Source organism: Oryx dammah, unplaced genomic scaffold (genome assembly GCF_014754425.2).
Source record: "Oryx dammah isolate SB20612 unplaced genomic scaffold, SCBI_Odam_1.1 HiC_scaffold_19, whole genome shotgun sequence".
Classification (NCBI taxonomy): domain Eukaryota; kingdom Metazoa; phylum Chordata; class Mammalia; order Artiodactyla; family Bovidae; genus Oryx; species Oryx dammah.
In genome coordinates this window covers 66,494,573-66,616,468 of record NW_024070203.1, presented here as the reverse complement: position 1 = coordinate 66,616,468, position 121,896 = coordinate 66,494,573, and the positions used below count along the sequence as shown (strand labels likewise).

The following is a 121,896-nucleotide window of genomic DNA, read 5'->3' as shown; positions in this document are numbered from 1 at the left end:
CACTTTGATTCTTTCTCTCTTGCATTCACTCTCCAACCTCCTCCCATCCGGCTTCAATTCCCATTTTTGAATGATCTCCACAGTCACTAAGATTTTGTTGTCAAAGCCAGTGGACATCTATCTGTTCTCATGCAACTCAGCTTCTGATAGGACTTCGACACAGTTGACCATTCTCTGCTCTTGGCTTTCGGGATCACCAAGTTTTCCTCCTGCCTTTGGGCTGCGTCTCTCCAGATGTTTTGTTGGTTATTCATCCTCTACCTCTCTCTAGATGTGGAAGCACCACAGGACTCAGTTCCCAGCCTTCTCCTCTTTACACTCTCCCTGGATGATTTCATCCATCCATGGTTTTACATAGTACGTGAACGCTGAAGAACCCTGGTCCTGATGACTCCTGTGACTTTCACATTCACACACACAATTACTCTCTTGACATTTCCACACAGATATTTAATAGACATCTCAAATTTACTGTTCTAAACTCGTTTCTCTTGGACTTTTCCATTCGCAGTAAATGACACCACTATTGAGCCAGATGCTCAAGTCAAACACTGTGAGACATCCTTAGTTTCTCTTCCTTAAACCCTATCTCATCTCCTCCCCATATTCCACCTATCAGCAGATCACATCAGTTTTATTTTCAAGATATTTCTTTAATTGTTCAACTTAATCTTTATACACACTTCTACCTCCAAATCGTCATCATCACTCATTCGGACTATCACAATGGTCTTCCTGCTGTCACTCCTGCCCCTGCACATCCTGCACAGAGCAGACAGAGTTTATAAAAAAGAAGAAAAACCAGATCGTATCATTGCCCTGTATAAAGTCTGTTAATATTTCTCACTGCTCTGGGAATAAATTCAAACCAACCCTCCCACAGTTTGCATGGCCCCATATGAACTACCCTGTCCTCCACTTCTCAACCACCTCCTTCCGCTTCACTCTGCTTTAGACACATTGGCCTCCTTGATGTCCCTCTAACATATCCAGCCCTTTTCTGCCTCAGAAACTTTGCCTCTGTTCTTTCTGCAACATTTAACCTCCCATATCTTCACTGATTGGCTTTCATCCATTAACACTAACATTGTTGGCATTTCTTCAGATGTGTGTTCCTTCCCTTTACCCCCAAACCTGTTGGTCAAAACACCTTATTTCCTTGGAAGCACTTACCATTATTGAGAGTTAACTTGTTCATCCGATGGCATGTTCTGTGTCTTTCACAGATAGAATGTAAGCTCCCTGAAGGCAGAATCCTTGCCTGTCCCCTTCACTATTGATAACAGACCTAGCAAGGTGTCTAAAATGAGAGCACCCAATAAGTATTTGTTCGATGAATTCATTCAACAGCTCTGACTAGAACTCCCTACTATGTGCCACCTACCATTCTAAGTTCTTGACATTTATCTGTGAATAAAACAGAACACAAATCCCTAATATCTTAGTGGGGGAGATGGGCACTAACCAAGACATAGTCAGCAAAAATACAGTAAGTCTGAGGGAATGGCAACCCACTTCAGTATTCTTGCCTGGAGAATCCCATGGACAGAGGAACCTGGTGGGCTACAGTCCATGGGGTTGCAAAGAGTTGGACATGACTGAAACGACTTAGCACACAAAGCTGATTAAGTGCCGTGGAAGAACTGTTTCTGGGGAAAACTTAGATCCTTTCTCCAGTCTCTTCCCTTTGTGTGCAAACTGGAAAAGGCATGTGCTTTGCACACTTGAAACCTTGGCTTCTAGAGATGAATGATGACACTCTGAGCAATTTACCTCTTTTAAGGCTCAGCTCCCTTAACTGTAAAATAGAATAATACCCATTTCTCAAGGCTGGTGTAAAGAACAAATGAAATAATACAGATTTGATACTATCTCATCTCTTCCAGTCACCCACCCTCACCCTATTACTCCAAGAGCAGGAGCCAAATGGTGGGGTATCTCCTCCCTCTCTGAACCCCTCGCACGCTTTCAAACAAAATCAATCCAAATTCCTGAAAGCACTCAGTATATCTGAATAAGTACAGGGTTGGCCAAAAGTTCGACTGGTTTCTTCTGTTATATCTTATGAAAAAACATGAACAACCTTGTGGCCAACCCAACATGGGGACAAACAAGTGTACGGATAACTGCAGAGCAATCAAAGCCACTTTTACTCAGAAATAATGCTTCGTAAACATTTCTTCAATTGTAGTTTTTATTAATTTCTATTTTTGGCTGTGCTGGCTCTTCATTGCTTCATACACTTTTCTCTGGTTGTGGCAAGCAGGGGTTACTCTACAGTTGCGCTGCAGTACTTGGGGTTCTCCTTGCAGTGGCTTCTCTTGTTGCAGAGCATGGGACTCTAGGGCTCTCGAGCTTCGGTAGTTATGGGGCTTGGGCTCAGTAGTTGCAGTTTCCAGGCTCTAGTACAGGCTTAATAGTTGTGGCACAGGGACTTAGCTGCTCCACAGCATGCAGGATCTTCCCAGATCAGGGATCAAACCTGTGTCTCCTGCATTGGCAGGTAGATTCTTTACCACTGAGCCACCAGGGAAGCCCAGAAAATAATGCATTTTAAAAGATAGAGTGGGAAGTCCTCACCTTTATTAAACAATTATTTTTCCCTTTTTATCATTTAATTCCATTTTTACAGCTCCTACTGTTAAAGATGGAAGGGTGTGCCATCCATATAGTCTTTCTTATCATATGCAGAAGTAAAATCACAGAGAGAGTTATTTTATAGGAGGATAGAACATTTATTTCAATGGAAACACTAATCTCTATTTTCATCATGCTAAAGTGTGTGGTTACAAATGATTTTCCACAAAACACTATATGTAATAAGCAAAAAATAAGTTAATACAATGTAAACCTTACATACAGTTTCATCAATTACCAGGTTTAGGAACACAGAAGCCATTTCAGACTCTGGAGCTACGTTTAGTTTAAAAAAAACTGCAAACACTCAAACCTTATCAACCCCAAGTAAGACACTAAAGAGCTATTCAAGACTTCTTCCAACCCATCACACAAATACATTTTTATTTTTGGTTACAGTCCCCTGCTATGCACAAGACCATTGGAATGCTGTTAACAATTACACATTTTTGAAAAACGGGACAAAGCAAAGCAAGGAGATAACATGCCAGCCTTACAGAAGCTGTCTTGAAAGTGCAAACTCTGCATTTGCTCTTCCTGAACCACTAGGATAATAAGCAGGGGCACCTCGGACAAGGGCAGGGTCACGAACATGCTTTCTCTATCACACCGGTGGGACATTGACTGGAACCAGGTCTCCATGCCTTTGAAGATACCTCCGGTTTTCAACAGGGAACAGACTTTCAACTAAATATAGTGCAAATCAAATACCGAGGAGCAAAGAACGACAGAACCAGGCCTGCCACCGGTCGACCCCGCGGCTTCTTCACCGGGCACCGTGCCGCACGGTGTGGGGGCAGGCGGGCCCACCCCACTGAAGCCACATCTGTTTAGGTTTTGATGTGCTCGGTGGTGCGGCGGAGCGAGTGCAGGGCCACCACGCAGCAGCCCCGTAGCAGGGCCCCGATGTTGTAGAGGGGATCCGTGCCCCCCCTCTGAGTACTGAACGCCCACAGCACGGTGGGGACCACGGGGGCCCCCACGGCTAGCAGATCCACCAGGAAGCTGCGGCTCCAGTAGCGCCCGGCGATGCCCCCTGCGCGGGCCAGGGGGCCCGGGCCGTCCAGCCTCCCCTCCTCCTCCTCCGCCGCCGCCTCCGAGCCCGCAAAGTCCAGCTCTCTCATGAGGCGGTTCCCACGCGCCTCGGGACCCGCCGCGGGGGACGGGGTCTCCACGGGAGACAAAAGGATGGCCGAGTTTGGATTCCGGGGAGTTAAATCGACCACGAAGGCGGAGATGGGCTCCGGGAAGCTTTCGGTCGAGTCGTCCCCGGACTCCTCGTCGGGGGTCGCGGCGCTGGAGGAGGGCCAGGGGTCCTGCAGCCGGAGCACGTGCCGGAGAAGCTCGGAGAAGGCCGGGCTGTAGGGCACCACGTCGGTCTGCACCGCCCGCTCCGCCACCGCGCGGCGCCCTCGGCGGCCCACCGCCGCCGCCTCGCCGCCCAGCGCCACGACCTCGGCGCCGGGCAGCTCCGGCTCCGGGATGGCGCCTGTCACCAGCTCCTCCAACACATCCTCGCCGGGGGCCGCGCCGTCTGCCCCCAGCAGCTCGCTGTCGGCCCCTTCTTCCGTGCCCGGCTCCTCCGGGGACAGAGCATCCTCCGACGGCCCCAAGGCCGCGCCGAGGACTAAGCCCTTCTCCGGGGACTCACAGGGGAAGTCGAGGCACAGCTCATCCCTCAGCGAGCCGCTGTGCGCCATCTCCATGCTCTGGAGGAGCGACTCCAGCTTCTTGTTCTGAATGTTGATGTCCACAAAATATTTCTGAATGCCTTTGTCTTTATCGGCCAGGCTGCTCCGCATCGTTTCGATGACCTGTTTGAGCTGCTTGATCTCCTTCCGGGCCTCCTTGAGGGCCAGCTGGGCCTCCACCCGGTGGCACTCTTCCTCAATCCAGTCCTCACGCATTCGGGCCAGCTGGGACTTCAGCTCCACGATCTCACTCTCCCTAGAGCCAGAAGACAAGCGCCGCTCAGGAAAAAAAAAAAGTCAACTCTGACACCCCGCCTGGAGACCATGCTCTCCCACCGAAACATACAGGTTATGTAAGTTTCTGTTTTTTTTTTCTTTCTTTTTAAGGTATTAGCCCTGAACTGCCCCCACCTTTTAATTGTAAAATAGCTAAAATAACAGTAACTAGAAGCAGGATAAAAATTTTGCTATGATAGTTTTTCTCTCCTTTTTCATAGTGTCCATTCTATGTCTGACATGGCACTAAGTACTTTTCAAGCATCCTGCTTAGTCGCTCAGTCGTGTCCGACTCTTTGTGACTCCCATAGGCTGTAGCTCGCCAGGCTCCTCTATACATGGGGATTCTCCAGGCAAGAATATTGGAGTGGGTTGCCATGCCCTCCTCCAGGAGAACTTCCCAATCCAGGGATCGAACCCAGGTCTCCGGCATTGCAGGCATATTCTTTACGGTCTGAGCCATCTTTCAAGCATTATCCTCTGTTTAATACAGACTACTTTTATTGCACTTTGCCTTATCATGCTTTGTAGATACTATGTCTTTTACAAGTTGAAGGTTTGTGGTAACCCTGCTTTGTCAGACACTGGTTAGCATTTTATACCAATTAGGATATTTTTAAATTAAGGTTTGTACATTTTTTTAGGTATAATGCTGCTGCTGCTGCTAAGTTGCTTCAGTCGTGTCCGACTGTGGGACCCCAGAGACGGCAGCCCACCAGGCTCCCCCGTCCCTGGGATTCTCCAGGCAAGAACACTGGAGTGGGGTGCCATTTCCTTCTCCAATGCATGAAAGTGAAAAGTGAAAGTGAAGTCGCTCAGTCATGTCCGACTCTTAGTGACCCCATGGACTGCAGCCTACCAGGCTCCTCCATCCATGGAATTTTCCAGGCAAGAGTACTGGAGTGGGGTGCCATTGCCTTCTCCAGTAGGTATTTGCACTTAATAGACTCCAGTGTAGTAAAATAACTTTTATATGTGCTAAGAAGTGAAAAATTTCATATAACTCACTTTATTGCAATGGTCTGGAACCAAACCTGCAATATCTCCGAGGCAGTCCTGTATTTAATATTGGAAATTATTTTATTAGAACACATTAGAGTCTCTTAGCCTGCTTTAATCTCCATAGCCTACTCTTTCATATGTCCACAAATCAATCTGTGGAAGGAAAGTCTATATCACTTTTAATTATGTGTCAAAGGCAGAAGACAGACTGATAAACTTTAGCACTGCAAAACAGTTCTGATCATATTCCAACGATAACTTAAAAAATTTTTTTAAATCGTAAAATGTTACATGTTTCAGGGACTTTATGAAATGTTGATAATTCGGTCTCTTCTCAGGCAAGATGATATTAGATCCATCCTACACTGAAGGGAATGGTTAGCTTCTTCACAGGACAGTATTTCTAGATATTTGTCAAAAAATTTTTTTCCTTACATATAGTTTCTTCCAAGTCAATGTAAATGTATGTCCTCATTCTCAGTGAATATGACAAGACCACATAGTCAGGATCCTGACATATTTGAAGAGATGCTGTACGTATTGCTTCTTTAAGTTTAGGCTTGACTTTTCTCTAGTTTCACTGCCTTTCCACACCTCCCTTCCAGAGATTCAAACTGTCCCAGAGAATCCTCAAAACATAAACCAAGACTTCCAGAAAGTATGATCTGACTCATGTCACCGTCAACCCTGGTCAGAGCTCTCAGAAAAACTACCAAGCAAAAATCTGGCCTGTCCCAAGACGTCAAAGGTCTTTTCTCTCTGAGATAAGATCTCTTAAGCTTGGGCTGTTGCGTTTCTTTTTTTAAATTACCGTAACACGCCGCCAAGAATAATGAACCTTTTCCTTCAGCACAGAAATAGCTTGCAGGAATCACAATGCACACGGCCATCCACTCTCTGACACAGATAAACAGGGCTTCATAGGGGCCAACTGTGTGTGACCCCTTCTACTGGAAGTACGGCATTGTTCCTACAAGTGTTCTGTCCTTTAAAAATAGCTCTGCACACATCCAGCTCTTCACGTCAAAGCTAGACACACCCAGGAAAAGCAGAGGGTCCCTTCAAATCCAGGAGGGTTCCCTGAACTCCTGAAAGAGTCAATTCACTCAGGATTATCAAATGACTCTTCTGAGAGACTGATTTAGCGTGGGTTCACATTTCACTTTATGGAAAAAGAAAGCGTTCTAAACCACAGTGTGCAAGGAATGCGAATTCACCTCTCATGCAGTCGGCGCTCAGACTCCTTGAGCTTGGTCTTCAGGTGTCTCACCGTAACCTCTTTCTGCTGCAGAGGAGTCAAGTACTGCTCAGGATTTGGGGGTTTGACACCATGATTTTCACCACAGGACATGTACCTTCCAGACCGCCTGAAACAATCCAAGTAAACGAAATATTACTTTTTCTATAAAAAAAGGAAAGTTAAGGCACAGCTAAAACAGCTTGAGAAGAAACGGCAGCTGTGTGCTGGGATCTTAAAGCCCAACAGTGAGTGGCCTCACTTTGATCCCTGGGTTGGGAACATCCCCTGGAGAAGGGATAGCCTACCCACTGGAGTCGTCTTGGGCTTCCCTCCTGGTTCAGACGGTAAAGAATCCGCCTGCAATTCGGGAGAGACCTGGGTTCAATCCCTGGGTTGGGAAAATCCCCTGGAGAAGGGAACAGTATTCTTGCCTGGAAAATTCCATGGACAGAGGAGCCTGGCAGGCTACAGTCCTTGGGGTCGCAGAGTCAGACATGACTGAGCGACTTTCACTTCTCTTCACTTCAGAAGGGGGACAGTCATCCACCTGCCACTCTTAGGACTCTGCATAACTGGGAAGATTGAGGGCGGGGCTTTGCCAAGGGGGTGGGGCCAGGAGAGGGAGATTTTCTGTGGCTTAGGGACGATCTCCTGTAAAATAATGCACAATTGTCCAGAGACCCGCCTGTCAGTTCAGAGTAGGAGGCTGTTATGTTAAAGGACAATGAGCGGGGGCAGGAAGGGAGCGAGATGACCTGGCTTCCGCACAATGTGCCACTTGCCTAAAGATCTTGATTATTGTTGGTTGAATTCAGATTGTTCTGATATCAGTGCCTGACGTGAGTGTGCTGATTTGGTGTAAAGTTTCCTTCTTTTGAAGGGAAAAAGACTGGTCTACTCGCACCAGATAGGGTTTGTAAGAGAGGCGTCCGGCGCTCTGTGAAGCTTCCTTCACTGGAGTCCTGGGCCCCTGTCAGGCCTGGCTGAGAGCGGGGCATCCCTCCTGGTCTAAGAAAGCTGACTATGAGACCTGGATGCCTCGGAGGAGGAAGATGGAAGGAGGAGGGCTAGCAGCTTCTTCCCCAGTTCAGGACCTGGGCCAAGCCACCGCATCCGCCCTGCTGGCCCGGAGCCTGCGCTCTATCCAGCATGGCCCATGCCCAGCATCCAGTTCCCAGCTGGCCTGCTAGGGCCCATCTGGATGTGCAGTCCCTTTTTTCTGCAACCTTGTGCCTTCCAGGGACTAATTCATTCCTTGCTTGACCTTCAGATCTCATTTCAATTTCGCTTTTTCAGAGAGGCCTCCTTTGACCCCTCCAAATGGATCCCGTGTCCACCTTTTTTAAAGTTTTTTTTTATGCATATCATTTTAAAAGTCACTATTGATTTTATTACAGTATTGCTTCTGTTTTTATGTTTTGCCTGTGAGGCATGTGGGATCCTAGCTCCCTGACCAGGGACTGACCCTGTACTCCCCTGCACTGGAAGGCAAAGTCTTTAACCACTGGATCGCCAGGGAATTCCCAGTTCCCAGCTTTTACACAGAATGACAGGTACTTGCAGAATAATCCTAATGCATTTCTGTCATTAGATGGCTGCTGTTTTTCTTCTCCTCTGGGCATCAGCACGGGGACCTCTGTTGTTTACGTCTCTGTTCCCAGTGCTTCACACGGCACTGGACACAGTGTGGTACTCAGTAAACATCTGGTGTTTGAATGAACCAGCAAACACACGAACGACTCTTCCCCATTCGGAGGGAAATGCGTAGGACTGTCCTACTGCTGCTGTGCCGTTTCTCCTGCCTAGCCAGTGATTCCTGGGACTGCTGAGCCTTGTTAGACATTGCGGCTCCCGTCCTTTCTGCAGCAGCCCTTGAAGGATGCTTACTGAGTGCGGGAAAGTCAAGAGATGTGTCATGTTGCAGAACAAGGCAGGGGATTGAGAGTCGGATGCATGCGGGCTCAGGCTCTCAGTCGTGTCCGACTCCTTGCGACCCCATGAACTGTAGTCCGCCAGGCTACTCTGTCCTGGTGGATTCGCCAGGCAAGGATACTGGAGTGCCATGCCATGCCTTCCTCCAGGGGATCTTCCCGACCCAGGAATCGAACCTGACTCTCCTACTTGGCAGGCAGAATTCTTTACCACTGAGCTACCAGGGAAGCCACCACGAGTTTTATATGATGGACAGGGAGGCCTGGCGTGCTGCGATTCATGAGGTCGCAAAGAGTCGGACACGACTGAGCAACTGAACTAAACTGAGCTGATATATATGTATATGTATATATATATATATTTTTTTTTTTCTTAAAGAGAAGCTTACAAGTAGGACAAACTAAGAACCATGAGTCGGGAGACAGACGGCACTCACCTCATGACAGGGCTACAGTCGCTTCCTTTGTACGAGCCGGAGTTGCTGCTGCTCGGGGAAGAAGGCGCATAACTGGGGTGGATGTTAACCGGGCTCAGCTGGTTCCTGCAGAGCATGGCCAGAAGGTCTTTCTCCCGTGGGGAGGGTGGGCTATTGCCAGACTTGTAGGACGAAGCTCCATTGCTCCGCCCATGGGGACCTCGACTGGGAGAGAAGCATGAAGCATGTTAGAGTCCCTGGGGCCAGGGATACCAAGTGCGAACGTTCTATTCCTTCTTAAACCTAGTCATTACCGAGGAAATCCAACCTATAGGGGTCAACCCTATAATGGTTAGAGCAATGTGGCTTTATGAGCGCCTTCTTCCCACCTGCCTGATATTTTCTTTCCCGTGTTATCAGCACAGGGCTCCCTCCCTCTGCTGTTCTTTCAAATAGTTTCTGACCATAAAGCTTGTTTTGGATTAAACCCAGCTGCCTGCTAAGAACACAAACCATGTAAAAGGTTGCTTTGGTTTAGTTTTGTTCCAGAGGCTGTTTTAAAGATGTGGCGTCTATTTCAGTATACCTGTTTCTTCTTTAAAATAATCAGGTTTTGTTCATGTTGGGTCAGAAAACTGGGGTGGATCATTTGGAGGAACAGGGAGAAGGAGTTTGCCCATAAGGAAGAAGGAAAAAAACAGGACAGATAAATATAACCCACATAAATGCATCGTCTATAATTTTAACCACCCATATGTTTTCTTTTTCTTTCTACTCCCAATGACTTGTGGTTCTTTTAGTTGCTGAGTTGTGTCCAACCCTTTTGGATGGTGTGGACTGAAGCCCACCAGGCTTCTCTGTCCATGGGATTTCCCAGCAAGAATACTAGAGTGGGTTGCCATTTCCTCCTCCAGGGGATCTTCCCACCCCAGGGATGGCACCAACATCTCCTGCATCGGCAGGTGGGTTCTTTACCACTGAGCCACCTGGGAAGCCCCCAATGACATAGCAAAACCTTTACCATTTGACTGCTGAAATATTACCCCTTCCTTTTCTTTCCCTGCCTCTTGTCTTGCCCTCTCAGCAAGGAGGCTGTCCCTGCAGTGAAAGCAGCTTTTCCAATGTGCAATTTGAGTGTCATTGGCCTCCTCAAAGCCATTCAGCTTCCAGAATAAAATCCAGACTCCTTAACACAGTGCCCAAGGTCTGATCCCATCCCCACACCACCGCATTCAACCCATCCTCTCTCTGCCCCTCCTCCCCCCTTCCCCTGCATTCCAGACAATTTAATTTCCTGATGGTCCATGCTCTCCATCATCCTTTTAATTCTGAACTTATTTTCTCTGTCTAGAATGTTCTTCTGCTCCCTACCCTGAGCCTCTGGATACCTCCTACTTCGAGACAGATGGGAACCTTCTCCAAGCAGCCTCCTCTTGACTCTTCCTTCTCTAGGCTGGTGTAGGTGCCGTCCCCTGGGGCTTCCCAACCCGCTGTGCAGAATTCACCATGGAACTTATCACACTGCATCACCATGGCAGGCTTGTCTGTCCTTCCCACCAGACTAGGGCATCCTGAGGGCAGAAAGATAGCTTGTGCTCTTACATCCCCACTACCTCCTAGCACAGGTAGGTTCTCCCTAAATGACTGCTAAGTGAATAAACTGGGTTGAAGTCCTAGCACTGCCACTTACTAGGAACTTAGCAAGTAAGCCACTTACTATTGGGGATATATGAAAACTTTCACAGAGGTGATGGAAATAAAGAATGCACGTTGAATACAATGGATAAGCTGTTAAGGCCAATTCAACTGCAAGGTACTATTTTTGGATAATCTTGTTTGAACTTCTCTGTTAATCTAGTTCCATAGATTTGACACTCCCTAGTGTAAGGAATGGGGCTTCCCAGGTGGCACAGTAAAGAATCTGCCTGCCAATGAGAGATGCAAGAGATGCTGCTCTGATCCCTGGGTCGGGAAGATCCCCTGAAGGAGGAAATGGCAACACACTCCAGTATTCATGCCTGGAGAATTCCATGGACAGAGGAGCCCAGCGGGCTACAGTCCATGGGGCTGCCAAGAGGTGGACACAACTGAGTACACATACACACAAACCAGTGTAAGGAATGGGCTTTCTTGGTGGCTCAGTGGTAAAGAATCTGCCTGCCAATGCAGGAAACATGAGTTTGATCCCTGGGTCAGGAAGATCCCTTGGAGAAGGATATGGCAACCCACTCCAGTATTCTTGCCTGGGAAATCCCATAGACAGCTGGGCCTGGTGGACTAGAGTCCATGGGGTCGCAAAGAGTCGGACACAATGACTAAACAACAACGCAATGTAAGGAAGCATCTTAAGAATGTAGAAATTACTTAAATAGGATAGCACATCTATGTCAGGAATATATCTTGATGACATTACAAGGAAGTAAAAGGGAAAATGATACTTTTCATACAGTAGGGCTGCTTTTTGACAGTCTCTCTTTGCAATTTTGATTGCAAGTGTATCCAACAGACACATCTCACTGAGAAATACCAGTGAATGTCAGTATAAGTGTGTGTGCTTGGGTCTACTTGGCTCCAAAATTGCAATTACTTAAAATCTGATACAATTTGAACCAGCACTCAACCCAGTAAATCACATATAAATGAAACATCATGAAATTCTAAAGTTAAAAAGTTCTTTCCTTTTGAAATCATCCAAATGGACTCTGCCTCCTTTTTTTTGTGAAAGGGGACACTTTATTTGGAACAGATGGGCTGATGGCTTTGTGACAAACCAACTTCAGCAAATCTGTGGTAGGGGCGGGGCAGGAAAGAACATGTTCTCTGGCTTGGGAGGTGCTTCTCTCCGCTTCACTTCTAAGTCTGGCACCGACTGGCCTGACTATTTCTTCATGTGGCTATGAGACATGTGGAGGGTTAACCATTACAAGTTAGGAGAAAAAGTAAAGCACTACCCCTCGTGTTGATCCAGGGAATTCTTTACCGAGAACCTTCTGCAACCCAAGCTCTGTTGTAAGGGCTTTATGAACATTGTTTCACTTAACTTTGACCATCACGGCAATAAGATTTATGACAGTAAGGCTGGTCAGATGATCATTTTCCTTTTACATTACATGAAGTATGGGAAGTACTCAAGTTATGAGCAATAAATGAAGCTCAGCGGGGAGGAAAGGGCTTTCCAGGTGGTGCTAGTGGTAAAGAACCCGCCTGCCAATGCATGAGATGAAAAAGACTCATGTTCTATCCTTAGGTTGGGAAGATTCCCTGGGGAGGGCATAGCAACTCACTCCAGTATGCTTGCTGGAGAATCCTATGGACAGAAGAGCCTGGTGGGCTATACTCTAAGGGGTCACAAAGAGTTGGACTCAGCTGAAGCAATTTAGCATGCACTCAAGCAGGGGAGAAAAAGAAAAAAAAACTGGTCTAAGAAATCACAACTCAACTGGGATTTAAATCCAGGTCTCTTAACTCTACAGATATGTCTCCATCTTTCCACAAATGGAATATATTGTTTGGGGCTTGTAAACAGGTATACTAGCAACTGGCGAGGTATGTGGTTATTAACCTGAAGAATTCACCACCAACTTTTTTAGTTTGGTGCTTGCACTAAGATGTATGATTAGTGACATACAAATTAAATGATTTTGTAAGAATTCCTCTGCTATACAAAATAAAGCAAAAACTCTTCAAGCTATCATACACTACTCAAGTACAATCGAGTCTTGAAATGTATTTCAGGAAATGAGTTACTAGGCTGTTTGTAAGAGCTAACTTTAAAAAAAGAAACTGCACGCTTTAAATGATCAGTTCTGTCCCTTACATTTAGTTCAGTTCAAACGCTAACTTATGTGGGTACAAACATGGGTACAAACGTCGTGGATGATGATTAAAAAAAAATTTCAATGGAGAAACAGGATTCCATGCTTGTCAAGGCCGTGCGAAGGCAAATTTGACACTGCCTTCCTAGTCCTCCCCAAGTCTGTTGGACTGGTGGCTAAGACGAACACAGCCCACAGAGAGAGAGAATTCTGCTACTCTGTGCCCCTTCCTGCAAACCTGAACCAGTAACTGGAAATGAGAGAAACAGGGAGGTGAAGAAGGGATCCTCAGAAGGCACCCAGGGAAATCTCCCTTCGCCAGCCTTTGCCCTTTCCTTCAGGCAACATCCTCACCCTTGCCCTCAGCATCTTCATCATCACTGTCACAGGCTGAACAATATCCCCCTCCAATTCACAGGTGGAAGCTCTGACTCCCAGCACCTAGGAATGTGACTGTATTTGGAAATAGGGCTTTAAAAAGGGTATTTCTGTTAAAACAACGTGCTAGGGTGGGCCTCAATCCAATATGACTAGTGTGCTTATAGGAAAAGGGAATTTGGACACAGACACAGAGAAAAGACCATGTGAGGGAAGAAGGATGAGATGGGCACCTACAAGTCAGGGAGAGGGGCCGCCGCAAGAAGCCAGTCCTGCTTGGTCTTGGATTTCCAGCCTCCACAATAGTGGAAAGTGAACTTCTGCTGTTTAGAGCTCCCCAGTCTGGTTTTTTGTTGTTGTTGTTGTTATAACAGCCTGAGCAAACTGATATGAAAATCACCATCGCCGCCGCCACCACCACCACCACCACCATCGGCCGTGGCAGCACCAGCATCTTGCCCATTCATTAGTATTATTTTTATCACTACTGACTAAAAATAACCATCTAATGACTCTTTTCCTGACTTCTGGGCACTGTGTTAAGGGGCTTCCCAGGTGGTGCTGGTGGTAAAGAACCCTCCTGCCAATACGGAAGACATAAGAGACACAGGTTCAACCCCTGTGTCATGAAGATCCCTTAGAGAAGGGCATGGCATCCCAGTCCAGTATTCTTGCCTGGAGAATCCCCATGGACAGAGGAGCCTGGTGGGCTAGTCCATAGGGTAGCAAAGATTTCTCAGTTCATTTAAATCAGGAAGGTGAATGCCATTATTACCCCATTTTCCAGAACAGGAAACTGAAGCTGGGCACTCTGGGTCTTTCTTGTACCTAATAAATGATAGATGCTCAAGTCAAACCCAGGTCCATTTGACTCCAAATCCTGAGTTTTTTTTTTTTCCTTTTCAATTCTAGCTGCCTCTAGTCAGATTAGAGTTTGGGTTTAAGAAAGAGAATTTCTCAGAAAGACCAGTGAGTTGGCCTTTTCTAAGAGGAGGTCTGTGGAAATCTTCCAAGTTTTGTTTGTGAAGTGTGAAAGTGTTAGTCCTTCAGTGGTGCGGCGACCCCATGGACTGCAGCCTGCCAGACTCCTCTGTGGGCTGCCATTTCCTTTGTTTGTGAAATCACCCGTCAAAAATATTCTCTTCAGGACTTCCCTGGTGGTTGAGTGGCTGAGATGCCATGATTCTAACGCAGGGGTGTGCTGTGTGCTAAGTCACTCCAGTTGTATCTGGATTTTTGCCACCCCATGGACTGTAGTCTACCAGGCTCCTCCGTCCATGGGATTCTCCAGGCAAGAATACGGAGTGGGTTGCCATGCCCTCCTCCAGGGGATCCTCACCCAGTGATGGCACCTGCTTGTCTTACGCCTCCTGCATTGGCAGGCGGGTTCTTTACCACTAGGGGCACCTGGGAAGCCCAAAAGGATCATAAGCTCTTTAAAAGGTTAGTGTGGATACCAGGAAAGATTGAAGGTGGGTGGAGAAGGGGATGACAAAGGATGAGATGGTTGGATGGCATCACCAACTCAATGGACATGAGTTTGAGTAAGCTCCGGGAGTTGGTGATGGACAGGGAGGCCTGGTGTGCTGCAGTCCGTGAGTTGGACACGACTGAGCGACTGAACTGAACCAGCCCATCCAGAGAAGCTGTCCTCAACACGTGGTCCTGAAGAACACACAGATTACGTGAAACACCCGCACCATTCCATCCCAGAAATCCACTGATGGTGCTCTGTCTGTGCCTGGGTCAGATTTTTAAAAAGTGAGTGTAATGGACAGAACACTTGCCTATTTCAATTTCCTGTCTATTAAGCATATATCTGATTTGCACATAATTATATTAAGCTACTTTATGTTTAAAACATTAACTTTCCACCACTGAGGGAATTCATGGGTTCCAGACTAGAATATTTTCTCTAAGTCAGTCAGTATACCTGACATAACCTTGAGATTTAATGACAGACTCAAATCCCTTTGAAATGCTTATTAAAATTGGTTTGCTCTTCAGGCCATTTCTTTTTTCTTTTGCTTCTCTGTTCTTTGATGCCTTGCACCACAGGTATGTACTAATTCCTTGAATGGGTGAGGTAACTGGCTTATTCTCAGAGCAAGCCATATCTGATATGTACAGAGAATGTCTATAGTCTCATCCTGTGATCCCAGAGGCACTTTATTTCCAAAATACACGGTATTTGGAGATAGAACAATTGTTCTTCACTGCAGACTTCACTCTTTAGTTACAAGTTTGTCTGGCTTCAGCTTTGTTTTTAACAATAAAACTCTGCACTGTGGGCCTCAGATCCCTTTATAAATATTAGCCACATCTTCTGCTCACCCAAGAGAAGTGGGAAACATTTGCTTGCTCAGTCCTGGAAATGCAAGCAGTTAGAAACTAAACAGTTTTTCTCCAGAAAAGGGAACCTTAAGAATCATGTGGTCCAACCTCCTTTTTATACATTCAGACACTGTGGTCCAGGACAGTCAAGGGACCAATCCCCCCCAGTGTCATGGGACTCACTCCATCGCTTTGTTCAGGTCCCTGCCCAGAGCTAACCTCATCATACAGTCTCCCAGAACCAGCCTATCCAGAATATACCACACACTGTAGGTCTCTGTATCCTTTTTCTGTACATTAAAAAATATATATTTATATTATTTACATGCATTCATTATCTTTCTCTCCTAGAACAAACATAGTTTTCCTAAGTTTTGTTTACTGCCATATCTCTAGAAACTGCCTCATAATAGATGCTCAATAAATTCTAATTGAATAAATGAAGCTACAGATGGCAGCAGAGTATCCTGGGGCTGACAACGTGTCCCACCAAATGTGAACGGTGGCCCCCTTTTTCCTCCTGGTCCTTCTCTCCCCCAATCCAAACAGCACCAATCATGTGCTGATGTTTACTGTGCTTTAAACACAGTAAACACACTTTACTCAATTAACTAATTTAACCCTAACTATAAACCCTACAGGGCTTCCCAGGTGGCTCAGCAGTAAAGAACCTGCTTGCTAAAGCAGGAGATGTGGGTTCAATACATATGTTCAATCCCTAGATCGGAAAGATCCCTTGGAGAAGGAAATGGCAACCCACTCCAGTATTTTTGCCTGGGAAATCTCATGGACAGAGGAGCCTGGCAGGCTCCAGTCCATGGGGTCACAACAGAGACAGACACAACTCAGCAACTAAACAAAACAAATAAACCCTATAAGGTGGGTAATGACTATTACCCTACTTTTCCGATGAGGACACTCAGGCATAGAGAAGCTGAACAACTTGCTGGGGGGCCACAAGGCCTGGGGTTGGTGGTGCTGGCATTCCAACCCAGAGCCCACAGATGTCACTATTCTGTTAGACTTCTTTTGGGGAGTGGGGGGCACCCCGACCTATAACTTTATACTTTCTTCACCCCTTCCCCAAGTGAATATTGGGGGTGGCCCAGAGGGTAACCATGCTTATTTTATGCTTCTTTCATGCTTCTTTCACAAAAAGGAAGCTCAGCTAGAGGCAAGAAAAGGGTGAAGCCTGAGGCTTTACAGCCAAGAGGACAGATTCAAGAAGGTGGAGGCTGGGTGGGAAGTGGGGACGGGAAGACCTGATCCATAGGGGAGCACACAGGTGGGGGCCGGAGGGGCAGGGCTCCCCGAGCCAGGGACGGGATGAGGGGGGAGTCCCGCATGAGCACACGCGGGGCCAACCACGTGACCACGGCAGGTAAGGCTGGGCAAAGTACCCATCGTGAATCACTGTAAAATGCCACCAACCCCAAACCCATTCACTGAAAAATCACAAAACGGAAATGCACAGCAGTAAAGCCAGGTGTCTAGGAAAACAGGTTAAGGACACGTAAGACACCCGTGCATCGCGTCTAACGAAGACAGAGCTGGAGCTGGAGGCGGGCCTACTTGCGTGAGAAAGAGGACCGCTTGCTCCCGGCGGCAGACATGGGGACCTCAGGAGCCGAGATGCTGCCGGTGCTGCTCGAGGAGCTAAAATCGGCTTCACTACCTGAAAAAACAAAGGCGGGGGAGAAGCATGAAGGACGGGAAACTCGAAACCCGGGAGTCCGCTGGCCGATGCCCTGCCCTCTGAGGTCCCCGGCTCCCGCGTTTGCACTCGGACGCGGCACGTGGCGGGGTTCCAGCGCTCCCAGGCTCCCAGCGTTTTCCTCAAAGCCGACGAGAGGAGGCGCAGGCATGAGGACGGCGTTGCCTAAACACAGCCTGGAAGCACCGGGAGGCCGGTTTCCTAGATGCTGGGCTTCCCGCGGACGAGCCGCGGTCACCCGGTCCGGAGACAGCGCCCGCCGCTCCCTCCCGGTTCCCCGGAACATGAACACGCCGACCCCAACGTTCGGCAGCATGAAAAGCATGCTTGTCAGCCCAGAGCGGTTTTTCCAGGAGAGTTTATCTTTCGGCTTTGCAGTCGGCTAGCCGTACTTGAATTTGGCACGTTAGGGTCTGGAGATAAACAACCGGCTCGAAATAGGAGGAAAGCCTGCGCTCCAGATAACAGCTCCAAGCCCCGCTATCTGATCTCCACTTCTCTGACGGCAGCTGCAGCTTTTCCATGAAGAACACAACCTTAACAGAACAGCAGGAACTTAACATTTCCAGAGAGTTGTGAAAAAAGTTCACAGTGGCCAGTGATGGAACCTGGGAATGATCATTGAAATTTGAAACCGCAGTTTTTGGGGGTGGGTGGAGGGGTTGTTTATTAGTTTACAAAGATCACAGTACGTTTTAAGCACAGACTAGGGTTCAGTGTATAATTGAAAACATGCTGTGTGGTAGAATAATTAACATAAATTCATTTTTAACAAAACAAAGTTTTGAAATAGTAATAATGAAAACATTCCATGGATTGCCTGGAAGTTCAGGGGCGTGGAAGGGGTAACAGGACAACAGGAAGAAAGAGGATTTTTTTTTTAAGATGAAATTCCAAATGCTTTTGCAAAAATAAATCGAGGCACACAATTTTATCTGATCTTGTTTCTCAACTCCTGTGCCATAATTTGTGACTCTTCTGGCCTAGAACTCAGAACCAGATCACATTTCTGACTGAGGAAACTATGAATAATGTAAATCCCTTGAGTTTCTGCTATGCAGTGACTAGTAATCATTATTATTTTGAATTTAATTTTATTTTTTAGGCTGCGTTGTGTGCATGTAGGAGCTTAGTTCCTCTACCAGGGGTCAAACCCATGCCCCCTGCTTTGGATGCACAGAACTTTAACCTCTGAAGTCCTGATGATCGTGACTCTATTGAGAACCTACTAGGTTCCAGGCCCTTGTTCAAGATTCTTTCTATTCCTTGACCTATTAATCTTGACATCTTTGTAAGGCACATATTAATCTTGTCTTCTACTGTTGAGGAAGCAAAAGCTGATTTATTTGCCTAAGGGTTGTGGGGGATGAATTCTGTCCAGGACCAAACCCCCATACTACCCCTGTGATAACATGTCCCATGAAGACCGTAAAAGAAGCGGAAGCTGGGGAGGTTCCTGAATCAACTACCATCTCCCTGACAGCCAAGATGAGCCACAAGGGCAAGAGGTGGCCAGATCGGCCCACTGATGAACAGATGCTCTTACTGATGGCGTGTTTTGGTTTTGCTGAAGGGGGAAACAAGCAAGGCAAAGAGAAAGATCCCTTGTCTGGTTTCTAGGACCTCCCGGGAAGGTCAGCCTCTTCTGGAAAAGAGATCAGGAAGGACCCCTTAGGGCAGATGACAGCTGTGAATCCCAGCTCCCAGCAGAATTCTGGGAGGATCAAGGTAGCAATTTATCAGAACCAGGACTGGCTATTCCTTCTGGATTTGAGACTTTGTCTAATGATGTAATGAGCTCCCAGAAGCTCCTTGAACTTAATTAGTTGCCTCTGAGTAATGCGTTGGCTAAACTATAGTATTTCACAGTTTCAAGGACTCGTGATTGGTAATGCTACCCAGGAACACAGTAGTCCTGACAGTCTACTCCAACTCTGTCTGCTAGCAAATTACCAGGTTGGTTATAAAATGATAAAGGTGGATGATTTTCAAAAATAGGTCCTGTGGTTGCAGCCATCAGGGTAAGATATTATTTTCTGATGTAAAATTATTACTCTGAGACACCCAATTTTCATTCTTTAAAAGGTATGCAAAGACCCATCAATATAATTTAACTGCCTGCATAAAAATGGAAATTCTAGAACAGAAACAGACGTTTACTGAAAATCCATTGTTATTTAACGATGCCTCTGACCTGCAGTTATTGTGTGTGTGTGACCTGCAGTTATTGTGTGTGTGTGTGTGTGTGTGTGCGCGCGCGCGCTAAGTTGCTTCAGTCGTGTCTGGTTCTTTGTAACCCTGGCCCCATGGACTGTAGTCTACCAGGCTCCTCTGTCCATGGGATTCTCCGGGCAATAAAACTAGAGTGGGTTGTCATGCCCTCCTCCAGGGCATCTTCTCACCCAGGATCGAACCTGCATCTCTTGTGTCTCTTGCACTGGCAGGTGGGTTCTTTACCACTAGCACCACCGGGGAAGCTCCTCTGCAGTTATTACGTACCCTGAACTGAAGGGACCATGTTGTTCTAAATTTATTGCTACTGGCACTCAATATATTGACTTGTTAGTGTTTGCAGGGCCTAAGGGCACTTTGTTCCTGTGCTTTTCTAACTTACCTTGTGCACATCAGAAAGAGACTGATAAGACCCATCCAGGGTACAACTGTATTTAGGACTATCTGAGTAATATTATAGTGAAGAATGTAAATGCTACTTACCTATTTCTGTTGATGACTTTTAAAAATATAAACTATTTACAGTTTGCTTATTGTCATGTAAAGTCAATGCACTCTTTAAAAAAGGGATATACAGAAAAGTCAGTTTTACTATGGCGTCTGAATATATTCTCCCCATTTACTGAACAGGGTAACTAAGAGGACAGCTGGAGTCCTGAAAACCTCTTATGTACCTATTAGCTGCAGCAAAGATACCAAGAAGGAGAGGCACTCTTTATGTATTTCCTTTAAAGAGTGCATACAGCTAGGCGATTGCAGTGGGTGCTGTATGTAATTCAATGCGCTTGTGGGTTACTGCTACTGCTAAGTCGCTTCAGTTGTGTCCGACCCCATAGACAGCAGCCCACCAGGCTCCCCTATCCCTGGGATTCTCCAGGCAAGAACACTGGAGTGCGTTGCCATTGCCTTCTCCAATGCATGAAGGTGAAAAGTGAAAGTGAAGTCTCTCAGTCATGTCCGACTCTTAGCAACCCCATGGACTGCAGCCTACCAGGCTCCTCCATCCATGGGATTTTCCAGGCAAGAGTACTGGAGTGGGGTGCCATTGCCATACGAAGAGAGCCCAGGTTCAAATCCCACCTCTACTGCTTATGAGATGGAAGACGTAGTAGGCACATTACTTCACCTCACTCTGCCTTGATTTCTTAATCTGTACATGGAGATTGATAATCATAGCACCCAACTCATGGGGTTATTGTAAGCAATGAGTATCTATCTCCTGTCTCAGAAAAACACCTGATCAGTTGTAAGCTCTCAAAATATGTTAGCTGTTATTATTACTCTGCAGGACTTGAAAAGGCAATTTTTATTATACTATGCATTTCTTTTGTGGAAGACTTAGAAAACAGCAATGATCCAGGGGGGAAAATATAGCCTATAATTCTGTCACCAAAAAATAACCTTTTGGTATATAACTATTCAGCATTCATACTTAATACATTATTATGTAACCTAATTGGTTTTCTTTTAATAAATGAATAACTTTAAAGCATGGCATATTTTGTTTTATTAAATCAATGAATATGTAGGCCAAGTTCATTTTTCTATGATTAATAGCAAACATTATGTACCAGAAATCATCGTGAGCATCTTTTACATGTTAAGTCACTTATTTTTCATGACAGGACAGACTCTGTGTGGTAGGGACAGCTATCAGACCATTTTAAAGATACGGAAGAGAAGTTGAGTGACACACACCAGGTAACACAATAAGAAGTGGAGCCAAGAGGGAAACCAAGCCGTCTAACCCCAAAGTGCCTGCTCTTAAACCCACATAGGCTTAATGGATACCCTTGAGCGTACAGATTTACATTCTTGTTTGATTATTTCCTCAGAATAAATTCCTAAAAGTAGAACATTTAAACCACATTATATACTCATTTTAAGACTTTTAATATATATTCCATAGGGATTTTTTGGATGACACGAGCCTAAAGCAGTTTTGGGGGACAAGGAAGTATTTGCCCCCATCTGCCGGTATGTAGACACCTCTTGGTAAATCTCTGATGTCACAGGGACTGCTTCAGCAAAGCACAGGGGAAAATATTTGGTCACTGAAGAGCTGTGCTTGAAAAGCTGAAGGGAATTTTAAAATGTACATATCCAAATCAATATCCTCATCAATACTGTCTTCAAACAGGTACTGGGGTAGGTGGAGCAGAATGACCTCTGAGATACCTTGCAATGCTGATGTCTGCTGATTACACTCTGGGCAGCAGACAGCACCTTCCAGCCATAAAGGAGCTGTGCTTGCCGGCCTCCAGAAGCTCTGTGGGTTTTTGTTCAGTAGTGCTGCTGGATTCTCTTGAGAGGCCTTACTTTTATTCATAACCTTAGGGTAATGAGCATTCTGTGCATGTGATGGTAAGGCTGGGAATTAGAGAAGTAAGGGAAAATGGAAACAAAAAACATGGGCAAAATTTACTGATAACTAGATGCATTTTTTTAAAAACACTGTCTGTGATCCAGTCTCTTAGGACATTATTATTTTTGCCTGCTTTCAGGACACTGTGGATTCCTCATTCATCAGAATATCACACAGGCCTCTGAGAACTGAGAACTCCTAACGTCTACGAAGTGGTAATAAGCCATCCTAAACCACTGCTTCAAGCAATCCCAAACCTTCCTTTATCCTTTGTTACCACAAAACAATCAGATTAATTCAGATTGGCCACCTATATCTCCACCTCAAACACAATCAGCAAATTAAAAAAAACACACATATAAAAACCCAGACCCCTATCAATTCATCTTCCCATCCCCCATCCCCACACACAGTTACACAGATCTTCTATTTAAGGATCTCCAGGGAAGGGAGAGGAGCAGTTTTCACTAAGGCCAAGTAGCACTATTAAGAAGCAGCTGGAGCAGTGGACATGTGTAATTACAGATGAAGCTACTCCAAGTCTATTTAGTAGCACTGACTCTTAGCTGCAGAGCTTAGCAATGGGGGCCCAGCCAAGGAATCCAAAAAATGCTTCACCCCCGAAAGAGGATTTTTGTTTTACTTATTGCAAACTAATCCCAAAACTTCCATAGGTATTTATGTCAGAAAGGGAATATCTGATCTAAAGATCAACAGATTGATTGAAATATACCACTAAATATGTTATAAATATTTTCCTTCAGTTTATTATTTGTCTTTGAGTCTACTGTATTGTTATGTACTTACATTTTGTTTATAGTTATGTATTTAGATTTATCAATACAAAATTATTCACTTCTACATACTTTAAATTTGAACTTCTATTTATAAATGTTTATATATGCTTTTAAATGTATGGTACTTCCATATGAACATCAATCAGAATGAAGATAAATCTTTTCTGAGATTATGATAAAATGGAAATGGTATTTACAACCTTTCAGGAAGACATGATCTGATATTTCTTGCATATCAGATCATGTCTGATGTAGAAGTGAATAATTTTGTATTGATAAATCTAAATACATAACTATAAACATAAATCTAATTACATAAAAGTAAAATAGTAGAGTCAATGACAAATAATAAACTGAATGAAAATATTTATAACATATTTATAGATAAAAGGCTAATTTCTTTAACTTACCTAAAGCTCAAACAAATTAGAAAAAAAAAGAGAAAAAAAAAGAACAGAAAAATGGGCAAAGGACATGAACAGTCAGATGGCAGACAAAGAGAGAAAAACAACCTATATACCTGAAATGCCATACAATCTCACTTATAAAATTAAAAATGGAAATGAAAAGATTTTTTTCAACAGATTAGTAAAAAAAAAAAAGTCAGAGTTTGCTAACACTGGTTCTGCTAAGGGTTTGGGGGAAAAACACTAGTGTGAATTGGTGCAATGTGTATAAAAAAGAAAACTGTACTCCTGGGAACTTATCCTGCACAGAAGCATCCAAAAAGACAAGTGAATTGTCCATTAGTATTGACAGCTTAAGTCGGGCAGCACAGCAAACTAAATGGATACTCTACAATCATGAAAAGGGGTGACATGCACCTGTGTGCGCTGAGATGGAAAGACCTCTTACTTCACCAGGAAAGCAAGTTACAGAAGAGCGGATGTGGCATTCTTGCTTCTCTGTAAATAAATCTTTAAATCATAAACTGCTACATGTACAGAACATTTTTCTTGGGGAACAAAAAGAGATCTGGTAATAATGGTTTCCTTTGAAAATAGGACAATGAGGATTTAAAGAGACTCTTATTTTCATTTTATAACTTCCTGAGCCATCCGGCTTTTTTCTAACCAAGTGTATGTATTATCCTTGCTATAAAAATTATAAGTAGGGGAATAGTACAATTATGGGAAATTGATTTTTTCCTTGAAAGTCTAAGACTTTAAAAGAAAATCATCATATAATAAAAGTAATCACACCATATAATGCAGTATTATGAGGGTTTGGAAGTCAAGCCACTTGGGTTTGAATTACGGCTCTTCTGTTAACTCTGTGGAGCCTCAAGCAAGTTGTTTACCCTCTCTCTGCCTCAGTTTCCTCATCTGTAAAACAGGGATGAAAATATTAAGAGTAGGTAGTGCTAAGGGACTGTGGGGGTTAGGTGAAACATGAAAAGAAATGAAGACAGTGCCTGGCAAAAGCTATTATTATTTCTAAGTAGAATTATTATTTCTAGCTAGAATTATTTCTAACTAGAATTACTGGTACAGTGGCTTGAGGGCTGGAAGAGGGATTTTTCAGGCATTGTTCCCTTAAAAAACCCCACAACAGGAAATGCTTTATCTCGAGTCAGGCATTTTTATAGTCACTCTTTACAAATGGTGGTCTTCCCTCAGTGGAGAGCATGTTTCTATTTTTAACTGTATGTGTGTACGTGTGTGTGTACACAATAGAGTATGTAATAAAGATCCACAGTCCTGAGCTTCCCTGGTGGGCCAGTGGTTAAGAATCTGCCTCGAAATGCAAGGGACACTGGTTCGATCCCTGGTCTAGGAAGATCCTGCATGCCGAGAAGCAGCTAAGTCAGTGCGTCACAACTATTGAGCCTGTGCTCCAGAGCCCATGCGCCACAGCAGCTGAAGCCCGGACCCCTGGAGCCTGTGCTCTGTAACAAAAGAAGCCACACAATGAGAACTCTGCGCCCTGCAACGAGGAGTAGATCCCGCTCATTACAACTAGAGAAAAGGCCCACACAGCAACGAAGACCCAGCACAGCCAGAAATAAATAAATAAATAAATCAGATTGTATTAAAACAACATCCATGGTCCTAAAACAAACTCCACATGGACGGCCTCCAAAAATCTCTAGAGTTGCTCCTGCATTAGAAGCCTACTTTCAGAAAAGCCCAGGGAAAATGCCCACACCTTTACAACAGCTCAAGTCTTGGCAAAGGCCAGTCCCCTGAGAAAGGGAGGGAGGGAGAACGGGAGAGGAGGCATAGAGGGCCAACAGGTCAAGGATACCAACCCTCAGGTTCGCTCCTTTATCTTGGCCTGGCTCAGCTACCTGTATTTGGCAGAAATACAATCTACCTGCCAACCAAGAAAAGTAGATGGAAGAAATGATAAGCAAAGAGCAGAGAATCAATAAACTTCCTGAAGGGAAGAGAAAGTGAACATTTCTGACCAGGGCAAAAAGCTTATTAATCTCCCACAGGGCCTGAGGATATAACTAGCATCCTCTACCTCACCCCCAAGGAAAATTAAGACTCTGCATTGGTTAACCTCAGCAGAGTACAGGGCAGGAGCATGGGTCCGTTTGGATTCGTGAACAATCCTCCAAGTTCCCTGGGCCTCTTATCTTCATTACCAATAAATAAATGTGATCCTGCCGATTTGTCAGTGATGGCCAAGAGGTGAATGATAGAGATCAATCAGTTCAACCTAAGGCCAATCAGATGCCTCTGGGGTCCTCTGATACCACTGCCATGCACAACTCAGCATCTCCAGAAGGGGGCGCCAGCCTGAAAGTTCACACACCAACAAGCTCTACCCAAAGAAGGCTCTGCAAAGCCTGGCTCCACCTCTCACTAGCCATGTGTTCTTGGCCAAGTGTTTTTAACCTCCGTAAACCTTAGTTTCCTTATTTATTTATGGAGTAAATCTGTGTGTCTGTGTGTATGTATATGGGCTTCATAGGTAGCTCTAGGGGTAAAGAATCTAAATGTAGGATGTGACGTAACAGACTAGGGCTCGAGGCCTGGGTTGGAAAGATCCCAATCCTGGGTTGGAAAGAAGTGGGTACGGCTACCCACTCCAGTATTCTTGCCCGGAGAATCCCATGAACAGAGGAGCCTGGCAAGCTACAAGCCATACTGCAAAGACTCTGACATGATTGAAGTGCCTTAGCAGGTAGGAAGCATATATATATGTAAAACATCTGTTGACTCATCAAAAAAGCAAAAGAGTGCCAGAAAAACATCTACTTCTGCTTTATTGACTATGCCAAAGCCTTTGACTGTGTGGATCACAACAAACTGTGGAAAATTCTTCAAGAGATGGGAATACCAGACCGCCTGACCTGCCTCCTGAGAAATCTATATGCAGGTCACGAAGCAACAGTTAGAACTGGGCATAGAACGATGGACTGGTTTCAAATAGGGAAAGCAGTACGTCAAGGCTATATATTGTCACCCTGCTTATTTAACTTATATGCAGAGTATATCATGTGGAACGTGGGGCTGAATGAAGCACAAACTGGAAATCAAAATTGCCGGAAGAAATATCAATAACCTCAGATATGCAGATATGCCACCCTTATGGCAGAAAGTGAAGAAGAACTAAAAAGCCTCTTAATGAAACTGAAAGAGGAGAGTGAAAAAGTTGGCTTAGAACTCAACATTCAGAGAACTAAGATCATGGCATCTGGTCCCATCACTTCATGGCAAATAGATGGGGAAACAATGGAAACAGGTGAGAGACTTTATTTTATTGGGCTTCAAAATCACTGCAGATGGTGACTGCAGCCATGAAATTAAAAGATGATTGCTCCTTGGAAGAAAAGTTATGACCAGCCTAGAGAGCATATTAATAAGCAGAGACATTACTTTACCAACAAAGGTCCATCTAGTCAAAGCTATGGTTTTTTCAGTAGTCATATATGGATGTGAAAGTTGGACTATAAAGTTGAGCACTGAAAAATTGATGCTTTTGAACTGTGGTGTTGGAGAAGACTCTTGAGAGTCCCTTAGACTGCAGGAGATCCAACCAGTCCATCTTAAAGGAAATCAGTCCTGAATATTCATTGGAAGGACTGATGCTGAAGCTGAAACTCTAATACTTTGGCCACCTGATGCGAAGAACTGACTCATTTGAAAAGACACTGATGCTGGGAAAGATTGAAGCTAGGAGAAGGGGACAACAGAGGATGAGATGGTTGGATGGCATCACCGATGAGATGGATGTGAGTTTGAGTAAGCTCCAGGAGCTGCTGATGGACAGGGAAGCCTGGCAAGCTGCAGTCCATGGGGTCGTGAAGAGTCGAGCATGACTGAGCGACTGAACTGAACTGAACTGATATATATATATATATATACACACATATATTTAAGGTTAACTTATTGTTTAATAAAAATGTATTGAGCATCTGCTGTGTGCCATGTGTCAGGCCCTGCTCTAGGTGGGTGATTTCTACCTTGTAGAGCTGTGGTGAAGTTGAAATGAATAGGAAGTGAAATGCATGGTAAGTGCTTGGCATGCTCATAAATATTAATCTGATAATAATTATTAATAATGCAATGGTTTCTAAAACTTACTGTGTATAAGCGTCACCTGGGAAGTGGAGATTTCTGGGCAACACTCATAGAAATTCCTTTCGAAGGCTGGGAAGGGGGGGCGTGACCCAGGAATCAGCATTTTAAGTAATTACCATAGATGATTGTGCAGCAGACGGTTATGGACCACACTGTGAGGAGGAGAGCTCCAAAGATACAGAGTGCAGGGAATCTCTTTCCAGTCTGGTCCAACTCAAGAGCTTTCTTCCATGGCCAGTGGAAGGCGAGTGATCAGAAGTTAAGAGGGCTTCGCTCGACAACAAGGCACACAGGAGAGAGGAGTGTAACTTACAGAGTGATCTCTGCCCTCGCAGCCCTCCAGAAGCACGTTCCTGGGCTAGGTGCCTTCTCAGAGGATTGGACGGAAAGGGAGAACATATAGAAGGTACCAGTTCCAGCCAAGCTCCTGTGCACACATGTCGGTTTATAAAGCCAGTAGTACACTTAGCAGTTTATTCATGGTTTGAAGTCCTCATAATCCAGTTTTAAAGAGGAAGGGCTGAGCACTTTGGACTTGGGGGTATCAGCAATCATCCAACATTGATTCAGCTTACAGCTCAGCCAGCTCTCCACTGGGTAACCTCTGGTAGGCTCGAGTTGTCCCTGGCTGACATGCCAAGTGAAACCAAGGAACCACACGTGTGCAGAGCCTCCCACATTGAACCAGTGTCTGGCACAGGCCCTTAAGAAGAGGGGCTTGAAGGGCAACCCTCAGCCACACAGTCTTCCGCTAAACAGGTCTGGGAAGGGTGGCCTCCCACGATGGCTGTAAACTTCATCCACACTGATTATCTTGCGGGCCTGGTAATAACATGAGCCAATCCTCCTTGCAGAATTTTTCACTCTTACATGTTCCTCATCTTTGACTTGTCAAGTTTATTCAACTGGGTTGCTGCCACTTAGGGAAAAAAACCAGCTGGTGAGCCGGCTGCTTCTATTTAAGGAGACATGTTTATCCAGCGTTTACCAAAATGAGGTGCCTGCCCTCTGTGTCTGGCAGGAAAACCTAGATCAGAGAAAAAGCAGTACTCAAGGTGGCAGTGGTGGGTTCGGAGCAGGGATGTCACTGTGGAGACAGCTGATGGGGAGGAAGGGGGTGGTGAAGGGGTTGGGGGAGAACTGGGGACTGACGTGTCACTAAGACTACAAAGGCAGAGCAGGGCTCCGATTCTTGTCTGGGACTGCAGGATATAAGGAGGAAGGATTAGGGATGGGTCTTGTTCAAAGTCCCCCGACTTTCCACGCTTAGTGAGGCCCTGCTCTCTGCAAGCAGTTCGAGACCATCAATGGAACAAAATCACCCACTTGCTAAGGAAGATGACATAATTTATAATTTGTTGCAGAGACATACAGCTGGGTTCTAAAACAGCATTTCTTTCTTTCTTTCTAAACCTCCTTAAGCACAGTTTCTAAAATAGACTCCAAGACCGAACAGTCTCGATTGCCTCCCGGCATCTTCACCACGGTCACTGCCTCATGACCCGGGGCTCGCAGATCGGTGTGCGCTCTCGGCTCCTGGAGGGCCGCCGCCCAGCATCCGCAGGGAAGCCGCGCCTCACACTGCTGCGCTCTCCTGACTTTCGGAGCAGCCCCGACCTTCCTCTTCACTGCACTGAATCCATCTGCCTCCAACTACATCACTGGATCTTGCCAGCACTTGGCCTTGCTCCACTTCGAATATTTCGACATCCTCTCACCTGGATGTCTTCAGGATAAATTCCTGAAGAATTTATCCTCTCTCTCTCTCTCTAGCATTTCAATCCCCATGAAGTTGTTTCTCTTCACTTTTTATGCGGTAGTAGAGTTCAGTAGCCTCTGTTACTAGCTGTGTGACCTTGGGAATGGCACTCGGCCTCTCTGCGCCTTCTATGGGCAGAGAATGCTAACGGCAGCTCTCTTACAGAGTTGTTCTAAGGGTTATATAAACTAGTATAGGTAAAGCCTGTAGAAAGTAGGGCCTGGTGCTTGGTAAGAACTTAAAAATACTGCTATTATTTTGATTTTTCTTCTCACGATCTCCCTCTCTGAATCATATCTGAGTCTCAATACACGATGGGCCCAGTCGGAGAGGACTTGGAGCACGGAGCAGGAGTGAGGTGAGGAGCACAGAGCAGGAGTGGGGTGGGGAGCACAAATCGGGAGCAGGGTGGGGAGCACAGAGTGGGGGTGAGGAGCACAAAGCAGGAGCGGGGTGAGGAGCACTGAGCGGGAGCGGGGTGGGGAGCACAGAGCGGGAGTGAGGCGGGGAGCACAAAGCAGGAGCGAGGTAAGGAGCACAAAGCAGGAGTGGGGTGGGGAGCACAAAGCAGGAGCCGGGTGAGGAGCACAGAGCAGGAACGGGATGGGGAGCACAGAGCGGGAGTAGGGTGGGGAGCACAGACCAGGAGCGAGGTGAGGCTGTAGTGTAGGGTGTGGTCATGAGTAAGGATTCAAAACAAGCAAGAAAATAAACAGAAGATTCTCCCAGAGGATGGTAAAGATTCTGCCTCCTCCCTTTAGATTCTAAATTGAGTAAATCCTCAGACCTGGGATGTATGGACTGAATCTTCCAATTTCACAGGAAAGCCTCAAGCACACTAAACAACAGAGAGCTAACCATCGAGCCTTCTCGCAGGGTCGGGGGTCACAAACACACACTCAGGATAGAGCATCTCCACGAGGGCGAGATCTGGTCAGTTCCTTTGCGCACCTAGCAAGTGTCATTTTGAGATGCTGAACCTGTTTCTTCAGAAAGAGGCAAACTTCTCAGGACGGAGATATATTAGGCGCTAAGAGGTCAACAAAGGAGAACACCGTTCCCTACTGGAAGGATTACGATTCCAGGAGATGCTCAGTGAACCAGCGAGCTCTGGAAACTATTCCCGAGTATCCGAGACTGGGACAGGAGGGACTGGGAGAAGGGTGTCCGGTGCGGCAGGAGGAGACAGCAGCGCTGCGGTGGGAGCAGAAGCAGCATCAGAACGAGGCCAGCAAGGCAGTTTAGACCCAGGTGAGTTCAAAATCCTTCTAAGACACAGCCCCAAAGTTTGGTTGGATGCAGATCTTTCCATTTCTAGAACTCCGATCCTTGCTTCTCTGAGAAAACACGGAAATGTGACCTTTCTCAGGCAGGTGGATAGGAAAGAAAAGGAAACATCTATGCTTTTCCTACTCCAGGGACACGGTAGCCTTTAGTTTTGTCTGAAGTGACTCTACTGACAATCTTCGATGATCTACTGATCTCACCCCTCCTTAGTGACCCCCGTTGATAAGCTGCACCGACTGAGACAAGGTGACAGGCAGTGGTCAAGACTTGAGGTTTCAGTGCTGAGTGGACCCAAGCCTGGGCCTTCAGAGTGGGGCTGCGATATTTTCTCTGAAACCCAGAAAGCTATTTTCCCACTGCTGTCCGCATTGAAATACGAGTCTCAGAGGCACAGAACTGGATTAATCAAATTCCTTGGTTCTTGACACATACTCCTCTTTGACTCATGCAAGACTACCTTTATTTTTATTTTCTAACTGGTTTCTTTATGTTTTTGTTTATTTCTTCAGTTAATATTATAATAAATGACGAAACCACCCTCATCACAAACACTAGATGGTCGACACCAACTTACATCTGCTTCTTCTTCCTATCACCCGTTCACCATTTCCTGGTTTTCATTTTTACAAAGAGCGATCACATCTATTTGAATTTCCAAATGGCAATTTTTTTTTCTTGTTTCATCTTTCACTTTTTAATAAACAGGTTATCATGATATGTATAGTATTTGGGAAAATCTTCACTCAAAATTATGTTGCTAAAATACTCCATCTAGTTATAGTACATTCATTTGACAACCGTATAATAGTCCGCTGTCTGACTTATCCCATAATTTAGGTCTTAATTCTTCTGATGATGAGAAAATTAGATCGGTTAATTCCAGCTACTCATCTAGCTAGGTTTTCCATTCTGATAAAGCATCCACTTGCATTTCCAGAGGCTCAAATCCTCCAAAGAAAACTATCAACTCAGTAAATCTACTTCTATGTTATATATTCCATGGACAAAAGAAAATGCTCTGTGGGACACTTGTGCTTACACATTTGTCATTATATCTCTTCCCTCTCATTGTTACGAAGAATCATAAAACTAGACTCTGCTTTACCCTGTCCCAATTTTAGGATCCAACATGCCCAAGGCGATCCTTTCTAGCGTCATTCTGAGTAACCCTAAAATCTCAAGAATCACCTGATGTCCTACTGGGTTTAGCTTAGGTCTCTCCATGACCTCGCCCTTTAACTTAGACAACGAGACCAGTCCATGAATGTGAGAAACCAACCCAGAGTTTACTGGACTGTGCATACAACCTCATAGAGGGAGAAAGCCCTTGCCCCTCAAAGGGCAGAGGAGGGGGACATGTAATGGCTTAACACAGCCCAGAACTTAATAGTTAAGTACCTAGTTTTAAGACAAAACGCTGGGTTTGCATCACAGGTGAAGTTCTGAATATGTAAGTGAAGTGATGTCTTTCAGTCATGGCCGCCTCTTTGAGACGCCATGGACTGTAGCCTACTAGGCTCCTCCATTCATGGGATTGTCCAGGAAAGAGTACTGAAGGAGTTCTTCCTTCTCCATCTGAATGCATAGCTGAGTCTTAAATCAGGCCCCACTGCTTTAGAGAAGGGAGAGCTACTATATAAAAGTCTCTACATTAGAAAGCAACTACCCTGCTCTAGAAATGTTAAAACCGAAGTAAAGATGACCATCTTCTGATTTCCATCTAAGCATCTACATGCTAGAGCTGACATTCTGTTGCTTTAGAACATCTTTGTGAATTTAAATAATTAGGTTGGTGAAACAGGTCTGGTGATTATAGGGTAGACTTTAAACCGTCGTCTGCCCCTAAAGTCACCAACCGTCTTCCCATTCCTCTAAGACGGTGGTTTTCACAGTGTGGTTCCAAACCAGCAGCAGCAGCGTCACCTGGGAACTTACCAGATTCTCAGGCCCCACCCCAGACCTACGGAGTCAGCAGCTCAGAGGCAGGGGTGCGTGCTCAGTCGCTTCAGTCGTGTCCAACTCTTTGCGACCACATGGACCATAGCCAACCAGGCTCCACTGTTCATGGGATTCTCCAGGTAAGAATACTGGAGGGGGTTGCTGTGCCCTCCTCCCAGGGATCTTCCCGACCCAGGGATCGAACCCATGTCTCCTGTGTCTTTTCCATTGCAGGCAGACTCTTCACTTGCTGAGCCACCTGGGAAGCCCGTATTTTAACAAGCCCTTCAGGTCTCTGAACACTAAACTTGGGAATTGTTCTAATACACGCTCTGGCTGAGATCACATATATCGGCTTCCCGGAAGGCTGCCTCTGAGAAACAGAGCAGCAGGCTTGCCTCTGATTTGAAATAGAGCTACACACCACAGCATACATTTGGGGAATAACTTCTTACATATTTCACACTCAAAATGAGTCAATTTCTGAGTTTACTTGGCATAATACTGAGTGTTACTAACTGTGCTTCATGTAACTGATAGTACGTGTTTAATATTTGTGGTTAAAAGCAGAGTCTAGCACTGGTGGGTTCTGAGAGAAGATATCTGATCTTTCATTTAATGCCAGTGTGACCTTCAGTTCAGTTCAGTTCAGTTCTGTTCAGTCGCTTAGTTGTGTCTGACTCTTTGTAACCCCATGAATCGCAGCACGCCAGGCCTCCCTGCCCATCACCAACTCCTGGAGTTCACTCAGACTCACGTCCATCGAGTCAGTGATGCCATCTAGCCGTCTCATCCTTGGTCGTCCCCTTCTCCTCCTGCCCCCAATCCCTCCCAGCATCAGAGTCTTTTCCAATGAGTGACCTTGGTGATTGATTAATCTCTTTACAACTCAGTTTCCTCACTCTAAAAAGGGATCCCATGCTGGTTGTATGGGACTGTTTTAAGGGTTCAGTGACATAATGGGTACTGTGATAAGTGCATTAATACTACTATTCATGTATTAGTATTCAGCATTATTGCTTATTGGCTGACTTAACCCCATGTTTGGTATGTATTGCTAAATATTAAGTTTCTCAAAGCATTCTTGCATATGGACTCCATAAATGTGTTTTTCTAAAGTACCAGGACTTAAATAAGAAGGTGAAGACTTTATTACATGATGAAACTCTAATTCAAGTGGTGAGTTTATTACATATCTCAGTAATGATTAGAAATGGCCTATTATGTTCACATGCTGTCAATGTGCTATACACATATTCTCATTTAATACATATCAAGTCTATGAGACAGGTACAATTTTACTCCCATTTTACAGATGACAGAAGGAGAGAACAGGTAACTTGCTCAAGATTACACAGCTTGTATATAGTGAAGCTGGGATTTGAAGGTGGACATTTAACCTTGAGAAATACCACAATAATGCGCATCAAAATATGCCCCAAACACTAAGAATGCATACCTGCACTAAGAGCTGGGAGATTTTATTTTCCTCCTAAGTGGTTGCTGGCTTGCTCAAGCAAAGGGCTTGCTGAAACCTTTGAAAATTCATTTACAAACCATCTGCTGTAGGAGTCTTAATAAGATTATCACCCTCTGTTCTGCCTCTCTTGTTTTAGTCACTAAGTCATGTCTGGCTTTGCGACTCCATGAACTGTAGCCCACCATGCTCCTCTGTCCATGGGATTTCCCAGGCAAGAATAATGAAGTGGGTTGCCATTTGCTCCTCCGGGAATCTTCCCAACTCAGGGGTCAAACCCGTGTCTCCTGCATTTGCAGGTGGATTCCTTACCACCGACCCACCTGGGAAGCCCTGCATCCCTTACCAGAGAGCAAACAATTAGTGAACACAGACCGCACTAGCCAGGAGACAGCTCTTTTAAAATGTTTTTAGCACCTGAACTCATCAGACTGAGCCATTCACCTATTCTCAACAAAAATAATAGGACTGGGGCTTCCCTGATGGTGCAGTGGTAAAGCATCTGCCTGCCAATGCAGGAGACACGGGTTCCAGCCTTGATTCAGGAAGACCCCACAAGGCCACAGAGCAGCTAAGCCTGTGAGCCACAGCTATGGAGCCTGTGCCTTAGCGCCTGGGACTGCAGTAACTCAAAGGGCCGCAACTACCGAAGCCCCGGCACCCTAGAGCCTGTGCTCCACAAGAGAAGCCCCTGCAGTGAGAGGCCTGCTCATGGCAGCCAGAGCAAAAGCCGGCGCAGCAAGAAAGGCCCAGCATGGCCAAAAATAAATAATCAAATGCATACATTTTAAAAAATAGGATTGACACTTCATTCTTAAGTGAGAAGTTAACTATCATGGATACGCTTAAGAGACTGCCAGTTTAAAACCTCTCATAGAGAGGGGCTTTTGACGGTGTGGTCTGAGGCCCGTCTGCATCAGTGTCACCTGGACACTTGCTGAAAACACAGATTCTTGACTCACATCCCAAATCTGCCCACTGACATTTCCTCAAGTCATTCCCATAGCACACATTTTTACAAATGCCCAGGCGATCTTTTATGCATGCTAAAGTCTGAGAACCACTACAGTAAATGACTCTGGTTTTCAGTATTTAACTATAGATTACAGCCATCTACTCGAATCTGTCTGTAGTAACTTCCGTGATCTGTCTGCTTCTTCCCATCATGAATGCTCCATCCCAGGCCACGATCATTTCTTGCCAGAATTATGACACCACCACCCACTGTAATCCAGCTGCTTGTCGTGGCCCCGAGCACTCTATCTTCCAGGCTGCTCCAGAGCATAAATCTCATTAGGTGATTCCCCTGTTGAAACCCTTAATGGTGCTCGTGTCCTGAAGATAAAGTCCAATGCATAATCTACAAGCCGTCCACAGAATCTGTCCCAACTGCCACAACTGCACCGCGGTTGGTGCAACCATCGACATTTCTGGAAGTCAGCACAACCATCTCTGGACTCCCAGTTTTCACAAAAGCTGTTCCCTCCACCTGGAAGGACGATTTTTCTTTCCCTCTGGGCCTGGCTAACTACTACCTGTTCTTCAGGTTTCAGCTTAGCCTTAACCTTTAACTTCTTCAGGAAGGAGATCAGAAGCCCTTCCTTTATGCTCTCACCCCACCCAGGATTTTAATGAGCATTCATTTCATTGCACTGCAACCGTCTGTAATTTCCCAGCCCATTGTCAGCTCCTTGAGGGCTCCTTTATGACTGCACCCGTGTCTAATGCAGCACTGAATACACATTAGCTGCTATGGCCTTGAAAGATTTCATAACACTGAAACTTCCTCCATACTCAGTATTCAGCAAGGGCGCCTGGAAAGGCTCTCGACTGAGTTACCTTCCTCTTTCTCTCCTTTCATTTTGGGTTGACAGCCTGTTGTTCTTTACAGTTAGGATAAATATTCCCTCCAATCCTACCTACCAATAGGGCTTCCCAGGTGGTGGCAGTGGTAAAGAATCCACCTGCAATGCAGGAGATGTGGGTTTGATCCCTGGGTCGGGAAAATCCCCTGGAAGAGAGCATGACAACCAACTTCAGTATTCTTGCCTGGAGAATCCCATGGACAGAGAAGCCTGGTGGGCTATGGTCTATAGGGTTGCATAGCATCAGATACCACTGAAGTAACTGAGTACACACGCATGCCTACCTACCCATGTGCCTAAATTTCTTAAAATTCAAGTTTTCAGCCCCAAATTTAGCATGCAAAAACCATGCTGTTAGCATGCAAAAACCGTGCCGTTTGGGAAGACCTCTGTCTTGTTCATCACTGTATCCCCCAAAACTAAACACTGTACCTGACAGAGGAGACTTGGAAGAATATTTACTGAATGAAGGAAGGTACTAAAAGAACTTACAGATATGATTGTGGAAATACCTCCAATTTTGGGGAAATCAGAAAGGAAGAGACGTAGGTGGTTGGTGATGAACGAAAAGTACAGAGGTTGCCAAAGCAGAGAAAAGATAAATCCTGGAAATCACAAACTGCTACATTTGGTGTTGATCTCCAGTAAAACTGTAGGCAGGGTCCCTTCATAAAGTAAGTAGAAGCCAGAAAGAGAAGTCATATGACTATAGTCATAAAAAAAGTTTCATTCTTTTCCTGACAGAGTTATGATTTGGGGCGGCCACATAAATGGGTTACCTGGAATTCAGCAGGCAATTAGTCACAGCACTTCAGAAAGTCTTAAGAACAAGGCTGCCATGGGAGCTGGATGACAGCACAGTTCAGGACCCAAAGGATGTTGACTAATGGATTGCCTGCCAACCTCGAGGGAAATCTCTAGTAACATGTCACCTGGCTTTGTATCTGCCCTTATCCTATTTAACATGCTTTATTAATGACACAGATGAAAGCATGGACAACCTGGTACTGATGGCAGCCTAGAGATTACACAGACCTAAGGGATAACTAATACAACAGATGACGGAGTCAGACACGAACGTTACTAACCGCTGTGTACTAAAAGCCTTCTTCACCTACCTCTGATATTTTCTTGAATCTGCAGACATTTGTTCTAAAGACATACAAGGTGTAAAAGAAGAAACTGAGGTTCTGAGTGGTGATGGAACTTGCTCCAAGTCACGGAGCTGGTAACAGCAGAGCTGGTCAGTCTGACTCCAGAGTTGGCTTTCTTCTTTGTCCACGCTGCTTGGGACCTTGTCTTCAGAATTCACAATGATCTAAGAACTGGAGACCAAAGTGATAGCATTCAACTCAAATGTGTGTTGAGCTGTGCACAGGCACTCGGGGGAGGAAACAAGGAGAAGTATGGTTCCAGGGCTCAAGGCTATTCTCAGGAGGAGTCGAGCTTCAAAGACAACTAGGAGATGAGAGGACATGCTGAGTGCAAGACAGAGAGAGGGCATTAGGGGACCACAGAGGAGGAAGAAATCCTCTCGGCTGTGAGCAGAAGAGGGCAGGGACAATGTCAAGGGAGAGATGCCTTGAGCAGTCAGGAGAACATGATCAAGTGCTGGGGGTACAGAAGGGAGCAGACTTTCGGTGAAGGGGGTGGTATGAACTGAAACCCACAGGAAGGAAAACACAGGGCATATTTAGAATATATTGAACCCCTTCTTTGGCTGGGATATAGTGATCAGATGAGAAAATGCAGCCACAAAGGTGAGTTGAAGAGAGTTGAAGAATGTAAAGCTACGCGAAGGGCCTATGCTGGGAAAGATTGAAGGCAGAGGATGAGATGGTTGGATGGCATGACTGACTCAACGGATATGAGTTTGAGCAAACTCTGGGAGACAGTGAAGGACAGGGAAGCCTGGCATGCTGCAGAAAGTTGGACATGACTTAGTGACTGAACAACAACAAGGACCTTTACTCTGAAGGCAAGAGGGAGCCATGGCGAGTTTTGAACAGGGCCTTATTATGAACAGACTGATGTTTTATGGAGATCTTGCAGCAGCGAAATCTGCAGGAGGGACTGGAAGAGGGAAGGCCAGGCAGGTGACTGTTACAGTTCAGAGCTGGGCTGTATCTAAGGGGGAAAGAGCCCTGCCTACAGAGTTCCTCTCCACATAGCTCTTAGGTTCACAAAGTTAACTGCATAGATTCAAAATCATTTAAAACCCCAGTTGTATAAAAGGATTTAAAACAGGGAAAGCACAGAGCAAGTTAAATATTAAGAGACACCTCATCTTACATTGGGCTTCCCTGGTGGCTCAGATGGTAAAGAATTTGCCTGCAATGCAGAAGACCCAGGTTTGACCCCTGGGTTGGGAAGATCCCCTGGAAAAGGGAATGGAAACCCACTCCAGTATTTTTGCCTGGAGAATTATGTGGACAGAGGAGTCTGGTGGGCTACAGCCCATGGGATCGCAAAGAGTTGGACACAACTGAGTGACTAACACGTTCATGTTGATCTTATGTTACACACTTGACCGCAGTGCTACCCACACAAAAGAACAACTGAAATGACCATATGTATGTTTTCCACACAATCAAAGAGAGGAAAAGAAAAACAGTAATTATCTCTGCCAAACGAAAGGAAAAAATGTTTCTCATATGGCCCGAGGACTATGTGAAAAATTGAATTCTCTAATCAGTATGCATTGACCATGCTCCAAGATCAATGCTACCTTCACCACTGTGTAATATTTTCTGGAGAGTAGGCTGTAAGGGGGCTTCCCAGGTGGTGCAGTAGTAAAGAATCTACCTGTCAATGCAGGAGACCCGGGTTTGATCCCTGGGTCAGGAAGATCCCTTGGAGAAGGAAATGGCAACCCACTCTAGTATTCTTCCCTGGAAAATTCCATGGACAGAGGAGCCTGGCAGGCTATAGTCCATGGGGTCACAAAGAATCAGACATGACTGAGCAACTGAGCACGCAATCAATCTTTAATGCAAATATTTTGTATTTGCAAGCACAAATGTCAACAAAATAAAAACAAACAAGCTGGGTAAATTCTGGCAATTCTTGGCATCTGTACAGAGTGTTAGAACAAAAGCAAGCAAATGGAGCAATGAAAAGTCTCACGGGGTTTGTTTAAATTCAGACTTGTGTTCAAGAAACTAAAGTGAGAATCGGGGAGAGAGGGAAAAATGAAGTCACATGGAAATGTTTCTAGCGAGGATCTGGCAACACAAAAGAGGATATCTGGATGAGCGGAGGGACGGGCTAAGAGGAAAGCAGGTGTGAGGTAGGTGAACTAGCTCTTGCACTCTCACCCTGGGACACCTGATCAAGGCCAGCAGAGCCGGGCACCTCTGGGGAGGGGACTTCACCCAGACGCCATGCTCCCACTGCGTCTTCAGAGCTGGGTGCTCCCTGGGCAGAGGCCAGGCATTCTGCAAACAAGCTGAGCTCCCAGCAGCAAGCTCCAAAGGTCACTTCACCCCATTGTTTAACCCACTGAAAACTACTGAGACTCTCAAGCTTCTGAACGAAATGTTTTTGAATGTCCCTCTGAAAGCGTTCTCTGCTGGTTCTTGTGTGGTGCCTGGCATTTAAGAAGAATGAAGCTCTCTCACCACCAGATTATGCTCTGCACACAAATTATGCTCTGCATTTCCATGGATTTGTTTAATGGAACCTTCCCCAGGCTCTCAACTCAAAGTGATGTCTGGCACGAAGCACGCATTCCCCAGCCAACCCTTTGCTTGCCTGGCTCCTCTGCCCCACCCCCGGTTGCAAGTTAACTTTTAATTCAAGTGTACTCAGTGTTCCTTAGTCTCTCCACCTCTCTCCTCCCCATTCCACACTGTTCTAAGAAAAGCCACAATGGAATGGAAAGGCAAAGCAACTTATGACAAAAACATTAAGGCCACTCTCTTTAGGACCACTGGACAGTTGTTTGCATAGCAGTGAAATGAAGAGGATAAGTAGGAAGTTGTTTGTTGTTTAGTTGCTCAGTCGTGTCTGACTCTTTGCAACCCCATGGACTGTAGCCTGCCAGGCTCCTCTGTCCATGAGATTTCCCAGGCAAGAATACTGGAGTGGGTTGCCACTTCCTTCTCTAGGGGATCTTCCCGACTCAGGGATCCAACCCACGTCTCCTGCATTAGCAGGTGGATTCTTTACCACTGAGCCACCAGGGAAGCCCAAGTAGGAAGTCTCCCCAAACAATTAAACTGTATGTGACTCAGTTCTGTGACCTACATCCATAAGCATCCCAAAGGAACAAAACCAACAAGGCTCAAAAGGAACAAACTGACTAAAACTGAATTCCAGTATCTCCTTGGTATACAGCATCACAAAGGTATCTTCCAGGCTCTAGAAGGGCATGTCTATCTGTCCACAAACATCCAATGAGGACCTCTTAAGTTCTAGGCCCTGTGCGACTTAGGGAGAGCACAAAGGCAGATGGCTCCATGTTTACCTTTTACCCTTGGGCTCCAACATATTTGTAGGGGCAGATACCTAAGGTGGTAGAGATTATTTTTAAAATGAAAGGAACCGAGAAAACACATTTCAATGTAGTGGTTACCTCTGGGGAAAGGCCGAGGATGGGATCTGGAAGAGCCTGTAGGCAGCTTCAGTATGGTAATTCTTACAGGAGACGGCGGGTTACAGTGCCTGCTTTATTATTATCCTCTATAGCTTATATATGGGTTTTCCAAGTGGCACTAGCGGTAAAGAACCCACCTGCCAATACAGGAGATGTTAGAGATGTGGATTGGCTTCCTAGGTCAGGAAGATCCCCTGGAGGAGGGAACGGAAACCCACTCCAGCATTCTTACCGGGAGAATCCCACGGACAGAGGAGCCTGGTGGGCTATAGTCCATGGGGTCACAAAGAGTCTGACATGACTGAGCAACTTAGCATAGCGCAGTACGGCATAGCTTACATATGTTATATCTGTTCTTTATGGGCAGTATATTAAATACATAATATTTAAAAAGAAAGAAATAAGGCAGCATAAATAATTTAAAATAAAAAACAAAATGTGGGGGATGGAAAGAATGAAAGAAGGAAGAAAAGAAGGGGAAAAAAACACGGTCCACATCCTAAAGAGGCTCACATCCTAGTAGAGGAAAGAGTCATGTTAACTACAACATGGTAACCATGACAACAGAACTTTTAAAAAACTCCAAAGGAAGTACATGTGGCTTCCCTGGTGGCTCAGTGGTAAAGAATCCACCTGCCAATGCAGGAGACTTGGGTTGGAGCCCTGGGTCAGGAAGATTCCCTGGAGAAGGAAACGGCGATTTATTCCATTATCTTGCTTGGAAAATCCCATGGACAGAGGAGCCTGGCGGGCTACAGTCGATGGGGGTCTTAAAAGAGTGGGACATGACTTAGCAGGTAAAACATAACAAGGAAGTACATAGTACTAAAGTTAACAGCAATGGCATGTAAAATTCAGATCCCTGAGTGTCTTCACACTTAAAAACCTAGTTTTACCCTTTATAAGTGTCAATCTAGCATTACTTCCCCGAGACCCTTCCCAGAACCCCAAAGTCTGGGTTCCATGGTCCTCCTCGGTGTACTCAGGGGACTCAGCACTTTCCCCAGAAACACATCACATCACACACGTATGTGGCGCCCCTGGTTTCCTGTTGTATTCCGGTGCCTGGCTCACTGGCTGCCACATCAATAAAGAGTTGCTGAAACAACCAATGAGGAGCATTACTGGGTTGCCTGGAGAATCCCATGGACAGAGGAGCCTGATGGGCTGCAGCCCATGGGGCTGCAAAGAGTCGGACACGACTGAAGCAGCTTAGCACACATGCACACACTGGGTTCAGATCTGTTAAGTGGTGACTGAGACAGAAGAGAAAAGAAAGAATGGAAACGCAAAGCTGGAGAACCTCATCCCAAACTCAAGAAGGCCCCAGCTCCGCACAGACAAAGCCCTCCACCACCCCTGGTAAGCCGGGCTCGGCCATATAGGAGACCACGGCATTGCCCACAGATCCTGAACTACTGCTCTCTACTGCACTAAGGAGGACCAAAGCCTCTCAGCCTGATCCTCTGCTTCCTCTGCAAACACCGGGGGGAAAGCACTGATGTCAGGTAGGAACCCAGGATCAGGTTCAGGCACAGCCTCCATCTCTCAAGAACAGGCAGGCCGCCAGTCGCTGGGGCAGAAATCAGATCTTCCTGGCAGAGGCTGGCAGAGCCTGCGTTATCTCAGCCACAGGGGTGAGCACAAGAAGCCAAAACTGCGGGAAGATCCAGTTTCCCTGAATAATGTTGCCGCCACACAGGACAAGGGAACACCCCCCCCCCTGTAAACTGCTGTAAACTCCCTCGGATAAAAAAGGACTCAGCAAACAAAACTGCCAACGGAGACCTCAGAATGCTCCTCAGATGTCAACAGAAGGACGTGATCCCCAACTCATGAGAGCAGCACCAGTCACCTAACAAACGCTCGACAAATTGTGCATCATCGGAGTGTGTGCCTGTCTGACTAAAGACAGTGGAAAAGCAAAGTGGGGATTATGTTGGTCACAGACCAGTGTTATATCGGTAAAAGGTCGCCGTGCTAGTGGGATGTTGCTATGGATTTGATTTTTGCCTTGAAATATCCCAAGAGAAGGCTTATTCTAGCTTCCTTACCTGATATTGCATCTGAAATTAGGTTTAGCAAAATATATTTAGTTCTATGTTTGGACAGATAGCGAGTTCCAGGTCCCTAACCTCTAGAGACCTCATATTAAATCGCCTTCTACAAATGTCCGCCCCTTTTTTCCCATTCAAGCAAATTGGTATAGCCCTTATTCCACATGCCACGTTCTTTCCAGGGCAAACAGATGGAAGGAAGAGAACATGCCAGAAAGAAGAGATGGAAAATGAAGATGACATTGTAATGAAAATAAAACTGCAAAACATTATCTGGGTCAACTCTTCATGCGTTTTAAAATCAGCACCAGCAGGCTCTGCACATATGGCGTTGGTTTTACTTTTTTTTGGTTCAGATGTCACAGAGGATTAGTGCAAAAGGAAAATCCCCAGCATGGGGCCTATTTTTATACGGATTAATCAATCATTTCCCTTCCTTTCCTTTCCAATCACTCCCAAAACTCAACTTAATGAAACGGCTCTCATTCAAAATATGTCATTTATTGCACTCTGAATGGAAAACTTTTCAGGAAAGGAAGTGAGCTTAGAATCTGAACCTAAGTTTTTAAATGTCACATTTTTAATTCAAGGTATAACTACTGACTACACTTAGCTACAGCCCAGCCCCTTTTAGCTTACATATCTGCTGTGGACTCTTACATATCTGTTAGTGGCAGCAAAACAAATTAGTAAACATTTCATTATGTCGATCTAGATACGGCCATTTGACAAAAACAGAAAGCCACACATTTGAACAGAAAAAACTACTGCACATCTCACGTTTTGTTTTGTTGTCTACATTTTCAAGTACATTGAATGTCATAATTCCCATCAGAAAACCAAGAACCAAGCACATGGTTAGGTTCTTAGTATTTGCTAGGAAATTGGATAAGCTGAATGGAATCAAACCAAAGAACTGTTCAAGCTCTTCGATACACTCTCCCTTAACTACAAGCCATTGTAAAAATGATGATAACAATGCTTACAGTAAGCATAATACAACAGCAGTGACCATTTAGTATATGTCATGTACTACTGATGATGTCACTGAATTTTCAAAGTAGCCGTATGTCATAGGTACTATTATTAGTTTACTATATAGATGAGGGACAGGGAGGCCTGGTGTGCTGCGGTTCATGGGGTTGAAAAGAGTCAGACAGAACTCAGCGACTGAACTGAACTGACATAGATGAGGAAACAGAGAGCAAACTCCAGTATTTTGAGGCTGAAAAAATTCCCATACTCTGCTGGTTTGCCGAGATGGGCGGGAGAATTTGTCACAGACACACTGAAAATGGGAAATGGAGCCCAGAATACCGAAAGTGAAAGTGAAAGTGGCTCAGTCGTGTCCAACTCTTTGCAACCCCATGGACTGTACAGTCTATGGAATCCTCCAGGCCAGAATACTGGAGTGGGTAGCCCTTCCCTTCTCCAAGGGATCTTCCCAACCCAGGGATGGAACCCAGGTCTCTCGCATTGCAGGCAGATTCTTTACCAGCTGAGCCACAACTAATGAGGTGCAAAACTTTGCAGAAAGCGTCATCGACATTGTTTCCATGTCTTTAAAGCTATGATCACTACAGAGTGTATCATGAACCTTTATTTGTCTGCTGCCCCTTTGATGAGTGGAAATTATATTTATAAAAATATTAAGACAGTGACCTAAAGCCTGACCTCAGTGACAAAATCAGAGCCAGAGGAGTCACCAGGACATTCACATCCTCAAAGGGTGGTAACTTTTCACCATTTGGGGCAATTAAAATTGAGCCATGACTAACAGCTGGAAGAGATGACATTACACCAGTTCTCCTCTGCATGAATGGTTAGTCATGAGTACAGAAAATAAGAGACATTTACAATCTAGTGTGACACTCTGTGCTCACTGTTCTATATAACTAAAAATGAATCACTCTTTCACCAGTACAGTGTATATTCTGCTTTTTGTCTAGAGCTGCTAGCTGCCAGCTACCTATTGCAGACAGTCTGAAGATCTAATTTAATGTAATTTCAGAATTACTGAACTAAAGTTGGGGTAACCATACGTATAGTCTTTTGTTTCCACTCATTAATTTTAACACCACAGGCATTAATCATTCACCCAGCAGAAGAAAACTGCTCTAAGATGACCCATGTGTTTTACAACATTGCAAACCCAACCCTTATGCTCTTGGAAGGTACAACAAAGTGGAAGTGTTAGAGCAAATCATTAATAAACACAAAATTCTTCCCCATCCCAATTCCATGGACCTGAAGAGTTTCTGAATTTTTCCTGAGCACTATATAAGAAAAATAAATTAAAATTGGTTAGAGAGATGGTCTGAATAATTTCCATGGTGAACTGGCAGAGATGAGCACATAAGCAAGATCACTCTTGATAATAAATACATAGAGTCTCAGCCTACACAGAGGCCCCATTGCACACTTTGTGCAGGGCCAATTAGCATTAATTGTGCCTGCGCTCATCTATTCCCATAGCACGTCACTGGGTAAGGACAAGCTCTGCATTTACAAATGCAGCATGCAAGGTTAAGAGTTAGGAGAGCATTCTAAAATGTAATCATCCATGTCCATCTTTTCCCCTTTGCCTCAAATGGCAGATTCACAAATGACAAGGGGTATTTAAAACAATATAGGTGTGTATTTTTCAAAGTTTAGTTTCAGACTCTGCATTCAAGGGTATCTGAAAGGCAGACAGAGTTGAAAATTTGTTTCCAGACTACATGTTTAGCCTACCACAAGTAACTTGACACACACATATACACAAAGAACATATCTTCTGGGATCCAATATAATTATTTACTTACTGTGACTAATATGACTTACTTAGAAGATAAGCTCCGTAGACTTTCATGGCAAACACTGCCTCTGCAAACAGCCTCCCACCACAGGCTGGGGTATGTCTTGTGCAGAAATACAGTATGTGCAGCTCAGCTCATCTCTCCGTGGAGTACACTCTCAGAGTGGGGTATCCATGGAGACCGAGCCTCCTACTTGTACAGGGCAAGGAAGTTACTCTGCTGGGCACCATAGCAACAGGAGGCAGAGGGAAGGCTGGCCAATCAGGAGAGAGCACAAGAGCTTCTCCCTGGTGACTGCAGCATTTTAAATGAAACCATCGCCCTCATGAATGGACACAAAGCATTTAAGGAAACATCAGATGGTCAAACAGAGGTAAAGGCCTACAGGACAGTCAAGGCTAATCTTTGACAATTATGGAGCAACACTTAAAGAGTCTTTATATCCCAAAGAGCAAGAAAGAAATTACATCAAAACCCAACACATTCCTACATGTAATGGCAAGCACGTGACACTTTGAGGAAAATTTTCAGTGTACTTCCTGACTTCCAGCTATTTAAATATGCAAGGCACTTCACAGTTCTCTCCGGGAGGGAGGACCAGGAGACAATCGTTGTTCTGAAGGGAGAAAATGGAACTGAAGGCTGTCTGAGACAACTGTTAGCACAGTGTTTCCAAACAGGAATTTGCTTAGAGCCAAGATGTTTATTAAATGTCCAGAAAGGCCCTTTATTATAGTAGAATAATTCTTACTAAGAAGGTAACTGTGATAAAATAGGACCAATGCAAACAAGATGGGAAGCGAGCATTCAAATACCTTAAAGTTGTGCTGTTTGTAAACTTGGCTCATTTAATAACCGTAATGATCATTTACTGAGCACACACTGCAGAACAGGAACATACGGTAACCACAAACACTTGCCAAATGCTGACACTGATTTTTGCAAAGGTATAGGACATGCGCGTTTACCCCTCAGCGTCGTGCAGTATTTACTCAATGCACATACGGGCATATCTCACCTTCCTGCGTTTTGCTGTATTGTGCTTTGCAGATACTGCATTTTTTTAAAAATTGAAGGGATGTGGTACTGTGAGCTGTCAAATGATGATCAGCATACGATAGCATAAAGTATTTTTAAATGTATATATTTTTAGACTCGATGCTATTGCACATTTCATATACTACAGTAGAGAGTAAATATAACTTTTATATACTTTAGGAAACCAAAAAATTCATGTGACTCCCTTCATTGCAATATTCACTGGACTGTAGTGGTCTGGAACCAAACCCACAAAATCTCTAAGGTAGGCCTGTACTCTGTTACATACATAACATGTTTGATGATTCTCTCAGCAACATGAGAAAGATAAGTATTAATTATTCCTCCATATGACAAAAGAGAGACCATTTCCTCATATTTACAAAAGAAACTATCCGGCAGGTGAACTCCCCTGCCTCCCACTGCTTGGCAAGTGACGTGGTGCACCTTATTCAATACCTAAATATAAGGTGAGGCAGTCTTTCCAAAGCCTCTTATTATAGAGATCTCTCTTATACTTACCTTCTTTGAACAAAAAGTGTCATTTGAAAAACACATGGACTGAATCGACCTCAATCAGTATTGTTTGGGGCTGCCTTCAGGGGTCGACTGACAGCATTGTTTAAAATGAAGGGGGCCAAGAAATTCAAAAGCAGATTTTGTAATTATTCCTGTGGTATGACTGGTATGACTCTTCCAGCCTTTTTTAAAGATCAATTTAAATAGCAATGTTGTTCAGTCGCTAAGTCGTGTCTGACTCTTTGCAGTCCCATGGACCGCAGCACGCCTGGTCTCCCCTGTCCCTCCCTGTCTCCCTGACTCTGCCCAAGTTCATGTCCACTGAATCGGTGATGCTATCCAACAATCTCATGCTCTGCTGCCTCTGCTATTAAATAGCAATAGTCAAAGGTTAAGTTGTGGAGATTGAAAAAAAAAACCATACTCTTTGCTAACTGGACTTAGTAACTGAATAGCTCTGGGTATTGACAGATACTGACATTGCATCTACAGGGGGACAGAAAAACCAGCTGCCCCCATGCTCTCCATGGGTGCTGTGATGGTCTGCTAGCTGTCGTCCAATGTCCATCCCCACTCTTTCCTTCTTCCATAATAAAAGATGCCCAGCTGACAAAGATGTCCTGGGATATAATTGGAAATGACATGTGCCACTTCTGTGCCCTGACCCTAAAATGATTGGGTGAGTATCCCCTGGTCCCTCTCTCCCTCCTTCTTCCTGGAGGACAGCCGACCTGACACGCTGCCTACCAGCCTCAGTCCCCCAAACACCTAGGGACTGTTTTATGACGAAGATCAGCTTCTGTCTAGTTTTTAACCTCTGGATTTGGGAGCCTCCTTTTATATTAACTTAACAGCTACCCTCACAGTACTCGCAGGCTCGAAAATAATGTCCAATGAGAGTTCCAGATATGAATTCAAATGGCTTTGTATCAAACAAATTGGGCAGAAGTGAAGATAACTTGCACTGGAAAAGACACCCGAGTTGAAAACTAGCTCCAGGGATGAGGAGGGCAATAAGTTTTTTATATTAATGATGAATAACAAGATCCCTGCTTCTAAATAAATAACAGAGTATACATTTGTATGTTTAACTAAGAAAAGAAATTTTAAAAACCTACCAGCTATTGACTGTTTCATCCATCTCTAAAGGTTTACTCAAGTTAGCAAATAAAATATTTTTAATCTCATTAGGAAAATGCAAGACCTTGTATTCTTTCATATACACTGTCTCCTACATGGCTCTGTTTTCACTGCCTCCTCCTTCGTTAACCTGCTTCCAGTTTCATCTCTTGATAATGCAAGCTCCACAGAGCAACCAAAAGGGCCTTGAACATACACACTAAATTGTGTTGCGTTGAGAGCATGCTCAGTTGTGTCTGACTCTGCGCTCTGTGGACCGTAGCCCACCAGGCTCCTCTGTCCAGGGAATTTTCCTGGTCCAGGGATTGAACCCGCATTTCCTGTGACTCCTGCATTGGTGGGCAGACTCTTTATCACTGAGCCACCCGGGAAACCCATATATTAAGTTATGTCTCTCTTAAAACTGGCCAGTAGGTTCCCATTGCTTGATGCAGACTTCACCTGCAATTACTCTTTCTTCTTCCTAGCTGACTGCTTCACTCACTGTCCCCGCAAATCCTCCGCAAGTGCAAAGGAATATGACTAAGTTCTCAGCTCAAATGTCACCTCCCCAGACACTCCGTGCCCAATGCTCATCACTGGCTAATGCACTACCTTGTTTTACGTGTCACTATCTGAACTTATCTTGTTTGTCTGCTTGTGTATCAGCCATCTCCCTGTATCAGGCAGGTTCCAAGAGAACAGGCATCTTGTTTGTTTTTTCCATGCCTCTGTCCTGAAAGCCTGGAACAATGGTGTCAGCACAGAATAAATGCTTTGTAAATACTTGTTGAGTGAATGAGTGAAAGCTGGTCAATCAGTGTACAGCCAGGATTCAAATTGAAGTTGAGCAGAACCCTTATAGGTGGTGAAGTGAGTGAGGATTGCTGTCTTCTAGGCTCCTACACAAAAATCACCTTCCTGCAAAGCCACAAACATTCTAGTCCATGTAATGGATTTGAATTCAAAACGGCTTGGATTGTAAGTCCACTGTGGCCAGTTTCCTGAAGCTCACCTCACTTAACTGTGGCCTGCAGCCACATTGCCTACTGCTGAACCTTGGCTGCTGTTAGACACAGGTTCAGGTGAAGACCGTAACTCACTGAATTGCCCCAACAAACTTACATAAGTTTGGTTCACACATAACTTCCATCAGTAGCCCAGTCCACCCAAACGCCACCCACCTAATTATGCAGACAAAGAAGACAGAGAAGTCAGGGTACTTTTCCCTCCACCTCCTGTCTTGTTAGGCGCATTGTTTTGCTGGGTTTCCCTAGTGGCTCAGATGGTAAAGAATCTGCCCGCAATGCAGGAGACCCGGGTTCGATCCCTGGGTCGGGAAGATTCCCTTGAGGGGGCATGGCAACCCACTCCAGTAATCTTGCCTGGGAAATCCCATGGACAGAGGGGCCTAGTAGACTACAGTCCAGTCAGTCAGCTCAGTCGTGTCTGACTCTTTTTGACCCCGTGGACTGCAGCACGCCGTGGACTACAGTCCATGGGGTTGCAGAGTCAGACACGACTGAGCAGGTAACACTTTGCTACCAAAGTGCATGGTTCCCTCACATGCAGCCTGGGAATTCCCTGGCTCTGGGTTCTGGTTCCTTGACCTTTCTCTGGCCTCTTCATGACGGGGAAGGGCTCCAAGCTGTTGCCATCCCCATACTGGTTGTGCTGTGTGCTAAGTTGCTTCAGTTGTGTCTGACTCTTTACAACCCTATGGACTATAACCCTCCAGGCTCCCCTGTCCCTGGGATTCTCCAGGCAAGAATACTGGAGTGGGTTGCCACGCCCTTCTCCAGGGGATCTTACCGACTCAGGGATTGAACCCGCGTCTATGTCTCCTGCATTGGCAGGCGGGCTGTTTACCACTAGCTCCACTTGGGAAGCCCCATACTGGCTGGGTTTCCTTAATTAAGCCCATTAATTATGCAGTCTCCTCAATAAACTCTTCTCAATCAGCTGGGGGTAGGGGAGGGAAGCCCAACCTAAAGCATATATCTGCATGATTTATAACTCTTAGTTTATAGGTTTGTGTGTAAAAGAAATTTTCAGGTCTATTTCTCTTGGGCTGGTAGTTGATAAACATCTTTAATGGTGGGTGTGTGGTCTGCTGGAACATCTGCTGTGTGTGAGATACCACTAACACTTTGTTCTCAGCACATTAGAGCACTCAGGAAGCATCTGGTGAGCCCCCAAATCGGCAGCTATAACACTGTAGGTGCAATAAATCCCAGTAGACCTGGGATATGGACAGCAGTCACCTCTGAGAAGAAGAGGATTATAACTCACTAATTCTTATGGGAAAACCATTAGCAGACCATTTGGCCCCATCACATTGATTGGGTGCACCATCAAAGGCACAGATGGGAGAAAGGCATGAGAGTAAATATGTAAGTAACCCTGCCATAAAGATAAACACCCAGGGCTCCTCATCACAGTTCAGCTTTTTTCCCCACCCGTCTGGTCTCTGCTGGGGAGAAGAGGCAGACTGTACAGCAGTTCATCATAAAACATTTTGTGCCGATTCTTGGGGGGACATTTTTTCTCTCAGAGTGGAAGTTTCAGAGATCCACCTGAGTGTCAGTGCAAAAGCTCCTGTTTAAGTTGACAAAACCTACTGATCATTGTTTATGAAACTATTAATGACAGACAGGGTGGCACATAAAACACTGTGACAAGTAGAGAAAGAAGTAGGTCTGATCGAGTGGAAAACTCTGAAGACCTTAACATTCTTTGATGTTGACATCTTCATGGTTTATTTTCCTGATCTGCATCCAAATAGCCTCCTGTGTTCAATTTTCTGTATTTCATTGAAGTTACATTGAGGTTCATTGATTTGGTTAGCAGCAGCCAGCATAATAAGTATATGGACTGTATCAGATAATCTATAGGGCTCCACAGATATTTTTTTAAAAATCCCTGTCTTATATCAACATATCTTTCTCAATTGTCATACTTCCCTGTTACAATTAAAATTTTTCCTTTGAAGTTGGACCTTACAACCAGTGTGGTAGTTAAGAGTCAAAAGCAAAACTACACTGTTTAGAATCCATTTACAGACTGTGACCTTGCATGAATTAGCTTCTCTATGCCAGTTTCTCCATCTGTAAAAGAGGGGACAATGATACCCCCTTCTCACACTGATACTAGGATTAAATGAGTAAAGTCCTTGGAATTTTGCCTGGGACAGTCAAGGCTCAATAAAAATGAGCTACAACAATTTTTAATCAAAATTCAGAGTCATGCAAGCACATGATTACATCTAATATAGTCTTCCAGATATGTTTAGCATCTGAAACAGACTAAAGACTTTATTTGAGACTGGACTTTGCTGCTGAAAGGCCTTTGATTGCAACTATAAGCTATTAGAAAAGCACTGCCTGCCAAAGAATGCAGAATGTTTCCATATAACCCAAATCTCTTTTAGCACTAAAATTTTAATTTTTCCATTCTGTGAAAATATTTCTAAAATGCTTCAGGAATTTTCCTGCCTTCATACACATCACTTTCTGCCAACTACACCATCACAATGACTCAGCCTGTTTCTAGAACATTAACTATTGCCTTAAGTGCTATAAGAAGCCTCTCATGTGGTGCTAGGGATAAAGCATGTGCCTGCCAATGCAGGAGATGCAAGAGATGCGGGGTCAGGAAGATTCCCTGGAGTAGGGAATGGCCACTCACTTCAGTATTCTTGCCTGGGAAATCCCACAGACAGAGGAGCCTGGCAGGCAACAGCCCATGGGGTCACAAAGAGTCAGATACAACTGAGCACAAACACACACACACACACACACACAAGTGCTACAAACAGTTAATAGGCCATTGTGCTAGTGGTCTTTTGTTTGCTTTTTTCATATCTTCCCTTTCATATTTTCTCTTTCCTCATTGTCAAACCATCATCTGTCAGTCAACTCAAGCTCTCTCCAGTGTCCTCCAATAGCAAACACTCCTCCTGTTTTATGTGAACTGGGAGAACATGCCATGCTAGAATTTTGTTTTAATAAACATAAGTTCTGTGTGATAGTTTCAAGGATTTTCCTGTAAACAAAGTGCAAGGAATCTCTGATAACTATTTTAAGAGCAATGAATGACTGTCATTAACATTTACTAAGGAATTGTTTTGTGCCAGATGGAACGCTGGGCATTTTACATTCTTTAATCTGTTTAATGGACACAATAACCCGTTCTAAAGATGCCAAACACAAAGTTTCTGGAAGATAACAAGTAGCTGAAGAGTGCACAGTTAAAGAGGTGGTATGAAGCTGTGAGCCTGGTAGACTGGACTCCTGAGTCTGGTGGTTAGTAAGGTATCGCCGCAGCCCCACCCCACCTATCCATTCACACTTTTTCCCCCCAAGAAACCACAAGCTGGGTAATCTGCGGAGATCTGTGAGCTAAGTTCTTGAGTCTCCTCTTTGTAGGCAAGTTATTGTAAGAACATATGCCCTGCTCGTGCCCCACCCTGTACATTGTCCCTTTTATTTGACAGGACTAACTTTGAAGTGAAAGGGACGATGCCCCAGATAAGCATGGGAACACCTGTGGGCCATTGCCTGTGTGCGAAAGAGCCTCTGTCTCCTTAAACCAGTGTTGATTAATCACCAATCCAGTTGGTGCCTTCTGAGTTTTCTAGCAAATGCCTCTGAAAGTGGGAAATCATCTTTTTCAAGTCACCCATCCTCTGTTACTGTGGTGAGGTTATTACAGTTCATCTGGCCAGGTTTCTGATTTCAGTAGCCTGGGTGGTGTCTGATGACAGGGGAATACTAACTTAGTCTGAATGCTGATGGTGGCGGTGACATCTTTCAAAGGTAGATTTCAACATTTCGGTTTCTAAATGTGGATTTCTTTTCAATTATAGTGACCCTAAATTTGCTCTTGATCTACCTCCTTAAACGGCAGGTGTTTTTTTTTTTTTTCCCTCCCTTTCACTTTTTCTAATTATTTGTTCAAATTGTGTAGTTGTTTCCCTAGGTCTCCCACAAGCCTTGTGTAGGAAGGATTTAGGACTTGCATTTGTAGAACAGTGACACTGCGTCTTTTTCTCCTTTGGGTTAAGATGCTCCCCAAGTAGACAATCAAGCATTAAAGGCAGCCCAGGAAAATCATTTAATGTTCTAGCGCAGAAATCCAATTAAAACTTTCCTTTCTGGGTGACAACAATCTCATCAGGAAAACTGTGGACTAAAATCAGGATAAGCATCTGAGAGAAGGAATGCTAACAATGTAGATCTCTCAAAAAGTGATGGGATTGGCATATATACACTACTATTTCATGATGTGTGCTAAGCTGCTTCAGTCAGGTCCTACTCTTTGTGACCCTAGGGACTGTAGCCCGCCAGGCTCCTCTGTCCATAGGATTCTCCAGGCGAGAATACCAGAGTTGATTGCCATTTCCTACTCCAGGCGATCTTCCAGACCCAGGGATGGAACCCACCTCTCTTATGTCTCCTGCATTGGCAGGCAGATTCTTTACCACTAACGCCACCTGGGAAGCCCATACACTATTAATCCACATAAAATAGATAACTAAAAAGGACCTACCTACTCTACAGCAAGGGAACTGTACTCAGTACACTGTAATGACCTATACGGGAAAAGAATCCAAAAAAGAGAATATATGTATATGCATGGGCTTCCCAGGTGGCACCAGTGGTAAAGAACCTGCCTGACAAGGCAGGAGACATAAGAGACGCAGGTTTGACCCCTGGGTTGGGGAGATCCCCTGGAGGAGGGCATGCCAACCCACGCCAGTATTCCTGCCTGGAGAGTCCCATGGACAGAGAAGCCGGTGGGGCGGGGGGTGGGGCGGCGCGTGCAGTCCATAGGGTTGCAGAGTTGGACACGATTGAAGCAACTTGGCATAGCACAGCATGTATATGTACAACTAATTCACTCTGCTGTATCGCAGAAGCTAGCACAACATTGTAAATCAACTATAGTCCAATAAAAATGAATTATTATGAAAAGGTCCCTATCAGCATGCCTCCATTCCCTTCCTTTTAATCTGTACTATAGCCCAGCTTTATCGTACAGTTTTCTGTCTTGAATGATAAGGTTCCCAAGAGCAAGGATGATGCTGAGGTCATCTCTGCCTATCTTTCCCACACTCCTCCCACACTAAACATCATTTCATTCTCATTGAAGGATTTACTGCACACCTGTGTCATGACAGACATTGTATTAGGCTCTAGAGACACAGTCTTGAACGTCTGCTGAGTTGACTCATGAAAACATGAAAAAGGCAAAGCCATTATCCAACTGACTGCAGGGTTATTTTCTTTCACTCTTTGGTGGCAACTTTTAATTAAATCTGAATAGGCAGTAAGTGATAGAAACCAAAATGACAGAAGGTGCACTGCCTCCGAGAAGTTCCAGCACGAGTCCTGCCTAGAAGAAGGCAAGGCTTCCATGCTGTGAGTGCCATGGTGCCCTGCTGGGAGGTGAGGGTGTGCTCAGCTTACCTTGCTAAGCCCTTCCTGGCATCCCATGACACAGATGCCTTCTCCTTCTGCATTAGGTACCCAGCCAACATTACTATGGAGCTTCCCAGGTGGCTCCGTGGTAAAGAATCTGCCTGTCAATGCAGGAGATGCGGGTTCAATCCCTGGGTTGGGATGATCCCTGGAGGAGGGAATGGCAACCCACTCCAGTATTCTTGCCTGGAGAATCACCATGGACAGAGGAGCTTGGTGGGCTACAGTCCATGGAGTCGCAAAGAGTTGGACATGACTGAGTGACTAAGCACACACACACACATACAAAATTATTAGTTCTTTATCTGAATGACCAAAGGGGCATTTAAATAACTCCCTTCCAAGGTGAACAGCAGTTTCCAGAATCTAGAACAACAGGCCTAAAATTAAATGGGCCCAGGTTAATGTTAAAGGGCCCTGGGGCATCTGTGTAAGAGACACTAATTGCTTGCTATTTTAATAAACTGGTATTGGTTCTAATGAGTTATTTTAAAAAAGTAGAGCGTATATCAAGAGTGGAAGATGAGTTTAGGCTGAGGGGAGATGGTCACCTGGGGCTGCAGAGGAGGTGGAATTTTTAATAACCGGTGAGCAGTATCATCTTGTGGTTTAACGACACATTCTCGGCATTTTATAAATTTTGGAGTAACCCAAGGCCCTTGTTCCAGAATTTTCTTTTTAGTTATGAGACTGACAGGTTTATTCTGCTGAAAGTTCAGAAAGCTATAGGTCCCAGCAGACTGTTTTAAATACAAAGAGCTTACTGTACAGACTGGGGAAGGAAATGGCAACCCACTCCAGTATTCTTGCCTGAAGCATCCCATGGACAGAGGAGCCTGGCAGGCTACAGTCCATGAGGTCGCAAGAGTCGGACATGACTTAGCGACTAAACCACCACCTACAGATAGGGACCCATTCAAAAGCTCAAGCAATGCCTTTTAGTGATGACATTAGTAATCTCAGGCAACTAAAAAATACACTTTAGGGACCCTTGTGACCTTGACCAAATGCAAATAAATCAAAAAATCGAGAGGTCAGCACTGCTTAGGTGATTAAATCAGAAGCAGTTGACAAAGGTGCAATTTCAGGCTCTGCCTCTGGGCAAGGGTTATTAACTAGGAGTTAAAAATCCTAATAAAGGGGGCCCATAAAACCTCAGAAAATAGTATGTGGTATTTTGTGCATATTTTTCTGGAATATGGGTCCATGGCCTTCAGGATTCTCAAAGGATCCATTATTATTGAAACAGCATGAAGAACAACTTGTGTTTCCTTTCTTTCCTCCTTCCTTCTTTTTCTCCCTCCGTCCCCACTCCTTTTTAGTCTTTTTGTCTGTACTTTCTACTTAAACATCCTCAGCAAGACAAGTAGCTGATCTTCAACAAGTATCTTCTGTAGGAACCAAGACTTGCTCAGGGTGAATTCTGCACATACACATAGGGTTTTTAACCTTACATTAAGATATGATTATTCTTATGATGATTATTGAAACAAGGCTTCCCCTGGGCCTTAGCGGGGAAGAAACTGCCTGCAGTACAGGAGACACGGGTTCTATCCCTCGATCGGGAAGATCCCCTGGAGGATATGGCAGCGCACTCCAGCATTCTTGCTTGGAGAATCCCATGAACAGAGAAGCCTGGAGGACTGCAGTGCATATGGTCACAAAGAGTCAGACATGACTGAGTGACTGAGCAGGTGATTACTGAGACAAGGAAGGGCACGGGCAATCTCGAAGTAAAAGTGAAAGCGTCAGTCACTCAGTCGTGTTCAACTCTTTGTGACCCCGTGCATTGTAGTCTGCCAGGCTCCTCTGTCCTTGGGACTCTTCAGGCAAGAATACTGGAGTGGGTTGCCGTGCCCTCCACCAGGGGATCTTCCCAAACCAGGGATCAAACCCAAGTCTCCCACATTACAGGCAGATTCTTTACCATCTGAGCCACCAGGGAAGGCCAAGGATAATCTTAACGGCCATTTAACTTAGTTTGTTCTTGCTGCACCACACTCGTGTCTTGTTTCACTGTTTATTTGTATAGTCACCACTATAAAATGTTTTGAGAATGAGGTGGGGATCGGGGGAGGTGCTGCTGCTGCTGCTAAGTCGTTTCAGTTGTGTCCGACCCTGTGCGACCCCATAGACGGCAGCCCACCAGGCTCCGCTGTCCCTGATTCTCCAGGCAAGAACACTGGTGTGGGTTGCCATTTCCTTCTCCAATGCATGAAAGGGAAAAGTGAAAGTGAAGTCGCTCAGTCCTGTACGACTCGTAGTGACCCTATGGACTGCAGCCCACCAGGCTCCTCCATTCATGGGATTTTCCAGGCAAGAGTACTGGAGTGAGGTGCCATTGCCTTCTCTGTCGGGGGAGGTGGTAGGTGGTGAATTAACAGAAATGAAATAACTTCAGGTTGCATTCAAATCCTACAATATCTTCACAATAAAAATCTATTTTTTCTTTGCAACCCCCGAAGCTGACACTCTTTCCTGCAGCATTTTACATTCTCAATGCCATAGCCTACCTTTGCTGTTGAGGTCAACCAATGTCGACTGTGCCCTCGATACACACCGGACCCTGTGTGCTAGGAATACAAAAAGAGGATGACAGGGCTTCTGCTCTTAAACTCACATCCTGTATGCCGTAGAAGCAGAATCTATTGGTGACTGCTCCCAACTGGCTAAAAGAAAATTGAGAACATTTCTCCAAGGAAGATACAGGAACAGCCAATACGCACATGAAAAGGTGCTCGTCATCTTTAGCCATCAGGGAAATGGAAATCAAAAGCACAATGAAATACTGCTTCACAGTCACTAGAGTAAATGTAACCAAAAGACAATAACAACTGTTGATAAGGATGTTGAGAAACTGAAACCCTTAGACATTGCTGGTGGTATGTAAAGTAGTACAGCCATTAGGGAAAAAAGTTTGGCAGTTCCTCAAAGGGTTAAACGTAGAGTTACCATATGACTTAGAAATTTCAGTCTTAGGTATACACCCAAGAGAACTGAAAGTCTGTACGAAAACTTGTATGTGACTGTTCATGGCACCATTATTCACAATAGGTCAAAAGTGGAAGCAACCCAAATGTCCATCAGCTGTGAACGGGTGGACACCACACTAAGCCAAGATGTTAAAAATAGAAGAAGCTGGAGGTAGTGGTATGAGATATGAGATTTGGTAGGGGATATGAGAACCCTGTACTGGGTGCTCAATTTTTCTGTACACCCAAAATTGCTCACTAAAAGTCTACTTTGAAAAGTGGTATATTCATACAATAGAATATTACTGAGCCATAAAAAGAATGACGGGCTAGTGCATGAACCTTGAAAACATCATGCTAAGCAAAAGAAGCCAAACACAAAAGGCCATAGATTGTACGATGCCATTATACGTGATGTCCAGAACAGGCAGATCAGACAAAGGGCATGTAAGTGGTTGCCAGGGGCTGGGAGAAAGGAAGAGTGGACAGTGATGTCTCATGGGTATGGGGCTTCTTTGGAGGGATATAAAAATGCCCTGAAATTGGACAGTGGTGATGTTTGTACAATCTTTTGAATAGACTAAATACCATGGAAATGTACACTTTAAAGGGGTGAATTTTATAGTATGTGAATTATACCTTAATTTTTTAAAAGGAGAGCTGAGCTGGGGAAGAGAGGAAGGACATTCTAGTTTCTGAATACACAAGGTAATGGTTTATTTCTTGACTATAATTACATTCGGACACAACTTAGCGACTCAATAACAACAATACAATAATTACATGACATTCTTGAACACACTGTCTCTGTCTTAAGTATATAAAAGAGCATAAAAAGCATAAAAAGGGGTACCCAACACCTCTTTTATAATATCCATCTTTCTCCTATGCTGTCTTCTCCACTGTGTATCATTTTCTTTTTTTCATATTATACCGAAGCAAAAGACAACAAATTCATCTTGACTGACATTTACCAGGAACCAATAGGAAATAAAGGATTTCTTCCTCACACAGTTTAAATTTTGCTCTCAGACTAAAAGACATTTTCCCTGATTGACCAAAAGTAAGATGAAGAATAATTCATTAAGATATGCTCTGCATATCAATTATTCACAAAGAACAAAAGCGGAGAGAGATGGAAGTGGATGTTGGACCTTCCAACGGAAGCAGACAAGGACCAAGCTTTGGCTCCATTGGAATAAAGCCACTTACAGCTCTTTGCACAATAATGTCATCACCAAGCAAAAATCAGAAGACAAATGTAAGGAATGGAACTCATGCAAGCCATTAATCTGTCTTTTCAGGCTCATTAATATGTATAGCACAACTGGTGATATTGAAGAAAATAAGGCAACACAGGGGTTGTCTCTCAATGCCAATATTCAGGTCCTTTTACTTGCAAGTTACAGCTTTAGTTTCACTAAAACTGCTCATACACTGTATGTATTTTTGAGATGTAAAATACTTATTGTTATATTGCAAATTCTGAGAACTGTTCTGATGTTCATGGCATCTCATTCACTGTAATAATGATCTCCATTTCATCTCAAAGCTTTTACCATTTTGTCATTATTGAACATTCTATATATATACATATACACACATAGCAGCATACTCATATTTCAGTCTTAAAAAAGCAAATAAAATAGCTAGGTTAGCAAGCACTCCCAGCCTTACAGATCTGCCTCAAGATAATCTGTTCTTTTCTCAATCTGTGCGTACTTTAGATGGTACCGAGTAATTTCTTAGTATAATTTATGCTAGACTTAATTATATAGTTTAAATGTCTGTTAGACCATTCAGTTAACATTTCTTCAAATTTCCTCCCTTTTTAACATGTCTTTAACATATGTCACTATGCATTCTCAATTAACAACTAGTATAGAAAATATTCCACTCTCCGCTCTACCCCTTTCTTATAAAAAAACAGAGAGAGATTTCTGGGTACTAGGTACTGAATTAGTGTTCCTCATCCTGATATCCAGGGGCTTCATTTCAAATTTCACTTGAAATCACTCCAGTCGTATTGCTCTGATAAGAACATGAAGAGTAAGGCCACTTACCTGGCTTTACAAGGCCTGACTTCGGTTCCTTCTTGTGTCGTGCTGATTGGAGGCTTCCCTCACCAACCATTCCAATTGTGCATTTCTTTCTGGTAAAGTCTTCATCACTTCCAGGGCAAAAGCCAATGGGGCTGTTCCCAGCATCCGAGGGCGTCTTCACAGGCGATACTGACTGGCTACTAGGGCAGCCTGTGTCATCTGGAAGACAGGAATCGACGAGTGTTTAATGAGGAGGAGGAAATCAATGATGGTGCAGGGGAGCCAGGCAGTGAGCCGTGCCCACGCGCGCTCACACGCACGTACTCTGCTCAGGAGGCGCAGGCTGACTCCTGTGGACGACTTGCCTTTTATTTTCCATATTCTGGCCAATCACGTTAACAAAGGAAATATCAACGATCAAAGAATAGATTCTAAGGCAAAACCCTGTAAGACTTTTGGATCACAAATATTTCTGTACCATTCCTGTTGTCCAAACCTAAATTATGCCTATCTGTTTTAAGGCTTTAGGTAGTATACTTCTGGTTCATATTCATCCACAGATTTCTGATGTGGTTAGTAATAAAACATTTGTCAGAGCAATTCAGAATTATTGATATGAATTCTTCAGGGTTGTCTGTATTAGGAAAAAGTTGCTTGAATGTTATTGACCACACCCAGATTTCAATTACTGGACCCATCAGTTGGTTGCCAGAGTTTGAAAGAGAAGACAGCTGACTTCAGGAGTTCAAGGAAGCAGAAGACAGTGATCCTGTTTTATCGTTGAATGCACCTATCCAAACCAAAAGGACATCAATCAGATATTTTGCTGTCTGGGGTAAATGGGTAAAATAAAAATAATATTCAAATTAGAAATGTTCCCTTAACTTTCAAGCTATATATTAACTACCATAGTTCTTATTGTACGTTAATATGCATAGTATGCAGTGACCTTGTAAATGCTTATTAAGCAAACAAGAAAGCTACATTGCTGATTCCTTTAAGTTATTTCCATATCTACTAAATGCTTATAATGGTTGATTAATTCATTTACCCTGTGTTGAGGAGAAGTGTATGGAATGTAAAGCCAATCAGCATTACTTAAAAGTATGTCCACTCAAAATAATCAATTAGTGGTAAATTTTCATTGCTGAAAAATTCTTTATTATATGGAAATATTTTGACAGCAGAGCTATTTTAGTAACTAAGTAGGCAAAAAATGAATAATACTAATGAAGACTACTAAATGAATTTGGTACTAATAACTTTTAGGACTATTATACTTTTATAAATATTAAAGGAACTAAAATAATTTGCCATCTATCAAAGGCTATCATAAAACTTCATGGCTTGAATGAAGACAGAAGCAGAACTAGGCCTGAATAAAATATACTGGTTGCCTGAATTAACATGACTAGAGAATCCATCTAAAAAGTAAGTGCCATTGTTTCATTTTTGGCCTTTATTTCAATTTTTGTTATGAAATATCCCAGCTTCTAGAACAAAGTGAACTTGGCATTAGTAAAATGATGCATCCTTTTAGACTTCTGGACATAATAGTCTATATTGGATCTCAGTGGTCCATTTCTGGAAGTAAATGGTTTTTAGTGCACAGATCATACCTTCTGTCTTTGCTGCTCTGTTCAATGTGCTATGTTCTTCTTGAACTGAAGAAACTGTGGCTCTGAATCACAAAGTGGTGAGAATCCTCTTGGCTGCTACAGCTCAGCTATTTCACTATTGTCCCTGGCTTCTTACTTTTGCCTGTCCCATGCTTCAATCCAAAGAAATCTGAGCTCCTTTCTTAAGGTGCAAAGACAGATTTCAGTACTTTTTCAAGGCTCAAGAAGTCTGCCCATGGCCTCAAAAGAGCCTAGTTCCTGATTCCTATCCCAAAGCAGATAAACCCAAATGAATGAAGTCTAATCATCCAAAATTACCTGTTGTCTTTAAAAGTATTTCCTTATGAGTCAGTTCCATAAGTAACTTCTTTTGAAAGAGAGATGGCCCAAATTAACAAAAAGTCATGCTTCAGATTCTCTACCCTCGAAAGCAATTTTTCTTGACACCTCTGACTCCAAGGGACAAAATTAAACAATTTCCAGTATTGAGAAACACTGTCAAAACTGTAATTTAAATAGACAGAAAACAAACGTGCTTTGTTTGGCTCTACTACCATTTAGCCAGAGTTAAGAAGGAATGTGTGCATGCCACGTTTTCAGTACTAGTCATTTCAAGGACTACAAGTCTGATTAAAAATTGGGGACCAAAATTATTCAGAACGGTAGCAGTTTACAGAAGGCAGTAGCAATTTTTCACCTGGCATGTATGTCTCACCTGTCATCAAAATTTACAGCCATTATCTCCAGGGCAGGGATTGAGAAGATGAATACTTAAATAAATCTTTAACTTCGGGTACCTCATACAGCATTTGAATCACCACCTAGTAAACTAGTATTTGTTTATCATCTCTTAACTGTCTGGCATTACACTTCATTTTGAGGGGGAAATGATGGGAATATGAGACATCATCTTTCATTAGTTAAACAAATATATATCGAGTCTTGGCACTGAGTCAGCCATAGGAATGTACCCAGCCCCCATACTGATGGAGCTTATAAGCAAGTAAAGGGAGTTGGTAAATATCACTCCCAGTGCACAGTTCTTGTAAACTGATAAGCCTGTTAAGGCACATCCATACCCCAGAAAAACTGAGTTATGAGAGAAGCTTGGGGTATTTGCCTGTCTAATGGAACACTGACAAAGGAATCTAGTTTTGAAAGGGCGGGGCTATGAATTTTCCTACTGCAGAGACTACATTTTAAGTTATGCAAACTAAGACCTGAGCAAAAACAACAGAAATTCAGTACCAGAGTGTCGACTGGTTAACTGTGGCACCTGAGGTGTTTTCCTCTGCACAGCACTGAAGAAGTGGTTTTTTTTTTTTTTCAACAGGTCTTGTTTAGGACCCTTTCTTCCCTCCCCTTCCCAATCCTTCCTCTTCCTCTCTTCCTGTTTAACTTCATGATCATAGCTGGAAGCAGACCACCAGTCCAGATGAAGATAATATTCCTTTACAAAATTCTATGTAAAACAGTCTTAGTTCACATTTATTCCAAGATTCTAAGAACAGTCAAATTGATGTTCTTTGGTTGTTCAAGTCTAATCTCACTACGTGCCAAACTACATGTAGATACAGCACATAATAGATTTATTTATTAAACCTGCTTCAGTGAAATACTTCATGCCTTCTGTTCCCTGCTGCTATTTTGACTGTTAAATCTGTCTTGTAGAATTACAGCTCTCATTACTTATGTTAGTATAAAGGAATTATCAGTGGCAGAAATTTCTAAGAGGATACCATGAAGAAGCTGTTTCTGAGCAGGAAATGGCAGAAATCCTGAATGATTTACCCAGAAAAGTGTGGGTTGTTTTAAATTTCCAGAATGTCTGAGAAATGCAAGAACATTTCAACTTGGTTTTAAGGAAAACTTTGCTCCAAGGCTTTAGAAAGAGAGTGGAGGAGATTGTCACTTCTACTGCAAAGGGGTTTTTCTCTTAAAACACGCTTAAACACATACCCACACCAGCTCTTACACAGTTGAGCTTTTTTACGTTTCTTTCTCATGGTATTATTCATGGTAAGTATAATTTCATTTTAAGAATATACATGAAATAGGAGCATGTTCCATGTTTTATAGTGTGACCCATTTGAGATGATTTCCTTCTGGGGTCAACAATTTAAAATTCCACTTAAATGAGTCCAGGATGGCCCCAGGTGGATCTCAGGGTAAAACGACCCTCATCAAGGCCAAATGATTACCATTTGCAGTGAAGGAGACTAATTTACATGCCCCCTTTCACTTATTTTTGCTGCTGTGGTTGTATCCCTAAGTTGTATCCAACTCTTTGCGACCCCATGAACTGCAGCACACCAGGCTTCCCTGTCCTCTGCTATCTCCTGGAGTTTGCTCAGATTCATGTCCATCGAGTTGGTGATGTTGTCTAACCATCTCCACCCCTGCCGTCACTTCTCTTTTTGTCTTCAATCTTTCCCAGCATCAGGGTCTTTTCCAATGAGTTGGTTCTTCACTTCAGGTGGCCAAAGTACTGAAACTTCAGGTTCAGCATCAGTTCTTCCAATGAGTATTTACTTTTATTTATACTGAAGAATAAGTCCTTTCATTGATTTGTTCCTGTTCATTTTCTTTGAATATGTCAACCCACAGGATTAAGGACAATAGAAAAATATTTACAGATCTAGGAACCTCCAGAAGTTGTGGCCCACCTCAAGCACTGTAAGAAATATACTACTAACTCGCTTCCAAATTGATTTTAAGGGAAAAAAATTTAAGGTTGATAAAGACAGAGGGGAGAAACAAATATCTAATGTAGTTTTGGAGCTTGGAGGTTGTTAAAAAATGATTTTTTAATCTATTTTCTTCTCTCTTTATATTATAAGCTCTTTGAGAATATGGGATACAGGTAAAAATTGCACAACTACTCTACTTACAATTCCAAAAAAAGTCTGTAAAAGCACCTTTTAAAATAATTTGTATATTATTTTAAATGTACTAAAGAAACTTGTGAAGTTAAAGAAAATGTTCTGTTGGGTTTTTAAATTATAAAAGTAATACTCTTTAATGCAGAACACCTAGAGTACAGAAAAGTACAAAGAAGTAAAAAAATAGAAAAAGATAATAGTTTCTTAGAACTGTAGTGCCAACAAGAAATATTTAACTATTTGGTATAGTTCTTACTGATTTTTTTATGCATATTATTTACTTGCTTGCTTGTTTTCTGTTTTTTTAAACTTTCAACATACATGACAGTTTCTTTACTCTGTTATTGAAAATTTTTCCCTGGAATTTGTTAGGTTAGACAGAAAGAAGCTGTTAAAACTAGTAGGAACGAAACCAAAGGGGTCCCATTGGCCAAAGATGGAATAATTTGAGCATCAGAAATAATAATACATGCAAATGACTGATAATCATTGGATATATTTTAAAAATCTATGAGTTCATAATCTTACAAAATAAACCAAAAAAAAAAAAAAAAGAAAGGCCATCTCAACACCCCCAAAATCCCAACCCACTGAAATCACTGGAAGTGACCAAGGGGCCAATTTTTTTTATTGAAATTTGACAATTAAAACGAAACAAAAAAAATCCTGATTGTAAAAGCTGTTACTGGACAATCTGTATTTTAGAATACCTTAAATCACTCACTGATATTGGAAAGTTTTTTCTTACAGAAGCATTCTGGTTAATGAAAGTAAGATGGAATAATAGAAAGTTACTATGGTTGACCCTTGAACACATGGGCGGTTGGTGGTTGGGGGTGCTGACCTCATGCAGTAGAAAACCCAAGTAAAACGCAGCAGTTGATCCATCGTATGCAGTTCTACATTCAAGGATTCAACAAACCTTAGCTCATAGTATATATTTATTTTAAAAAGTCTGAGTATAAGTGGGCTTATGCAGTTCAAACCCATGTTGCACAAGGGTCAACTTTGTAATTATTTCTAATGGGATAACAGATTTAGGCAACAAACACAATGGATGAAACCATTAGCCAAAAGGCTGACGGAGAGTCTGTAGTAGTAGAAGGATCAGGCCTTACCCATTTGTACCCACTGAGAATCCTTAGCATGACTGACTGGGGCAAAGGCCATTAGGTACCTTCTGATGGGCTATGAGATGAAGCACACAGCATTCCCCATGAAGTATTCTTGCCACAAAAAAAAAAACTGCCCCTAAATCTAATCAAGCTTTAAAGCTAATGTCCACCACACAATATGGAGAACAGGAATGAGTTAAATCAGGGGATGGCAAACTGCAGCCTGAAGGCCAAATCCTGTTCGCTGCCTGCTTTTGTAAATCAAATGTTACTGGAAAACAGCCCAATCCTTTACATGATGTGGGCTGTGGCTTTCAAGCACAAAAGCAGAGGTGAATAATTACAACAGAGATCATCTGGCCAGCAAAGCTGAAATTATTTACTATCTGGTCCTTTTCAGAAAAGTTTGTTGGCCTCTGGTTTAAATAATACCATGAGGAAGGAAACAGACACTTTTGAGATGACTGGGGCTAGTTCAGTGTTCTCGATAGTACCAAGGAATTATGTTAATTGTGTTAGTAATGAAAATGGCACTAATTTTTGCAAGAAAATGTTCATTTTTTAAAGAAATGAGTACTAAGGTATGGACATGAAATGGCATGATATCTGGATATAAGCTTTAAAATGCTTCAGCAAAGTAAAAAAGAGAGAAAGAGATAGATGCAGCAAATATGACAACATCTTGCTATTACTTAATCTTGATAGAATGGACAAGCAGCATATTAGGGTTTACTATAGTATTCATCTTTCTTTGGGTATGTTTTTAAAAGTTTCAAAGTATTTTATTTAATTTCTCAAAAATATTATTTTTAAACGAGTAACTGTTTAAAATAGGAACACAGTATTTCCAAAAATCAATTCCTTCTTGCAGGGTTTTTTAGGTTGTTTCCAATTTTCTATTACTGAAATTGCTTTAATAACACATTTTACAGATAAATCTCTGGTCACATTTTTTACTACCTCATAGAATGTATCTCTGAAAGTAAAATTACTAACACTTCTGAGCAATTTCAGGCAATTTATATTCCTATTATTATCATATGAGACTACCCTACTTATTAAATTCATGCTAGTAATGAATACTAGTTTGCATTTTTGCCAAGTTAATATGAAAAATGTATTTCTGATGTTTTAGCTTGCATGTATTTAATTATCAGTGAGGCTTAATGTCTTTCATATGTTCGCTGGTCTTTTTTTAACTTATCCTCTGGACTGTGCATGTTTTTGACAATTTTTCTACTAAGGTGTTAAGGAATTCTTATTGATCTGTAAGAAATTCTTACATATGGAAGGCACAGTCCTTCAGCATAGTTCACCAAATTTACTGTTGGCTTTTAGTTTAAAATGTTTTTGACAACCAACCTTTTCTATTTCTAGTTGTCAAATCTCTCCATATTTTCCTTTGTGATTTCTTTCAATGCTTTAGTGCTTAGAATGTCATTCTTAACTTCAGGATCAATTAAATATTTCCTATGCTTTCTTCCCCTGGAGAAGGGAAAGGCTACCCACTCCAGTATTCTGGCCTAGAGAATTCCATGGACTGTAGTCCACAGGGTCACAAAGAATCAGACTTTCACTTTCATACTTTTTTCTAGATCGTTATAATTTCAGTTTTCATGTATATTAAATCCATCTGCAATTCATTTTAAAATGCAGTGTAAGGTTAGATGCTAACTGTTATTGTTTTCTTAATTTTTAGGAAATCTATCCTTTCCATATTACTTGTTAATGCTTTTCTGGTGAAAATTTGAAAGCAATGAATATTTTCTGCAAAGTGAATATATATATATATATATGTGTGTGTGTATATGTGTGTGTGTGTGTGTATGTGTGTGTGTGTGTGTGTGCTATATTATGTCCAACTCTTTGAGACCCTATGGACTGTAGCCTACCAGGCTCCTTTGTCTATGGGATTCCCCAGGCAAGAATACTGGAATGAGTTGCCATGCTCTCCTCTAGGGGATCTGCATCTGGGTTCAAACCTGCATCTGTCTCCGGCATCAGCAGGCAGGTTCTTTACCACTAGCACCATCTGGTAAGCCTCTATACATATATATGTGCTGTGCTGTGCTTAGTTGCTCAGTCATGTCCAACTCTTTGCCACTCCCTGGACTGTAACCCATCAAGATCCTTTGTCCATGAGGATTCTCCAGGCAAGAATACTGAAGTGGATTGCCATGCCCTCGTCCAGGGGATCTTCCAAACCCAGCAATCGAACCCAGGGTGCGCACACTGCAGGCAGATTCTTTACTGTCTAAGCCACCAGGGAAGCCCATGAATACTGGAGTAGGTAGGCAATCCCTTCTCCAGGGGATCTTCCTGACTCAGAAATCAAACCTGGATTTCCTGCATTGCAGGCAGATTCCTTACCAGCTGAGCTACCAGGGAAGCCCATATATACATACATACATATATATATACATATATATATATATACATACACACATTTATATACACACAATATATATATGTATATATATATTTAACCCATGTTTAAAAATATTAGGATTGCCCAAGTGTGTGTATATTTATTGATATTTAAGTGCCTAAATATCACCTTAAATACTCTTCCAGATGTTCAAGCTGGTTTTAGAAAAGGCAGAGGAACCAGAGATCAAATTGCCAACATCCGCTGGATCATTGAAAAAGCAAGAGAGTTCCAGAAAAACATCGATTTCTGCTTTATTGACCATGCTAAAGCCTCTGACTGTGTGGATCACAATAAACTGTGGAAAATTCTCAAAGAGATTGGGATACCAGACCACCTGATCTGCCTCTTGAGAAACCTATATGCAGGTCAGGAAGCAACAGTTAGAACTGGACATGGAACAACAGACTGGTTCCAAATAGGAAAAGGAGTACATCAAGGCTGTATATTGTCACTCTGCTTATTTAACTTATATGCAGAGTACATCATGAGAAACGCTGGGCTGGCAGAAGCACAAGCTGGAATCAAGACTGCCGAGAGAAATATCAATAACCTCAGATATGCAGATGACACCACCCTTATGGCAGAAAGTGAAGAGGAACTAAAAAGCCTCTTGATGAAACTGAAAGTGGAGAGTGAAAAAGTTGGCTTAAAGCTCAACATTCAGAAAATGAAGATCATGGCATCTGGTCCCATCACTTCATGGGAAATAGATGGGGAAACAGTGGAAACAGTATCAGACTTTATTTTTGGGGGCTCCAAAATCACTGCAGATGGTGCCTGCAGCCATGAAATCAAAAGACGCTTACTCCTTGGAAGGAAAGTTTTGACCAACCTAGATAGCATATTCAAAAGCAGAGACATTACTTTGGCAACAAAGGTCCATCTAGTCAAGGCTATGGTTTATCCAGTGGTCATGTATGGATGTGAGAGTTGGACTGTGAAGAAGGCTGAGCGCAGAAGAATTGATGCTTTTGAACTGTAGTATTGGAGAAGACTCTTGAGAGTCCCTTGGACTGCAAGGAGATCCAACCAGTCCACCCTGAAGGAGATCAGCCCTGGGATTTCTTTGGAAGGAATGATGCTAAAGCTGAAGCTCCAGTACTTTGGCCACCTCATGCGAAGAGTTGACTCATTGGAAAAGACTCTGATGCTGGGAGGGATTGGGGGCAGGAGGAGAAGGGGATGACCGAGGATGAGATGGCTAGATGGCATCATGGACTCGATGGACGTGAGTCTGAGTCAACTCTGTGAGTTGGTGATGGACAGGGAGCCCTGGTGTGCTGCGATTCATGGGGTTGCAAAGAGTCGGACGTGACTAAGTGACTGAACTGAACTTAACTGAAGGTGCCTAACAACCAGTGCTATCCAACACATTTGGTGACAATTATGATGACCAAATCCCATGGACGGAGGAGCCTGGTAGGCTGCAGTCCATGGGGTCGCTAGGAGTCGGACACGACTGAGCGACTTCACTTTCACTTTTCCCTTTCATGCACTGGAGAAGGAAATGGTAACCCACTCCAGTGCTCTTGCCTGGAGAATCCCAGGGACAGGGGAGCCTGGTCGGCTGCCGTCTATGGGGTCACACAGAGTCGGACACGACTGAAGTGACTTAGCAGCAGTAACATGATAACCAAGTCCCAACTTCAACTTCTTTGTAATCTAAAGATTACTGATAAAATATTTCTTCAAAGTCCAAGAAACATCTCTAAAACTTCTGGTTCATTTTTGAATTTAGATATCAGAGCTCATTGGTTTTCTATAATGCTGAACTAAACAATTCCAGAAGAACTTAAAAATAACAGCAGGCGGAGGAAAATGTGGTTTTGTGCCATAAGGTCTTGAAACATTCAGTTATGGTTTGATGCTGTTCAATGTTCAGTTGCATAATTTGGAGGAAGAATTATTTCCATTTTAAAGAAACATCAAACTATATAGAAAGCTAGTTGATTCTCATGCATGACAAAGGCATTTACAGACAACTTACTCACCTGCTCAACAAATATTTACTGAGTATCTACCATGTGCCAAACACTGTTATAGGTGTTACTGTTTACTGCTCAGGAAATATTTACTATTTACTGGTTAGGCAGGAGGAGAAGGGGGTGACACAGGATGAGATGGTTGGATGGCATCACCGGCTCAATAGATATGAATTTGAGCAAACTCTAGGAGATAATGGAGACAGATGAGCCTGGCATGCTGCAGTCCATGGGGTTGAAAAGAGATGGACATGACTGAGCAACTGAACAATAATTTACTGCTCCAGAATGACATTTCTGAAGATAGTCTGATGGGAGACAAGTAAAATGTCATAGTTTAAACTCATGGTTAATCTGAACCCTGTGAAATTCTTACTAAAAACTATTCAAATGCTCTGAAAGGATGTAGGTAAGATAAAAGCAACATAGCTATCATGTCCAAGAATACTAGTTTTATCATATAATTTTAATAAATCTCATTTTTATAGATGAGAAAACTAAGGCTTGGACAGGGTAAGAAATCCAGTCACATAGCAAATAAGGGATGAATTCAAAGATTCAAACTCAGGTTTGTCTGACTCTCAAGACCCTGTTTTTCTCACCACCAGGAGCTGTTTTCTAAATTTTTCTATGTATGTTTGTTCCAAGAGGAAACAGCAGAAATTTGGGGAATGCTCAAATTAAAAACAGACAAAGGAAGCTGTTAGAAAGAAGCCATCTCATTATAAACAGACCACAAAATTTGAGGCAAGAAACTCTAGTTGTTTCTAGTGTTTTGCTTCAACACAGTGACCGTTTAATGCATGCTGCTCAGATAATTTTGCACTGTAGGTTTTCAGTAGCAAAATTTGCAATTCTATTCCCTCACCTAATTTCAGCATCTTTTTGGAGTAAGAATTCACAGGTCTACAAGGCTCCACCCTAAATTTGCTTCAGCATTATACAATGTGATGCTACACAATTGCCAATGTTGAAGTGTAAGAATGTCATTCATCCATCCATCCATCCCACAAGTAATTACTGATTTCCTATCGTGTGGCAGATAGTCCTCAAGATATGGAAAATGTAATGATGACTAAGACTCTAAGATCCTTGTCCTCAAGGAGTTGACATTCTAGAGGTAGAGAGAATCGATAAGCAAGAAAAAAAAAACCACATAGGGAAGAAATTTTGATTGTGATGTACTGTTAACAAAACAAACTGGGTGATATTAGAGTAGCTGAGTGGGAGGTGGGAAGGTATTTCATTAGACAGGTTGTCATGGAAGGTCCTAAAGAGGTGAGCTGAAAAAAAATGAGAAGCCAATCACGGAAAAGGCAGGGGAGAGAAAACTCCAGGGAGAGGGAACAACAAGGCGTCTGGTACACTGAGGAAACTGAGAAGAGACCAGGAAAATGTGAGGGCAGAGGACTGATGATGAGGTTGAAGGAGGCGGAAGTCTGAGCATGCGCAGGACTATAGGCAAGAACCCTACATTTATCTCAAGTGCAATGGAAGCTATCATGCGCATTAAGCAAGAAATGACAACCATTTGGCCTGTGGAGAACCGACTATATTAGCGATATTAGGTCTGACTAATATTTATTGAGTGCCTACTAAGCACCAGGCATGCTTAGAACACTTTAATGCAATTTAATTAACTTAATCTAATATCCTCTTTGAGACAGGCACTAATAAGATGTACTGCAGTCCATGGGGCTGCAAAGAGTCAGACACGACCGAGCAATTGAACTGAACTGAGTAAGACAGGCATACAAAACTAGCACTACAAAGCCACCTCCCTGAGACCAGAGTAAGCTGCGGGTATGAATTCAAAGACGTCAACTCCAGAGTCTCCTTCTGAACACCCATGCTGTGTAACCCCTTTAGGAATGAAGGCATGGAAGCAGTGAACCCACATGGAGACCACTGCATAGCAGAAATGAGAGGTGACAGTGGTTTGACTGAGGCGGTAGTAGTAAAAATTGAGAAAAGGAGATGGGTTGGGGATACATTAGTTATGACTTTAGTTATGACAATGAAAAGTAGGAGGTCAAGAATACCTTCCAGGTTCTTTGCTTAAGCAATGGAGAATATGGTGGTCATTTCTGAATTGGAGAAAAATGGGTTTATGAGTTTACAGAGGGTGAAATTAAGAATTCTGGTTTTGATGGGACTTCCCTGGTGGTCCAGTGGTTAGGAATATGCCTTCCAATGCAGGAGATTCGGGTTCCATCCCTAGTCAGGGAACTAAGATCCCACATGCTGAAGGGCAATTAAGCCCATGTGCCGCAAATAGAGAGTCCACGTATTACAACTATCAAATGTGTACCACAACTACTGAATATACATGCCACAACGAAGAGGCGATGAAGGGCCCACACACCACAGGGAAGACCCAGCTCACCCTCCCCGCAAAAAGGAATTCTGCTTTTGATATATGTTAAACCTGAGGCACTGGAGATATCAAATAGGCAGTTGGATATGTGAGCCTAAAGCTCAGAGGGGGCTTCCCAGGTGGCGCTAGCAGTGAAGAACACAGCTGCCAATGCAAGAGACTTAAGAGACGTGGGTTCAATCCCTGGGTGGGGAAAATCCCCTGGAGGAGGCTGTGGCAACCCACTCCAGTATTCTTGCCTGGAGAATCCCAGGGATAAAGAGCCTGGCGGGCTGCAGTCCATGGGGTCGCACGGAGTTGGACACGACTGAAGTGACTTTGTGCGCACACAAAGCTGAGAGGAGAGGTTGGCTTGGAGAGCATCACCATCCTGCAAGTGAGGGATTTAAAGATCTGAGCCCCTGGGGAGGGCAGGAAGAGAAGAGGACTGAGGACTAAGGCACGCGCACACGGTGAGGCGGGAGGGGGCAGGACAGAGCCAACGGGAACTCTCAAAGGGTGGACCAAAGGAGCCAAGGAGGAAAATCTTTCCCAAGAAAAAGCCTTGTTCAACTGTATTGAGTCATGCCGGGAAATCAAGGAAAATGACGGCAGACAAGAGAATGTCAGATCTGCTAATGTGGTCACTCCCATGCTTGACAAGGACAGATTACGGAGACAGGATGTTGGTGAAGTTTTGCTCGTGAAGAGGAACAGGGAAGTAGAATGGCAGCTGCAAAGCGATGAGGGGGTCAAAGGGAGCTTATTTACTCTGAAGGATGTGTAAACACAAACATATGTATGTCCTGATGGAGGTGAACTTGTTAGAGCAATTGGAATGAAACACCTCCACTAAGACATGTAACCTACGTCTATAAAAACCAAGCAGAAAACAGAGAAATTATTTAATGAAAGTTTCCCTGGTTTCTTAGAGACAAAGCAATCACTTCCCATATAAACACTCCCGGGATTTCTGAGCTATTTTGGAGCCTCGAGTGCTCCCATAAAAGTCATTCTGGTGCAGCCCTGGGCAGGAAAAAAGGATATGTAGTGAGGCAAGGTGAGACGAGTCGGTCTCTTCATGGGACCTGTGCTTTCTCTGAAATAAAGGCTTCTACTTGGTTTTCTACCAAGCGTCAAATTGTCTCGTTTGTAGGAGCAACCACAGGGGGAATTTAGAAGGGAAAACAAGTTGGTCCAAATAGTCAGCGCAGCATAATGACACATTTATCTAAGAGATTGGGTGAGGGAGCAAGCGATGCTGCAATTGGGAACCAGGGTGGCTCAGTCACTGCCAGGAGACAGGTGAGCCCCGGGAGGTGGGTGGGGGAATTCTTCTGTCTCTCAAGCTCTTATTTCCCCTGCCCTTTCTTTCACAGGGTTATGAGCTTTCCAAAATAGGGATGTTACTAATGCTTCTGATCTTTCCTCTCCTTAGTGATACGAGTTTATTTGCAGCTTCTAAATCACGGGTCTATAAAGACTTTTTTTTTTAAGGTTCCTTACTGGGAGAAGATAGCAGACAGGGAAAGGCATCGCAGGAGAGGAGCTGGCAGGTAGGAAGGAAAGAAGAGACACACAGGGAGTCAGACAGGGAAGCTATCTTTTGATCTCTTGAAAACCGTATAACAAGGAAACCCGAACCCACTCTGAAGAAAGAAAGAAAGTGAAGTCGCTCAGTTTCTTTGAGACCCCATGGACTGTAACCTACCAGACTCCTCTGTCCATGGGATTTTTCAGGCAAGAGTACTGGAGTGGGTTGCCATTTCCTTCTCCACGGGATCTTCCCGACCCAGGGATCAAACCCCAGTCTCCCGCATTGCGGGCAGATACTTTACCATCTGAGCCACCAGGGAAACCACTCTTAGGACACCTGAATTACAGGGACCTCTCTTGTAGCAAACCCCTTTCCAGGTGGCACAAGTGGTAAACAACCTGCCTGCCAATGCAGGAGATATAAGAGATGCAGGTTCAATCCCTGGGTTGGGAAGATCCCCTGCAGAAGGAAATGGCAACCCACTCTAGTATTTCTTGCCTGGAAAACTTCCACAGACAGAGGCAGACACTCTTGTAGCAATGCAAATCTTTTCCCCTTCCTTTCTATTTTTTTCTCACATTGAACATTTGAAGATAGCGATGATCAAGATGCAGTAAAGCATTAAAATGGAGAAATACTGAAGTACATTAAGGAAAAAGCAATGCTTATTATACAGTCCAATTCCTACATCTTGATCTTTCTATTTGAAAAAAAAAAGAATTGTTTTAGAGAATATATATGAATCAGGGTATTAATTTTTTTAAAAAGACACAAACACAGAAATGAGACAGAGATGCTCAGGAATAAAGTTAATTTCAGTGACATTCAATAAATGAAATTCTGAATTTTGAAAAGTCAGCCTCAGAGATGAAATGTCCATCCACAGAAGAATGGCTGAATAAATGAAGCCCTCCATCCAGGGGAACCCAAGCTGTCAGTGCAGTGAATGGGGGCACCTCTATGTACTGACAAGCAGTGACAGGTACAGGTATCGTCTAGAATACACACTCCTGGAGGGCAGGAGTCCTGTCAGGGTTGTTCATCACTGTTGTTCAGCTCCTAGGATAGCACCTTGTCCACAATAGGTGTTTGATAAACATTTACTTAGAAAGGATCACGGGTCACTAAAGCAGGATCTCACGCTGGGAAAAAGCAATGTAAGTGTGATTACATGTACTCTGACATATGTGTTTGCACATGGGTCTTAGTTTTGAATTGAAAACATATAATCATTAGCATTAAAGAAAAGATAACCCTCACACACACCTCAGGATAACTAGAAGGGCAGGTTAGGGTATACAGGGTCTCAAGAATTCTGAGGGCTGGGTCAACACCTAAAAGGAATCCTATCTTCAGGGACCGCCCCCCTCCTAGGCTAAAGAGAAGAGAATGAAGCAGGGCCAGCTGGGAAGGAGGAGGAGGCATGCTGGGAAGCTTCATGCTGAGCGGGGGCGGGGCGGGGGGCGGAAGCTGAAGGACGGGTTTCTACCAGGTGCGGGTGAGAGCTGGGCGAGCCCCCATGATGAGCACTGGGAAGTTTGGTTAGGGTTCTCTAAAAAGAGACAGCAGTGAGCCTGACATGACTGGCCTCCTGCGGCGGGAGGAGTATAACCCGGGTGATGAGCAGAGGGCGGGCACCTTGACCACCCAGCAGGGCATGGAGCAGCTGGGAAGGTCTCTGCTCCGGGAGACATGGGCCCGACAGTGTCTCCAAAGCAGGAGATGCCACGAGCAGTCCAAGCCCAAGGGCAGCAGAGGTTTGGTGCAGAGGTTTGGTGGGTGCTAGCAAAGCCAGCTAACAGAACAGGTGCAGCCAGCAGTCTTGTCTCCCCTGGGCTTTTTCAGAGTAAAATCCACCCCCAGGGCGGTGGGGCAGGGGGCTGGCCAGGGTCAAGTTGAGTCCTGGGAAATGTGGGTATGTGGCTTTGTCCTGAATTCCTCCTTCACTCTGAACTGGGGTGCTGTTATCTAGACGAAGTAGGTGCCATATACTGAGATGGGAATTCAGTGGGATGAAGAGGTGAAGACAGAGAATCCACCGTTAGGTTTGGTGGTGCGGTGAGGATCCTGAGAATTTCACAGGCATCAATTAACGGGCAGAGGAGGAGGAAAACCTGACTGGAGTTGCATGAACAGAGAGCTTAGGCATCACCTCCTCCAGAATGCTTTGCTGATTCCCCAGCCTTCCACCTCTCCTGCTGCCAGACACACAGATGTGTTCAGACCTTACACACTCATATAGATAGATACACATACACACACCAATCACTACACACATGTACCTCACACACACTTCTCACACTTACATATACACACACAGTTAAATAAAACAAACTGGATGGCTATTTTTCCTTCCTGGCTTACAAGTACCAACTCCAGAGTGGGATATTTTCTGATTTTCTTAGCAAGAGAGCTCTCCTCTAGCTGTTACAGCACTGGGGGCCTGTTCCCTTACACCAATGACTCTTTCTGATAATTAGAGACACTGAACTCCTCTGGACAGGAGTGTTTCTTTCATGTAATAAACCAATTATATCCCCTGGATGAGGGCATGGCAACCCACTCCAGTATTCTTGCCTGGAGAATTCCATGGACAGAGGAGCCTGGCAGGCTACAGTCCATGGGGTCACAGAAAGTCGGACACGACTGAATGACTAACAACTTCTATTACAGGACATGTTCGAAGGCGACTACTTCTTCGTTTTATGCCATTTCTGTTCACAAAAGGTTCCACGCGATGCTTTACTTTAAGATGGCAGGGAAGCCTGTGTCAAGCCCCTTGACTGACTTCAGCTGCTGACATCTCTGACTTCTCTTCACAGCTCCAGACCTTTATCTCAAGTGCAGCAAAGCCTAATCTGAGTTCATTCACCTGACTCATCCTCCTCGCCAGTCCTGCTACTTCATTGGGGTTCATCCGGTGGAAATGTAGACCCATTCCGCTTGAAACTGGTGACTAAGACACATACATTCTGGCTCCAGTCCTCACACTTATTATTTTATCATTTTTCACTTTAGACTGTCACCACAAAGGCCTTCAAACCAGGCAGGCTCTCATCATCATTCTCTGTCTCCTCCTATCCAATCTTCCACATGTAATCAGAATGATTTTTCTAAATTATAAATCTAGTCATAAACCAGAAAACCCTTCCCTGCAGGGGAGGATGTTAAGGAATTGCAAAATGGCAGTCCAAGAGTCAAATCCAGCTACTTATGTATGTTATTTGACCCATATAGTGGAAAAAAAAGAGAAAAAAGCACTGAATTTTTAAAACTCTTAACTATTGTTAGAAGGGGCACACACTGTCCAGTTCTAGAGTCCAAACCTATTGTCATCTATCCAGGTGGCCTCACTCTTTATTTTACTGGTTCACTTCCTGTATGGACCCTGGACCTCAGGGATCAAGTTTTTCACAAGGTGAACAAAGCCTTTCCTGCTCTGGTCCTGCTCACCTTTCTAATCTTATTTCATGCTTTTAACTCAGGTCCGCTGATGCCAAGGCTCATGTTTATCTACTACACCACACTAACAAATGCTACTTCGTTGGACCCTTGGGCTTATGAAATGTGAGAGGCCAGTGCAGATAATAAATAGAGCAACAAACTCAAATTACAAGGAAGGAGTGTTTGTGTGTCGAGTGGGTGTGGGTAAACATGACCAGATACAAAATCACTGAGGTAAAGGCAGTTGTGTGGGAAATGCCTCCACACATGTCATCCCATTTATTGATATTTTATCAGGGTGAAGGCAGTAAAATACTTGATTTTTCCAATCCCTGTGTTTTATTCATCTTTGCACCCTTAGCCTGATCCTTAGCAGGCACTGAATAAATGCTCATTAGATTAATATGTTTTTATGGAAGTTTGCAAAAAGCTGAATGTCTTGCTACTCCCAGGCCTCAGTTTCTCTTTTTTTTCCCATCTCTCTCAGTGAACCTACTGGCTGTTTAGGGCACATTCATGTTGTACCCAGTACAACTACTTCCAATGTACCTCAAATCATCCTAATGCCAAAATAAGTAAATGCAAAAGAATTAAAAGTCTGGCCACAGATAGTATATCCAGAAAGATGGTTATCCAGGAAAATAGAGGAAGGACATGCTTTCTCCTCCCTTTAACTTCTCTACCATCTGAACACAAGTTAAGCCCACTATGTAGACATAAATAATACTATCGCTAAGACTAATGCTGTGGGAATTGTAAATACAGACTGAGAAGCTGTAATTTCCAGGACCTGTGGAATCATTTTCCTTGTCCCATGCCATGGTTTTACCAGCTTGGCTGGCCACCACTTCTGCCGTCTTTGACCCTTGTGCATCTTGGAATGCCACTGGGGGATACCCCTCACATCCCTCATACAAAATCCCTAAACACACGCAGACCACAAAACAGAGAGGCTCAGACTTCACTAGGTAAAAGTCATCCAGAAAGTCTATAAAATACAGATTCCTGGGCCCTTCCATCCTGGAATAACAAGCTAGGGCAGTGCCAAAGCATCTGCATTTTAAACTAGCTTTCCTGAGGATCTGACAGTAGACAAACACCACACTCTGAAGGGATAAACAGCGTCATAGACAGAATCCTACGGCATGAAAGATGTTCACAGTAAGTGCCATGGTTTGCTCTCAGGCATGGTCCAACTCCAACCTTTCACTATTCACACTAAGTATTTTTTTTTATTAAATGGCAAAAAACTTTTGTTCTTGTCCCCCTAATTGCAGTTACCACATCCTCGAAGAAGCACTGTCTATGTGCCCTTCATTTGCGACCTATTTCATTAGGTACTTACTTCTGACGCTGAGGCAGCTAAGCATCAGAAATATGTATCATGCAACAAAGCCTAGGTCCCATTCTTATTAAAATGATACTAAATTCTTAGGGTTTTAGTTGGTTTTTTTTTTTTTTCTTCACAGCAGGTTGGCAGTCATTCAATTATAGTGTAATTCAGTACTGCAGCTCACTTCAGTTTAATCAGTTCATCTCAATTCTGATCATTATATTCAATGGCTTACTCTATCCAGATGCCAAGTTTCCTCAACTGGACAAAAGCATAGCAGAAATATTTCTGTTTGGCAAGGCAAAGCAGATTTTTGAAGGCATTATCATGCCTTGGCAGGGCACTAGTCAGGTTGTAATTTGCTGTAATTGTTCTTCCCACAAACAGCCACAATGATTACCTCTAGGTCACTGCACCCAAAGACGGAGTTCTTCTCAGCCACTGTAACTACCAAAGTTATTTCTGTAAACACCTTACTCAGAATTAGACTGCAAAGAATCAGTTTCTCAGATGCTGATTGATGAGAAGTGATTGATCTGGTACATGCTTTTTAGTGGGTTAGGCCATACACTTGACTGTGTATGTGTGTACACATTAGAAACATGGAAATAACTCAGAGCAATCACTGGTCTCCCATAAAACCATCAGTGTACCGAATGCATCATTTCCTCCACCTGCTATGTTTACAAGGCGCCCCAAGGAGAACTAGCCTAAAGCCCAGCAATCCATCTGCCTCCCCATTCCACGGGGTCATTATTGCCTCAACTAAGCAAAGAGAACTGCGTGGCATGCTGCTGATCACGTCAGCTGACTGCTGTAAGTGACTGACTTACCCAGGTCATTAGAGTTCCTAATAGTGGCCGGAGTTGTGGTCACAATGACAAACACACAAACACAATGCCCTAACAACAGCAACAAAAAGGTGGGGGGGCTGAGGGGAGAGAAAAATGGGCAGAGGCCTAGATTCAGTGGGCCACACCCAGAACACAAATCATGGATGAGGGTTTTTGTCACTTCTCATGGACATGTTCAAACAAGAAACAAGGAGAGAGGGGAGGGAGAGGGAAGGAAGACAGGACGATTTGATGAGAAAACATTGGTTCAAAAAACTGACAAAAAACGAAAGAGAGGACATGAAAGCAGCGTTGTTTGTTTAACTTTTTAAACTGTACTTTCTTAGGTATTTTTTTTTTAAGAAAGCATTAGTCAACATTTTTTAAGAATGCACAATTTTTTCTTTGCCATACACACAAAAGAGGGCCTGGCCTCCAACACAATATAAGCCTAACTGTGCCCACCTGAAGTCACAGTGACTAAGGTCAAATACAAACTGTAAGGAATAGACCCCTTTAACAGGAGGATGATGTCCAAGTGCAAAAACACACGTGCTGACGAAACGCACAAAGCATATGCATCTCTTCAGAGAAATTCTGCTAGTAAGAAGCTATTAAGAGAAGAGCTCTTTGGGGACACACCCCATATGAATTGCAAAAGGTCACATACAGCTTCTTCCCTCTGAAATGAGACAGAGACAACAGACAAATTAGCATACAGAATATCAAATCATTAAATGTTCCTTGTCTAGGCTCCTGTGGGAAGGAAAGGGAGAAGGCAGTGGAGAAAGAGAAGGAAGAATGTAGGTAAAAAATGGACAGGTCACTCTGAAAATAGTGCCGGGCTTTTAATTCAATAGATCAGCAAAATTAAAGGAAAAACGTGAGGGTGGAGGTGGAGGACATTTCAATATGGAGTTGTCATTTATTTTGCTGAAGTATAACTCCAACCACTGTCAGGATTTTTTGTTATAATACAAATGATAGGAAAGCCAGACTCTCAAAATAAAGGATAATCCTTCATAATAAGTAAATTTAACTTTATATAAATTCAGTGAACTATTCTTAAAAAAACTGAGTATCTTAGGATATATGATGCTATCCATAATTTATACAGCCTTTGCTACAGATTTAGGGAAAGAATCTAGTTTGCAGTTTTAAAACTGTAATTTTCAAATTAAATTGCATTGTGATAGAGCAACAGCATTCTCTCTCATTTAACTAGCAGATTGTAAGAATCCCTCTTTCTTGTTAGTGAAAGGTGATGATTTATAATAAAGAAAACAAACTAATGTAGAATGATCACAGTAAAGTTAGGAAGTTATGGTAGTAACAGATATCTCTATATTATTTGAGTTTCATTGTAGCAACGGATGGTATTTTTACAATTTGCATGTACTTTGGTCTCTCACTTAACTGCCATGATAACCAACATATTTTGTGGTTTCAGCATTACAGTGGCTGGATTAAAACAAGCTATTTCCCCCTGTTGGTTGGACGTGTTTTACATTCTCAACTTCACTGCCTGCAGCTTTAATACTCCCCATAGTACTAAACCCATTTATTTCTCATCCACCAACTGACCTCTGAAAGCATCATTAACACACCCCCCCAAAGACCTTGCTCCTGTCAGTTTTAGTCAGCATAGCACTCAAAAGCCATCATGGGGTTTTACCAGGCTCTTAGGAGAGGAAAGTAAAGAATGACAAGGCACCAACCCAAACCTTGGGGAACTGCCAAGAAGGAAGATGAGACCCCAGAACAGAGAGAGTCTTATCTGGAGGCAGGATGCAAGACTGAAGATCAAAAGGTAGGTTTATAGACACCAGTCATTAGACGCTTGTGCCACTCAATTCTCAGCTAGTTAATGGCACAAGGATCAATATTTACTTTTGATTTTCATGTATAGCATTATGGCCTTAGTGGGAGACAGGACTCCTGGGAAGAAGGGTTGATCCAGGAAATGGGTCTTGGAAAGAATGATTTATGGCTGAAATTAACAATTTTATCTGTTTGCCAAATATATTTTTTAAGATCTGTCTGGGGCTCTTTCTTTTGCTTTGACCAACTTTTTCTTTTTTGCTGGTAACACTGCTCATGCTAAAGTCAGTCAGAGAGAAGGTGATGATGTGGAGAGATTTTCAGGAATAAATGTGGAATTGAGTTACGCAAACAAAGCTGTGTCAGTATGAAATGATAGTCCCCTGGGTTCATCCACGTTCAGCAAGAGTGATTTCTGAGCTCGGAAAGGGAGTGAAAGTAAACAGCATTACATTCTGCTAACGCCACTTTGAGTTCCAGGAATCTTTACAGCTCCAGTAGTTTTCCTTTTGTTTTCTTCCTGGGAGAATGTCAAGCAAACCATCAGTGGGTCTCCATTTTACACTGGATTCAGCAATAATTAGTTTTAAAATAAATATTTTGATATAATATTTTCAAAATCAAACAGAGAATCTGAGGCATTGTAGAGAAAAGGATTTAAAAATAGGCAGCAGAGTATTTCTGATATACACCTTATGTATTTTATGAATTTATGAATTATTTTGTGAAAGTATATAATAAATCTAAAGCTACACTTCTGAAATCTCTGAAAATGTAATCACCGGTACTAACTTCAATGGAATATTGTATCCTGCTTAATTAGGGCCTTAATCATAGCACCTTGATTCATCTGTCCCTTTTCATGCATGTGTTAATCTTCAGATTACATTTTCCCTAAATAAATTCTAAGAATTACCCTTTGTGAAACATTCTTCATGAATCATAAGACAGTCACTCCTTTAAATTTTACCCCAATTCCTAATGCTTCTCAAAGAATATAAGTCCTTCTAGGTCACGTGCTTCAATTTGTATGATAGACTCTGTTGAGCGATAATGGCAGCACCTCTAGAAGGTAGGTAGGGATCTGTGCCTTTACCAAATATGCTCACAGCTCTAAGGAAACTTCCTTAAACATGTATCAAATCTGACATATGTTCTTGTATTAAGAACCATCATTTCTCAAGCACTTCTGCAGGGCAGGCCCTGTGCTAGGAATACATTTAAATTAGTAGTCTCTTTCAACCTCTCAGCTACTCTACAAGGTAGGTATTATCAACCCATTTTATGGATGTAACAACTGAGGCTTAAGGAGGTTAAGCAATTTGCCCAAGGTCCAACACCTTGTAAGGGCTCGTAGAAAGGCCAGGCCTGTAAGTTCAAAGCCTGTCTTCTTTCCCTCTAAAATACAAGGTCAAGCCAGGACTGGGATATAAACCACCTTGATCTTGACCTCATTCATTAGGACTTGCTTTATCTTTGGGAATTTCAGAAACAGAAGTACCCAGGCTTACAAAGATTGCTTGCATGAAATGTAAGCTACGTTTTCCAGATTTAACCAAGAAATATATTTTACAGTCATAGAAAAAAGAAGTTAAGATTTCACATAGAAAATTATCACCCTAGAATAACATAAAAACAGGGATGAAATTCCATCGGGTTGAACCATTCGAAACTGCTGTATCCCTAGGTTAAAAGAGTCAAAAAGATGCAGCTTCGTATTATTCATCCTAATAACAGACATCTGCTCGGAGACTCTAAGGGGCCCGTTCCAGGTCCACTCACAACGCACCCGCAGGGTACTCACTTCCTGCCTTCGTTCCCGTGGGTATCGTACCTGAGCAGAAGCTGTTGCTGCTCACGGTCCTCGCTGAGCGCCCAGAGCTGCTGGGGTTGAACTCTCTGCTCTCTTCCTCCGAGAAAGGAGACTCAGAGGCTGGGGACACCTTGTGCTGTTGCTGAGGCAGATGGGGCCGAAGAATCAAACGGGGAATCCGGCTTCGGGCAATCTCCTTCTCATGATGCTGTACTCTCAGCTCCTTCTCCAAATCGGACATCAGAGAGAAAACAAAAGGACACTTGTTGCCCCCTCTGAACTCCAGTCTGCTCCTTCTGGGCTCAGTGTCTGCGGAGCCACATTTCTGAATATTAAATCTTCACAGAGCAGTCCTTGTTTCAGTATCTAAAATGAGCTCCAAAATTCTTCTACTAAGCTAAGCCTTCTAATTTATTGAAGATCACACACTGCAGCATGGATGTGTATACACACACACACACACATACACTTTCAGCTGTTAGCAGGAAGGCTATTCCTTTCTCTCATGTCTAACTCACCTTGCCACTCTGGTTTTTCCTAGCACATTCAAGCTTTCAGCTCTCTCAAAGGCTCTTTATAACTCACAGCACACTCTGATTATTACTTGATTTCCTCCAGACTTCCATTTTGCTTTCCCTGAATTAGCTGTGACAATCTGACTTCTGTTTTCCTGTCTCCTGACAAAGCAGACCCCTATACCTGAAACAGTTTCCCTAGATAGTTCATGCAGCCTTATCTTTCAAATGCACCCCCTCTTCCGGCCAGGATTTTAATTATTCATTAATATCCTGGTACACAAGGCTTGTTGCCAACAGAAAAGCAAACAAAAATTCAATACCGGGTAAGATGGCTCCGCCTTTCTCATCATGTTTAGCTTTTGTTTTCCTTACAGGACACTCAAATGAAGACATTTTTTCTCCCTCTCTCTCTCCTTCAAAACACAGCATCAAGTGCAGAGGGCTTTGAAGATGCTCCAAAGCAGTATTTCAGTAATATTTTCCCATTTTTAAAGTGCTTTGCCAGCCATCATTTTGTTTAATCTTTCCAACAACAGAGGCCACGGAGAGCACACTAATTTGCGTCCCTATTTACAGATGAGGAAACTGAAGCTAAAAGAGGCAGAGATGCTCAGCCAAGACTGCTGCACATCACCTAGAAGCAGAACGGGAGCCTGCAGTCAAGAGCTGGTCGGTTGGGGTCACCCCCACCCTTCCTTATTAAAATGGACTCCCAGGACGGGCTCTCTGCAGAAAAAAAACCACCGTTCCCTCCAACCTCTGCAACTGAAAAAGGGCTTTGGATTAGGTAACGAACACTGTGGAAACATGACCTCCTGCTCATTTCCACGCGGCTTACCAGGAAGGGTCGCTGCCAAAGTAAACACCTCTGAGAGGCCCTCACAGAGCAGGAATTGAAGGGAAAGTCCCAGCCGCGGGTAACTCCCGAGGTCGCTCAGGCACCCGCCCTATCCAGGGGCGAGAGCCGCACCCAGCCTGGAATCTGTGCTGTCACTCGGCAGGTATCACACGCCAGCTGCTCCGCTGGGCACCACGCGGACCCTGAACCAATGCTGGAGTTCTTATTTCTCAGTCACCAGTATATCAAATCCTTTTTAGTCACATCGCACACGGAGGACGACGATTGAGAGCTAGATCCCCAATCTCCAATTTCGGGGAATGGGATTAACCCTTCGGAGTCCTTCTTTTTAAATCCTCAGTGTCAACCCTCCAAACACCGTACTACCTCCCCATCTCCCGGGCCTCGGATCTCATCACCTGGGCGACAGTCCCCTGCTTTCTTATTGCGCCCGCCACCTCGGCGTCCCCGTCCACCGCAATCCTAAAGGTCATCCCTCCAGCTCTCACCTGATCCGCGTCCCTCCCCGCAGTGCCCACCTCTCCTCTCCCTCCGGCGCTCGCTGACACAGCCATCGAGCCCTCCGGACGTGCCCTCCTTACCTTGGTCTCCCGAAGGGGTCCCATCGCGCTGCCGCCCGCCGGCTCCTCGCGCCGCCGCTGCCGCCGTCCAGGAGGTGGCACCTGCGGGCACCAGGGGCGAGGAGACTACGCTGAGCCGGAGCGCGCCGCGGGCGGCCGCTGCTGCGGGGCCGACGCGCCGCCGCCGCCGCTGGCGCTGGGCTCCGAGGGCGCGCCCCGCCGCCCCGCCCCGGCCGGACACGTGGTGCCACCGCGGCTGCTGTCGCGCCGCCCTCTCCCCGGACCTCCCTCACCTGCCGGCCCCCGACAAGGCTCCTCGGCGAGCCCCGCCTGCCCGACTTGGTCGCGGGCTCTCCTCCCAGATCAGCGCGCCTCTCCCGCTCTGCCGAGCCCGACCCTAAGAGGGGGTCGCGGACAGACGCTCGGAGCATCTTCAGTCCGGAGAAGCCCAACACCCCCTTTTGGGCACCTGGTATGGGGTTCGAAAGGGGTGCACGTGGGAGAGAAGAACCCAGAAGAGCTGGGACATCACGGAGAGCCAGTCTGTACCAAGGGAAAGTTTTGCCTGGCGGCCCCTCCCTGTCCTCCAGGTTTTCTGTCCGCGTCCAGCTTCCCGCACAATTACCTCGCCGGAGAAACGGGGTGGGCCGCCCTCCACCCGGACCCCTGGCAAGCCAGTGCTGCAGGCCTAACACAGCATCTGGGTTCCAGGATCTCGGAGGCTGCGCTCCTCCTCAGGGGGTTTGCATCAGAAGGGCCTGGCCTTGGCGGCGCGGCGCAGCCGCAGGGAGGGAACGGCAGGCTTGGGAAGCCGGGCTGCCCGCTCTTCAGCTTCGAACCACCGCCGCCCGCCCGCCCGCCGGGAGTCAGTGCCCGGCGCGCGGCTCTGGCGACGCCTCACTCGAACTCAGAAAACCGGTTCAGGGCGGCACTCCTCTCGCTTCTAGCGAAGTGCCTATATGCCTAAAGTTCTTGACCTCTCTGAACTAAAAGTTTATGCTCGTTAAATTTGAGGGATAATAATAATAACAGCCTCGTCAAGCGTAGCTGCTGCTGCTGCTGCTGCTGCTAAGTCGCTTCAGTCGTGTTCGACTCTGTGCGACCCCGTAGACGGCAGCCCACCAGGCTCCCCATCCCTGGGATTCTCCAGGCAAGAACACTGGAGTGGGTTGCCATTTCCTTCTCCAGTGCATGAAAGGGAAAAGTGAAAGTGAAGTCGCTCAGTCGTATCCGACTCTTCGCCACCCCATCGACTGCAGCCTACCAGGCTGCTCCGTCCATGGGATTTTCCAGGCAAGTGTAGCTAGGAGGATTAAAAAAAACAGCTGTACCTACTGTTTGAACAGAACTTTCCAAAGGGCAGTGAAGTCTCCTCCAGCTCTTCCATTCAGTATTTGCTGCATCCTCTTACGTGATAGAAAAAGCATTTGAGAAAGACAAATATGTTCAAAAAAAAGCTCTAAAACCTGTCCAACTGAGGACTTCCAATAGGGATCATCCATCGTGTGGGCCTTAATTTATTACACTTCAGTTGTATCTGATAATGCGAGTCTGCATATAATAATTTAGAGGCCCTTTATTTCAGAATTGGAGAATATTATAAGTAGCAATGTGGATGGAGAACAGTCTGATTGTTACACCCAGTGTTAGGGAGGACGGGAGGATGATGGTCCTTAAAGATGGTATCTGAACCTGAACCATCTTGTTTGTCCTCTAAAAAGCATTTTTTCTGAGTCTTCAACTTTCAAGTCCAGGAATGTACAGTGAGTCTAGAAAGAGCTTGAAATCAGAGGATTAGTGAAATCAATTTGCCTCTTCTATATCCATAAAGAAGTTTTATTACATACATCTTCGTGTCTTTTCAATCTACTTAGCTCTCTTAAGCAGTGAAGTTGATAATCTTAAGATTTTTTATTTCATCAGGGAGAGGTGATTAATTCATACTTTTATACAGCTGATAGCTGTCTCAGATATGGGCTTCAGGAAAGTGACATTCCAGAATTCCTACAATTATAAGCCCGAATTATGAGCCCAAGGACATACACTGTGAGATAGGATTGAACTGTTAAGGTGTTTCTGAGGTCCCTCTTGAGAATTAAATCTGGAAGCGTAAAAGCAGAAACACCCTCCACTGAGTTGTCCAAGTCAGAATTTCACATTCTTGACTTTTCCTTCCTATGGCCCCCAAACAGCAGAAACCACAAATGATCTTCATGCTACCCTAGAAATAATATCTTGAATCTGATTACTTCTAGCCTCTGTTTGATCGCATTATCTTCACTTAGAGACTAAACCACAAATGTCCTGGATTATTACAATAGTGGCCTAACTAAAGTTGTTTTCCTTCCAACTTTGCCTCTCATTCCTCTCTTGCCAGTTTTGCAATTTTTCCACAAGGCCTTTCTAGCCATGCTTCTTCATTACAACTCATTACTGATTTCCCAGTTGTCCTCTAAGTAATACTCAAAGTCCTGAATGTGGCATAAAGGCCTTTCCTGGTCTGGCTTTGTGTACATCTCCCATCTCATTTCTCTCCACTGCTCTTCTGAGATCCTCCCTCCCCTTAGCAATCTTCCCACTACCACCCCCTCCATCTACTGCCCCTGCCACTCCCCCTCCACATACAGATGGACATCCCTCAAATTGTGGCACTTGCAGTTCTCAGGAAGTATCGTGTTCTCTTTTCCCTCTAGACTACTGCACACAGTTGGTCCCTTTGTCTAGAGCATTTCTTGTACCCCACTACCCATCCTCCTCAACTCCTACAGATCCATTAAGTTTCATTTTAGAAACACCTTCTTCCAGGAAACCTCCCTTGATCTCCCCAAAAGAGAAGTCCTTACATATTTCCCGGACACCTGTATGCAATTCACCTGGGTAGAGCTGTTATGATTTTGTATCAGAATCCCCTACTTATTTGTCTGTCTTCACCAGGGATGTAGGCAGTGCCTAGTACAGGTCCTGACGCCATGAGTAAGTGACAGTCGCTCAGTTGTGTCTGATTCTTTGTGACCCCATGGACTTTTGCCTGCCAGGCTCCTCTGTGCATGGAATTCTCCAGGCAAGAATACTGGAGTGGGTTACCATCCCCTTCCCCACCTGACACCGTAGGCACTCCATATTTAACAGTCAAATGAATGAATCATGAATGAATGAATTCTCTAACTCCTTAAGGGGCCCAACAGTACAAGATAAAGAACATAGATACAACTTCTGTTTAGAAAATGACTCAGATAAAGCTACCTCCAATATGTCTTTGTATTTGATGATGGGGTGTGTGCCTTAAAAAAATCCAACATGTGTTCAGTGAAAGCCTTTTACTGCAGAAGTGCGGGCCTTGAGAGGCTGTGCTGTAGCCCTGTTGTCACCATAGCAACCCTGCTAAGGGAAAGGCTGATGATTTAGTGTTCAAACGCCTCTTAGCTCTGTACTTTTGGAACCCAAGCCTGTTTTTATGCTGTTCTAAAAGGCAAGTTTTACAAATGCTAATATCTGTCTTGCCTTTAATTTCACTCAAGTGTTTCTCACGTCTTTAAGAGAAGTGTCTTATAACATTAGGATCATACCATCAAAGAGAGATAATCTAATACAGTATAATATAGTCAGCTCTGATCTGCTCAAAAATGTCCTCTACCTCAATACTTATTCTCTGGTTTTCAAATTCTGTGGTTTTTCCTTTAGAAATGACTACAATGCTGATTTTTTTTAGAAAGTAACTACTTCGAAGGTTGGAATTCTTCGAGATTATACATAATGCCCCTGCCCAGACCTAGGAAGAACAGGGGAGATAGGGTACGGCAGATTGGGAGACAAGGGATGTGTTTATGTAATTATGTCCCCAAATCTGGGGTAAATTAATTGCTGCTTGGCTTATGTGAAATTTGTAATTAAATGATTCATACCTTTCATGTGCACACAACTTTCTATTTTCAGAGCTCTCTCACATGTATAATCTTATTTGAGCCCCCTCCCCGCAAATCTTGTGATGTGCATGTCGTCAATCCCTGAAACCAGATAAGTCATAAAGGACAGGTTTTTCTTGACAGGAAGCCCCCAGACTGCAAACTTCACAGAAAAGATCATACAAATATACAAATGCACGGCCACAGAGGAAAAAAAAAAAAACACACATCTGCACCATTCAACCGAGATACCTCCCGCTCCCCCACGTTCATTCGCTCGCTCTGCCTCTCAGCTCACCTGCGTATGCTGGGGGCTCCCTCAGATTCAGTCAGGGCTGACAAAGCACCAGCTCCTAATCCTATCAGCAGTGTGAGCCAGTGCCGCCGTCTGTCTCAGTGACCCGATGTTGGGTGATCTGCACAGCAACAAGGAGCAGCTGACGTGCTTTACAACACGTCATGAAGAAAAGAAACTGCATTCTGGGGCATCCTGGGATTTTTCTCTCTCTTTTTTTTTTTTTTTTTTTGTGGTGGGGTGGAGACCCATATTTTTCTTAACCAGGGAGAGAGCTGCCTGCTTTCCCATAAGAGCATGTGTGAGTGAATCAACCCCCCTCTTCTCCTATGTGTTATTGTTTCTATACAGTTAAGGGATTTTGATGTTGTGAAACTGTAATGGGTAGAATTCTGCAAGGTCACTCCCTGAAGAGGGGGTCCAGAGAGTATCTGAAGCAATCGGGGGAGTGGGTACCTGAGGTAAGGCTGGCTGGAACATTCATTGGGTTCAGAGTGTGTCAATTATCTCTGCCCTGCAAAGGAGTCTTCAGTCAGAGAGAGCTCTCAAATGAAGAACAGAGATGAAGGGAAAGTCCAGGTGGGGAGGCAGAGGTTGGGGGTTGGAGGCTCTGAAGGATGGTAAGGATACAGTCTTCTGCTTGCCTGATGGGGCAGCAGACATGAGGTAATCCTCCCCAAAGCCATTTGCTGTTTGTGGCCTTTTGTCGATTTGTGAGAATCAGGGACGATATTAGCCAAAGACACAGGTATGGTGATTGTATCGAACAAACTTGGGAAACATAGATGGACAAGTATGCTTACTGGGATAGTAGATTAGAATGATGGAGATTAAGATGCCCAGAAAGTATGAGTGTCAAGGATGCCACTCAGATAGGAGAAACTGAGCCTTGAGATACTTCAAATGATGGGACAAGACAGGGAGATGTACGGATCTCGAGACTTCCAGAAAAGGCAGAGGAAGTTTTCTGTGAGGTCGACATAGGAAGGCCTAAATCCAGAGGCTCAATTCTGGGTCTTTCTTTCCCAGGAGATCAAGGAAAACCAGAAAGTGTGAGCAGGACTGGGCCTTTCAAAGCTGCCTGAACCCACTGGGATTAGCTAGCTACCTAGAGAGACGAGGTGTGAAGGCTGAGCTTCTCCTCATACCTGGCAGGTGCAGAACAGGTCCCTCAGCTGAAAGGCTCTGATGGACTCATTCAGCATCCACAGCAGTCTAGGCTTAAAAAAAATGTTATAATCTGGACTCTCAGAAAGCAGGTCTGTGGTTAGATTTGTTACATTAAGATAAAACAATCTGTTCTCCCTTATATCATTTATTTCCATGAATTTGCTTTCCCTTCAGTTTTCTAGTAAATGTGCTTTTATATTTTTAACAGTAATTCTGCCTTTATTTCTGCTAAAAGACTGGAGGAAAAGAGGAGGATTTTGAGACTGTCTCCTGGAAGGATGAGAGCGGTTTTGCAAAGTGGAGAAGAGCGCCCCTAGAGGCCAACTACTATGATGGCAGCTACAGGAGCCCAGGGGGAACCTGGAAGCACCAGCCAGGGGCACTGCTGGTCAGGGGTGGAGGGATTACTTCTGCAGTTGTGCAGCTGAGGACACATTTGATTTCTGCTCTGTTTCCACCTCCTAGGCCATTCCTGTGAACCATTTTCCTTTATCACAAGAAATCATGTGATCTAGTAAATAAATTTAGTCCTTGCTATGTAGCTGCCCTGGTGGCTCAGTGGTAAAGAACCTGCCCACAATGCAGGAGATGTGGGATGGACCCCTGGGTGGGGAAGATCCCCTGGAGAAGGAAATGGAAACCCACTCCAGTATTCTTGCCTGGAGAATTTCATGGACAGAGGAGCCTGGTGGGGTACAGTCGATGGGGTCGCAAAGAGTCAGACACAACGTAGTGACTAAACAACAGCAATGTAATTGCAGCTCTTTTCCAGTCCACTGCAGAAACGTCTGTAGGAAGATAAATCCAGAATTTGGGAATCTAGTCTAGTTGTTTCACCTGCCCATGTTTCATCTGTCCTCTCTAGCTCTTTCATCAGAGAGAAAAATGCTTTTAAAAAGATAAATTTTCATGTTTTATTTTTAAAGGTACTAAAACCACACAGTCAAAATTTTGACAAGTAAAAGAAAAATATTACTCATCATCTCATTGCCCCAACATCAATTATCCACATTCCTTCTGTTAGCATTTTCGTGTATTTGCTTTCAGGCTTATCTACCGTGCATCAAAAATAGCACTGTTAAAATGAGAATGTGATTCTAAGTGACATATGGCATTTTAGGCCTTCAATGCCATCATATCCGGCTATTTCTGGATGACTGTGGTAGGCTAATACCGACTGTTCTCTCATAAAATACCTTCTGTTTGTCTTCTGATTGGGCACGAATCCTCTGAGATAGGATGCTCTCAGCTTGTTGACAAACAGCTGGAGCTGCTGCTGGAAGTTCAGAGCACAAGCCTGGCTTCCCAAGTCCCTGGTATCAATTACACTAGCCAAAAGTTTCAGGAAGAGCTGGTGGGGGGAGAGTTAGCAAGTCCAGACTGGAGAAATGACTCCAGGTTGGTAGGTTGGTAGAAACACTGTGTCCCTTGCTATTCAAAAGTGTAGCTACTAGCTTGCCATAATGTGATGTTAATTGGAAGGAGAGCAGGAACATGAAATGAGGTTCCCAAAGTCTGAAAAAAGATTTGTAATGGAAAAATGCACTTTAATAGAGGACAAGAATTCTCAAGTCCTAGAGACCAGATTTGAGTCCTCTGCCTCTTTCTCACTGCATGACCTTAAACAAGTTTTTAACCCCTCTGGGACTCAGCGGGTAATAAACCTTTGTCTAATGTTAGTTTAAAAAAGAAGGAAGGAAGGAAGGAAAGAAGAAAGATCAGGTTGCACCTGTTAGTGTTTCTGGACAAATTAACTTTTCTCATTCTCATTTTCTCACCTATAAGAGGACTTAATAACAGTAATTTGTTCGTACTACTGTTGTAAGTAAGGGTCAGATAACAATCCATGCAAAGTCTATCGTTTATGTAGCACATGGCTGGACTTCATAGATATCTTCTCTCCCTCAGGACCAAACCATTCCAACAGTACTGCCTCCTGCTTGATGTGCATGCTCATCCTAATGATTTTTATTTTAATGTCATTAAAGGAAAATGATAAATTTCCCCCAGATGACTTATGAGATATAAAGTGAGAAACAACTTTTCATTAGAAAAGAAGATGACAGGACTTTTTCTTTCCAAAGGGAAAGGTTAGAGCAGATAGCACGATAAATCGCCAGATATCTATCATTCATATATTCATTTACCCATCGATGTTTATTTTATTCCTATTCTGTGTCAGACACTAGTTTAGTTTTGAGAGCATTCAAAAATGAACATGTTTCCTGTCCTCAAGTATCTCACAGTCTAGTTAACAGAGATATGGATACAGTCATCAGCTGTTACACTATTATTGTGTTAACACCATGAAAGATGACAGTCCCCAGGGCTTGCCAGCATGCGAATCAGACGGGACTCTGAGACTTCCAGCGGTGAATTTGGGGGGAATGAATAAGGACTATTGCAATTTTGGCTCCTTCAGAATTCCTTCCTCTTGCTCCCTCCTCTCTTCTTTCCACTCCCTACCCCTCCCTCACTTTGTCCACCTTCTACCTCCACCTTCTTTCCACTTTGAACGACTTCCGCTGCCCGGTTAATTAAATTATTTAAAAATTCAAGAACACCATGTTATACTGCCACCTGTTGGTTCACTGGTAAATTTCTATTTTGATACCTCAAGTTTCTTTGGTTTGCAACAAAGTTGTCTTAAAACAAACCTTCAGTTCAGTTCAGTTCAGTTCAGTTGCTCAGCTGTGTCTGACTCTTTGCAACCCCATGAATCGCAGCACGCCAGGCCTCCCTGTCCATCACCAACTCCCGGAGTTCACTCAGACTCACGTCCATCGAGTCCGTGATGCCATCCAGCCATCTCATCCTCTGTCATCCCCTTCTCCTCCTGCCCCCAATCTCTCCCAGCATCAGGGTCTTTTCCAATGAGTCAACTCTTCGCATGAGGTGGCCAAAGTATTGGAGTTTCAGCTTTAGCATCAGTCCTTCCAGTGAACATCCCAGGACTGATCTCCTTTAGGATGGACTGGTTAGTAGTATTGCCTTTATTGAAACTTGAGCACTTTCAGAAAACTTTCATAGTTTAAGGCTACACGCAACTGAATGCCAATGAATAGAATCAATATTCAGTGGGTATAGGATAATACTCACTTTTGTGGTTCAAAAGACAATAGTTCCAAGCTCCTCTCATCTTACCTGCTGAGTCACTGTAGACAAGCAAAGTAAGTCATAGGCAGTCATATGGTAAAGTCATGTTCTGATAGTGCCTACCTTATATATTCCAAGGTGTATTTTTGAAATTACAGACTTTTTGAGCAGTTTCCTAGTCTATAGAAAAACTAAGCAGAGGTGTAGTTGCTATATACCACTTTACCATGATCTATTTTTTCTCCATTTTTATTTTTTAAATTATGAAAATATGATAACAGATTTACAGGAGACCTGGGAAAATACAAAGTTACATATATTTCCACTATATATTACAATTATTTTTAAGTATATAAGATTTTTAGTTGGAGTCTCAATATAAAAACTCTCAGAAATTAACAGAATGAATAGACAGAAAAGTAGAAGGACATAGCAGACCTGAAAAGCACTGTGAACCAATTCAACACAATTCAGATTTATACAATTTTCACAAAATAACAGGATACAAATTCTATTCAAGTTCCCACAGACTATGAACCAGGAGACACTGGAACCAATACAGGGACATAAAACAAGGTGCAAAAATTTCATGGCCTAAAGGTATTGAAATCATACAGAGTCTGTTCTCTTATCAATGTGGAATTATGTTTGAAGTCAGTATCAAATGATATTTGAAAATAACCCACATACTTTAAAGTGCAATGTGACATTTACCAAGAGAAACAAGATCTATTCTTTAACTTTTTATATTTGGACACCATCCATTCCCTGTCTACCTGATTAATTAAGTATACTTTATACCCTACTTCTAAAGAAGGTTCAAGGAAGTCCCTATCAAACGGTTGGACACCTCTTACTCATCCCCTGTCCTTCCCTATACCCCTGACCCATTTGGTTTACTTCTGAAGTCTTCTAAATCTCCATGGCTGACTCAACACCAAGCTTTCTGGATCTTTCTTGGATGGTCTTAACAGTACTGCATTCCCTCTTATTCTTTATAGGGTCTATCTGACATCTTTTTGGTACTTCAAACCTATCAGTCTACCACTCCATCTCTTGCTGTGCAAAAACCCTTCCATCCTGGTTGACTGACAAATTAGAAGCTATTAAGAGAACTCTCTCAATCTCCTACTTCCAGACCTATAAATTCACCTGCCTCCACCCCATTCTTCCCACGTCTGGTTCTATAGAATGCAAGTTGTCTCTCTTCTGTACAAGGGTAACTCCTTTACTGGGGCTTTTCCACCTCTTAAGCAAAATTATTCCATCAGTTAGTCCTTCTAACTCTCCAGGTTTCTATTTCCTTATCTACAAAATGGAATAATCACAGTACCTACTGGTGAGCATTAGGAGTTACTACACATGAAGAACTTGGAAGAGTGCCTAGTATACATTAAGCATTCAGTGAGTGTTAGCTATTATTACTAGCAATTATACTTGTTTCTTTTTTTGGATAACTTAACCTACTTTTCTATCAGACACTTCACATCAGCATTTAAACATCCTGAAACCTTTCCCAAGGAAACAAATAACTCTCTGAACTTTTGTATCATTCTAGTATTACCCATTGCTTCTCTCCATTCATCATAAAACTTCTTTAAAAATGTTGATATTTCCCAGGTCTCACACCTTTCTTGCTTCTTCACCCAACCCACTCATATACTTGTACCCACCATTCTACCAAACAGCTCTTGCCCAAAGTCACAAATCATTTCTGTGTGGTTAATTCTAATGACTGGTTTTTACCTTAACCTTCAATTCTCATCAGTCTTTGGCACAATTAAATACTCCCGCATTTTTGAAACCCACTTTCCTTCCACAACAGAACCCTCCTGTTTTTACCTATTGACCCAATATCCTTTAAGTCTGTTTCTTAAATATTGGTGTTCCTCGGCCTAGCCCTGATCCTCTTACACTTTCATCCTACTGTTCCCCTGGTAATAACTTTCTTTTCAATTGCTCCAATTACTATTTATACACAGAGCTTCCATAAATTTAATAAATTTTCATTCCATAGCTTATCCCATAAGCCATCTGGATATCTCAGGGTCCAAAACTCATTGTATTCCAAATTGAATCCATCGTACTTCCTCTTAAGGTGGAACTTTTTTTCCTGAGTTCCTGAAATTAATAAATGATATAATCGTGCAGACTCAGGAAGTTGGACGAACTCTCAACTGTTCTCTCACCATCACCTTTACAATGAACTGGAACTTAACTCATATCTACTCTACCTCTTAATTATCCTTAAAATGTGTTCATTTTTCTACCATTTCTGATTGCCTGCATTCCTAACCAAGTGCACAGACTTGTCCCTTTGGTCCCTTTTAAAATAGCCAGAATGATGTCTTTCGACAAATCCGATCAGCCCCTACCCTGTATCCCCCAGCTCCAGTTGAAACACTTCAGTGCTCATCACTGCCCTCGAAATAAAGTTCATACACTTACTTTTGACTTATAGGATCTCTCGTGATCTAATCCTTGCATTCTACCTTTGTCTTTCTCCAGTGTTGTTCCATGTACAACATTCTCAGTCTCTAACTTCCATCTCTCCAATCACCATCCAGTTCCTATTGTCCTCCAGATGTATTCATTGAAAAATTTGCTTTGTTAGAGTCATGGAATTTCATCTTGGGTGTGAAATAGAACAAAATGATTTTTGGCTTTGAAATACTTTCTGCTGGAACTATACGGGTGGATAGTATTATGGAAAGATAAAGCCATATTAAAGATATGGTGAACACAGAAGCTGTGGTAGCTTTTGGGTTTGTAACATGAATTGAAGGGCAATTCAGAAGAATTTAATGATCAAGTGAAATAGTGACTTCCAAACTGGCAGAACTTGAAAACTTCTGCCACAGAAAATACATAAATTTTATCTTATTCATTATAAAATAATAAGCTTAGTTACCTTCATTATTTTAATGAACTCACTTCTCTTGAGTAAGAATTCAAAGAGTTGTCTTTGCGAAAGTATTCCCATGATTCTTTCTTACAGATTTTCTCTTGTTTTTCCCTACCACTTATTTGACCTTTATTATTAAAATTGAAAATAATTCTAGATTAGGATTTATTTTTTTAAAAAGACAGTGGCATTTATATTTTAAAATATTCATATGGTTGCACTGCTATATTTTTATTGTTACCATAAACTCAGGAAAATGCAACTTTTTCAAATAAATATAGGATTTTAGCAGATCTATTTTGGAACTTAGAAAGATTTTTAATAAATAGTTACTTGGGAAGAGAAGATTAGAAAACACCACATAATAAACCATTTTAAAACACACTTGAGAGCAGCCAGTTTCCTAAGTATATAAAAATACTAAGTATAGAAACACTAAGTATAGAAGTGTGAATTTGTTAAAACTAGTATGCATAAGCTGTTTACCATCTCCCATGGTAAACAACAGTTTTCTTGCATATAAATCGCTATTTTTTCCCTGCCTGCACTAATGTCAGTATCTCTCTCTACAGAGTTCTAAATTTAGAAGTATTCCTATAGAAAAGGACTGTGAAATATTGCAAATGGGGAATAAATATAGGCTTAAGAACCTTCTAGTTCTTATTTTTGGCTTTTCATTATGCAGTAATGGGTATCTGAAAAATATTGTTTTAAAATAAGAAAATTATTCATCACTAAATACAATGGAGCCAAAGAAAATAATAATTAGGCAGTTTCTGTAAGTCCGTCTAAAAATTGCCTTACAGGCTTTTACTTTGACGGCTGAGAATCCTATCCTGTGAATTCCAGACTTTTTATAAATAAGTGATTTTATTTATTCAATAAATATTCATTGAGCCTTTCTTGGCTGTGTACCAAGAACTTCTGTAAATATTGGGAGAAACTTAAATAGTGTGCCTTCATAGCAGGTGGGATTTTTTATTTCACTCTGCCCTTGCACACTGTCCTAAGCAGTGTTTAGACTGTTAGACGGCCATGGAGAATAAAGGTAGAATGAAGAGCTCCGTTCAAATATTAAGCCACACTGCATCCTTTGGAGCAACTTTTAAACAGCAAAATAAAATATGATCATTTTAACACTTATAGGATAATAACATGACCTGTTTAATATTCATACTTCAATTTCTGGCTTTAAGCTATATTTTAAGATAGTGAAAAGTGAAGTCGCTCAGTCATGTCCGACTCTTTTCAACCGCGTGGACTACACAGTCCATGGGATTCTCCAGGCTAGAATACAGGAGTGGGTAGCCTTTCCCTTTTCCAGGGGATCTTCCCAAACCAGGGATCAAACCCAGGTCTCCTGCATTGCAGGCAGATTCTTTATCAGCTGAGCCACAAGGGAAGCCCATTTTAAGATAAAGCAAGAAAAAAAAAAAAAACAGAAAAAAAAAATAACAAAAGAATGCTACCTGTTGATATAGAACATACGCTGTATTTTTTCTTTAAAATTAAGAAATACGGTCAAGTGAGAATCAACCAAGTCTTTTTCCCCTTGGTTGAATCCCTTGAATTACTTTTGCTATTTCTATAAGCATCACAAACTAAACGGACACACAACAGCCGCGAATGGTGGGAAATGTACTCACTTCACTTTATTTTGCTATCGTAGTTCTATTATGACACTTCGCTGCAGAATAATCACTTATCCATCATTTACAAACATAGCCAGAGATCATGGTGAATTACAGAAGTGGTTTGAACAGAAAATCCTGTTTCTTTTTTTATCAGAAGGAATATGGTTCTCCTTCAAAACTGAGGTTTTCTGATGTTCTTTTGCCAAAGGGTAATGTGTTTGTTCTGGTGAGTTTTAAAAAGAAAAGGTTGACAGCAGGTCTGCCGTTATATACTCCTGGCATTGGGCCTTCCATAGAAATGTGCATCAGATATTCAAGCCCTTTCTCTAGCATTCTATTCCTGTAACCTGACTTCATCTGCTCCTTTCCACTGTCGCCATTGAAACTGGAAATCACGGCAGAATATAAATCATACGATAAATATTAGGGAATATGTCTTGGTAGTTTTTCAGCACCACTGCCAAACTTTCTTGCCTAGAGAGCTGTGTGAGGCTTTTCAACCTGAAACCTTGGAGCAATCCCATTCTTTAGCCAACTGGGAAGCATCCGCAGGATTTTACTGCAGCAGCCCTCCAAAGGGATTAATAAACATTTCAGGTTCTTTGACTGCATATGCTTTTAAGGCATTCTCATTGTTGGGTCTATATTTATATCCAACAATTTTAAACTCTGGGATACACCTTCTTTACGAATATCCCCAAATGTGATGTACGCAGTTTTAAATAACATTATTGTTATAAATGAAAAGACTTTCCCTAAAATTTTCCCTCACAATACTATCCCTCATTTTGTCTGATCCTCTGAAGGATGCTACCTTTGGGTTTCTTTCTGCGCTCACCAGTAAGTCGGAGTGGAAGACAATGCCGTTTGGAGAGCAGGTCGAACATCTCAATGATGAGTAGAGATGCAGGACATATTTAAGGCTAATGAACGCCTTCAGGGGGGCTTCCCAGGTGGCTCAGTGGTAAAGAACCCACCTGCCAATGCAGGAGACGCATGTTCGATTCCTGGGTTAGGAAGATCCCCTGGAGAAGGAAACGGCAACCTGCTCCAGTATTTGCCTGGGAAACCCCACGGACAGAGGAGCCTGGCGGGCTACAGTCCATGGGGTTGCAAAAGAATGGGACATGACTAAGTGACTAAACAACAACATCTTCAGGTCTCTCTGGATTCTCACCGATAGTTCTGAACCTGTGATTTTCTCACCGACCATGCTTTTAAACAGAGGCTCTCACACAGGTAATCTAAGGAGGGCTGTGTCTGCCCTATGCACCAACCAGTGCATTCCATCTGCTTTCTTCAGTGTTATTAAGCGGTCTTCCACAAAATCTGCTGACGTTTTTAATTCACAAAGACAAAGGGGGTTGTTTGATATGTTATAAAGAGAGGTAAGTGTGGGAAAAATGTCAAAAAAGCCAGGGTTTTAAATGTGTTCGAAGCTGCTGGCTCTCTCAATGGTGACTAAGACGGAGGTATTGAAACTCAGAGGGGTATTTCCTGCTTGAGCAGGTCAGGAACTTCTCTCTTCATTTGGAGATTAGTGCTAATACTATTACCCATTAAACCAATATGCTTGTTATTTACATCCACTCCAAGCTCATAGACGTTGTTAGGAACTGCATTTTCTTTGAACCTTGTATTCACCTGCTTGGCCTCTTTAAACTCAACAACTTAACATTTGACAAAGGAGTCTTACCCACATAGAATGTATACGTCATTTTGTGGTCACCAAGCACTTGTGTTTTCAGGTCCATTTGTAAGGATGGAAAAGTACTGGGTTTACCAAACAGTGATCACTAGATCATGTTTGCCAACTTTCCCAACGATGTGGGTGAGCCTTATGTTTACTTTCAGCAAGAGAGTATTGCTCAAGCCTACTCCACAGTGGACTTCCATTTGGGCATGAGAGAAAATTAGCCAAGGGAATTTCCAGTTTGGCCATTGTGTAGGCAATAACAAACAGCTTGACAATCAGTCGCTTCTTGCCTGCCCCAGCACCTATAAGACTTCTAGTAATGACTGCAGTTTGAGGTTCTCCAGGGTAACAGGGGTAGAGGCTTTCAAATCAGATACCTCTTTGGTGCCTTTCACTGCCTACACGTTTATTTACATTGTCCTTTTTCAACGAGAAGCCCACATGGCCAATAAAAGCAGCACTGTATTTCACAATGGCCCATTTTGAATTTGCTCTTTTGTACACAGAGAACAATAAGTTTTACCAATCACAACACCACTGCCAGATTCATAAGAGCTCTTCACCTCTGCCTGCATAAATATTTACAAATATCTATGATTCGTAAGATCCCCTAGAGAAGGGAATTGCCACCTATTCCAATACTCTTGCCTAGGGAATCCCATGGACAGAGGATCCTGGTCAGCTAGCTAGTCCATGGGGTCACAATGTAGGCTAAAGCCAACAGTCTCCTACGTGGGCTTCCTTATGCAGCCTCTCCTCCACTATAATCTATATTTGAGTCTACATAGGAATTTAGTCTATATAGGACTCTAGAACAGGATTTTTTAGCATAGGATTCGTCCTGGAGATCCCCTCCTCAAGAATCTTCTTGGGTCCTTTGGTCTCTCGTGACCCTGGCTTCGTTGTTGTCCTTTGGTCACTAAGTCATGTCAGATTCTTTTGCAACCCCACCAGGCTCCTCCTCTTTTCCAGGCAAGAATACTAGAGTGAGTTGCCATTTCCTTCTCCAGGGGATCTTCCCAACCCAGGGATAGAACTTGCATCTCCTGCACTGGCAGGCTGAAAGTGGACTTTACTTTCTGCCTGCAAAAATTTGCAAGCAAATTTTTTTGTTACTATGCAAAATGTCTTTGTATCCCAGCCTGCTTTCAGTTTCTCCTTTCTGAAGTATACGCTTCACAGAATTTAGCACCCATTCTCCATTTGTTTTCTATTTATCTGTTTGTATTTCCCTCTCAATCCTAAAAGCAAAGAAATATATATTTTCCTTTCTTTTTACCCTTCCAAAGCACCTGGCACCAAAGTAAACAGATTATAAATACACACTTGTTGATAAAAATTGATTAAGACATCTGACATACAGAAAAGGTCATGGATGACACTTATCAGGGGTTATTAAGGAGAATTTGGATCCTGAGATACTCTTGATTTTTTAGAGGAAACCAAGCAAATAGCTATCCCCTTCTTCAAGACGATGCATAAGGCCACAGTCAGGGAGTCCACAAACATAAATGAATTAGGTCAGGCACCAGAAATATAAACAGGCATAAAACAAAGTCCCTTCCCAGTCTCCCTCACTCATATTCTACTTGGGGGTGGGAAGGTCAAGTTCATAAATATACATGAATGAAACAAGGACATTAGGACAGAGATAGGAACAATGAAGAACAGAATAGGATAGAAAAGTCTCTGGATCACACCTAATGTGACATTTATTAGGTATCCCGTTTAACTGTTATGACTGGCTTAAAATATTCTAATTTTGATTAGTTAACATGTATGTATATAATTGTAATGAATCAATTAGGCTTTTAAATTTGGTCACTGAGGGCATATTTTTGAAAAAATGAGTCACAGTTAACATAAGGCAAACCAACATCTGATGGAGGTACTTTTCACATCACAATTAAAATATTTCTGTATTGCAGTAGTGTAATGTTAATCGCTCAGTCCTATCCGATTCTTTGTGACCCCATAGACTGTAGCCCTGTAGCCTGCCAGGCTCCTCTGTCCGTGGGATTCTCCAGGCAATAATACTAGAGTGGGTTGCCATTCCCTTTTTCTGAGGATCTTTCTGACCCAGGGATCGAATCATGGTCTCCTGCGTTGCAGACAGATTCTTTATCATCTGAGCTACAGGGAAGTCCAAAAATATTTCTGGCACTACTTTATTATTCATCTTTGTCTTTCCTTCACCATAGTTCGTTTTGTTTACTTCAAATTCTCTTTTTTGCTCCCATTTTCTAGTCTTTGATTTGACTCCCGGCTCATACTCTCAAGATTCTACCCCTTTTGTCCTCAGATAAATACTGCATGTATTTATTGGCTTTGTTTCGTGTTGCTGATGCTTTTCCACACTGAACAGATTAGACTGTCCTGCACCACTACTTGACAGTTTAAATTTTAAAGTAATGTGCAAATATTGTGCAAAGTATTAAGTACGATCACTTAATGTATTAAGCTAAATCAACAATTACTGAAGTAATTCAGTAATTTTGCAAAGGGCTAACCAAGATTATTTCTGGCTTCAATGAGTCACATACAGTATATGTTAGGAAACAACAAATAAAAATTTGAAAATGTAAAGGCACACAATATACGTAATGGCTGGAATCAAGAAAGGAAAAAAAGCCACAGTGGAATATGTGCTGATTAGTGGTACGTGAATTACTTCTCAAAATGTGTTGTTAGTAACTCAGTCCTATAAAATTCTTGGTGAAAAAAATATAGTCTATCGTCAACAAGGACTAGGAAATGCTATATACCAAGTGGCTCTTTAAAAATTCTCAATACATATTAAGCCATTAAGGGCCCTGAGAAATCCTGCAGTAAAAGACACTAATTGACTTCATTTAAGTCAACGATTCCCTAACTCATTTAACCATGGAACGTTTTTCTTAGAAAACGTAACTCTGGCAGTTCCAGTGTTAGAAGAAGCATACTTCGAGGAAGGCTGGTATAGATTAGATGCTGAAGAGTTCAGAAATGGAGGAGGCCACTTGCATTTGGGGAAAACCACCTATGAAGAAGGAGTGCTTTTGAGTTAAATCTTGAAGAATGAGGTAAAGATGAGGCAGGGGAGGCATCTCAGACAAAGGGAACCTTGTGGGCTGAAAAACAGAGAGAGCACTAGGTGTAGGAAGGAAGGTTGGGAAGAGCCTGTCTGGCGAAAGCAGAAGGTTCCTGTAGGCTGCAAATGGGCGTTAACACTAGAAAAATGGTACTGCATAGTAGAATGATTAGCAATCCATGTATTCTTATGCATTTCCCTCTCTAATAGTCACAATTTCTTATATGCTCATTTAATCATGAAGTGTTAGTTGCTCAGTTATGTCCGACTCTTTGCGACCTCCTGGACTATAGCCCACCAGGCTCCCCTGTTCATGGAATTCTCCAGGCAAGAACACTGGAGTCAGTTACCATTTCCTTCTCCAGGGGATTTTCCCTGACCCAGGTATCACACCCAGGTCTCCCACATTGCAGGCATATTCTTTATAGTCTGAGCCACCAGGGAAGCTCAAGTGATTACTCAGTTAAAACCTGAATGGTCTAGGCCAGCAGTGTTCAATAAAAATAATCAGTATCATAAATGTACTTTTATATACAGTATTATCAATGTACTTTTAAATCTTCTAGCAGCAACATTTTAAAAAATAGATTAACTTTAAAATATATTTTATTCAACTCAGCATATCCAAAATATTGTCACATCAACATGTCAGGAATTCCCTGGAATCCAGTGGAGAAGGCAATGGCACCCCACTCCAGTACTCTTGCCTGGAGAATCCCATGAATGGAGGAGCCTGGTGGGCTGCAGTCCATGGGATCGCAAAGAGTCAGACACTACTGAGCGACTTCCCTCTCACTTTTCACTTTCATCCATTGGAGAAGGAAATGGCAACCCACTCCAGCATTCTTGCCTGGAGAATCCCAGGGACGGCGGAGGCTGGTGGGCTGCCATCTATGGGGTCGCACAGAGTCAGACATGACTGAAGAGATAGCAGCAGCAGCAGCAGCAGCAGCAGCAGCCAGTGGTTTAGGACTCTGAGCTTTCACTGCTGAGGGCCCAGGTTCAGTCCCTGGATATAGAACTAAGAGCAAGCCGTGTAGCATGGACAAACCTCCCCCAAAAACCTGTCATCCGTATAAAAATTGTTAATGAAATTTTTCTCTTTTGGACAAGTCTTCAAATTCCAGTTTGTACTTTACAATTACAACAGATCTCAATTCAGCTCAGCCACACTTCAAGGTCTCCATCATAACCACATGGTTAGTACTACCATATTGGACAGGACAGGTCTCTACATCAGCATAAATTAGCTGGATAAAGCAGTCCATCTGGACAGGTTCCTAGTAAATGTAATTACAATTGAAAGTTTTCAAGTCTTGAAGATTCAATTGGGAAGACAGATTCGCTTTACCAGTTTTTGAAATTTATGTTTTATTTTTTGGTTGAATTAGAAATAGGCAAGTCAAGTGTAATTATAATTTAAAAGTGAGAACTTCCATTTTTCCTCCAAATCAGCTCAATAATGTAAATAAATTACCTTCTTCCTCTCCTATGGCTCCCCTTTAGCTACTCAAAGAGAAGTCAATGGATTTGTGACAGTTAAACTCGAAGTTTCTCCTACATATGCCGGGTGCTTTGTAGCCACAGACATGCTCTATGAAACTATTTTTGAGATTTTAAAAAATTTAAATGATTCCTCCTGCTGGTGCAGTTTCTTCACACTTCATCACATTTCTAAATAAGTGATCGTGTAACTAAAGACTTCATGTCCCGAAGGCATTATACCAATACTTCCAAATGCTCCTACTTAAAACACAAAGCAGCTTTATTCACACTTGCCATTTTTGATTGCACTAAAGCCATTTTGGGGGAAGAAAAGCTAGACACCTGCTCTCCTGTTTTTGTTTTCTGCTAATTGTCTTTACTGAGAGCTTGTAAGTTTCCAAAGCACATTTAATACCCATCATAAACTGAGTGAAAGTGGCACAATCTTTAAATGGAAACGTTGGAAAATCTGCTGCTTTAAAAATGGAAGATGAAGGCCAAGCCAACTGCTGTGCTTCTCAGTAGAGAGCTCTTCTCGACACTACCAGTGTGGACTTGGGATAGAAATGGAAAACATCCAGTGATGCACCAAGTTTGAAAGTCCATGGCTTTATTCCAGGGTTTCTGAACAGCAGCACCATTAACATATTTGGCCTGATAATTCTTTGTTGTGGGAGCCTGTCCTTTCATTGTATGACATTTAGCAGTGTCTCCATCCTCTACTCACTAGATTCTAGTAGCATCACTCCCACGACTGTTCTTATCCACGTTTTGACAAATCAAAAATGTCTCCAGACATTCCCAAATGCCCCCTGGAGCACAAAATTGTCCCTAATTGAGAACCATTGCTCTAGTCAAAGTCTGAACATTATATGTTTACAAATATAGCATGAACTCTAGTTTTGAGTACAAATCCACTAATATTATTATCTACATTTTTTATGAACTCGTAACCTTTGGAAAATAGATTCTCCTCCTCTGTGGTCAGCTGTGTCCAACTCTTTGCGACTCCAAAGAGTGGACTTTGGGGACTAGAGCCCACCAGGCTCCTCTGTCCATGAGATCTTTCAGGCAAGAATACTGGAGTGGATTGTCATTTCCTCTTCCAGGGGATCTTCCCAATCCAAGGATCAAACCTGTGTCTCTTGTATCTGCTGCACTGCAGGCGGATTCTTTATTATTGAACCAGATTGATTAGAATCACATAATAATCTCTTGTGTTCCATCTCCTCAATCTCAATGATCTTGTTTTAACTGAGTCTATAAAATTTTTTTTGCGGGGGGGCCATACCAGAGGATCTTAGTTCCCTCTCCAGGGATCGAACCTACGCTCCCAGCAGTGGAAGAGCAGAGTCCTAACTACTGGACCATCAGGGAATTTCTGGCTTACTCTCTAAGTTACACATCCAAGCTCATTTTTACCCAGAATTCATTCGCTATAATGATAATGTTGACTTTCATACACAATCCTTGCATAAAACAGAATGAAAAGATGTAGCAGCTTGAAACTCCTTAGATATATTTCAAGTGTGCTTATTTAAATTGTTTTTACAATGGCCCACAGGAGGAAATGGCAACTCACTCCAGTATTATTGACTGGAGAATCCCATGGAGAGAGGAGCCTAGTGGGCTACAGTCCCTGCGATTGCAAAGAGTCAGACCGACTGAGCAACTGAGCAGGGATGCGTAATGACCTGCACTCCCTAAATAAAGAAGAAAGTCACTGAAACTTCACTACCATCAGTTTGGTATCTTTTGGTAGTATCATAAAGAAGATGCATCAATTTATGTTTTACATAGAACCTGAAATATTTCCAACCACTCAAAACACTATGTAGGCTTCCCTGGTGGCTCAGACTGTAAAGAATCTGCCTGCAATGCAGGAGACCCAGGTTCTATCCCTGGGTAAGGAAGATCCCTTGGGGAAGGAAATGGCAACCCACTCCAGTATTCTTGTCTAGGAAATCCCATGGACAGAGAAGCCTGGCAGGCTACAGCTCATGGGGTTGGAAAGAATCGGACACAACTACGCGACTAACAGTGTGTATGAATAAAACACTTCAAAGCAAGATTTATATTTCTCTTTCTCTTTTAGTTCAGGAATAAAGCAATTCATACTTAGTAGAGCCTATTCCCTGCCATATGTAAAATCTGGGTATTTAAGAATGCTGCTGCTGCTGCTAAGTTGCTTCAGTCATGTCCAACTCTGTGCGACCCCAGAGACAGCAGCCCACCAGGCTCCCCCGTCCCTGGGATTCTCCAGGCAAGAACACTGGAGTGGGTTGCCATTTCCTTCTCCAATGCATGAAAGCGAAAAGTGAAAGTGAAGTCGCTCAGTCCTGTCCGACTCTTAGGGACCCCATGGACTGCAGCGCACCAGGCTCCTCCGTCCATGGGATTTTCCAGGCAAGAGTACTGGAGTGGGGTGCCATTGCTTTCTCCAGGGTATTTAAGAATAGTGAAAGCTTATTCCATGTTTTTATAACAGGCTGTTGTATTGTTTAGTCACTAAGTCATGTCCAATTCTTTGTGACCCCATGGGCTGTAGCCCGCCAGGCTTCTCTGTCCACAGGATTTTCCTGGCAAGTATTCTTGCCAGGAATGGGGTGTCATTTCCTTCTCCAGGTGATCCTCCCCACTCAGGGATCAAACCTGCATCTCCTGCCTGGCCGGTGGCTTCTTTACCACCTAGTTACCTGGAAACCCTATAGAACAGGTAGATAGATGTAATATGAGGACAAGTGAAAGTGAAAGTGAAGTCGCTCAGTCGTGTCCGACTCTTTGTGACCCCATGAACGGTAGCCTACCAGGCTCCACCATCCACGGGATTTTCCAGGCAAGAATACTGGACTGGGCTGCCAATATGAGGACAAGATCATGGTAATTTCACAGAGACAGCACCTGAAACATTTATGTATACAAACTATTTGTTCTCTACTACCCTCTGGTGGTTTGTTTAAAAAAAGGTAACAGCTTAAAAAAAAAAAAAAACAGCCTTAAGGAATCCTTATTCTTATCCCCTGATAATAACAATAGCTAATATTTATGGTACACACTAGAGTACACTTATTAAAAATTCTCTCATTTAACCCTAAACAGATGCTTGCAGTGGGTATTATAATTCATACTTGAAAATTAAGAAAACTGAAGCTCAAAGTGTTAAAGTTATCTTGTCCAAATTGACGTATCTGGTAGAAATGGCACTCCAGTTCGTATTTTTTTTATGCCAAGGCTCAAGTTCGTTGCGTGTGTTAATGCTTCCCAGGCAACCCTTAAGTGAGAGTTTGTCTGACACCATGAGCTCTGTAATCCTAGGAGGCTAATGGACTTTTTGGCAAAAGAACCCTGTCTTGTCACATTCTCATTTAAATCAATCAAATTCAGCTATTCAATTTGAGAAAGAGGGAGAGAAAGTTTAATAGTGTAGGCATTTTCCAGCTTAGGCCTAGGAGTTAAAGTGAAATGGGAGATGTGAATTTGCTATTCTTTAGTTCTCACAACTCACCGAATCATGTGTGTTTCTAGGGTCTGAAGACACAAATATTTTTATACAAAGGTTCTAAGTATAAACCAAGAAGTTCATCTGCCATTTAACTAATTATAAAAAACACGACCTGTTCTGATGTTAGAAGGAAACTGGCTAATGGAGAACCTACAGCCATTTTAAAGAATTTTCAAAGATAATCTGAGCTTTATTATTATTGTTGTTGTTTACTCTGCATCAGTTCAGATCAGTTCAGCCGCTCAGTCACGTCTGACTCTTTGCGATCCCATGGACTGCAGCACACCAGGCTTCCCTGTCTATCACCAGCTCCCAGAGTTTACTCAAACTCACATCCATTGAGTTGGTGATGCCATCCAACCATCTCATCCACTGTCGTCCCCTTCTTCTGCCTTCAATTATTCCCAGCATGAGGGTCTTTTCAAATGAGTCAGTTCTTTGCATCAGGTGGCCAAAGTATTAGAGTTTCAGCTTTGGCATCAGTCCTTCAAATGAATATTCAGGATTGATTTCCTTTAGCATGGACTGGTTGGATCTCCGTGCAGTCCAAGGGACTCTCAAGAGTCTTCTCCAACACCACAGTTCAAAAGCATCAATTCTTCGGCGCTCAGCTTTCTTTATACTCCAACTCTCACATCCATACATGATTACTGGAAAAATCATAGCTTTGACTAGACGGACCTTTGTTTTCAAAGTAATGTCTCTGCTTTTTAATATGCTGTCTAGGTTGGTTATAACTTTTCTTCCAATAAGCAAGTGTCTTTTAATTTCACGGCTGCAATCACCATCTGCAGTGATTTTGGAGACCAAAAATATAAAGTTTCTCACTGTTTCCCAATCTATTTGCCATGAAGTGATGGGAGCGGATGCCATGATCTTAGTTTTCTGAATGTTGAGCTTTAAGCCAACCTTTTCACTCTCCTCTTTCACTTTCATCAAGAGGCTCTTCAGTTCTTCACTTTCTGCCATTAGGGTGGTGTCATCTGCATATCTGAGGTTATTGATATTTCTCCTAGCAATCTTGATTCCAGCTTGTGCTTCTTCCAGCCCAGCGTTTCTCATAGAAGTTAAATAAGCTTCTGCATAGAAGTTAAATAAGCTGGGTGACAATATACAGCCTTGACATACTCCTTTTCCTATTTGGAACCAGTCTGATGTTCCATGTCCAGTTCTAACTGTTCTTCCTGACCTGCATAGAGATTTCTCAAGAGGCAGGTCAGGTGACCACCTGTTACTTTACTAGCATGTGAGATGAGTGCAATTGTGCGGCAGTTCAAATATTCTTTGGCATTGGAATGAAAACTGACCTTTTCCAGTCCTGTGGCCACTGCTGAGTTTTTCAAATTTGCTGGCATATTGAGTGCAATTTCACAGCATCATCTTTCAGGATTTGAAATAGCTCAACTGGAATTCCATCACCTTCACTAGCTTTGTTTGTAGTGATGCTTCCTAAGGCCCACTTGACTTCACATTCTGGATGCCCGGCTCTGGGTGCATACTATTACTCCACATAAAGTATTACTCTGCATACTTGCTTGAAAACCTCAACCCAGCATACAGTGTGATTCTACCACCTCTGTATGTGTGTATATGTGCTAGGAGAATAGGGGCTCAGAGGTGGTTTTGGGGGCAATGTCACTCCACAATTTTCCAACAAGAAAAATGAAGCCAAAATTATAGACTTCATGGAATTATTTAAAATGGCAAGAATATCCTGGTCTTTCAGACCACTGCTGCCAAAGATGAATATGTTTTAGAGATTCTCAAGATGTATGCAGTTCACTGCCCAGCTCAGACTTCACTAGGGCAACACTGAATGGTAAATGTTTTATTTCCAAATTGGACAGTCCTTTGAAAAAGTTACAGTGAAAAGGAATGTGCTGATAACTCAAGCTCAGTAACTTCTAACTTGAAACCTTCCTTAATTTTTATTATGTGCATTTTGTGAACATAGGAAATGTGTACATTTAATTCAGTTACATTAGATTTTAGGTACAGATGGACTGAAATTCATCCACATGATAAATATTTGAGTGCCTAGGAAAGGGGAGACATTGTAAACAGAGCAAAAGTTTTATGAGGTAGTGGAAATGCAGGCGTAATTCCCTGACTTACTTAATTACTCTATGAAGCAACTGATCTATGAGACTGAAGATATTTATTGGTCCTGGCATAAACACTTATAAAATCTGATTAAGTAGATTACATTCATGCAGCAGTATTCTATAAAACATAGCAATGTGTTGAATTTTTAATTGGAAAACATTGTCATTTCTGATTTAATACAATATGATGTTTTATTCAAATACCATATATTTTGATTTCTGGAGTGTAAGTTAGAGATTCTACCAGCGGAAAGCTTCTTTGGGTTGGTTCCTTTTCCTGGTTCTCTTCCTCAACCTGTCCAAGAAAATAAAAGGCAGCCAGCCAGAGGCTATTACTGATTCAGGAGAAGGGCATATCCATTGATTTTACAGTTTCTATACAAAGAACATTAGTCTAAATAAGTGTATATGCCTTGATTACCACTGTCTTTGTGTAAGTACTGTAGAATGAGCCTGGATCCTAAACACAGGTTTAAAATATGGGAAATTCATACATGCTTATGCAAAGACTTTAATTAATCCTTTAATAGATGATGAATATTCATCAAAAGTACATCTATTTTCAGTATAAACATAGAGGATTAGGCCAAATGAAAGAAAAATTAGTAACAGTAACAGAATTATGAACAGAACTCTAATAAATAAATAAAATTCTGCATCATAGAAACATGATGTAGAAGTAACTTCTGTTATTGGCTACTACCAACATCTATATGTATACACCAATAATAATTACAATAATTATTGAACTGAATATTAAAAAGGTAAGATTCTATTTTAAAGAAATTTAAAAAGTCAGACTTTTCACATTTACAAAATGAAAATTCCAGGAAAAGATAACTAGAATAACATTAGCATATAAATTTTAGTTTTACAAATCATTTTCATGTTTATTAGCTCATTTAATTTCTAAACACCTCTTGAACCTTAGTATGATTTTTTCCCATAATACTATTTTTAATGAGGTTATTGTGAAATTATTTTTGGTTATGTGAGTACTATTGAGTGAACGTAAAAATGGTGATTCACTTCTATCATTGGTGTTTAAGTAGACCATCTCTAAATGAAATTTTAAATTAAAGAACATTTGCCCTATCTCTGCCAGGATATCAGTTTTTAGCAAACACCTTGTTTTCTTCTTTTCTTCCTTTGTCTCCCTCCCTCTTTTCCTTTAATATATAATATCATTCTAGGTATCATGCAGTCATTTCTATTTTTCTCTAAAAAGAGCAAGTGAGAGAGAATTTCTTTACTTTATATAGGTATCAAAGGGGATCTTAATATAGAATTTCTCCTTTTTATGCTCTGAGGGATAAATGAATCTACAGGTTCCTTTTAAAGAATTGATTGAGGTAACACCTCCCAAATTATAAATCTTCTGAATGAAGCTACTAGCTTTTTGCAATTTATAGCATAGTAATTAAGTATGAAAACATTGACTTCAAATGTAATGTTGGTTTTTCCCTTCACAATTATTCCTTTTGATATAGTGAACTCAAATTTATAGGCAGAAAACCATTCTTTATTGCAAAGTCATATTAAGTTCAAAACAAATTTTATTTCAAATTTCTCAGGTTTTCTTTTTATCAGGGGTGTGGAAGAGGTTTTTTTTTTTATAAAAGAGAGGAAAGCTATGTGAGTGCATATTTCATAAGCTTCTTATTCATTATTCATACTATTAGAGATAGAAGGAACATATACACACAGAGCATTTTCTTAGATGTGTCCTCTGAGAAGTACACTCAGCCTGAACCTCAAAGAATCTCCTTTCCTGGGGGCTGGAGGGAAGCTCAATGATGATGGCAGATGGTCTTCCTCAGACATATTCTTATAGCAATGCTCCAGTGGGTAAGTTCCAGTGGAATTTACTTTTTGGCCACATGAATTAGGCCAATTGCACTTTACCCTAAAACAATTGAAGAGTAATTACATCACTTGAAAAGTTTCCAACTGGTTTTACACATGTCAGAAATATTACTTTCTGAAACATGAAAATAAAACCTTCTCTAATTCAATTTAGGGAGAGTTCATGTCACATTTATTTACTTATATAAATTAGTTTATGCTTCTTGCATGAAGAGGCTGATTTAGGCTTATGAGTTAATATGCATTCAAGATGCTGTGGGGACTTTATTAATATTTAATTTTTTAAATGAGCATAGTATATTCCTCCCCTACTTGAATTATTAATAAAAAGGAGCCATTAGTGTAAACCTTTTTGAAAAACTCATTGATCAAGTCAAAATAAACTAATAAATTGAGTGTTAAAATATACTATGTAATTTAAGAATAGGAATGAAAACTTTTTTTAATATCAGATTGTACTCTTCTCCTGCACCATCTATTTAATATCAGTCCTGAATGAAATATTAAAAGTAAAAAAAGAAACAAAAATGAATTTTAGAAGTAACCTCTTCCTGTACCCACTTCTGCATATGTCTGAGATAGATTCATAATCAGTTATCTCAGGACAACAGTTACATTAACAAATTAAGTTTTCCTGTAGTTGGGTATGATTATGAGAATAGATATCAAGAATTGTCTGTCAGTTCAAGGTTGCTGTACATTTAATAAACTGTAGTTGAGCAACTTAGATTCTGGATTCTCTGTCTCAACAACAGCTAACTCCAATTTCACAATAATAACGTAATGTAATGTTAGTCGCTCAGTCATGTCTGACTCTTTGCAATCCCATGGACTGTATGTAGCCTGCCAGGCTCCTCTGTCCATGGAATTCTCCAGATAAGAATACTGGAGTGGGTGGCCATTTCCTTCTCCACCAATTTCACAATACAGTCAGGTTTTTGATATACAAATTTGAGAATGCAACTGAAATTTAAAAAGCAATTTCTGTATTAAGATTTACAGCCTGATGTCCAGAAATCATATGATTAAAAATGACAAATATTTCCTTAATAAACTGAGCTGTATACAAGTGCCCAAATAGAATGAGATTTTCTGTGTAATTAAGAGCATGTCAGGTTGGCACTGAGTGGATTGCTTTGGCAGCAGGCCGTTGCTTTCAACATTTAAATTGACTGAGATCTCAGAGGATATGTTGTAAGAAAATCTCTCTCTCTCTCTGTTCCCCTCTCTACTAAGGAAGATAAAGGAAAACAGAGCTAAAATGTGTATTTGATTGGATACAGGCAAGTGGTGTACACATGACTTAAGATTTGAGTGGGAAGCCCTTTAAAGAACTTGTGTCAATAAATGACAAGGGTTGTTCACAAAACTAAGAGAATTCATGACACTTAAAAAGAAAAAAGAAAACAATATACACAAATTAATCCCCAGAACGTTTTCGACAACAACAAAAATGAGAGCACTCACACAACTGCAGATTGTAAAACAAATAGCAGCATGTTTGCCATTTTACCAAAATAAGGTCAATTTTAATCACTTCCTTTTCCTTCTTTCAATAACATTTGGGCAAATTAATAAACCTTGCATTTTCTGCATGCTGCTGCTGCTGCTTCTGCTGCTAAGTTGCTTCAGTCGTGTCTGACTCTGTGAGACCCCATAGACGGCAGCCCACCAGGCTCCACCATCCCTGGGATTCTCCAGGCAAGAACACTGGAGTGGATTGCCATTTCCTTCTCCAATGCATGAAAGTGAAAAGTGAAAGTGAAGTCACTCAGTCGAGCCCGACTCTTAGGGACCCCATGGACTGCAGCCCACCAGGCTCCTCCGTCCATGACTTCTTAGCTACTCTGAATTCTTTTGTTTATTATAAAATAAATTATAAAGAAATATACATCCTATTCCAAGCAAAGCTTTGAATTAACCCACTTAAAAAAAGAAAAAAACCACACACTGAGGAATTAACCTACTATAGGGGACATAATAGTTTTCCCATAGTTATTGCCTAAAGGTTAATCTGGATACTTTAATGTTAATATTAATAATCTGAAGAAGGAAGGGGAAAACTAATTTAGATTAAGCATTCGCTGTGTGTCAGGCACCTTACTAGACATTTTAACACGCACTACCTCTTTAACTCTTTCAGTTGCCCTCTAGACATTTGTTCTAGATATGGAAACTGGCTTGGGTGTTTCCAAATTACAGACTGAAGTGGGTCTCAGAGATAAAAGTGTGATTAATGCTACTGAACAACTCAAAACACTGTTTTGTATACTTCATTATAGATAGGGACATGGAAAAATAAAATTGAATACTTTAAAATTTTATTTTTCCACATCTGACTTCAAAAACACCAGCATTTAGATAAAACATCTTACTCTGCATTCTCAAAGCTAAATACATTTACAGCCTTATGAACTTAAATTTGACATGCTCTGAACTCAAGATTATTAGATTAAATTTGATAATCCCTTGCCCTCCTCACTCCTCAAAACTATATAAATCACTTTGGTATCTGCTATTGCTGCCTAGGGTAGATGGGAGACCATTTACAGAAGATTTTTAAAAATTATGCAGGAAGATAATTCTTTTCAAAGTGGTGGTTCTCAACCTTGACTACATCTTTGAATTACTTGAGAAACTTAAAAAAAAAAAAATGCTGGAGGCTGACCATTGATTCTACTATGCAGCTAAGGTTGGAAAACATTTAGTTTGTTTCCATCCACAGCAACGGCATTATTCTTCTGCAGTTGCATTGTATTGCATCCACATAACTTCACATAGAAGAGAGCATGGCAACCCACTCCAGTATTCTTGCCTGGAGAATCCCCATGGACAGAAGAACCTGGTGGGCTACAGTCCATGGGGTCGCAAAGTCAGACACGACTGAACAACTAAGCACACACACACACACACACACACACGCATGCGCACACACAGCTTCAAATAAGAGGAAGTTTGGGGTACCGGATGAGTGTGAAGAATTAGGCACAGCAAAGTAGGAGCGTGGTTTATGTTATTAGCAATGAGATAACTCGGATAGTAACAATCATCATCATCTTTGTGACAGATTTCTTAACTTCTGCAAAAACAGTGTAAGTCTTACTGGAAAGAAAGCTGCCTTATTTCAGCAGGAAATAACCCTCTCTTTTTTTTTGCTGAGATGGGCTTTCCTGATGGCTCAGTTGGTAAAGAATGTGCCTGCAATGCAGGAGACCTGGGTTCAATCCCTGGGTTGGGATGATCCCTTGGAGAAGAGAATGGCTACCCACTCCAGTATTCTGGCCTGGAGAATCTCACGGACTGCATAGTCCATGGGGCGGCAAAGAGTTGGACCCCTCTCAGCGACTTTCACTTTCACTTTCCTTGCTGAGTTGGGAGCTCAACTGACATTCACTCAGTCAGCTGGGACTGGAGCCTATAACAAAATAGCTATATTTAAATTCACATTTCACTTGCGGAAGTCCCCATCAACTTGCAAATCAGATTATTAAATTCATGGTCATTATTTTTTTAAATCTGCATACTAGATAGTCTAGCAACAAATAATACAGCATTTCTGCTTAACAGCAGAAAGACACTTTAGCCATAATCTCTGACAGCTCCCAGTCAGGACAGCATGTGTAAACTCTCATATGCTAGAGAAGCATTCAATGTGTACAACCTCAGAGCAACTAACATATCACATTCAAAATAATTTCGTTAAAATGCTTCTAGATCAAGAGCGTTATTACTCAGTTACATTCTAAAGCAAAGCCTGCAGGATAAAATTACAGAGTCTGTAATAAACTCTGGATAGAAACTAGCTGAAACTCAATCACTCAACTGCTATCTATTTGGCAACTGTAGGAATGACAATATGCTACTATCATTAGCAGTTCTCTCCTGTCAACAGACCAGAGATACTCATGATGAAGAACACAGGAAGTTATTTTATATGGCTTGATAAAAGGAAAGCTACCTTCTACCGAAGTGACAAACAAGGGTTAATATTTTTATAAGACATTTGTAATTTCTTGCAAGAATCATAAATCAGACAGGGTAAATTCCTCACTTGGAATCTTAGAATTTCTTCAGGTTCCTTACAACTCTAAAACTAGGCTTCTCTGGAAAAATCACCAACATTTTATAAAATGTGGTTAAGTTAACCACACCTTCCTTAATAATTTTATGACAAATCTTTGGCCCAAAATATAACTCCCTAGCAAAACCAATATTCCTCCTTCATCACCACAAGGAAACTTACCTACTGGTAAGGAGAAATAATCAAAAGCACTGGCTCAGGCAAATTTAAAGAGCTCTGTGAGCCTTCAGTTCTGGAGCCAAGGGTTGGAGACGTGTTTAAATGAACCCAAGAGTTAGATGGCCATGGCTACCACCCTTTCTACAGAAACCAGAAGAATCTGCACTGGGGTGTAGGGCTTTCAGGCGCCTCCCTTTGTTCTAAGTAGAATGCTAATGCTAAAAGCGCAGTTTGCATTCCGGCTAGCTCTAGAAAACACTGATGCATTCTGACAAAGCTTAAAATATCCTGATAGGAAAAAAAATAAGTCCCAGAGATGGGACCTCCCTTGTGTACCAGTAAAACAAGCCACAAGGTGAATGTGTAAATTTAAACGGTTCAAAATTTGTGGTCACATTAATGCTATCTCATCTCCTTTGAAAGATATATTAGAGGCATTGCGAAAAGAAAATTTCCACTTCTTGTGAATGTCCATTAAGGAAGTCAAGGATATGTCTTTGAATTTTTTCCACCTCTTTCTTCTCCCTAGTGTGCAGAATTTTCACTGGTAGATGAAAGCAGGAAGGCAAAAAGAGAAAGAAATTCCTTAGGGCAGTGAAATATAGATCAAGGCAGAGAGAGCATAATGGGATGAAAAATGCAATGAAGTTAAGGAAATGAAAAGGAAAAAACCTAACAATGTAACTTATTCATATATATGTTAGCATATGTTTTAAACTATAGGAGAAATTTAATTTCAAATTATTTTTAATGCTGATTTTCATTACACAGGAGATGGTTTTTCATTATAAAGCAGATGATTACTATTTAATCTTAATTTTTTAAAAAATAATCTAAAAATGTTTCATGTTATCTCATCACTATCTATGCAGTTGATGAAGTTTGTTTTCCTCAAACTTTATGACGGAGTTTTCTTTCCTCTTTATATTGGAAAATTATATAACAGATTACATAGTTCAGTGAATGACTGGGGCCAAAAGCTTTAGAGCAGTGATCAACCCTCCATATCTTTAATTTACAAGTCTCTGTAGGTATTTACTGATAAGCACATAAATAATATATCAGTCACTTCACCTAACACATAACTTTTATCATTATTTCAGCAAGGAAAATCAGATAATCAGACTGCTTTTGCCTTTTCCAATGAGGAAAATAAATGTTTATGTATTGCCAGGAAATGGAATGTTTTTAGCTCTACTGGGTTTCATTTTAAAGTTTCTCAGCTGGATATCAGAATGCAAATTTATGAATGGTAAGAATTGTATGTGCTTAAAACAATCACTCTACCAAATTTATTTTCCTAGTACTCTTTTATGGAATGTGACCAATACTATGACTTTTTAATTGAGTTCAAGATTATTGATGAATTTTATGGACAAAATTCAGTATTGATCAGTGGTGACAGCTAAATAATAGATGATGAATTTAAAAGTTTTTTATCTTAAAAATGCAACATAAATACAAGAAATATCTGATTGGGAAACAGTGTGAGAAAGTGACCTAGAGATTTCTTAAAGAAACTTCTACAAATAAGTCTAATATGATTGCATGAAAAATAATTGGTCTATACCCTCCGTTTGATATTGGTCTTGTTGGGGGAAAAAATGTCGCTCTGTCTGGAACATTTTTCCTCAAGACTTTGGCTGAAACTCATGCCACAGCTACTTCACTCCAAAAAGAAGAGAGAACAAATCAACAGCCAGAAAAGTATTATTGCTCTGTAGCCAACCCCCTGTAATTCACCACCCCACCCCCCTGCCCCGCCAAAATTCTCAACTGGGAGCCTAACTATTCTTTTTCACTGCGCCACTTCTTTCTCTACTTCCATAAAAACTCAAAGGACTCCTCTGGGTCTGGGCTTTTGTGCTCTTCACTATAAATAAACCTTCCTTTTGCAGCCATAAAGAGGGGAAAAAGTGATTTCTTTACTGCTAGCTAAAAAAGGAAGGTTATGAAGGTAAGAAACCGTTCATAAACAGGTCAAGAGAAAGGTTTCCCAAGAGCTAGAATCTGTATGATGACATGGAATTTACAAAGGGACCAGAATGCTCAAAAATATGTTGGAGTTTTGGTAAAATCATGGCTAAGAGTTCAGGCATAGTTCTGAGTTTGGATTCTGTATTACTCTTGCCTGGATTACTTAAAGTCATTTAACTTTCCTCATTTATAAAAAGAGAATTAGAATAATTGTAGTGAAGTAACACAGATAAACACTAAAAATGCCTCATATTTAAAATAATGTTAGCCATTAATTCTACTCTTGGTAATTTAGTGCACTGAGAAAAACAGACAAATGTACGTCAATTTCTATAACTTGGTAACTGGAGCATGCATGCCTCCTCTAAAGAAAGTAACTGTAAATCAATGACATTTGAATGGTGCCACCAATTCTAGCTGTCTTTGCACTTAATCATTCATTCATATTCTAATCCATTTAACAAAAGCAGTGAAAAGCAGACCCAGTCCCTCAATGAGCTTAAATTTTAATGATATATACTGCTTGTGTTATTTTACAAGTACATGTAATAATTATTCAATTTTAGGTTTTTCAGGGTCAGAGGCATATATCTTAATTTTTTGTTGGAGGCAGAAGAAGAGGGTGACAGAAGAAGAGGGTGACGGTTGGATGGCATTACCGATTCAATGGACATGAACTTGGGCAAACTCCAGTAGATCGTGAGGGACAGGGAAGCCTGATGTGTCCATGGGGTCGCAGAGAGTCAGACACGACTTGGGGACTGAACAACAATAACATTCACTGACTTAAACTGTAACTGATAATAAGTGTTCTCTATACCTACAATTCAAATACTGGCCCATTCAAATATTGGTCCACTGTTTGAAGATGTGTGGCTTTTCCTGTGATTTATAATTGTATGTGAGTGCATGCTCAGCTGCTTCAGTCACATCCAACTCTTTGCGATCCTATGGACTGTAGCCTGCCAATCTCCTCTGTCCATGGTATTCTTCAGGCAAGAATACTGGAGTGGGTTGCCATGCCCTCCCCCAGAGGATCTTCCCAATCCAGGGAACGAACCCAGGTCTCCCTCATTGCAGGCAGATTCTTTACCTCTGAGCCACCAGGGAAGCCCTTAAAGTTACAGGAAGAATGCCCAAAGTGTTTATTGTAATAAAAGTCACAGAGAGAAAACAATATTATGGGCTTATGAAAATCCAAAATTAAGAGTTTTTTTAAAAAAATAGAGATGGACAAAAGTTAAATATTATTGCTATAGGTGTACTTTAATGAATAAAAGAAGTGTAGAAAAATACTTCAAATTAAGTTAAAAACAAATATTTGCCAATTCAGCCTTCATTTTGCACACTATTCAAATACATAAACTTGTAAAGATGTGCAAATTTTCTTGCTATGTTGATTATAAAGTTGAACAATGGGTTCATTTCTAAGTCAATATTTTTATTCTTATAAGTCGTTAACTGGAAGAAATGTCAATCCCTTTTTCCCCCTTTCTATCTCATCCTGTGGTAAGGCCCCTAAGGTACAGCCAGTTTCAGCACCATGGACAAAGCACCGAAAGCACTCAGCCTTTTGAGAGGTACAGGAATATCCCCCTTAGGCTGAAATGTAAGAAATAACTTAATGGAGCGATCTTCCATTTTAATATGTTTTAAGGATCAAATGAATACTCTGCACAAATGTTCAGCTGGATAAAATAAAGTTTACACTTTCAAACCCCTTCTATCTTATGGAAAAACATAATGGCCCTTTTAAAGACATGCATCACTGTGATAAATGCATTTAAGTGTCATTAGGTTTAATGGTTCCTACTCATTCACACTATTATATCCTACCTTTTAAAGTTAATTTAATGCGTATTAATGGGTGAAATTGATGAAATTATGAATTGAGTTTCCCTGGGCACAGGTTAAATCAAGAAAGAAGGGAGAGGACAGGTTAATATTACCTTTCACCCCATTCTTCATTTGTTCTACAAAAGATGTCAGCTCTGCCCTTGGGAAGGAAATGCTCAGTGTTAGTAAGTTGAACTTAAATTGATTTTTATGGTTTTAAACTCAGGTAACTGACTGTGGTTGGGTTACCAAAGGTTTGCAGTTTTCTTCAGGGAATAAGAAAATATGTGCACTTCTGAGAGTAAGTTCATATTTTATTTCATAGTTTCAGAGAATTAAATAACTTGTCACCCCCTTTCCTTCCTGTATTCATCTTACAGATTCAATTCAGAGGGTCACTCAGGATATTATTTGTAATCTCTTCCTTACATCATCACCATGTATCAGATAAAATGGCTCAGTTTAAAATCTGAGCTAAATATTATAATACATACTATTATTATTATATGAAAAATTGAAAAATCCAAGGTTATGCTTCCAGGAACACTTGAACAGCAATACTTTAGTTCGTAGTATCAGGAAGTGTGCTAAATCACTTCAGTTGTCTGACTCGTTGCAACCCCATGGACTGTAGTCCACCAGGCTCCTCTGTTCATGGGATTTTCCCAGCAGGAATACTGGAGTAGGTTGCCATTTCCTTCTTTAAGTAACAGGAAGACTGGACTCTAATTTTGAACTGTGACTTGCAAAAAATATTAAGAATGAGAAAACTATTCATTTCAATTATGTCGGAAGGGAGAAGAGAAAGAAAAATGTACAGCCACTACTTGTTACAGTTCTTTTAATATTGGTGGATGATGGATGGCTATGAGAAGATGGAAGTTTATAGCTACTATTTAGCTTTTCTGTTAAGTAAAATGATCTCCAAACTAAAAAGCATAGAATAAAATTTGAAGAGGATACTAAAGGTCAAGCAAATTAATGCTACTAGCTTCTCATAAGGCATTTAGTTTATTTGACAGACTATGTCCTGGGCATTATAATCTCAGCTTTTACAAACATGATCATAGCATTGTTAGTGTCACTGAAGAACCTGGAGATGAAGAGAGATGCCAAGAGGGTAAAAATCTAGAAATAAAGTACACAGTTTTGATTTTCACAAATTAGAAGGAACAGTCTCTAAAACCAACAAAAAATATTAGGCAATATTCTAAAACAAATTAATAAAAAGATGGCTTCTGAGTACTTGAAATAGAAAAGAATATTCAGAAATTAGCTTGGTCTCCAAAGAATAACTTAGCAAGCCTAGTCTTTTTTTTTTTTTTTTTTAACAAATAGGGTTAAAATTAGTAAGTCTGAGAAATGGTCAGATGTTGCAAATACAGAAGTTTACTTAGACCAGGCGATTAACACAAATAAGCCAAATGGCCCAGTATACTATCAAATGGAATGGTAATGGGCACTGTGAATAGAGAAGGTTGTGCCCCAGCTGCCATTTCTCAGCTCTAAATGATGTTATTTTCCCAGGGAAGTCAGAAATCTGGGATTTTTATGTGAATCATTATGACTTTAAAAAATTTAACTGCAACTTTTTATTAATGAATACTCTCCTGGGTTGAAATGGCAACCCACTCCAGTATTCTTGCCTGGAAAATTTCATGATCAGCAGAGCCTAGTGGGCTTCAGCCCATGGGGTCGCAAAGATTCAGACATGACTGAACACATACACACACATTCCTGATTTTAAAACAAAACAAAATACGTTTGTAGAATGAATCTGACCCACTGGGAGCCAGCTTTGGACATGTGACCTTGGGTGAGGCATCTGACAAGGTTTCACATATCACTGCTGAGAATTTCTGGCTAGGTGACAGTCAGACATTACAATTAGATGAGCTCAAATTTAATCTCAATATAAGGAAAATTCCAACGAAGGCATGGGCAGCCCTTACACTAGAAGAACTCACCTTAACCACAATCTGGCAATTCAAAAGACAATATGGGGAAATAACCTGGAGCTGAATTTTGAAATTAATGTTAATATATTCTCAAAAATGTGAATACACTTATGTGTATACATACATGTCTTTTAACATTTACTCATTCATTTGAAAACATTTATTAGAAACATGCTATTGCCAAGCACTGTTCTAGGTGCTAGGAGTACAATAGGAACAAAAATCTTTGCTGTTACAGAGTTTACACACTACATTTATCCTATTTGGACATTAAGTTTTAGAGGCACTTTATAAATGCGTATTTTTGTGTGCTAAATGCATTCTGAAGTTTTGCTCTGCATTCAGCATAGGACATGAAATTCTCAGTGAAAAACTCATTACACTGTGACACATGGGTGTTGTTAGCTAACAGTTTTAATTATTCTTTTAAATTTTCTTTTTAAAATGTTTATTATGCACCTGCCATGCTGCTAGGGCAAAGTACTGAACTAAATATGATATAGAGTCAACGAGTATAGGCTGGGATATGATCACACTCCAGATAGATCAACATTTTGAATACTCCGGTATTCAAATAAGCCAGATATGCTGCCTTATCTTTAATCAACTTCTCACAAACTAAAGAAATTAGAGATGAGGATGAAATCATCACACACCTGTCAGTGACTGTTCCAACATCAGTATAGAAGGAAAAACACCTCATCTTTGTTTTTAAATCCCATCATGCTGTGGCAAGCTAAGCT

At 42.4% G+C, this 121,896-nt stretch overlaps 1 protein-coding gene and 1 long non-coding RNA gene across 7 annotated transcripts; one reads left to right on the top strand and one right to left on the bottom strand.

The window, feature by feature from the left end:
* Positions 1–2,561: 2,561 nt before the first annotated feature.
* On the bottom strand, positions 2,562–88,667 carry LOC120879070 (syntabulin-like). Of its 6 annotated transcripts, none has more exons than XM_040262122.1 (9): positions 88,617–88,667; positions 84,438–84,518; positions 82,501–82,705; positions 59,335–59,532; positions 56,813–56,872; positions 17,293–17,395; positions 9,215–9,418; positions 6,824–6,973; positions 2,562–4,584 (listed from the first exon to the last, which is right to left on the bottom strand). In XM_040262122.1, the coding sequence occupies exons 2-9, from the start codon at positions 84,459–84,461 to the stop codon at positions 3,468–3,470; spliced, it is 2,061 nt and encodes a 686-aa protein (XP_040118056.1). In that variant the 5' UTR covers positions 84,462–84,518; positions 88,617–88,667; the 3' UTR covers positions 2,562–3,467. The 6 variants fall into 6 exon arrangements, with proteins under 6 accessions (XP_040118056.1, XP_040118058.1, XP_040118059.1 ...); XM_040262124.1 differs by having other exon boundaries at positions 82,501–82,702; XM_040262125.1 differs by lacking the exon at positions 56,813–56,872 and having other exon boundaries at positions 88,617–88,666.
* LOC120879072 lies at positions 28,780–31,126 on the top strand. Its single transcript, XR_005724700.1, has 2 exons — positions 28,780–30,373; positions 30,919–31,126. It is a non-coding gene; the product is annotated as an uncharacterized LOC120879072 (long non-coding RNA).
* Positions 88,668–121,896: the final 33,229 nt, after the last annotated feature.

What these genes read in the sequence shown, in the direction of transcription:
- LOC120879070 (XM_040262122.1), bottom strand. Translation starts at nt 84,461, where the DNA reads ATGGGACCCCTTCGGGAGACCAAG. An exon ending in GACTGTAGCCCTGTCATGAG is followed by an intron (nt 6,974 to 9,214) that starts GTGAGTGCCGTC and finishes GGATTGTTTCAG; the next exon opens with GCGGTCTGGAAGGTACATGT. An exon ending in GAGCGCCGACTGCATGAGAG is followed by an intron (nt 4,585 to 6,823) that starts GTGAATTCGCAT and finishes TTCTGGCTCTAG; the next exon opens with GGAGAGTGAGATCGTGGAGC.